The following is a 144,179-nucleotide window of genomic DNA, read 5'->3' as shown; positions in this document are numbered from 1 at the left end:
ATAGTGTTCAGCCCTGATGTGTTTTTTTTTTTCACTTTTTCTGAAGTCTGTTTTATATGCTATATGTATATGGCTGTCTCTGTGTTCCTTTAGGGGCCATTTCCTTGTAGAATTCCTTTCCAACTCTTTATTTTCAGTCTCTATTTATCCTTGCAACTTAGGAACATTTCCTGGAAGCAGCAAAAGATTGGATTCTGTTTCCTAATGCAATATTTTATTGATGAGTTCAGACCATTGGCATTTAGAAGAATTATTGATATATGAGTACCTGCTCCTGCAACTTTGTGCTTCAGAGTTTTCCAGCTCTGTTTGGTTGCTTGTCCAGTTCTTTGTGTTCATTCCTCTCTTTGGTTGAAATACTAAAGCTCCTTTTACTATTTCTTGGAGGAGGGCCTCCCTGGTGGTGCAGGCGGTTAAGCATAGCTCTGTGAAGCTGTCCACAGCCTCTGCAGCACAAGTTCGATCCCCGGCCGGCCGGAGAGCAACCCACATGGCGAGCAGACCTCTCCTGTCTCACCCACTGCTCCCCTCAGCAGTGTATTTCACCAGTCTGCCTGTTCTGTTCCCCGCTCTGTCTTTGGTGAATCCTCGCACCCTCCTGCGCATCTGGCCTGTACCTCGGTTACTGTATAAATAAATAAATCTTTAAAAAAATATATTTCTTGGAGGGGTTGTGTAGTGGTTTCAGAATCCCTAAAATTCTGTTTGTCTGAGAAGTCCTTTATCTGAAGGAGCGCATTGCTGGCAATTTTTAGATTTGAATATTTTGAATGTTATTCCATTGTCTTCTTGCCCACAGGGTTTCTTGAGAGAAAGCTCATGTTAGTTTAATTGAGGTTTCTTTATAGATTATCTGTTTCCTCCCCCTCATCAGCTTCATTATGTTTTCTTTGTCTTGGACTCCTGGAGGTTTTACCACTATACATCTTACTGCAGGTCTCCTTTTATTTAGGTAGCTTGGTGCTCTTCTATTTGTATATTCAGTTCCTTCTTCGAGTTTGGGGCATTTTCTTCCATTATTTATTTAAATAAGTTTTTATTCCCTTCTCTCTTTGTTCTCTTTTTGGGATTCCTATGACTCTTATTTTTTCATCTCTTCCATTGATCTTTTTACATCTGCAATTCCATTATTTAAAATTTTAATTTTGATCTTCTCTTCATTGATGTTGTCATAGCATTCTTTTGTTTTTCTGAGTTTTCTTGCTTATCTCTGAGTTTTTCTTGTATCATTGCAGTTCTTTGATTTTTTTTTTATTATGTCAATTTTGAATTCTGTGCTTGATCGGAATAAAAACTCTTCCATGCCTTTGCAATTGGGTTTGTTTTCTGAGATTCGATTTCTCCTTTTTTTAATTTTTTTTTATTTTTCAGTTCTTTTATTGTGAAAATAATACATAAATTCAACCACAATTTCCCAAGACTTCTATGATAGGAAATTTGTAGTGACAAAATACCCCAGATGTCATAAAGCATAACAGAATTACTGCTTGTAATGAAAATGTCTGCAACATCTGCTAAACCCTAAGTCCTCTATAAGAACCTCTCTTTTCCCATGGGAAAGAATAATCCACTAAGCCATGTTCAAACTCTTTGACTTTGGCTTGATCATTTTCTCCAGAGAAACTATTGCAGCTATTTAGAAACTATGTAAACTGGGCCAATCAGTTTCTCATGGGAGTTTGAATATGAAAGTGAAACCTTGGTTATCAGTCTCCACTGGGCACTTTAACTAGGACCATAGAAGAGAATGCAAAATGGATTAGACACATAAAAAAGAGGAAAAGCTGAAGACTGGTCTAGATGAACTAAAGGCAATCTCATTCTCCACCTTCTTAGTTTTTGGATCCAGTCCATACAATCTGGAAACACTTCCTACTTTTGTATTTAATACATAACCTGATTGCTTAGAATATATCCTTTAGGTGGACAGAATTTGTATTACAACTAAACAAAAGATGACAGTGTAAAGCAATGCTAAATTCATCTAGTTACCAACACCCAAAATACATTTAAATATATACTATTTTCTTTTTTTAATGTTTTATTTTATATAATTCTTCCATCTTTTTTCATCTTTGCACAATGTATGCATTTTCATTTGGTTATATTCCCCTTACAATTGCACCCCCCCTTATTTTGACTCTAGTCCTTCCTTTCCCCACCTCTCCCCCCAGAGTGTGTCTCTGGTTTATAGTTGCTTGTTGATTTTGATTTTTACTTTGAATTGATTAGTCTTCTTTCTGGTCTCTTATTTAGGTTTTCTAAATTCCTGCTATGTCTGAGACCATCCGGTATTTTTCTTTTTCTTTCTGGCTTATTTAGCTGAGCATGATCCTTTCTAGCTCCATTTTGTTGCTGCAAACTGCATGTGTTCATCTTTTTTGATTGCTGAGTAATATTCCATTGAGTATATGTACCACATCTTCTTGATCCAGTCATCTATTTTTGGGCATTGGGGTTGTTTCCATAGCTTAGCTATTGTAAATAGTGTTGCTATAAACATAGGGGTGCAGGTGCTCTTTGGAATTGATGTTTCTGTGTCCTTTGGTAAATACCTAAGAGTGGAATTGCTGGATCATATGGAAGCTCTATGTTTAGTAGGTCAAGAAATCTCCACACAACTCTCCGTAGTGGTTGGACCAGTTTGCACTCCCAGCAGTGTGCAGGAGAGTTCCTTTTTTTCCACATCCTCGCCAACATTTGTTGTTGCTAGTGTTTTTAATATGTGCCATTCTCACTGGTGTAAGATGGTATCTCATGGTAGTTTTGATTTGCATTTCCCTGATTACAAGTGATGTTGAACATTTTTTCATATGCCTGTTGGCCATTTGCATTTCCTCTTTAGAGAAGTTTCTTTTTAGCTCTTCTGCCCATTTTTTCACTGGATTATTTTATTTGTTTCTGTTGAGTCTCATCAGCTCTTTGTAGATTTTTGTGATCAGTCCTTTATCAGTAGTGTTGTGTGCAAAAATGTTCTCCCAGTTGGTGGGGTTTCTCTTTGTTTTGGTTACTGTCTCTTTTGCTGTGCAGAAGCTCTTTAATTTGATGTAGCCCCAGCTGTTTATCTTTGCCTTCACTATCACTGCTTTGGGTGATGTGTCTGTAAAGATGTCTCTGATGTACATGTCATGTGGTGTTCCACCTATATTTCCTTCTATGTATTTTATGGTTTCAGGTCTTATGTCTAGTTCTTTAATCCATTTTGAGTTGGTTTTTGTGCATGGTGTGAGGTAGTAGTCAAGCTTCATTCTTTTGCATGTAGTGACCCAGTTTTCCCAGCACCATTTATTGAACAAACTTTCTTCACTCCAGTGCATAGTCTTTGCTCCTTTGTCAAAGATTAGCTGACCATAAATCTGTGGGTTTATTTCTGGATTTTCTATTTGATTCCATTGGTCTGTGTGTCTGTTCTTGTTCCAATACCATGTAGTTTTGATGTTTATGGCTTTGTAGTATAGTTTGAAGTCTGGGAGTGTGATGCCTCCATTCCCTTTTTTTTTTTTTTTTTTTTTCAGAAGAGCTTTGGCTATTTGGGGTTTTTGGTGATTCCATGTGAATTTCATCAATAATTGTTCTATTTCTTTGTAGAATTTCATTGAAATTTTTATTGGAATAGCATTGAATCTGTATATTGCTTTTGGTAGGATAGCCATTTTGATAATGTTAATTCTTCCAATCCATGAGCAAGGGATGTCTTTCTATTTCTTTGTGTCTTCTTCTATTTCTTTTAACAGTGTTTTATAGTTTTCTTTGATTTCTCTCTTAGGTGTATTTTTCTCCTGAGGACTTGCTTGGTCACTTTATTTTTCTGTCTCCCCATTTTTTGCTTTCAATTTTGCCCTGCTGTAGTTGGGTCTTCTTTTGTGTGGGGGTCCTCCTCTCACACCGTTATGAGCATTTACCAGATGGTGGGAACATCAGCTCAGGCCTCATTGCATCTGGGTTGGTGCTAGGATCTCCCCCAAAAGCTCTTTTGGCCTTTGGACCAGTTTTGGGGGCAGCTGGATTGTTGTGGGCCAGGGGCAGGTTGCTGATACCTCACCCCAAAGCAGCATATCTGGGCTTGGGGCTGGTCACCAGGTCAGCTGATTGGGTACTGAGTATGGGGATAGTTTGCTGGAATCTCACCCTAAAGCAGCAGATCCAGGCTTGGGGCTGGTTACCTCATAAATCAATAGCAAGTACGCTTGAGATCCTTACACTAGGCCCCATTTTTACCCTCCTCCTTCCCCAACATATTTTGTTGTGCGAGTCTTGTTGCTTCTAAGTGAGACATCTTTTAATACAGAAGTCCCTTTGAAAATTCTTGCAAGACAGGCTTAGAGGAGATGAATGTTATCAAATGTTCTTTATCTGTAAAGTTCTTTATCACTCTCAATTCTGAAGGTTAGCCTAGCCTAGCTGTGCAGAGGGCTCTTAGCTGGAGATCTGTTCCTTTCTGTATGTTGAAAACATCATACCATTCCCTTTGTCTCATAAGGTTTCTACTGAGAAATCTGTTGAAGTCTTATAGGTGTTTCCTTATATGGTAATCTTTGCTTTTCACTGGAAGCTTTTATGAATCTCTCTCTAGCTTTAATTTTTGCCGTTTTAATTATACTGTGTCCTTGTGTGCATCTGTTTGGATTTGTTTTGCTCACAATTCCTTAAGCTTCCTGGATCTGTATATCCATTTCCTTCACCAGTCTAGGGACGTTCCATCCTCTCCTTCTGTGTTATAATATGATGTCCCTCTTGATGATGTTCCGTAGTCTCTTATGTTGTCCTCATTTTAATTTTTCTCTTTTTCCTGGTCTTTTGGATAATTTCTAATACCCTGTGTTTCATCTTGCTCATTGAGTCTGTTGTTGAGGCCCCCTGTTGTATTTTTAAATTTAACTGCATAATACAAACTGCATTCTTAATTTTTGTTATTTATGTTTGGCATCTTTTCATTTTTTTCTCTGTTCTTCTTGTTTTGTTCATCTATTCTTCTCCTAATTCAATAAATATCATTAAAACTGTTGCTCTGAAGGATTCTTCTGATAGTTTGTATCAGGGACTTTCCCCAAGGTTTTATTTGTGTGTGTGTGATCTATAATTGGAGTTAATTATTCTGCCTCCTCATTCTGTTTGATGTTCAGTGATTATCTCTATGGATTTAGTTATACTACTTTCCTTCTCAGGCCAGCCGTGATGGTATTGCTTTAGAATTGCAGGTCAAGGGTGTTGGTCTTAAATTTTCTGCTTTTTGTTGTTGTGTTGGTTGAAACCAATTGAGATGACTAGAGCTGATGAGCCAGAATGATGTTGTGATCCAAGAACACAGCCTAAAGGCTTTCGGCTAGGTATGTGAGGGATGTGGAGGTTGCTGCAATACATTTCCAAAGGTACTAGATTCCCTCAGTGCTGCAGCTGCTTGAGCTGAAGGCTGGCTCTGAAATCATGGTCTTCCCAAGGCTGACCAAGTCAAACCATCGTCAGTGCTCTACCAGGAGCCCCAGACTGACCCTTAGTTGCATTCTAGTTCTGTTCTCAGCAAGTTTTGCTGGGTGTGTCTTTTCCCTGAGACTCTGACTTAAGCAAAGTGGCCAGGAAGCTGTGGGCTTGGGTGACAGGCTGGTACCTTGAATTGTGAAGCCTCATGTACTTTTGGTGAGAATGAATTGGTGATACCACTATGGATAACGTAGGGAAGTTACTCAAAAAATTAAAAATAGAACTACCATATGATCCAGTAATTCCACTTCTGGGTATTTTCCCAAAGAATATGAAAACACTAACTCAAAAAGACATATGCACCCCTATGTTCATTGCAGCATTATTCATCAAAACCAGGAAATGGAAATAACCCCAAGTGCACAATGATGGATGCATGGATAAAGCAGATGTGGAATACTACTTTGTCATAAACAAAGATGAAATTCTGTGATTTGTGACAATATTGATGGACCTTGAGGAGATTATGTTAAGCAAAATAAGTCAGGAGAAAAAAACAAATATCATGTGATTTCACTCATTTGTGGAATATAAAAGAAAAAATCAAACAGGCAAGCAAACAAAACAAAAACAAACCCATTGACTAACAACAGAATAGTGATTACCAGAAGACAGAAGGGTGGAGCAGCAGATAGAGGGGACCAATTGATTGGTGTCAAATAATGACTGGACATTTAGTGGCGGACATGGTGTGATATATACAGTTGCTGATATAAGGAACTTTACAGTACAAACTTATAATGTTTTAAGCTTGTTACCTCAAAAAACAAAATTATAAAAAAAATAATACTATGCAATAACTTTCACAAAAGAATGAACTTCAATGTAATATAAACTATAGACTTAAATGATAGTGATAAGTGAAAGCAGATTTATTGATTATAACAAATTTATCATTCTGACGGGGTGGTAAGATTTGTCAATAGTGGATAAGGTTGTGGGTGTGAGGGGACATGAAGTAAATGGGAATTCTTTGTACTTCCAATTTTGCTATGAACCTAAAACTGTTGTAAAAATAAATTTTGTTAGATAATTTATATGTGTATAGGTGGGTACATACACATACATATGCCAGTCTTAGCTTGCAGTCCTTAATAAGAGAGTTTGAGGACTGAATTTGGCCCAAGGGTCACAGTTTGTCAATCCTAAATGAAAGTTTTGAGGATGTTTTTCGCTCTGGATTAGGTGAAGGATAATGAAGTTTGGTTGTTTAGGAGAGAATGAAGGTGCAATGTAGAAATTTTCCAGTGAGGGAACAAGCCAAAGAAAAAAAACCAGTAAAATGAGGTGACATGAAAGGTGATTTCAAAGAGAAAGAATAAAGAAACTGGAATGAGGGGCCTCCCTGGTGGCCTGGGGGTTAGGTCTCAGTGCTATCACCACTACAGCCTGCCTGCCTGAGGTCAGTCTAACCCACATATGGTGCAGCAGACCTCTCCTGACTTGCTCGCTGCTCCCCTCAGCAGTGTACTTCAGTCAGTCTGCCTGTTCTGCTTCCCACTCTGTATCTGGTGAATCCTCTTACCCTCTACACCTCTGGCTTACACCCCCGTTCTTCTACGCATAAATAAAATATGTCTTTAAAGTAAAATGCTCATTACAAAATCAAATGTCAGTACCAATTTGACTATTTTGGCTTCAAAGTCAAACTGTTCTGAAACAATTCCTCGCAGAGTACCACTTAGACTTCTTTTTTTTTTAAAAAGATTTTTATTTATTTATGCATACAAGAACTGGGGTGTAAGCCAGAGGTGCAAGGGATGAGAGAATTCACCAGAGACAGTGGGGAGCAGAACAGGCAGATCTACTGAAATACACTGCTGAGGGGAGCAGCGGGCCAGGCAGGAGAGGTCTGCTGTGCCATGTGGGTAGCTCCCTGGGCGTCGGAGATGAAACTCATGCTGCAGAGGCTGCAGATAGCTTCACAGTGCTGTGCTTAACCCCTTGCAGTACCAGGGAGGTCCCACCTAGACTTCTAAAAAAGCAACTCACCCCAGTGCTTCCTGGCAATTACAGTGGTCATGTTCTTCTTCAGAACTGTATCAATCTCTCCCATTATAGTTCGGTCCCTTTTGTCCTGTGTTCAGTGAATATAGGCCTAATAAACTGGGTCCTTATCCTATAAATCATGATTCCCCAGGCCTTGCATCGATATTGTGGTCAAACTGGAAAATGAGCTAACAGTGGTCTCAGACTACCACTTACTGGATGTTTGACCTGGGGCCAATTATTAAACCTCACTTAGTATCCATTCTTACCTCCATTCCCCACCACTACAAAGCAGGACTTATACCATCTACCCCCTTTGATTGTAGTGAACCTAAAGGGAGTTCATACCAGCAAGGACTGTGCCAGTTCTGGCCTAGAGTAAGCACTCTGTGAACTGAGCTTGTGTTTCTTTTTTTCTTTCAAAGAATCAGCCTACCCTATGCTCTCAAACTCAGTATGGGACTCCCCTAATACTAGAGTGTTAGGTTTATAGTCTCATCATTCTTGGTTGGTATCTCTGCCTTCCTCCTCTCTCTTCTTTCTCTCCTTTCCCTGCCCTCCACCCTGACCCATTCATCTGAAGTTTGGGATCTTGCCATTACTCACTGTTCCTGTTTGCCTTTGCCCATACCTTCTCTTTCCCAGGGTCAAGGATGCCCTTTGACAGCCAAGAAATCTGTTTCCCACTATGTTGTCTTTTGGCCTCCATCTAAGTCCTAGAACGTCCTCATTCCTCCTTCTCTCCTAACCAGAACTGGGCAGCTGGCCATGGGAGCAGGGTAGGTTCAGAGACCAGGCCCTTATTCACCCCAACTGGTAGTTGCCCTAACTACCCATATGTGCACGAAAGAATCCTAATCTTTCTCCACACATACCTTGATGGGACAGGCCCAGAGGCTGGTGTATTCATTTTCCAGGTTATTGGGTCCTAGACATATGAAAGCCCATCTGAATGTCAAAGATTAACGGAAAGGGTAGAAGACTTCTGTCCTGCAGGTGACTCTAAGACTCCAAGGTGCTCAAGGAGGGATATGGGAGTGGTTGGGTAGAGGAAGGCTGTTTTCACAGTCCAGAGTGCAAAACTTGAATGACAAGACCACAGGCAGGGTTGTCCAAATTTATCTGAGCCTTCTCCCTAATCTCTCAGTGACTGTTATGCGTGGATGTGGGCCAGGGGGAGCACAGTAAGCCCATGCCCTGTGGAAGTACCAGTCACTCTGTGGATGACAATGATAGTGATCATTTGTTGAGCACACGACTGGTACACCGAATCTACCCAACACGTTAGACTGATATCTAGTATCAGTCCCATTTTCCTGTTAGAAACTGGTGCTGAGACAGGTAGAGTGCTTTGTAGGCTTCCTCAGTCAGTTATACTTGGACTTAAATCCAAGTTGCACAGATCATTTACTAGTATGGCACCTCAGGTAAGTTCCTGCCTTACTATCAGTTTCAGTTCCCGTATCTATAAAAAGGACAATGTGCATTCCTCGTCTCCATCCCACAGTAGCAAGAGTGCAATGTTTGACAACTGAAGTCAAACGTTGTCATACAATGTGACCCTTCTAAAGACTTACCCGGATCTCTACATCACTGTTTACAAAGCAATCTCACATTCAGTATCGCCCATGAGCTATACAAGCAACCTGGACCCTGGGGGGCAACCCCAAGGTGGGCAGTGCAGATGCATATCTAACAGAAGTCCCTTTTGGCCAATGTGTCTCTAAATTCCAGCAGAATATTTCCTGGGGCTCTCCCATATGTATGACACTGCACTTTGCTGGGCTCAAACCCCTTAAGGTGTTCAAATTCCAAATGACTCTAAGACCCCAAATGACTTTAAGGTGGACAAAAGCAGTATTAGCTAGCCGGTGAGGGAGAGGAGTTGATAACAAGTTTCAGAAAAGAGAAAGAGTGCTTTCTGAGAGACACAGCAACATGTAAGACTTTGGGATGAGGGGGCATTTGAGCAAAGCTTAAAGAATAGGGAGAATTTGAATAATATTTATGAAGAAACATGGTGTAGACAGAGGTTATTGCATAAGCAAAGACAAATATTTTTGTGCAAGTATTGATCGGGAGTTAACATATCTGAGTTTGAATCTCAGGTCTGTAACTCACTTCCTTAAAGAATAGATTCCCTTCTCAAGCCCTCAGCTGCCTCATAGGTAAAATGATAATAGTGGGTAGCCACTTTTAAAGGTCTTCCATGTGCTTTCATATTAACATATTTTTTTTTAATTCAGGATATAATAGGTGAAAGAAAATAATGGGTCCATGTCATGAAGAGCCTTGAATGCCAGACCTCAGAGCCTAAGCAGAGAGAGAAAATAGACACCAGGCTCCGGGCCTAAATCCCCAGTTTGCACATTTAGACTGTTTTCAATTTAGTGACATGAATTTTGCAGTCAGGATGACCTAGGATGGGGACTTAGCATTACTAAACACTAGTAGTTATTTTAAATAGTCATACTATCTCTCTGAGCCTCAGGTCACCTCTAAAAAAGAAACAATAATAAATAAGTCATGGGGCTGTTGTGATGATTAAATGAGATCATGTCATTTCTATTCCTTTTTCTTAATACCTTTGATTATTACCATCCAACATACCATAAAATTTATTTATTAGAATCTCTCCTCTCCAGAATAATAATTAAATAATAATTAAATAATATTAAATGATAATAATTAAATAATATTATTTATTAAATAATAATAAATAATAATTAAAACAGCATGGTACTAGAACAAAAACAGATACACAGACCAATGGAATAGAATTGAAAACCCAGAAATAAAGCCATACATATATGGTCAACTGCTCTATGACAAAGGAGCAAAGAACATACTCTGGAGCAAGGACAGTCTCTTCAATAAATAGTGTTGGGAAAACAGGACAGCCACATGCAAAAGAATGAAGCTGGACTACTATCTCACACCACACACAAAACCAACTCAAAATGGATAAAAGACTTGAATGTAAGGCCTGAAACCATAAAATATATAGAAGAAAACATAGGTAAAACACTCCATGACATACATCTCAGAAACCTCTTTGAGGACTCATCTCCAGAAGTAAAGAAAGTGAAGGAAAAGATAAACAGCTGGGGCTACGCCAAACTAAAATATTTTCTGTACACCAAAAGAGACAGTAACCAAAACGAAGAGACACCCTACTGAATGGGAGGAAATATCTGCACTCCACACACTAGTAAGGAACTGATATCAAAGATCTACAAAGAGTTTACACAACTCAACAAAACAAAACAAACACCTCAGTCAAAATATGGGCAGAAGAGCTGAAAAGACACTTCTCCAAAGAAGAAACTCAACTGGCCAACAGGTCTATGAAAAAATGCTCAACATAACTTATTATCAGGGAAATGCAAATCAAAATCACAATGAAATACCAACTCACACTGATGAGAATGTCCCATAATAAAAAACTGGCAAGAACAAATGCTGGTGAAAATGTGGAGAAAAAGGAACCCTCTTACACTGCTGGTGGAAATGCAAACTGGTCCAGTCACTATGGAAAGTTGTGTGGAGGATCCTCAAATTACTAAAAATGGATCAACCGTATCATCCAGCGATTCTATTCCTAGGAATCTACCCAATGGACACAAAAAAACTCTAATTTGGGGCCTCCCTGGTGGCGCAAGGGGTTTAGCACTGCACTATGAAGCAATCTGCAGCCTCTGCAGCACGGGTTCGATCCCCGGCCGGCCAGGGAGCAACCCACATGGCAGAGTAGACCTCTCCTGACTCGCCCTCTACTCCCCTCAGCAGTGTACTTAGGTCAATCTGCCTGTTTTGTTCCCCACTCTGTCTCTGGTGAATCCTCTCACCCTGCATCTCTGACCTGTACCCCAGTTCTTGTATGCATAAATAAATAAATCTTTAAAAAAAAAACCTCTAATTTGAAAGGAAACCTGCACTCCTATGTGTATTGCTGCACTATTTACAATAGCCAAGATATGAAAACAACCTAAATGTCCAAAACAGATGACTGGATCAAGGAGATGTGGTATGTACATGCAATGGAATACTACTCAGCAATCAAAAAAGATCAACTCATGCCATTTGCAGCAACATGGATGGAACTGGAAGGGATTATGCTCAGTGATATAAGTCAGAAGGAGAAAGAAAATTATAGGATAGTTTCACTTATAGGTGGAATATAGGGAAACTGAACAAAGGGTCAGGAACAAGACAAAACTTGGAACTGACCATAGATCCAAGGCATACAGTGGGGCAGAGGGTGGGAGAGGGGTCAAAACAGAGAAGGGGGGCCTCCCCTGGTGGCGCAGGTGGTTGAGCTCCGTGCTGTGAAGCTGTCCACAGCCTCTGCAGTGCCGGTTCAATCCTGGCCAGCCACCTGGTGAGGGTCCCACATGGTGCAGCAGACCTCCCCTGTCTCACCTGCTGCTCCTCTCAACAGTGTATTTCGTCAGTCTGCCTGTTCTGTTCCCTGCTCTGTCTCTGGTGAATCCTCTCACCCTCCCACACATCTGGCCTGTATCCTGGTTCTTGTATAAATAAATAAATAAATAAATCTTTAAAAAAAAAAAAAACAGAGGAGGGAAGGGCACACGTGAGTAAGGTGATGGTTCACAGGTAACTTGGTGGTAGGAATTTTATGGGGACTACATCTGAGAGGAGAAATCAAATATTGTACAAAAATGAACAACAATGTGAGAAAATGTTTTAAAATAAATTTAAATTAAATTTTAAAAATATTTAAAACTCTAAATCCCCCATATTACTTCAGTTACATATTGCAAATTTGTTATACTGTATTTTTATTATCATTAAATTTGAAATATTTTCATTAAAAAATAAAAATAAAGTGAGGAGCTTTGTCTCCTCACTATTGATGTTTCCATGCATATAACAGCACCTAGAACTCAATAAATATTTGTTGAGTGAATTTATAAATACAATGGTCCCATACTGTATACCAAGCACTATGTTAAGCAGTTTGCATACATTATCTCAGTAAATCCTGCTTTGCAATACAGCACACCTATTTCACACAGGGGAAATCCTGAAATTCCCAGAGGTGAAGTTATATTCCCAAAACCGAAGAGGAAATTAGTTAGTGAGGGTCCCAAGTTGGGTTGGACTTCATGAAGGAACAGTCTTTGAATAGGAGCACAGCCTGGCTGTGATAAGTTTGGGGGTGAGGCAGGGTGGAGCTTGAAAGGAACACAGATTGGCTTTGTGATCACAGATTGGAGATGTGGTTTCTTGAAGCAAAATCTTGAACTCATGAGTATCTATAGTAAGCCCAAGTTGTTTTCAACAATGAGAGCTTTGCAAAGGAAATCTCCCCAGGTACAAAAGAAAGTTGTGAGCTGCAACTGCCCTGGATTTGAGACTGCAGGATTTGGGCCCTCTGGAGCACTGACTCTGAGGCAGAAGCCATGTATGAAACTGAAAGAAACATCTGAGAGGAGTGACCTCCCATGGAAATAAGCCCAACTACCCATATGGCTCTTCTTCCTCTTTCTTTTCCTTTTTCCTACCCTACTCTCTTCATCTTTCTTTAATTTGTACTTATTTGTAAAACATCCAATTCATCTGGCCTGCCATCCACTGGAATGTACCACCTTACATATGCAGAGCAGGAATGTTTGGCTCTTGCTCAGTGCTCTATATTCCCAGAGCCTACAACAGTGCCTGACACACAGTAGGCAGTCACTATATAGCTATGAAATGAATCTCTGCCCTTACAGCCAAAGCCCTCCTCTTGGGGGTAGGGGGAAATAAGAACAGAAAGTCCTTTCAGTGGTAGCATGGGCTAATGCCACATCAAGCACCCCTGCCAACAAATGTGACCGAAGGGGATACCATAGCTGCAGGCTGGGCCTAAGAACATCAAGAAAGGGAGGAGGCCCCTGAATGAGGCCCGAATCCCACAGAGCAGGGCCTGGCCCTCCATGCTGCTTTGGAGAGAGCTGATCAGAAACCCCCGGAAGAGCTCCTGCCTCTCAAAGACCAGCGCTACGGACCAGATAGACAAAAGAGGGAAAGATGAGACAGAAAGTCCCAGGAGGGGAGGGAGAGGGAGAGAGGAAGAGAGAGGGAGAGGAAGGAAGAGAGAGAAACAAGTCCCTGTGAAAGTGAAATGGCCCATCATTTGAATGCAAATGTTATGTAAAAGCCCGAAGCCCCTTTACATCAGCCCAACCATTGGTGGCCCATCTCTACCGGGACACCAGTCACCTGGAAACCGTCCGGGTAGGAAACGCGGGATGGAGTAGTCTAGGGGCGCAGAGGTGCTCGCTGCACAGCCACCGACAGACCTACCGATTCCCTGCTGCTTCTCAAAGTAGGGCCGGGGCCTTCCAGAGACCTCAACATGGCTTAGAGAGCACCTTCCTCGTAACCAAACCACCATGTACGGAAACTGCCTTTCGGAAAAAGAAGCGGGCATGTACCCGAGCACTGTCAGGAACCCCGCGGGGGACGACACCGCCGGGGCTGGCGGCACTGGATGTGGTGGGAGTTCACTACCAGTCTCCAACCTCGCGGCGGCCCCAGCTTATGCACACTACATGGGGTACCCCCACATGCCCTGCCTGGAGCCTCACGGACCGTCGTTGGGGGCCTGGGGCTCGCCCTATAGTCCGCCTCGGGAAGACTGGGGTGCGTACCCGGGGCCGTCCTGTACCATGGGCACGATGCCCCTGAACGACGTGGCCTCCAGTCCAGCCGCTTTTGGCTCCCCCGAATGCGGCAACGTGGGCCCCGCGGGCGGTGGAAATGGTGGGGGCAGCCTGGCACCTCCAACAGGTGGGTCGCTGTTCCCCGTCGACGCCTGCGCCGCCGACGCCCACTCCCCCAGCAGAAGCCGCCACAGCCCATACGCGTGGATGCGCAAGACCTTGCAAGTGACCGGTGAGTGATCTGTCCCAGTGCCCTCACGCCTTCTCTTCTTTTCAGCTTTTCACCTGCCCGCGCCCCTATTCCTCAGGCCTCGCCCCAGACAGCGTAGCTGAGAAGGCCACTGCCTAGCTGGCGGCCCGGGGCCCCGGGTCCTTCGGTGACTCCATGGAGTGTTCATCTGCTCAAAGTCCGCAGTGCGTGTGGCGCACGGAACTAAACCAACACTAGGGGTGTTTTTGCCATTCCCCAATCAGTCAAGGGTGCAAGCTAGAGGACAGTGAGCATGTCGGGCCACTGGACTCGGGATCCAACCCTGCAGCCTCCCAGATGGGAAAACAGATGCATGGGGAAAACTGATGCGGAGAGTCGGACAACCGGGGTGCCGGGATGCTCAGTCACCACCGTTTGCCCCCTTCCACTGCAGCTCTTCCCCATCCGGGCGGGAGGGTCAGCTCGCTTCCCGAAGGTGGCAACGCGCTACTTAGGTTCACGGTGCTGGACCGGCAGCCCAGCCTCCAGGTTTGCCATGAAGGCCCGGATGGCAAAGAAGCCTCATCGCTGCCCTCACAAAGAAGCTCCAGTTTCCTTCATCCAAATTGGCAAAGGCCAACTGGACTCAACTCCATTGCCTTCTTGCCTTCTTGCAATGCTCTTTTCTCACGGAAGTGTTGAGACACAATAAGCTACTCACCGATAACCTCTGCTGGGCAGGAGGCCTGTCAGCTCCAGCACTGACACTTGGTTAAATTCCTCATCCCTGTCCAAGCAGCAGGTTTCCCGGGTTCCCGGGTTAAAAATGCATGTCTGTTATGCCAAGTAGAAAGGTCCAGAGATCCCAGCCTAACTTTGACCAACTCTCCTACCAGCAAGCCAGTGGGTGGCTGCTGAGAGTCAGGGGCCAGGGCTCTCTGCTTTAATCTTGGCCAGGGGCAGAGGGGAGGTGGGGACATCAGCTGTATTCTTTCATCACATTATTATTCCAACCCATTGCTCTCTGTCATCAGAGAAAAGTAGCAAAATTTGCCTATCGTTTTCATTCCTTTGGGGAAGAAATGGCATTCAGTAGCATTTGTTCACAGACGATTATGCTCCTGTTCACAGTTCTGCATTTTTCTCCTTGCTGTTAAAAGCAAAGGCAAGAGGGTGAGAAGGATCCAGCTTTCACCATTAAGAAAACTCAGACTGGAGGAGGCAGTTCCTGTGTATTAGGACATTACCAGGGCAACAACCTCAAATTTAAAGTAAAAATATTTAAGTACTTGGCTTTAAAGTGTTTGGATGTAAATCTGCATTGTTTTTTGAAATATGGGTGAGTTGGCTTGCTATATAGAATGGAAAATGAAGTTATGGCGGGGTACTCCCCTGCCTGTTATGACATCTAATCTTAGAGTTGTAATTAACATCCATTCACTAAACTCTACCCATCAGTAAAAGCCAGATAAGTAGCTGCTCCCAGTCCAGGATTATGTCTTGACACTTTAGAAAAGTCAAATTAGTGCATTGTTTGAAAGAGAGAAAAATTGGAGGGAGGGGAATTAGGAAAAATATATCTTGAGGCATGAAATTTCTGTTTATGAGAGAAAATATGACCAGTATCTCTGCTTAAAACTCTTCTGCTTGTATTTGCTTTTATAAGCTGAGTCTCTCTCTTGGGTAATTCTAGTGCCAGGAGATGTTTACAAAGGAAACTGTGGCATCATCATCATAAGACTTCAGTCCAACCATTATGCCACCTTCATAAGATTTTCTCTCCAACTTCTTTGAGAATTTAAAATTGAATGATGTTGGAACCCCTTTGAATCCTGGCAGCTATTCTATAGATGAGGCTTTATTAAATGCAATCTTTGTTGCATTATAATATCTTATAAATTAAAATTATCCCTTTGCTATATTCTTACAGCTCAAAGTATATATTTAACAATAATTTAAGAATATGATGAAAAGTATGATCCCTCCCTCCCAGAAAAATACACAAAACACACCTGCACATGCACACACACATGTCATTTCTTAAAATAATATTTAGATACTCATGGATCCACTGAAGTCCTTTCTTGTATCTCAGGTTATGAGCACCGCAGGAAAAAAAATTCAGCTGATCACTTCACTGGACCACTGAGGACCAAAATGCACCCATTTGTATACTTAGTACTTAATGGGTGTTAAGTAAATATTTGCTAAATGAATGAATGAGTCAGATCCTTCTCAATTTTCTACTTTACTCTGTAGTATTGTGGGACAACACTTGGCTTATGGCTGAGAAGAAAATAGATGAACTACAAAATGGAAGTAACCCCTCCCTGATTAAGGTAATCAAGCGAAAGCTCTTTCCATTACTGAAGAATGTTTTAAACAGCCTTAAGCTCAAGAAAGAAAAAGTGCACGTACCAGGATACAATCAGAAATCATTTTATAATGATCATTATCACATTTGATTTCTACTGAGAGAAAGGGACTGACATACAAAATAAACGACTGTTCTCTAGGTGATTAAATCAAGAGTGGGATGTTTTTATCTCCACTTTGTTCTCTAAGTGGTCTGTTACAGTACGCTTCTCACTTTAAAGATTGTGTAAAACAGAAAATTGACAGAAAGTTTCTTTGAAAAGAATTTTCATATTGTAAACACTGTCGGTGTGTTACAACTAGGAATTATTTTTTCATCTCTTTATCTTACACAAAGTTGTCACCCTGGATAAGTACTGGCGTGGCAGTAACCTAAGCAGAGCTGGAGAGAGGCTTTCTGGTTAGGAGTAAGAAAGGGGATGGAAGAAGGAAATGATTTTGAATAGCTCTATTACAACACTGAACAAAACACTGAGGAAGTTACACTTAAAAGGTTTTATTCAATTAGGACCCTTCATAAAATCAGTTGCTTAATAATTCTTGAAGTTTATTGTTGTCTTCCTTGGTTTTGATTGTTTTGTTGGACATTTTTAAAAATGAATTTAAGTATAGTTTTAGCTAAAAGAAGCAAAGTATTCCCATAAGATAATGAAAGATGGAAAGTCATTAGATGGATGACTAATGAGATGGAAAGTCATCCTGATGAGTTCACTTGCACTGTACTCCCTCTACAAGGATACTGGTTTTCATCATCTTCACCCTCACCATCATCAGCATCATGACTTCTAGGCCTGGAGGATGCTTTTCTGCCTAACAGCATTTTCACAGCCAGTCAGTCAAAAGAGCACATTAAGGGTGGTAATAAGTCATCATCTATGATAACATTTGCTTGAAAACTCTGTGGAGATAGTGTCTCCTGAACTACAGAGATTTGTCTGTCTTTGCAGGGGGTAGGGTGAGGCAATAAAATCTCTGCTACCAAGGAATGGAAGCAACCCTTTGATACATCTTAAACTTTGCAACTTTCCTAAATTAACTCACAATATCTCCAGTGAAGGAAATCCTTTACACTCAAAAAAGTCATAGACTCTAGAAGAAAATGTTCTGTCATAGTACACCTCATTCTTTGTTGGTCCTTTGGTATGAGGGTATGAATTATGCTCTATTAAGAAAATGTCCAAATCCTGTTTAACCCATTTAAGGGGAAGAGACAAGGAGTTGGGAGGAACATGGAGATGGTGGTGAAAGGGATGCAAGAGGACACCAGGAAATAGGTGCTTCGCAGATTGTGCAGTCAATATTTTCCTCTGAGCTATGTCTTCTTGAGGTTTGAGGTCTTATCTGTCAGATTTGGGGCAACAGATCCTTTTTAACACTTCGCATGCCTTTGATATGCAGTTGGCTCTTCCTTATCCCTCCTTTCTTCAGGGGTTATATTGCCGGAAAGGGTGAGGATTTCCATGGCAAATAAAGAGGCCTGGTCTTGACTTTATTGTCCTCAGAAGAAACTGCAAGAGGGGAATTTATGACCAATGGGGGTGGGGGAGAACTGCAACCTTCCTGAGTTCTTGAAGTCTGGTTATAGTTACTGATTACCAAAGAATGGAAAACATAGACACATACAAGTTGAATTTTAACTTCCCCCTCATGCTAGAATTTAATCATTTAGCCACTTTGGGATTGGAAACCATCTCTTCGAAAATATATTTCCATCTTAAGATCTGAGGTTCTGGAAATAAATTAAACTTCAAAGTTTTAATTGTGGCCTCAAATATACATTCTGCTATTGGAACATACCAAATTCCAGACCCCTGGTTTCCTGAGTCTGTGTGGATTCAGAAAACCAGCTCAAAGTTTAGGCCTTTGAGGTATTTCACTGACTGGGGCTCATCATTTTTCATTTTCAAGGGGGAAAGATTTGTTTAGTTCATTAGTCCATGAGTTACTCGGCCATTTAGTTTAATCCTAAAACATACCACTTATTTAGAATTTGTTTCTCCGTTCAGGTCTTTTTTTCTTCTTTCCAGGAGATAAAAGGGTGTCTGACATTTGTTTAGGGCTTGTAAATTCCAAGCCAATTGGCTGGTGTTCCTGAATGTGAAGAGGGTTCAGGATGGGATCTGATTCTATGGAGCTCCTTTGTTTGGCCTTGCTGAATCTTAACACCTCAATGGAGTTTAGGGACCCACTTTAAAGAAACCTTTGTCCTACAGATCACTGCCCAAAACCTCACATCAAAAACAACTAGGGAGGATCAGAAGGAGTTTGCTAAAAGTCATAGAGGAAAGGAGGGAGATCCTGGAGGGGGTTACAAAAATTGAAAGGAAATGAAAAAGAAAACTCCCATCATTTTTGGAAAATTTGAAAGGAGAAATAAAACTCTATTTGAAGGAGGTCATGAAAATTTAGTTAAATGTTATAACAAAAGCACATGTTTGTATATCCCTGCAAAGAATCCTAGAATACTCATTTTATTCTACTTAAGTCAACATTTCCTCCTTCTTCCATTCACTATCTGCTTGGGAATGAAGACTTCCCTCACCCCCCAAAAAAAACCAACACTGAACTTTTCTCTTAATAGGTAATAAGGGCTATCCTAGAACAGAATCTAAATGATAATAAATATTTTCTTTTTTACTTACTATCCAAACTAAATTCTCTCTAGTGAATGCATGAAACTAATCATATCAGGAACACAGAATGGCTTGCCACACTTGGATCATTTTTATTCATCCTGGCATGTTTAAATTGGGAATAATACTTAGCACAATGGTCTGGGATGGGGACTGTGTTTGGGTCCTTGCCACTCAGTTCTAGCACAGTCACTTTCTAACCTACACTGAGCCTCAGGCAACTTGTGTGCAAATGGGGGTAAGACATGTACTGCATTATTTAAAAGGATAGATGAGAGGTTTTATATATACAAAGGATATACAAACAGAAACGTATATATATATAGCAATGGCAGATGATCAAGTACTTAATGGAGATGTAAACATATGACATATTTGGTTCATAAATGTATTTTATATATGAAAACAGATGACAGTGGGGACAGTGACCCCTTGCTTCTTTCAAACGAAATAATCTCCAAAGAAGTAAAATAAGATTGAATACAATGCTTTCTCCCCTAACAGGGAAAACCAGGACAAAAGAAAAGTATCGTGTGGTTTACACTGATCATCAAAGGTTGGAGCTGGAGAAGGAATTCCACTGCAATAAATACATCACCATTCGGAGAAAATCAGAGCTGGCAGTCAACCTGGGTCTTTCTGAGAGACAGGTATACCAGACATACATCCAACAGGTTTCATGGTCAATTCAATAGGCTGAAGTTTTAGGGAAGTCTATAAGCATAAGTGGAAGCAAAACAAGACCAAGACATTATCCAAGCTCTCCTAAAGCCTACATTAATCCTACTGGTGGGTGGGTTTAATAAAAAAAAATTGACTATGGCATGCATTATGTAGGTGTAGAAGTAAGAATAGGGAACATAGGAGATGAAGAATGATTAAAACTCACATAGAATTGATCATTCAAGTCAAAATCTTGATCTGGTTCCCCAAAAGTCTAAAACCAATAGGTGAAGAGAATATATATTTGTAAATCATGAAAATTATCTAGTTCATATCAAACTACAACAGTAACTGAACACCAATGCTGCTACCTGGAGATTTTCCTTTATTCAGGATGGGAAATTTCATTTTTATGGTCCATATAAAACTATGCTGCCTGCCTCAAATTTAGCTTACTATGGGTACTCAGTGAAGATTAAATCATAGCAAGAGTTGATGGTTTCCATTTAACTGGACTCTGATATTATATAACTACCTGATTTTTTTCCCACTTAAGTCTAGGAGTAATCCTGAAACCATAGAATTCTAGAATTGTAAAATCCATTCATGTATTGCCTTATCCCAAGCAACTTGCATTTCAACCATGTATGAAGGAGCATTGGTATCATAGTAAGAGATACAGTATTTCATCATCCCTGTTCTCTCAGTTCTGTTTCATTAACCTTAGGAAATTTCTTTTAATAACAGATCATAATCACCTTTGATATTTAAATCCCTCCCTTTTTATCACCACACTTCAGCATCTGCCATTTTATCATTATTTATTTCCACCTGTGTAACAAATGCGGTGGGTAAGGTGTAATACAAATAACACTGCATTTAGAGTCAGTAGCCCTGGACTTGAGCTCAGTTTCATCTCATGAAAGGTACTCACCCTCTCTGAGTGTCAGCATTTTTAACCTGTTAAATGGGCAGACTTCACAAGGTCATCGTGAGATTCAAGTGAGGTGATGCATGTGAAATTGCCTTGTAAATGCAAAAGTCCATGTACAATATCAGCAATGACTTTGAAAATTGCATTCAGTATGTTGCCCAATTAAATCAAAAGCATTTTGTATTTCAGGTGAAAATCTGGTTTCAGAATCGCAGAGCCAAGGAGAGAAAGATGATCAAAAAGAAAATCTCCCAGTTTGAGAACAGTGGTGGCTCAGTGCAAAGTGACTCTGGCTCCATCAGCCCTGGGGAAATATCTAACACTTTTTTCACCACCCCATCTGCTGTCTGTGGATTTCAACCTATTGAGATACAGCAGGTCATAGTCTCTGAATAAAAGACAAAGAGAAATGGATAGAGCTTCTCCCTTAGCATTGTCTTTTTGGTCTCTAAGATATCAGCAGGGGAGTTGGGGCAGGATGTAATTCCTTGTGAGGCAGTAGTCAGAAAAAGTGAATGTGCAATGGGTTGAAGATAATTCAGGGGTCACTTAGTATTAGAAACCATCCCCCCAAAAGCTCCTGTTATATATCAGCCGCTCAGGAAGCTTAATAGTAAGCTATATAATTAAAAGCTACAGTCATAGACCCTTGCAACTCTAATCACAATTTCAAAAACTTGTTTGTGAACAGACTACAAAAAAAAAAAAAAAAAAAACCAGGTCTGCCAGGGGGCACATTTGTGCATATGCACTTGTGTTTGTTATTTGGTGTTGGCTGTGTTCTTTTGTGCTATCTTGGCGGGACTGGGGAAAAGGTAAGCAGAAATTTATGTCTCTAGCTACCTTTCCAAGTGTTTAATTCAAAAGCTAACTGTGTTTTCATAACAAGACTAATGTTTATAAGATCAATAGGAGGTGATTATGAATCTATTGTCACAGGTTAAGAAAAATAAATTTAAAAAATCATTTTTTCCTTCTGTCATACTGATCTGGCATCAATTATCTCAGAACTTCCAATCTTCAGGGTCAATTTCCAATTTTTCCAAAACAGTGAAATCAGACTAGAACAATACATGTCAGGTTGGTTAAGTCATAAAAAAAGACAGATCTCCAACACCGAAAAACTCTTCCCGTTTGTGCTTTTCCACTCCACGTACAGTTACAGTTCAGTGGCAGTCAGATTAACATAAGCACAAGAACAGTGCACTCGTCTAAAATCTCTCCCTGCCATCACCTTTCAACCTATTCAGTTTTTCCTACGTCGTGTGGTATCAATGCAGTGTGGCCCCAGAAGCTGCAGTTTACTGATTACAAACACAAAACTGGGGCTGTGGTGAGTAGAGTTGTCTGGAGTTTTTGGTGTTGGTCCAGTATACTATTTGCATATGGAAATGGCCAAATGCTGGGCTCTGAATCATTTTAAATTAAGACAGTTTACAAGAAAGTTTGATTAAAGTAAGAAATCAATCAGAGCACAACTTTCTTTGCCTCTATCAAGATATATATTTGCAGTTCTTAAGAAAATTAGAATCTTGAGCACAGCTATCTTTCCTGGGGTTGGGAGTAAGAAGTTTGTCCTCCCTTCCCTTTTGAAAATCTCAGAAAGATGGTTTACTTTTTATATCCTCTCATTTAGTCTTGAAAATGTTTAAAGAAAAACCCTTTTATCTTTCATCCAGTCTTTTGGAATTATATGCCTTTCCCCCATTCATCTTCATAACACTCTTATGAAGACACTCAATTGCCAGTTTTGCTAATAGGGAGATGTTGATATGAGCAATCAGATCACTTTCCAGAGACACATAGGTAGACAACCATGAATGCTGATGAGAACTCCTAGTTGCATAAGAATTCTATTCTTCAGTCTCTAGTGAGCACCTTTCTCTATTCACCTGCTATTTGATTATGCCATTGAAGTTACACACAGCTCCTTATACAACAGCCAGTGATGTTCCTAATTACTACCTAAGAATGCAGCCTTAACCCTTTATTTTCCAACTCATCTGCAATGATGTCTTACATCTGTGTAATATTTTATAGTTTTCAATGCACCTTCATATCTCTTATTTGTATTTATTTGTATTATTTGGCCTAATACTCTTACGAGATAGGCAAGAGTTACTATCCTCACTTTGTAGCTTAACTAGAGAGTACAGGGGCTTAAATATCTCTGATTAACCAGTTCCTTTCTCTTAGCTGATATCTACACATTGAGGGATGGTGATGAGGATAAATCAATTTATTTCTATTCAAATAGTTACCAACTTTCCAGTAAGTTAGTGGCAAAATCTATGACTAGAATTCATATCCACTAGATTCAATGAATATTTGTTGAATGCCTACTCTGTGCTAGGGTTTCTTGACTCCCAGAGCAGTACATATTCTGCTCCACCTCACTACCTCCAATAAATATGGAGTGGACTGCATAGCATGTCCATGCTAATTGGTCAATAGGGTATGTAGAGTATTGAACATAGAAAATCAATATTAACAAAGTGAATTCTTCTGGTGTAGTGGGGGGAAATTGGTGATTTTAAGGATGTGGAAACTAAGTGCAGAGTATACATAGACAAACACACTCAGAAGTTAGCTTCCTCATCCCCTAATACCACCACCACCACCACCCTCAACAGTATACCTTTGGTTACAGCACTTAGACTTCTCTGTAGGGTTATTCTTTCCTACTATAAATTTTTGTTCCACAAAGAAACAGTTCTCTATCTTTGGAGATTCTGAGTCTCTAGAACATGTAACAGAACCACAATATGGAAATTTTGTTCTTAATAGTACACTGCAGGGCCTCCCCCGTGGTGCAGCGGTTGAGCGCTGGGTTGCAAAGCTGCCTGCGGCCTTCGCGGCGCTGGTTCAATCCCCGGCTGCTCCCCGGCCACCGGAGGAGGGTCCCACATGGCAAGACAGACCTCTCCTGCCGCCCGCTGCTCCCCTCAGCAGTGTACTTCAGTCCTTCTGCCTGCGCTGCTCCCCGCTCTGTCTCTGGTGAATTCTCTCACCCTCCCGCACTTCTGACTGTACCCAGTGCATGTATAAACAAAACAAACAAACAAATAAATAAATAAAACATGCCTCTATAAAAAAAAAAATAGTACACTGCAGCCACTTCCTCTGAGAAACATGCTAATTCTTTCTCTGAAACCTGAGATAATATATACCTCATGTTTTTATGGGTAGAATGTGATGGTTGTGCTGGAGGTATGCAGAGAAAAAAAGGTTAAACACCAAAACTCAAAATTGCATTCAAAGTAGTTTTTGATAGATTTTTTTCTGGAAGAAGCAGGAAAGAAAGCTTCCTGAAAGAAGAAGCAGGAATGAAACATGCCTAAAGATTGATAGTATTCAATTAGGATAGTGGAATTATGCAAATTTTCTCCTTTTGATTACTTTTCAATTTATTCAGTTCATAGTAGAAAATAAATATGTCCTTAAGAAACATGTTTTTATCCTAAATCTTTCTTTAGTTTATACACAAGTAATTTATAATTTTAGAATCTTCCAACAATTTATAGGAGTGTTCCAGCCTCCCTATTCCTTTCTTAAGACCCTTGATCTAGTCTGGGAGTTACATATAGCTGCAAAAAAATCTTGGGGCGGGTCTGGCTTCTTTTCAAAAGAGAAGGGAAGCAAGGCCCAAGGGAAATTCTCTACTCTTCACTCAGATCCAAAGAATCAGACCTTTTCTGGGTTGGAATATTTTATTTTTTTTTCACCATATTTTCAGGCTTGAATATATTCTTCTCAGGAGAAATTCAGAAAACAAAATAATGAAATTAAAAAAAACAAGCATAATCTAATATATAGAAAACATTACAAAATTCTGAAACATGTTATTTTCAAAACTGCATGAAGCGTTATAAAAAAATGCTTTCCTCCCCAAATTTCAATTATACACATGATATTCTTTGACTAAATTAGAATAAACTTAGAAAGATCATCCTCCCAGAGCAGAAAAATCCAGAACTATTTTTCTAAGAAACTCATTAATCAAATAAATACTTGTAACAGAAATATTTCTGTTACAAGTAATATTTCTGGGTTGGAATATTTTAACACTATCAAACCAAGTCATGAAAGGAAGAAGGCACCAGCAAGGGGGAGGGTAATGAAAAGCAGATATATTAAAACAGTTTGAGGAACATGTTGGAGGTGGTAGAAATGGTTTTTTTAAATATTTATTTATTTATACAAGAACTGGGTTACAGGCCAGAGGTGCAGGAGGGTGAAAGGATTCACCAGAGACAGAGGAAGGAGCAGAACAGGCAGATTGACTGAAATACACTGCTGAGGGGAGCAGCAAGCGAGACAGGAGAGGTCTGCCACGCCATGTGGGTATCTCCCTGGCCAGGAATCGAACCTGTGATGCAGAGGCTGTGGGCAGCACCACAGCGCTGCGCTCAACCTCCTGAGCCACCTGGAGGCCCAGTAGAAATGTTTTTTAATCTTAATTCTGGTGATGGGCTCATTAGTATACACACATGCCAGTTCTTTTCCCACCCATGCCAGAAAGAATAGTTCCCACAAGGAAGGATTGTGAGAAGAAGGACTGTTACGCTGCAATGAAATAGTGGCCAGAAGATAGATCTTCAACATTTATAAGCACATCCATGGAGTTGGCTTCAAGAAGCATGCCTCTTGAGCACTCAAAGAGATCTGGAAATTTGCCATGAAGGAGATGGGCGTTCCTAATGTGTCACTGAGTCCAGGCTCAACAAAATTGTTTGAGCTAAAGGAAAAAGAAATGCCCCATACTGTATCCATGTGCAGTTGTCCAGAAAATTAAATGAGAAAGAAGTCTCCCCAAACAAGCTGTACACATTAGTTACCTATGTCCCTGTCAACACTTTCAAAATCTACAGTCAAGTCAATGTGGATGAGAAGTAATCATGATAGTCATATGAAGTTATAAATTGCCCAAAATGTCAAAAATAAATATTTAATATGTGCAATTACTTATATGTCAACTATGCCTTAAGAAAATTGCAAAAAAAAATACAGCACAGGGCCTCCCCGGTGGCGCAGCGGTTGAGCGCTGGGTTGCAAAGCTGCCGGCGACCTCCGCGGCGCCGGTTCAATCCCCGGCTGCTCCCCGGCCACCGAAGGAGGGTCCCACATGGCGCGCAGACCTCTCCTGCCGCCCGCTGCTCCCCTCAGCAGTGTACTTCGGTCCTTCTGCCTGCTCTGCTCCCCGCTCTGGCTCTGGTGAATTCTCTCACCCTCCCGCGCTTCTGACTGTACCCAGTGCATGTATAAACAAAACGAACGAACAAACAAATAAATAAATTTAAAAAAAAAAAAAAAAAAAAAAAAAAAATACAGCACAGTGGTTACAACTCCAATAACAGAAGGGAGGAACTCATTAGAGGGTTTGGTCTGTGGAGATAGTCACTTTAGATACCTTAGGTTTAGCCCCCAGGTGGGGATCACATGCTTGCATATTCATGTATAATGGTGCTCCTGAGGATGGGCACCAGCAATTGATCATCAGTGAGTCTTTCATACCATGGAGCTGAGTTGAAGGGTAGAGAAAGACCAGGGCATATGAGCATTGCATCTTCAAGTATGAGTGCCAACGCAAGGCAAGGAAGTCCCCTATTGTGTGCCTATAGGAACACTATTATCAATTGGTAGTGAAAGCAGCTATTTACCTGGTATGAAACAGTACAGAACTGAAAAATGAGACCTAAAGTTAGAGTTATATCTAATTCTCCAACTAAAAAGTTTGTAATTTTTTGGTTAAGTCACTTTACCAATAAAGGACTCTGTTATTTCATTTATAAAATCTAGAGATTTGATTTGACTTAAAGGGTTTAGTCTAACTCTAATTTCTACGTGACATCCTGGGAAGAGTCTATATGCTTTTCCCCCTTCCACAAAATAAAACACACGTGCGCAGATGCACACACGCACACACGCACACACACTTGATTTCTCAGGTATTAAAATACCACCAAAGGAAGATCTAGTCCTTTGGTCTCAAAGATATTTTCTGTCCTCAAGAGTTTACCATGGGAACATGGTAAACAGAGTCTCCATCTCTCCATCTCTAAAACGTGCTTTTACATATCTTGCCAATCTCTGAAACTCTAGGTCTGTGGATCTCTAATTAAAATTCAAATGCTACTGGGAAAGGAAGGTACTATCAGTCATATCTCCAATCCCTTTCAAACCAGAAAAGCTTTTAAAGGCCAACTCAACATGAACCATGTGAAAATACCCTCCTAAAGTAGGAATGACTCTCTTAAGATAATGAGGAGGATATCACAAAATTAATACAAATTGCTTGGATTTTTAAAGTTTTCTTTTAGTTGTGATTGTGTACATTTTTTTTGGTTTTTATTTCAGTTTTTTAAATGAAGCAACATTGCATTATTACATTATATGTTCAAGTGTATCATTGAGAATCAACATGTATAATAATACATTAAGTGGGCCTCCCCGGTGGCACAGCGGTTGAGCGCTGGGTTGCGAAGCTGCCCGCAGCCTCTGCAGCGCCGGTTCGATCCCCGGCTGCTCCCCGGCCACTCGAGGAGGGTCCCACATGGCGCGCAGACCTCTCCTACCACCCGCTGCTCCCCTCAGCAGTGTACTTCGGTCCTTTTGCCTGCTCTGCTCCCCGCTCTGGCTCTGGTGAATTCTCTCACCCTCCTGCGCTTCTGACTGTACCCAATGCTTGTATAAATAAAAAAAAATAAATAAATCTTAAAAAATAATAATAATACATTAAGTTCACTACTAAATGTCCAATATTATTCTTCATTATACCACATTTGTTTCTATTTATGAGTCTCCACCCTCTCTCCCTTCTGGTAAAAGCCAGTTGGACTTATAGTGCAAGCATTTACTTTTGTTTTATTTCATTCACCTGTTGTTTTCTCTATATACCACAACTGGGTGAAATAATACAGTGTTTGTCTATGTCTAGCTTATCTCACTAAGCATAATACTCAGTTGGTCCGGTGGTGGTGTTGCAAATGGCAGGATTTCACCTTTTGTAGCTGCATTGTATTCCATTCTGTACATTATACTACATCTTTATCCACACTGAAGTCTTTTCCATAATTTGGCAACTGTAAACAGTGCTGCAATAAACATGGTGGTAGCTTGGGTCTTTGTTTTCATTAAACTCCAGCTATATTTTAATTTCTCCTTTTGCTATCTTCATTAACCCAATAGTCATTAATAGTATGTTGTTCAGTCTCCACATATTAGAATTTTTCCCACTTTTCCTTTCTAATTTGATACCATTGTGATCAAAGAATATACTTGATTTGATTCAATCTTCATGAATTTATCTACACTTGCTTTGTAACCCAACATGTGGTCTAGCCTCAATAACATTCCATGTAAATTTGAGAAGAATGTGCACTAAGTTTTGGAGGATACAGTGTACTATGTATATTAAGGCCATATGATCTCATTTTAGGCAATTGATTTCTTGTTGATTTTCTGCCTCGTTGATCTGTCCATTGATATAAGTCAGGTGTTGAATCCCCTACTTTTATTTTGCCGATCAACATCTATTTTTTTTTATTTTTAAATCTTTTTTTTAAGATTTATTTTATTTATACAAGAACCAGGGTACAGGCCAGATGTGCGGGAGGGTGAGAGGATTCACCAGAGGCAGAGGGGGGAACAGAACAGGCAGACTGACGGAAATACACTGCTGAGGGGAGCTGCGGGGGAGACAGAAGAGGTCTGCTGCACCATATGAGTTGCTCGGCGGCGGGCAGGGATCCAACAGCGCTGCAGAGGCTGCGGACAGCTTCACAGCGCTGCGCTTAACCGCCTGCGCCACCAGGGAGGACCCTGTATTGTTTCCTTGAATAACCTCTCTGTGTTTGCCCCTCTTTCTTCACCTTTGGTGATACTCTTTATTCTTTTTTTTTAAGATTTATTTATTTATGCATAGAAGAACTGAGGTTTAGGTCAGAGATGCGGAGGGTGAGAGGATTCACCAGAGACAGAGTAGGGGAAGCACAGCAAGAAGATTTACTGAAAGACACTGCTAAGGGGAGCAGCAAGTGAGACAGGAGAGGTCTGCAGGCCATGTGGGTCAGCTCCCTGACCAGGGAATTGAACTCAGGCCACAGCAGTGGTAGCACTGAGACTTAACCCCTAGGCCACCAGGGAGGCCCCACACCCATCATTCTTCTGTTGCCTTTCCTAATGTCATTGGATACTTCTGAAGTGTTTCTGTGTCTTTTTTCTCATACTTCTTTCTTCTTCTACCTGGTTCCTTACACATTATTATCTTTCAGGACACTTATTTTATCCTACATTTCATCCATTCTGCTTTCATAGTTTTCTCTACAATTTTTTATTTCATACATAGAGCTTTTGCATCTTGAATTTCTATTATTCCTTTTTTTAAGGATTCAGTTTCTATTTTCTGTACATTAATTTATTTCTCAGGTCATTCACTTGATTATATGAATTTTGTTGATTCTCTTTGATCAGACTTTCTGAGTTTTCCTGTATCACTTTGACTTGCTTTTCACCATTTTCTTCCATTTCTTTGAATTTATTTATCACAGCCATTTTGTTTTTTTTTTTTTTTTAGTTTTTTTTTTTTTTTTTAATAGAGGCATGTTTTTTTATTTATTTATTTATTTGTTTGTTTCTTTGTTTATACATGCACTGGGTACAGTCAGAAGCGCGGGAGGGTGAGAGAATTCACCAGAGCCAGAGCAGGGAGCAGAGCAGGCAGAAGAACCAAAGTACACTGCTGAGGGGAGCAGCGGGCGGCAGGAGAGGTCTGCGCGCCATGTGGGACCCTCCTCTGGTGGCCGGGGAGCAGCCGGGGATCGAACCGGCGCCGCAGAGGTCGCCGGCAGCTTCGCAACCCAGCGCTCAACCGCTGCGCCACCGGGGAGGCCCTATCACAGCCATTTTGAACTCTTTATTTGATAGGAAGATAATGTCCAGGGTATCATTTAATATACAGTTCAAACTTAGTCTCTGCACTTTGCTCAGCTGAATACTGCTGGGAGACAAAAAAATAGATAATAAAGGGAAACTGATAGAGTTGCCATGGAAACCTGGTCATAGGTCCACATCACCAATATGGGGCTATCAAAAATTCTGGGGAATGCAGAAACAAGGTGAACAGAGCCAGGCAAAACATCAAAACTTTATGTCCCAGCAGACAGCAACTGGCCAAGACTGACTCCCCGAGTCATAAAAAAGGCCATAAAAGTGGGTAATAAAAGTGAGCCCCATATGCTTCTTCCTGGGGCAAATGATATCTCCTGTCTCACTCCCTGCTCTCTTGCAGGGTATTTCAATAAATCTGCCTTTTTCTGTTTTCCACTCTGTCTCTGGTGAATACTTTTACCCTGCACCTCTCATCTCAGCCCAACATTAGACCACAACGGATAAAATCGTCCATATCTTTGTGGTGAATTCTGGAGAGTTGTTCTCTCCTTCTGATGTCATATTCCTTTGAGGTGAAGATGCCATGTGTCATGGGTGTTTTTATATTTTTTTTTGGTCTGACCATTTTGCTACCATATATTTTCCTAAAGTATACGTAGCAGAAAGTTAGAGATTTAAACTACTTCTACCTTCATAGCATGTGATGCCTTGGTTTTATACGATTTTAGCTATTTAGCTTTTCCAGTAGGTCCAGAGAGCAGACTGTTCAGCTGCTGAGCCAGAGGGAGGAGGGGCCTACGAAGTCTAGCCACTACTGTGAATGTTCTTCTTGGGGCAGACTTGTGTTTGTGGCACCACAAGTAGCCTTCTTCCCAGGTATTCCAGACCTGAGACTGACATCTGCTCTCTCTTTTTGCTTCAAGTCTGTACCAGTCCCAAGGGGTGTGGGAGAGGAGTGCAGCCCAACGCACTTTCCTTGTTCTGCTGTGATCCCAGTCTGCAGAGAACACCTCAACTCTTGCAAATGCTTTTCCCTTAAATCAAGGGTGTTTGCCTTCACAGTGCTCAGTGTCCCTTCTAAGGGGTACCAGTAGAGTGGCTGGTAGAGAGGTAGCACTGCAATTTTTATTAAAGCCTCCTCTCCCCACCACAGCCTCCGGGTGTCTCTCTCCACTCACTTCTTCATCTTGAGGCATGAATCTCCTGTGTGCCATCTGGTGCACTCTGCCTGCTCTCTCTGATGTCCAAAAGGTGTTCCAGTTTTGCCCCAAGCTATGGGATTCTCTGGGCAGTTTCCACTCGCTAACCTAGATGAGCTACTGAGGAGTAAAGCAAGGAACCTCCTTTATGCCATATTGGTGGTCCTCCACAAGCTGTTTTATCTACCCTTGTAGCATAGCTTGATGTCAGGGAGTGTGAGACCTCCATTTTTGTGCATTTTTCATGAGTGTTTTGCTATGCAGGGTCTTCATGTTTTCTTTCTATTTTGGTAATAAAATCTTTTTGGATTTTGATAGGGGTGGCACTGAATCTATATATTACTCTGGGTAATATAGCCATCTTAACAGTGTTACTTTTTCCAATCCGTTAGCACAAAATACCTTTCCATCTTTTTTATCTTCAGTTTATTTCAACAATGCATTATAATTTTTGGTGTACAGGTCTTTCACTACATTGGTTAAATTTACTCCAAGGTATTTAATTCTTCTGAATGTGATTGTTTTCTGACTTCTACTTTTGCTAGTTTATTTTTGTGTGTATAGACATGCAGCAGGTTTTTGTATATTAATTTTGTAGCCCTCTGCCTTACTATACTCAGTTATTATTTCTAATAGATTTTTTACTGGAGTCTTTGGGATTTTATATGTATATTATTATGCCATTTGCAAACAGTGATAGTGTACCTCCCTTAAAATTTGAATAACTTTTAAAACTTTTTTATCTAAGTGCTCTAGCTAGGACTTCTAGCAATTTATTGAATAGTAGTGGAGAAAGTGGACGTCCTTGCCTTGCTCCTGATCTTAGAAGAAAAGCTTTCAGTTTTTCACCATTGCGTGTGAGTAAATATTGCCAGATGCCTTTTTCTGCATCTATTGAGATGATGCTATGATTTTTTGCCCTTCCTTTTGTGATGTAGTGTTTCAGTTTCTTATTTAGCTTATGCTGAAACATCTTTTCATCCCCGGAATAAATCCCTTTTGATCATGATGTCTATAATTCCTATAATATATTGTTGGACTCGGTTTGCTAGTATTTTGTTGAGGATTTTCACATCAATGCTTATAGGCGATAATGGCCTGCAATTTTCTTTTTTACATGATGGCTTTGTATTGTTTTGTAGTTAGGGTAATGCTTGCTTGATAAAATGTGATTGGGAGTTTTTCCTCTATTAAATTTATGGCAGAATTTGAGGCAGGTATGCATTAATTCTTCCCTGAAAGATTGGTAGAATTTACTAGTAAAGCCATCTCATCTTGGGCTTTATTTTGGGGGATGTTTTCATTACTAGATTTTTTTTTCCTGTACTTGTGGCAGGTCTCTTCTGGTTTTCTGTTTCTTCCTTATTCAGTCCTGGAATGCTTAATGTTTCTAAAATTTGTTGATTTCTTCTACGTTATCCTATTTGTTGCCATATAATTGTTCACAATACTCTCTTATGGGGCCTCCCTGGTGGCACAAGGGGTTAAGTTGCAGCACCATGAAGCTATCCACAGCCTCTGCAGCACGAGTTCAATGCCCAGCCAGCCAGGGAGCTACCCACATGGTGCAGCAGTCCTCTCCTGTCTCTCCGGCTGCTCCCCTCAGCAGTGTATTTCAGTCAATTTGCCTGTTCTGTTGCCCACTCTGTCTCCGGTGAATCCTCTCACTCCCTGCACCTCTGGCCTGTACTCCAGTTCTTCTATGCATAAATAAATAAATCTTCAAAAACAAATACTCTCCTATGATTTTTGCATTTCTCCAGTATCTTTTGTAACTTCTCTTCCATTTCTGATTTTATTTATCTGTTTTCTTCTTCGCAAATCTGGCTAAAGTTTTCTCTATTATTTTATCTTTTCAAAGAACTAGCTATTGGTTTCTTGGTCTTTTGGGTTGTGACAAAGGCTGTGTGTACAAGAAAATACCCATTCTGGAATCACAAGGAGGCAGCAAAGAGACTGTGCCCCAAAGTTCAGATCCCACCCCCATACCTATGATATCAGGAATCCAATTCCCCTCCCACCCTCCCTTTTCTCCACCCATGGTCCAGATCAAGAAAAGAGAACTATATAAAGCTAAAGCCACAGCACCACCTACAGGAAATAAAGGAAATGCATCCATTAGATAACCCAATGTGCAGATAAGATAAAAATCACAGAAACATAGAATCACAAAAAGAGAACAATGAATCTGAAGAAATCAAACTGAAAGTCACAAAATCTTGTGATATAATGGACAGAGAATTCAAAGTTCCTATCATGAAGAAATTCAACACAATATAAGAAAACACAGAGGGCCTCTCCGGCGGCGCAGCGGGTTGAGCGCAGCGCTGTGAAGCTGTCCGCAGCCTCTACAGCCTGGGTTTGATTCCCAGCCAGCCAGGGAGATTCCCACATGGCGTGGCAGACCTCTCCTGTCACGCCTGCTGCTCACCTCAGCAGTGCTTTCGATCCGTCTGCCTGTTCTGCTCCCCACTCTGTCTCTGGTGAATCCTCTCACCCTCCCGCGCCTCTGGTCTGTACCCCAGCTATCTTATAAATAAAAAATAAATCTTTAAAAAAAAAAAGAAAACACAGAAAGGCAGCTCAATAGACCCAGGAAAGAAATTAAACAGAAGGAATACTGCACAAAAAAGATTGCTTCTATTTTTTTAAACTTAATCAGAAAATCTGGTTATGAAGAATTCAATAAACAAAATAAAAACTGCTATAAAAATTATAGCAATTGGGATGGATCTTATGGAGAAAACAATTAATGATATTGAAGTAGAAATCTACAAATGACTCACATGGAAGAAGACAGAGAGATAAGATTTAGGAAAACAATGAAGAAACTACAAGAACTATCAGTACATTAGGAAAAGAAACACAAGAATAGTGGATATCCATGAAGGCAAAGAGAGGGAAAAGGGAATAGAAGGTAGTAATAGCTGAAAATTTCCTAAACCCAGTGAAAGAAATAACTATACAAGTCAATGACGCCAACAGAACACCTAGCCATCTGAATGCAAAAAGAGCTACATCAAGACACATAATAGTACAATAGACAAAAGACAACAATGAAAAATGTACCGATGGCTATTAGTGGAAAAAATCAAATAACATACAAAGGCATCCCCATCAGATGCCCTTGGAATCACAGGTTTTCGTCAGATTTCTCAGGAGAAACTTCAGGCCAGGAGAGAGTAGAATGACATATACAAAATACCAAATGATAATGACGACAAGCCATGAATACACTACACAACAAGATTATCATTCAAATATGATAGGAATATAAAAGTTTTCTCAAACAAACAAAAGTTAATGGAGTTCACCACTAGATTTGCCTTACAGGAAATGTTGAAAGGGGTTCTTCTTTACGAAAAGAAAAAACAAAAGTGCACAAAACCTTGAGAGGGGTGATATATAGAAAGACAGAATTAGAGGGTTGCAACTACATTCCAGAATAAGGCTAAAATAATTAACTACAGCATAAAGGCCAAAGGAAAAGAAACATTACAAACAACGATAGTTACTTCAAGTTGCCAGTGACATCACAATACTAAAAAGGGAAACAGGAAAATGAAAAAATGATAAAGGGGTTGAGAAGGATGGAATCTACAAGCAAATGATGACAAAATGACACCAGCAGCCCCCAAAAATGTTTTTTAAATATGAAAAATTTTACAATCATCGCAATAACCACAAAACAAAAATCTGGAGCAAGGACACAAAGTATTAAATAAAGAAGAAACTTGGAGAATCAACATGGAAAAACACCTAAATGAAATGGCAGAGAAAAACATAGGGGAAAAGCAACATTGGAAATATGGATCAATGATGAAACAAGAGAAAATGGGGGTTATAACTCCTCAGAGAGCAAAAATCACCCTAAATGCGAATGGACTCAACTCACCAATGAAAAGACACAGACTGGCTGGATGGGGAAAAAAAGAATCCAACTACATGCTACTTCCAGGATTTACATGTCACTTCTACTGACAAACCTGGACACAAAGTGAAAGGATGGGGAAAGATATATCAGATAAAGAAGTAAAGAAGAAACACAAGCTATACTTCTATCAGATAAAATAGACTTTTAGTAAAAGAAGATAATAAGATTCAAAGATACACTATATAAGGATGAAGGGGTCAATCCACGAGGACATAACCATTAATACACATGCACACAGTACAGAAGCACCACAATACATAAAGCAAATATTAACAGCCCTACAGGGACGACACATAAACACCAACACAATAATAATGGAGGACTTTAACAAGCCACTTACTTCAAATCCTCCAGACAGAAAATCAACCAGTAAACAATGGCCTTAAATGACACAATAGGCCAAATAAACACAATAGATATATACAGAACTTTTTTTTAAGATTGATTGATTGATTGATTGATTGATTGATTTATACAAGCACTGGGTACAGTCAGAAGCACGGGAGGGTAAGAGAATTCACCAGAGCCAGAGCAGGGAACAGAACAGGCAGACTGACAAAGAAATACACTGCTGAGGGGAGCAGCGGGCACGACAGGAGAGGTCTGTCGCGCCATGTGGGACCCTCACCGGTGGCCGGGATCAAACCGGCGCTGCAGAGGCTGCAGGAAGCTTCGCAGCCCAGTGCTCAACCGCTGCACCACCAGGGGAGGCCCTATATACAGAACATTTTATCTAAAAGCAACAGAACACAAATATTTCTTAAGTAGACATGGAAAATTCATAAGGATATACCACATGTTGGAACATAATACAAGATACAATAACTTTATGATTGAAATCATTTCAATCTTTTTTTTTACCATAATGGTATGAAACTAGAGATAAATTGTAAGAGGAATGCAGAAAAATCACAAATATGGTTTCTATCTACCTGAACAGGTGCAAAGGTATCAGTCTGATTTTATACCTAATACAGCATAGAAAAACTAAACCTGAAAAGACAGAAGAACCTATCAGAAATGCCAGAGGGGAGGGGAAAAAATAGAAGTGTCAATCCAGCAAAACTGCAGAATACCCCTCAAAGAAGAGTTCAAGGTAACAGTTATAACAATGTTTGCTTGGCAAAAAAAAAAAAAAAAGGGGGGGGTTAATGTAAAACAGGAACAAAATAAAGACCAAGAAGGTAATAGGCTATTATAATTAGAACTAATGGATTTAAAAATACTAAAACTAAATTTAAAATATAATAGAGGACCTTAACAGCAGACAAATGCAAACAATAGAATTAGTGAGCTTGAAATCATGTCAGAGAACTCACAAATAGAACAACAGAGAAAAATATTTTAAAAATGAAAAATAGTGCAAAAACCTTCTGGGATAACCAAAAGAGAAACTAGAAAACCCCTCTTCTGGTGGCCCAAGAGGAAGAGAAAGGTAAAGGCATAGAACATTTATTTAAAGAAATAATCACTGAGAACCAGCTCAACCTGGGAAAATAATACAGACATAATACAAGACACATTATAATAAAACTGTTAAACGTAATCCCAATGTTTTATAGATATAAAATGACTGACAAATTAATTTTTAAAAATACAAATAAATAATAAAATTATTGAAAGTTCATGACAAGGACAGAATATCCAAATTATGAGAGCTTTGGAACTACAATTCCTATCAGGCTTTGCCTCTCCCCACCTCCCACCTGGCACAGAGCCTACTGGGAGAGATAGGCTACAGCAAGCAAGGCCCAATGAGTACTGGCTCCTTAGGAGAGGGGGGCTTCAAGGAAGCATTTGGCAGACTCCTGGCCTCACTCCATAGCTGGGGCTAGTTGGGTGGAGGTCCTGCATTTCCCGACTCATGGAGGTGTTTCATTCCTTTCGTCAGCAAGCTTCAGGGTGTCCTCAACTCGGTGGGTGCCAAAATCATCCAGTTGCCTCAGATCATGGTGGTGGGGATGCAGAAGAATGGGAAGAGCTCAGCGCTGGAAAGCCTAGTGGGGAGAGACCTGCTTCCTAGAGGCACTGGTATTGTCACCTGGATACCTCTGACTCTAGCTGGTCATTCATCTGAAGGTAAATGGAAAACAACAGAAGAAGATGGGGTTGAAGCAGAAGAATGGGATAAATTTCTCCACACCAAAAACAAACTTCACATAGATTTTGATGAAATTTGACAAGAAATTGAAAATGAAACAAAAAGGATTTCAGGAACTGCTAATAAGGGAGAAAGCCCTGAACCTATTGATCTTGAGATTTCTTTCACTAAACTTTGTTAATCTAACACTTATGGTTTTGCCAGGAATTAGCAGGTTGCCTGTAGGTGATCAACCTAAGAATATTGAGCTGTCCTCAGTGCTCTGGTCATCTAAACACATGTAGAGGCATTTATCTATGAAATAGTAAACACATAAAGATTCTGGGTAAAAATCATGAGATCATGACCAGCTAATTGTAGGCAGGGTATAAAGTCAATTTGTCATGACATTAAAAGGAAGGTCCCTATTATAACCTATATAAAATAAAAATGAAGAAATAGAAGATCATATCACAAGTGCTGGAGCAAAGAAAAATCCCTAAGAGAATTATCGATTCAGCAGAACTGTGTGAATATTCCTAGTGAGGAGTTTGAGGCAACAGTTGTAATCATACTTGCTGAACTAAGAAAAACAATGGGCGATCAAAAACAAGAATAACCTAAAGAGAAGTAATGTCCCTTCATGGGGGTCCCAGAAGAAGACAACAGGAAGGCAGAGAAAATCTATTAAGCCTCCCTGGTGGCGCAAGGGGTTAAATTGCAGAACTCTGAAGCTATCCCGCAGCCACTGCAGCACGAGTTAAATCCCTGGCCGGCCAGGGAGCAACACACATGGCGCGCAGACCTCTCCAGGCTTGCCCACTGCTCCCCTCAGCAGTGTATTTCGTCAGTCTACCTGTTCTGTTCCCCGCTCTGGCTCTTGTAAATTATCTCACCCTCCCACACTTCTGACTGTACCCATTGCTTGTATAAATAAATAAATAAATCTTTAAAAAAAAAAAAGTTTATTAAAGGGCCTCCCCGGTGGCTCAGTGCTTGAGCGCTGGGCTGCAAAGCTGCCCGCAGCCTCTGCAGCGCAGTTTCGATCCCCAGCCGCAGGCGAGGGTCCCACATGCCGAGCAGATGTCTCCTGTCATGCCCGCTGCTCCCCTCAGCAGTGTATTTTCGTCGGTCTGCCTGTTCTGCTCCCCACTCTGGCTCTGGTGAATTCTCTCACCCTCCCGAGCTTCTGACTGTACCCAGTGCTTGTATAAATAAATAAATAAATCTTTTTAAAAAATTAAAAAAAATAAAAAGTCTATTAAAATAAAAAAAAGTCTATTAAAATAAACAACCACCTCGATCTGGGATACAAACCAGACATTCTGATTCAAGAGGTGCAAAGAGTTCCAAACAAAATAAAACAGACTGACACACTCCCAGACACGTTATAATTAAAGTGTTGAAAACCAATGACATGGAATGAACACTAAAAGAATTAAGACAAAGAAAAGTAACCTATAAGGGATCACCTATCAGACAGACTGTCTGCATACTTCTTAGTGGAAATCTTACAGGCAAGAAGGGAAGGATAAGAAATATTTAAAGTATGCAGAGGAAAAGATTTCTAACCTAGAATACTTTTTCGGACCAGATTATCATTCAAAACAGAAGGAAGGGTAAAGAATGTCACTGAAAACAAAAATCAAGAGACTATACCAACACCAAGTCATACTTGAAACAAGTATAAAGGGGCTAACATAAGTAACAACAAAATAAATCTAGAGGTAACAAACACCTAAATTATGCAACTTGGAGGAGAGTAAAAATGTGGCCCATAAGAATGAGTTTGAGATCAAACCATCTAAGAGCCCACAAATGTGGTCCATCATACACAAACCTCAGTATACCTTCAAACAAAAATCAGTAGAAGTAACACATAAGACAATGAAAATGGAATATAAATAAAGCATAAAAGGAAGATGTCAAAAATCAAAAGACACAAACTAAAAATGTTTAAATGGCAATGAGCATTTATGTTGTAATTATCAACTTGAATACGAATGGCCTGAATTCAATTAAAACGTAGAGAGTGGCTGAGTGGGTATCAAAACAAAATCCAACCTTTTGCTGCTCACAAGAAACTCATCTTACCACCAAAGATAACCACAAGCATGAAAAACTGGAAGACAGTCCTATAAGAAAATGGCAACCCAAAAAAAGAGTCAGGAACAGCTACATTTACATCAGATAAAATAGATTTCCAAATAAAAAAAGGTAACAAGAGACAGAGATGGACATTATATATGAATATGGGCCAAATACAAGAACAACAAATAGTACTCATAATATGTATGCTCCAAATTATGAAACACCTATATATATATTTATATTTATATTTATACATATTAATATATATAAAGCAATTATTAAGAGGATTAAAGAGACATGTCGACTACAATAAAATAACAGTAGGGGATTTTTAAGCCCACTTACAACTACAGACAGATTAACAGGACAGAATAAATAAGAAAACAATAGCCTCAAATGAGGAGCTAGATCAAATAGGCTTAACAGACATCTACAGAACCCTCCATCCCAAAATCACAGCAAATGCATTTTATCAAACGCACACGAAACATTTTGAAGAATAGACTGTATGTTAGGACACAAGTCAATTATCAAAAATGTGACAAAAATTGACATCAGGCTCCCCAGCGCTATCAAGCTATCGCCAGCCACTGAAGCACAAGTTCGATCCCCAGCCAGGGAGCTGACCCACATGGCGCAGCAGACCTCTCTTGACTAGCCTGCTACTCCCCTCAGCAGTGTATTTCAGTAGATCTGCCTGTTCTGCTCCCCACTATGTCTCTGGTGAATCCTCTCACCCCCGCACCTCTGGCCTACACCCCAGTTCTTGTATGCATAAATAAGTAAAAATAAATCTTTTCAAAAAATTGAAATCATACCAAGTATTCTTTCTGACTATAATCCATAAAGCTAGATTTCAAAAGTGGACAAACCCGAAATACTTGCAGACTAAACAACAGGCTGTTTAGCAGCTATTGAATTAAAGAAGAGATTAAAACAGAAGTTGAAAAATACCTCCAGGCTAATGAAAATAAGAATGCAAGCTACTGGAATGAATGGGATGAAGCAAAAGCAGTCTTTCGAGGAAAGATAATTGGAACACAGGCCAACATTAAGAAGCAAGAAAAATCTGAAATAAACAATTTAATATTACATCTAAAGAAATGTGGAAATAGGAACAAATAAGACCCAAATCTAGTAAAATGTCACAAAGAAATAATGAACTAATAATAACAAAAATTAGGGTGAAAATAAGTGCAAGAGGAGTCAAAAATGCCATACAAAAGATCAGTGAAACTAAGAGTTAGTTCTTTGAAATTAACAAAATTAATAAACTTCTACCTAAGCTAAAAGAGAGAAAATCTTTAAACAAAATTAGAAATGAAAGGAGAAATTGCCAAGGTGGGCACAGAATACAAAGACTCTAAAGGAATACAATGAAAACTGTATGCCAGTAAATTCGATAATCCTGAAGAAATGGGAGAGGGAGATGGACGTTGAGAGAACAAGACGGAAGGAGAGAAAACAGCACCCACCGGTCACAGTACCTACAGCCCAGCAGTGGCCCAGCAGGGCTGCAGCCTTGTACTTCCCTGCCCACTCAAGGATATACACAGACCACCCAGGCACATGGGCAAGGAAGTTATGGAACCTATGGACAGCCCACTGATGTCAGCGACACCCGGGCTCAGGCCACTGCAGCCTGCAGGAAATGGCCCACACACCCTCTCATGGATCGCCTCCCACTGATCATGCCACTCCAACTGCCCCCAGGCATACAGTCAGCCTGTCCAGAGGTACAGCATTGGTGCTTATGATGCCACCACTGCTATGGTCACTTCCACCCAGGCCTCCTATGCAGCTCAGCCTGCCTATGGCACTCAACAGCTTACCCAGCCACTGAGCAGCAGCCACTGCACCTGCAAGACCACAGAATGGTAGCAAGCCCACTGAGACTAGTCAGCTTCAATCTAGCAGAGGGGGTTCAACCAGCCCAGCATCGGATGTGGACAGAGTCACTGCAGTTATCCCTAGTACCTGGGAGCTATCCCATGCAGCCAGTCACCGCACCCCCTTCTTATCATCCTACCAGATATTCCTCTTCACAGCCAACAAATAATGATCAGAGCAGCTGGTCTCAACAGCCGAGCAGCTACGGACAGAAGAGTAGCTAGGTCAACAAAGCAACTATGGACAGCAACCGCCCACTAGTTATCTCCCCCACCCTCCAAAACTGGATTGTACAGCCAGCCTCCAAGTCAATAATGCCAAAAGTGCAGCAGCTGTGGCAGCAGAGACACTTGGAGGAGCGACCAGATCTAGACCCACCTTTAGATACAGGTAGACTCTGACAACATAGCAATTTACGTTCAAGGATGAAATGACAATGTGACTCTGGATGATCCGGCAGACCTTTTCGAAGCAGTGTGATGTTAAGATGTGCAAGGGAACCAGAGAGCCCATGGATCCGCACCTGCCTGGACAAGGAAACAGGAACACCCACAGGCAATGCCAGTGTCCTATGAAGACCCACAACAGCCACGGCCGGGGAGTGGTTTGATGGGAAAGATTTTAAAGGGAGCAAACAACGCTTCTCATGCACCAGTGAACTGCACACAGAGTAGTGTGCCACCCCCTGAGGGCAGAGCGATGCCGCTGCCTCTCTGCGGAGGTCCAGGGGGCCCAGGAGGTCCTAGGGAAACTGTGGGTCGCATGGGAGGCATAGGAGACAGGAGGCGTCCCCCCAAGAGAGCCCCGGGGTTCTTGAAGGAACCTATCCAGGGGAGGAAACGTCCAACACCGAGCTGGAGACTGACAGTACCCCAATCCAGGGTATGGAAACCAGAACTTCCCCTGGAGAACTTCCCCTGGCTTCCCCTGGCAGCCGGTGTGAGGCTCTGAAGCCTGAAGGCTTTCCCCCACCATCTTTTCCACCCCCAGGTGGTGACTATGGCACAGGTGGTCCTGGTGATATGTAAGGAGGAAGAGTTGGCCTCATGGACATGATGTGGCTTCATGAACTGTGATGGGCCTGGTGGAATGTTCAGAGGAGGTCCTGGGGGAGACAGAGGTGGCTTCCTTGGTGGCCGGGGCATGGACCGAGGTGGCTTTGGTGGAGGAAGAAGAGATGGCCCTGGGAAGCCCCCCGGACCTTTGATGAAACAGATGGGAGGAAGAAGTGGATGTTGAAGACCTGGAAAAATGGATAAAGACTGTCGCCATCAGGAACGCAGAGACCCGCCCTGCTAAACAGAGACCGGGCAGAGCTGCACTGACAACCATTTTTATTTTTTAAACCAGAAAATATTTTAAATTTATAATTCCATATTTACAATTATATAATTCCATATTTATTATCATAATGCCTCAACATTATGATTATTCCTCGTCTGTAGTATTTTTCACCATTTGTGAAGAAACATTAAAACAAGTTAAATGGTAGTGTGCTGAATTAACTTTTTCCTTCTTTTAAAGATGACTGTGGCGCAAGGGCTTAAGTCTCAGCACTATGAAGCTATCCGCAGCCACTGCAGTGAGTTGGACCCCCGGCCAGGGAGGTGACCCACATGGCGCAGCAGACCTCTCCGGTCTCGCCCTCTGCTCCCCTCAGCAGTGTATTTCAGTAGATCTGCCTGTTCTGCTCCCCACTCTGTCTCTAGTGAGTCTTCTCACCACCCCGCACCTCTGGCCTACACCCCAGTTCTTGTACACAGAAATAAATAAAAATAAATCTTAAAAAAAAATAAAGATGACTGTTTAAGACTAAATAATAGCAGCCCCTTGAGTGCATGCTTAGTCTCATTGTGGACAACTAAAAGGGCTTCTAACAGTATTCATGGTTGTGATATTTGTTTGTTTTTAATAAAATTCCAAATGTTCATTTTAAAAAAAATCTAGAAGAAATGGGCACATTTCTTCTGAAAAAAAAGTTAATTTATTTATTTTCTTACATCATTGTTCATTTTGGGGCAATGCTTGATTTCTCCCCTCAGGTGCATGTAGTCCCCATAGTTCTCCCACCACCATAGCACCCATGATCCATCACCATAGTCCCTTGGGCTCTTCCATCACATTTTAACCCCTCCCCCACTCCTCCCCTGCTGTATGTCGCGGATCTATAATTTGCCTGCTAGTTTTGTCCTTTTTTTCCCTGACGCTTTGTTCAATTTCACTATATTCCTCCTATAAGTGAAATCATCCAATATTTATCTTTTTCCTTCTGATGTATTTCACTTAGCATAATCCCTTTCAGCTCCATCCATGTTGCCACAAATGGCATGAGTTTCTCTTGGATCACTGAGTAGTAGTCCATTGTGTATATATACCACATTTTCTTGATCCACACCTAAATGCCGCTCTGTTTGGGGCATTTAGGTTGTTTCCACATCTTGGCTATTGTAAATGGTGCTGCTAGAAATATAGGAATGGAGGTTTCCCTTTCGAATTACTGTTATTGTGTCCTTTGGGTAGATTCCTAGGAGTAAAATTGTTGGATCATACGATAGATCCAAGAAAATAGCCAAACTGTTTTTAAGATTTTTTTTTACTGCAGTAACATTGCATTATGTTATATCAGCTTCAGGTGTGCATCATTGAAAATCAACATGTGTATATACAACATTTAGCTCACCTTACATATATAACATGAAATTTTAAGTGTACATTTCAGTGGCATCAAGTTAATTCATATTATTATGTAATCATTACCCCAATTCATCTCTAGAACTCATTGTGTCTTATAAAACTAAAACTCTATACCCATTAAACTATTCCCCTTTCCCCACTTTCTCAATCCCTAGCAACCGTTGTTACACTTTATGTCTCTATGAATTCGATTAACTCCAGGTATTTCACATAAAAGGAATCATACAGTATCTGTCCTTTTGTAACTGGCTTATTTCACTTAGCATAATATCCTCAAGTTTCATCCAGGGTGTAGTATATGTCAGAATTTCCTTCCTTTTTAAATTTATTCTTAAAATTATATTTAAAAATTAAGGTATCTGGGCCTCCCTGGTGGCGCAGCGGTTGAGCGCTGGGTTACAAAGCTGCCCGCAGCCTCTGCAACGCCAGTTCGATCCCCGGCTGCTCCCTGGCCACCGGAGGAGGGTCCCACATGGCACGCAGACCTCTCCTGCCGCCTGCTGCTCCCCTCAGCAGTGTACTTCGGTCCTTCTGCCTGCTCTGCTCCCCGCTCTGGCTCTGGTGAATTCTCTCACCTTCCCGCGCTTCTGACTGTACCCAGTGCTTGTATAAATAAATAAATAAATCTTAAAAAAAAAATTAAGGTATCACTTCTTGGCCTTTTGGCTAAGATCAAGTGTAAAAATAAAGGTAATTTTGATTTGTAACACTGTATGTTTCAGGGGTAGAGTTTCACACCAATGCACCAACAAAGCATCAAAAATCTACCATAGTCCATGGAACACTCTGTCCCTTGATCCTTCCACTGGTGGTAACCTCAGTTCTGCTGACAGGTTTCAAGGGTCTGTTTTGATTTGCTTTTTATATTCCATGTATGAGTGAAATCTTCGTCTTTGTCTTCCTTCTGACTTATTTGCATAATAGAAAGCCCCTCTAGTTCCATTCATGATATCACAAATGGTAAAATTTCAGCTTTTCATAGATGATATCATCCCAGAGATCTCTTATGGTATCTTCACTTATTCCGTTCTTTTTTATTTTTGCTCTGTCTGGATAGGTTTTATTGCTTTGTCATTCAACTCACTTATTCATTCCTCTGATTTATCCAGTCTCTCATTGGACCCCTCTATCATATTTTTTAATTGTTACTGTTTGTCATCTCTGCAAATTCTGTTTAAATGTTCCTTAATTTTCCAGTTCCTACATTCTTCTCCCAAGATCTCTGAGCATCTTTTTAACCATTACTTTGAATTCTTCCTCGGGTAGTTTGCTTATCTCCACTGCATTATTATTTTTTATTTTTTTTAAAGATTTATTTATTTATTTATTTATTTATTTATACAAGCACTGGGCATAGTCAGAAGCGAGGGAGGGTGAGAGAATTCACCAGAGCCACAGCGGGGAGCAGAGCAGGCAGAAGGACCGAACGAAGTACACTGCTGAGGGGAGCAGCGGGCGGCAGGAGAGGTCTGTGCGCCATGCGGGACCCTCCTCCAGTGGCCGGGGAGCAGCCGGGGATCGAACCGGCGCTGCAGAGGCTGCAGGCAGCTTCGCAACCCAGCGCTCAACCGCTGCGCCACAGGGGAGGTCCTCCACTGCATTTTTAAATGCCTTCACCATCCCTTATACCCCCTTGGCTCTTTTTCCCTCCCCCTCTTAACCTCATAATTATCTGCTACAGAAACACTCTAAGTGTCTAAGAACATATGAGTGGATTAAGGAGATAGCGGTACATACACACAATGGAATACTACTTAGCTATGAAAAGAGATGAAATCTTCCAGGTCCATCCATGTTGCTGCAAATTGCATGAGTTTATCTTTTTGATTGCTGAGTAATATTCCACAGTGTATATGTACCACATCTTCTTGATCCAGTCATCTATTTTTGGACATTTGGGTTGTTTCCAAAGCTTAGCTATTGTAAACAGTGCAGTTGTATGGGGACTATTGTAAACAGTGCAGTTGTATGGGGACAATGTATGCATACATTGTGCAAAAATGAAAAATGATGTAAGACATATATAAAATATTTTTTTTAAAAAATAAGAAAAAAGAGGTGAAATCTCGCCATTTGTGACAACATGAATAGAACTGTAGGAGAGTGTGACACATGAAATAAGTCAGAAGATGAAAGAAAAACACCAGATGAATTCACTAACATGTGGAATATAAATAAACAAAACAAAGGAACAGACAAAACTAAACTTACCCTAGATAAACTTAAAGGAACCCTGGATATCCAACTACAGAATTGAGGCTATGAAAGGAGGAGCATAAGGGAAAAGGAGCCCAATGAACTGTTGCAGAGGCTCATGGGAGCTTTGGTCTAGGGTGTGGTGTGATAACAGAAATCTGAAGGGGTGTCAAGTTATACCCTTAATTTACATACGTAGTATAAACCAATGTTACCTCAATAAAAAAATATATAAACACAAACAAAAGCCATCTGACAGCTTCAAATATGGAAATTTCAGTTTCTTATCCACGTTAACAGATGTGAAAATTTCTACAATTCCTCATGCTCTACTTGCCTTTGGGTCTCTACCAAAAGGCAAGTGACAGTAATTAACTGCCTTGCAAGCTCAGAATAAATGCCATTTTTCTAGAGAAAGGTGGGGGGAAGGAGGCAGGCCAGCCAATCTCCAAAGGTTACACACTATATGATGCAATTTACATAGCATTCTGGAAATTACAATTATAGATATTAAAAAGTTTAATGGTTGTGGGGTGTGGGAGGATGGCTATAAAATCATAACAGCAGGTATGCTTGAGGTGATGTAACTGTGTGCTGAGTGTGGTGAGGGTTATATGAACCTACACATGTGATAAAATAGCATAGAACTAAATGCACGTGCACACACACAAACAAGTACATACATGACTGGAAATATGAGCAAGATGTGTGGGTTGTATCAATGTCAATTTCCTGGTTGTGATAGTGTACAACAGTATGCAAAATGTAACCATTGGGGGATACTGAATTAACGATGAACAGGACATCTTTGTGTTATTTTTACAACTATATAGGAGTCTACAATTATCTTGGGGAAAAAAACTTAATTTTTAAAAGAAGAATAAAAAAAATTTCATCAAAGATAGTATACAAGTGGACAATAAGCACATGACAAGATGCTCAACATCATGAATCATTAGGGAGATGCAAAGCAAAACTATAATGTGATAGCATGTCATACCCACAAGAATAGCTAGAGTCAAAAAGACAAGGAATAACAGATATTAGAAAGGATGTGGAGAAAATGGAACATTCACACATTGCTGGTGGGAGTGTAAACTGATTGAAATATTTTGGAAAACGGTTTGGGAGTTTCTTAATTTCAAGATAGTCTTAATATATGACCCAGCAGTTCTACTCATGGTAGAGAAATTAAAACATATATTCACACAAGGACATGTTATATGAATTAGTCCAAATTCTAGCTTAATCCAAATTCTCCTATGGTTTAACAAAATAAATTACCTTTGAAATATATGCCTTTTCAGCACAATGTATATGCAGAAAAACAGATGAATGATTTGACTATATTTGTGAGTTTCTCTAAGCATACCAGTTCCCTGAACTGCTTTGTCCTTTTGACATCTGACTAAATGCCAGGGAATTCTTTACATTTTTGACAAGTGGAATCTCCCCTTTCCTCTCCTTCTACCCCATAGCCATCATTTTTTCACTTTTATCATAGTTTCAGTGTTTCACTTTGCACTTGTCCTAAAGTCGATCCTTTATACTCCTTTCCCTTTATCGCCTGCAAATGCTCCTTTTTGGCCTAATCCTGAGTGATGAAAAGGAGAAACTACCATTTAAGCAATAATCAGCAAAATACTTTCCTCTAAACAATGGCTTAGTGGACATTAATGGATAATATGTTTGGAAATTTTTCAGTATTATCTATGACTTTCTTCTTTTTGAAAAAGAAGAATGGGTGCAGAATACTGATTTGACCCTAAGTCTAAGGTATTTCACTCCCATAAATGTTTTTGACACATTGTTTATTAACAGCTAAGTAAAGGGGCATCCCTGGTGGCCCAGCGGGTTGAGCACAGCACTGTGAAGCTGTCCGCAGCCTCTGCAGTGCGGGTTCGAGTGCTGGCCAGGGAGAAACCCACATAGTGCTGCAGACCTCTCCTGTCTCACCCGCTGCTCCCCTCAGCAGTGTTTTCAGTTCTATGTCTGTTCTGTACCCTGCTCTGTCTCTGGTGAATTCTCTCGCCTTCCCACTCCTCTGGCCTGTACCCCAGTTCTTGTATAAATAAATAAATCTTTTTTTAAAAAAATAGCTAAGAAAAGCAGATATAGTCTGTATTTCTAGCAAGAGGCTATTATAAATTATTTTAAGGTTCCACCTTTCATTATAACTTCTCTCTGGTAGATAAGATTCTCTCTATGATAAAAAAGTAGATTTTGTTGCTTATTGTGTTAGTTTATTTTAAAAATTCCTAAATACTCAAGTTGTTGAGTACTACAAAAGAATTTTTTTCACCTTAATAACACAAGCTCCTTGATAATTATGATGGGTTGATCAGTGCCTCTTAAAGAACTAATTTCTTCCTCCCTCACAGACACTAAATGCTTTGTTTATACTGCTATATTGCTAATGTAATACTGATCCTAATTAAAGTGTGGCTACCTGTTTCCCCAATCTCACCATCTAATTGGGACATGGCTGTCATAGAGCAGAAAGAGCAGTCAAGCTGATGTTAGAATTATGGATTATGGAGTTTTACTACTTAGCAGTTGTGGAACTTTACGGTCTCAATGATCTCTGAATGAAGACATGGAATTTTGTGCCACTGCCAAATGTGAAAGAGTTTGAGCCATGGTTTGGAAACTCAAAATATGTAAACTGTACAACATTTTTGGTGGGTGTGGAGCAGACAGGATAGAATATTTGAAATAGAACATTTTGGACAAAAGGTCAGTACAAATCTTAATAAATTACTTAAACTTCCTGAGACTGTTTTAGATATGATGGCGCTTCCCTCACAGAATTGTTTAAGGCTAATGAGATACTGTATGTGAAATAGTCTAGTTCAGTGTAAAGAAAATGAATGATTTTTTCTATTTCCTTAGATTGGAATGTTCCCTCTGGCTCGTCTATTCTCCCTTCCTAAAAAAACACAAACCTCCAAAATTCAAACATCATCTTTCAAGAAACAGCCCAAATGGCACCACTCTGCAAATCACCTTTTGAAACAACTTCAGGCAGTATGGCCCTTTGGTTAACAGCACCGATCTTTGGGAATCAGAACAGACGCCCAAGTTTAAAAGGAAGCCTGCTATGTAGTAGCTCCATGACCTTGAACAAGTGACTTATCCTCTCCGCTTCTAGGTTTCCCATCTGTGAAAAGAGATCATCATGGTACATAAGCTTATAGGGCTTTGTGTTTAAGTACTTTTTTTCTTACATTATTTCTAATATTTGGACAGCATTTATTTCTCCCCGCAGGTGTAGTTCGGGTACTTCGCCCACCACCACAGCAGCAGCGAGAAGAGATCCAGCACCACAGTCCCTTGTGCATCCCCTCCTCAATTTTTGACCCCTTCCCCCTTCTGGGTTTTAAGTATTAAATGAGATATGCACGTAGAGGGCTCAGCTCAGTCCCCGACACCTAGTAAGTCTTTTGCAAGTATTACGTAGAAGTAGTAAGAGAAACTTTTCTCTCCAGTAAAACGTCGATTAAAATGCTTACCCTGCCTCCCAGGGTTGTGGCACAGCCATGATGCGAAACTGTTCAAACTGTAAAGCTGAACAAATGTGAGGGCTTGGTATATGCCTTGGAGATGTCTGGGGCAACGTTCTCACCTCACTTTCGCAGCATCTGCTTTCCTGGTACTGGAGGGGAGTACTCATACCCAGTACTGGTGAAAAGGAAAAACGAGACCCGTCTCCCAATACTAGCAGCAGAATCCCGAAGAGCAGCCTCCGGTTCAGCACCCCGGGACCAGACCTCGGCAATTCCCTGGAGCTCACCTCCGCCGCCCCTTCCCCCAGCCGCGCAAGCGTACACAGACTTTGCGCGTCGCCCTCCCGCTCCCGCCTCCAGCCGTCCCCCGGCACCCCTCCCCCGTCCGCCCCAACACGCAGGCGCGTCTCCTCTAATCCTGTCCCTACCCGACTCCTCTTTCTCTTTATCGCGTGTCCCCTCAGCTTCCAGCACCTCAGCAAGTTCGAACTCTACTCCTTGCGGGTGGCGGCGAACGAGAGGTCACGTGATGAGCATACTGCTGCCCAACATGGCGGAGTTCGACACCATCTCGGAACTGGAGGAGGAGGAGGAAGAAGCGGCAACGTCGTCGTCGTCGCCGTCGTCGTCGTCGTCGTCGGTGTCTGGGCCTGACGATGACGAGGAAGATGAGGAGGAAGAGGAGGAAGAGGAGGAAGAGGAGGAAGAGGAGGAAGAGGAGACGCCGCCCCCGCCTCGGGTAGTGAGCGAGGAGCATCTGCGGAGATACGCCCCGGACCCCGTATTAGTGCGGGGGGCCGGCCACATCACTGTGTAAGTGAAAGGGGCTGTGGGCTTCCCAAAGGCAGATTTGACCGCAGAGGGATGAGAAAGCGATCGAGGGGGCCTGCGGAGTGGGGGAGGGCTGACTTCTCCTCTCTCCACTTGCCGGTGCTCGGGCCCTCGTGCCAGGTGTGCTGTCCCTCCCAGCTTCAAAATTCTGCCCTCAAGGAGTGTGCAGTGGTATTCGTAACTGCTGTGGTATTAATTGAATGAAGCCAAAACCTACAATTAAGAGAGGACACCTGGTCTTGATAGAGAAATCCGAGGAGATAGGTGTAAAGGAAGTAAGGAGAATGCAAATGTGATGCACCAACGCCTGATAAAGAGTGAGTTTAGGACAAGGAAGTTAGGGGTTTGGGAGCTCACGGCATTGGAATAGGGGTGAGTCTCCTTCTGTTGTGTGCTCACAAGCGAATAGTCCTTAAACTGCAGGATGTATTGGAGGATTCTTTGCTGCTAAGATCGGTGTCTAGTGGAGCACGGGGACTGCTCTGACATGTGACAAGACATAGGCTTGGATTCTTCGAAACAGAAACATGATATATCTCGTGAATAATATAGAATGTCCACCCATCCACGTATTCATCCATCCATTCTTCTTCTCTGATCCTTATATGAATGAATACAGTGATCCTGTCAATGCCTTGATCACTTCTTACTCTGACCTTCCTGAAATATCATACAATTAGACGTTCAGGTTGAGAGGAAGCTATGAAAAGTAAAACGTGCAATGGATTGGGAGTGAGGATGCCTGGATGCTAGTCTCAGCTGTGTTTCTTTCTGGCCCTATGACCTTGGTCAGGTTACTTCCCATTTCTGGGCCTTGATTTCTCCACATGTAAAATGCAGATAGCCTACAATGTTCTGGGCTAGATGGTTTCTAAAACCTTTGAGCCCTGAGATAATTTAAGATACCTCTTGGAGATTTTCTATGCCCAGACATTAAATATGCAAACGTTAAATATATGTGGAAATTAGTCCCTCAGGAGCTGAGGATGATTTCTTGAAAATTTACCCAGAGTGACTTTTCTTAAAAATTGTAATCTTGATCCTATTTGAGAAAATAGAGGGTGGAAGGACCTCAGTAGTTGCAAAGCAAAAGAAAATTTTAGTATTCACTGAGCTTTATGGAGTGTTTTCTCTTTTTATGTGCTCAGACTAAATGCTCGGAAGTTTCGGTATTGTGTCATGTTCATCCTCTTAACTATGGTGTTTTTACTGCATTTTCAAAACAGGACTATTTGCTATTAAGTCATGCTGCCTCTAATTTTGATAATGGCTCTCCTAGCCCCTTTGACTTTCAATTGAGTGCATTTTATCTGAAATCAGTTACTGAAATATGTACCCCCTTCCCCTTCATATTAGCTTTTAATTTTGACATGTTGAGTATATTGATTGTAATATTTTTGTGTGTGATCTTTGCATGAATGTACTAAGGAAGGTTTTGAAATTGTGGGAGAGTTTTGGGAGAGTTTTAGACCTGCTTTTTATTAGGCAATTTTAACACAATTTTTCTTGGTGCAAGAATTTTGCAGATAGCCTACAATGTTAAGATGCCAGCTTACTGCGCTGTTTTACTTCCATTCCTTTTATCACTAGGGAGACAATTTATTATTCAAACTAATTATTATTCTAGCACCAAAGGTTATTTTCGTGCAGATTATTTCCTATGCCTGAACAAAAAAAAAAAAGGTTTTTCATTCCAGTGCATAATTTCAGACTCCAACACTCCTCCTCTACATTATTTTCTAAAATTCAGAAAACAGAAAAGAAGCAAGGAAACAGAATTAGAAAATTATTTATTTGTATTGTACATATGCTCTCACCTAGAAAGTACATTTGATGTTAAATGTCTAAGATTTTGAAAAAAGATTAAATGTTTAAAGGAAGTTACTGGATTTGAGAAACTGGTCTTTCAATGGTAGTAAAACCTTTCTTATCTCAGGTAAAGTAAGAATCTTAGGAAATGGTTAATCTAATTCTAAAACCCTAAATCCTATAGCATCAATGTCAGCTTCTATTTAATCATTTTCTGGCATGGGAGTATTAGAGTTCCTGTATCTAAAAATATTTCTTTTTCTCTCCCAACCCTTATTTTTCCCCATTGTCTATGCACTTCTATTTTGTGGAGGACTTTGTTTCTTTTCAAAGTTTAAAATTAGAGAACCATCAGCTCAAACAGTATATACCTTAAACGCAATATTTTCCCTCCCCAAATTGGCTCCCTGTATGGAAATGTACATTCCAGTTGCCCCATTTCTGACCCTGATACCATCATTCTAATCTTCCAGGGCATTGTTTCAAATCTTTGAGTCATTTTAACTTTTCCTTCTCCTTGAATTGACCTATGTCCTTCTGTCCAGAATTATGTCATCATATCATTTGAAATGTCTATTAGATTTTCATTTTCTCCATTTCTACTGTAGATACCGCTGTACTTTGGGTTGCCGTCACCTCCTGTTGAATTGTTGCCAAGGTCTGCCACTTGTCCACAGTCACATCCATCTTGCGTGTTTGTGCCAAACTAATTTCTTAAAACACAGTTTAATCATGTCACTTTCCTGCTGAAAAGACTGCATTGAGGCTAAATTAGGACTGAATTCTTGCTTTCTTCCTCCAACTTCAAAGGTCAGTGAGTCACTCCACTTGTCCAAAGCTCACTCCTCCACTTATATCTTCCACACACTTCTCTTCCAACCACCTCCTAGAACTTGCCTCATCAGGCAGCCACATTTCTCTAATATTGCCTCCCTCTGCCTTTCTACAGGCTCAGCCTGTAAACACTTTCAGAGTCTCTTAATTCTGTAGAACAGGATAAAACAAAAGTCCTTCCTAGAGCTACATTCCCCTTTAGCTTCTCTTCCTCCCTTCTCCAAATTTCTTAAGAGTAGCTGCATTCACCATATCTATTCCCTCTTCACTCCTCTGTAACCTGGATTCTGTCACCATGGCCACAGAGGAACTAGCCTCATTTAAGGTCATCCTCTTGCTAAGTTAGTGGACACCTTTCATTCCTTGTCTTTCTGGCCCTCTTGCTGCATATGACATTTATAATGACTCTTCTTTCTTTGCACATTCCACTTCAGGGGTCATGAATATGCAGGCCTTCAGAATATGCAGGCCTTCAGAATTGAGACAGGCCCCAAAAAAATGGTGCTGCATGAATAATAATGGGGCCTTAGTTGAAATAGAAGGTACATGCCAAAGCTATTCAAATTCTGATTTAAAAAACAAAACAAAAACACTTTGCCAGCCAAGTAAATGTAAGAATTCCTTGGCCACTTCACTTCCCTGGTTCTCCTTTTTTTTTTTTTTTTTTTTTTTGCTGGCTATTCCTTAACTATGTCATTCTTGGGCTTCTCTTCCTCTCTTATCCCTCAAAGACCAGTGATATCCAGGGTTTTGTTTTCAGTTTACTACTCTTCTTCATTTCCCTCTCTTCCTAGATGATCTCACCTTGACTCTTATGTTTTCAATTATCTGATGACTCCCAAATATGTTTCTCTATTCCAAACTGTGCTCAGAATCTTTTTCTGGGCTTCTTCACCTAACATCCTACCATCATCTTAAATTCAACATATTCAAAATAACTCATCGGGTCTCCCTGGTGGCGCAAGGGGTAAAGACGCAACCTAGGAAGCTATCTGCAGCCTCTGCAGCATGAGTTCGATCCCCAGCCAGGGAGCAACCCACATGGCGCAGCAGACCTCTCCTGACTCACCCGCTGCTCCTCTCAGCAGTGTACTTCAATCAGTCTGCCTCTTCTGTTCCCCACTCTGTCTCTGGTGAATCCTCTCACCCCCCTCCCCAAACTTCTGGCCTGTACCCTAGTTCTTGTATGCATAAATAAATAAATCTTTAAAAAAAAAACTCATCCCCCACACTCCCTCACACCCTCACCCCAACCCCAACCCTCAAAGGAGCCCTTCAATTTCTGTTTCTCATCTCAGTTAAGTGTACCTCCACCTACCCCATTATTCATTCTTGATTACTTTTTTCCACTCATACTTCTCACAGCTACGCAAGCACTCAGCAAGTATTAACAACTAAAAATTTCTTCTTTTCCTCCATAGCACCACTGCCTTCATTCAGGCTCCATTTACCACCTATTACTTAACTACATAACTACATAACATTCTCTTTCCTTCATCCTTATCACCATCACATTTATTCCCACCTTTTTGCTAGGTAGAGACACCACTCTCCTGATTAAGACTGTTCTGTAGTTTTCCCTTCATCTGCAGGGTAGAGTCTAAGCTCTGTAAATGGCACGTAGAGCTGGAGCCTGCCTGTCTGTCAAGTCTAATCTGACATTTTCCCTTACTGCTTGTATTTTCCAGTTCAGAGCATGCTGTTTCTTATCTCTTTGCCTCTACTCAAGCTGGGGCCTCCATCTAGATTTCCAGTACCCACCACCCTCACCCTAGCTCTCCATATGTTACCACCTCCTGTAAGTCTTCCCTGCCCCCACTAAATTGTAAGCTATAATGGCAAGAGCAATTTCTGATTCCCTCTGAATCCTCAGTACCTCGTACAGTGGCTACCCTGAAGTAGACACTATAAAATTGTGTTGAATGCTTATCTGTTTGCTTTAGTAACACTCAATATTTCTACTGCAGTGAACCTGTTTTATAGGCCCTCAAGAAATATTAGTTGAATCATACTGTGGAACGTACTTATTGCCGAGCATAGATATATACATGGATATAATAATACCACCGGGCCCAGTGATGGGACTATGGCATGACCTTGACTCTGAAAGTTTTATTAAGCAAGCCCTTATGAGTCAGAATACCCCTGTCTACTTACATCATCTTGACATACTGGCTTTCTAGTTAATTTAACAACATATTAATCTTATAATGTGCAATTAATTATAATGTCTTAAGAAGTAGAATGACCTAACCACACAAATTATAATTCCAGTTCTGAGATGATGATCATAAATGGATATTTGGGGATCTTTTTCTAAATTTAAAAAATATATAGCTAAGTTAACTCCCACAGAGTTGAGGTTATAGAAACACATAATGAAATGTTGCTTGGAAGTATTGTTTCAGAAACACTGTACATCTGAGTGATACAATTAGTACCTTTCACTTTTGTTGATATTTTTAGTGTAAATATTTTGGATCCGATATTTTGAAATAGAAGAGACGTTGCATCCCCTGAATTTTTTTTCTTATTTATAGCCAATACCATACTCTTTATAGTACTTAAAATATGTATTTACCTTGATAGTACACCTGTATAGAAGTTGGTAGACAAGATATTTTACCAATTCTCAGAGATTTATAAAATTGTCTCATGAAAATTATTATGAAAGAACTGAAGATTTTATGTATAGAATTGAAAAAGGTGGCCAGATTTGTCAGCATTGCATTTCTGCAAAAACTTAAAGAACACCACAAACACTGATATTTTTCAAATCAGTAAAAAGAATGCCTTTTCTGTGAATAACTGTCATTGAGGAATTACAGTGATGCATTGTTAATGTGTTTGTATAAAATAAATATTTCATAAGGTTTTAGGCTTTGAGAATACCGAAGATCTGGTAGCCTGCCATTGTGCGATGTGGTGAGACATAATTATTTCCATGTGAAAGATTAAAGAGATTTAACTTTAAAAAAAGACTTTATTTTAAAATTTATTTTCTTACATTGTTGTTAATTTTTAACAGTAATTGATTTCTCCCCCTAAGGTATAGTCCCTGTAGTTCTCCCACCATCATAGCACCCATGATCCATCTCCCCCATCTCTTATGTTTTTTCCCTGCCTTGTTTTGACTCCTCCCCTTCCACCTCTGTATGTCTCAGATCTATGGTCAGCTCCCAGTTTTGTCATTTTCCTGACTCATTTTTCAATTTCTCTGTATTTCACATATAAGTGAAACCATCTAATATTTATCTTTTTCTGTCTGACTTATTTCACTTAGTGTAACCCCTGCCAGCTTCATCCATGTTGCCACAAATGGCATGAGTTTATCTTGGATCCCTGAGTAGTATTCCACTGTATATATGTATACCACATCTTCTTGATCCATTCATCTGTTTTGGGGTACTTAGGTTGTTTCCACATCTTAGCTATTGGAAATAGTGCTGCAATAAACAGGAATGCAAGTTTCCCTTTCAAATTAGTGTTTCTGTGTTCTCTGGGTAGATTCCTAGGAGTGGAATCACTGGGTCATATGGTAAATACATTCTTTTGTGTTTTGAGGGACCTCCATACAGCTTTCCATAGTGGCTGGACCAGTTTGCATTCCAACCAGCAGTGTAAGAGGGTTCCTTATTTACCACATCCTCACCAGCATTTGTTTCTAGTTTTCTTAATATGGGCCATTCTCACCAGTGTGAGGTGATATCTCATTGTGGTTTTATTTACATCTCCCGGATATTGAACATTTTTTCATATGCCTGTTGGCCATTTGCATTTCTTCTTTGGAGGAGTGTCTTTTTAGCTCTTTTGCCCATTTTTTTTGACTGGGCTGTTTGCTTTGTTTTTGTTGAGTTGTGTAAGCCCTTTGTAGATTTTTGATATCAGTTCCTCATCACTTGTGTGATGTGCAACTATTTTTTCCCATTCAGTAGGATGTCTCTTTGTTTGGTCATTGTCTCTGGCTGTACAGAAGCTTTATAGTTTGATGTAGTCCCAACTGTTTATCTTCTTTGTTTTCCTTGCTTCTAGGGATGAGTCTTCAAAGATGTTTCTGAGGTTTATGTCATGGAATGTTTCGCCTGTGTTTTCTCCTATATATTTTATCGTTTCAGCTCTTACATTCAAGTCTTTTCTCCATTTTTAGTTGGTTTTTGTGTGTTGTGTGAGATAGTAGTCTAATTCCATTCTTTTGCATGTGGCAGTCCAATTTTCCCAGCACCATTTATTGAAGAGCCTTTCCTTGTTCCAGTATATTTTCTTTGCTCCTTTGTCATCAATTAGTTGACCATATATGTGTGGTTTTATTTGTGGGCTTTCAGTTCTATTCCACTGGTCTGTCTGTCATATTTTGGTTCTAATACCATGCTCTTTTTATTATTATGGCTTTGTAGTATAGCTTGAAGTCCAAGCATGTAATGCTCCATTTTTCCTCCTTTTTGTCAGGAAAACATTGGCTTGTGGGGTTTTTGTGCTGAAATTCCATATGAATTTCAACAATATTAGTTCCATTTCTTTGAAGAATGTTATTGAAATTTTTATTGGAATTTCATTGAATCTGTAAGTTGTTTTTGATAGGACAGCCATTTTGATAATGTTAACTCTTCTGATCCATGAGCAGGGAATGTCTTTCCATTCCTTGTGTCTTCTTCTATTTTTTCAAACAGTGTTTTATCATTTTCTTTGTGTAGATCTTTCATCTTCTTTGTTAGGTTTGTTCACAAGTAATTAAATATTTTTGGTACAATTATAAATGGGATGTGTTTTCTTAATTTTTTCCTCTTCAGACTGATTGTCTACATGTAGGAAGGCTACTGATTTTTGTGTATTGATTTTGTAACCTGCTACTTTACTAAACTGGTTTATTGTTTTAATTAGTTTTTCCTTGGATTTTTTTAGGGTTCTTTATTTATGTATATAAACACATCATCTGCAAATAGTGATAGTTTTACTTCTTTCCCAATTTGGATTCCTTGTATGTCTTTCTCTTGCCTGATTGCTCTGTCTAGGACTTCCAGTATTACATTGAAAAGCATTGCTGAGAGTGGATGTCCTTGTCTTGTTCCATATCTTAATGGAAAGGCTTTCAGCTTTTCAACATAGAGAATGTTAGTTGTTGGTTTGTCATATGTGGCCTCTATTGTCTTAAGATACATTCCTTTTATTTCGAGTTTTTCAAGGACCTTCATCATAAATGGATGTTGAACTTTATCAGATGCTCATTCAGCATCTATTGATATGATCATAAGATTTTTATTTTTATTTTTCTTGATGTGGTGAGTTATGTTAATTGATTTTTGGATGTTTATTTATTCCAAGTGGAATAAATCCCACTTAGTCATGTTGTATACTCCTTTTGATGCATTGTTGAATTCTGTTTGTTATGATTTTATTGAGGATTTTTAGCATCTGTTCATTAGGGAGATTGGTCTGTAGTTTTCTTTTTGTGTGTTGTCTTTGGTTTTGGTACTAGTGTAATGTTAGGCTTTGTAAAATATATGGGGTAGTATTCCTTCTTTCTCAATTTTTTTTAAGATTTTATTTATTTGTGCATGCGAGAGCTGGGATACAGGCCAGAGATGTGGGGGGTGAGAGGATTCACCAGAGGCAGAGTGGGGAACAGAACAGGCAGACTGACTGAAATGAAATACACTGCTGAGGGGAGCAGTGGGCCTGTCAGGAGAGGTCTGCTGCGCCATGTGGGTTGCTCCCCGGCCGTCCAGGGATCGAACTCATGCTGCAGAGGCTGCGGATTGCTTCATAGTGTGGTGCTTAACCCCTTGCACCACCAAGGAGGCCGTCTTTCTCAATTTTTTGAAAGAGTTTTTGTTGGATAGGCGTTAGTTCATTTTTGAACCTTTAGTGGAACTCGTTTATGAAATTGTCTGGTCCTGGGCTATTTTTTTTGGGGGGGGGGTTTCAATTTCTATTTCAGTTTTGCTGCTTGTAATTGGTTTCTTTAAGTTTCCTACTTCTGCTTCGGTTTTGGGTGATTGTATAAATCTAAAAATTTGTCCATCTCATAGATGGTTGAACTTGTTTGCATATAGATGTCTAATTAGCAGTCTCTAATTATGCCCTGCATTTCTGCTATGTCTGTTTTAATTTCTCCTCTTTCATTTATGATCCTATTTGAGTTTTCTCCCTCTTTAAAAATAAACCTCTTTTAAATTATATGGCGTAGACTTTCCTTTTCCGTGGTGTAGTAAATAAAGTTCATGCACATGCTTCAGAATCAGTGTTTCTATAAGTATATAGTTTCCTAGTGAAATCATTTTCTGTCTGGCATGATTTTACTACTATTTAGTCTGTTTTCTTAAACAACCCCAACACATGGAGTTTGAGTTATGCAAGATTTTCAAAGGTTGATATATAGTCATTTTCTAAAGGATTAAAAATCGAGGTATAGGGGGGCCTTCCTTGTGGTTAAGACGCAGCACGATGAAGCAATCTGCAGCCACTGTAGCATGAGTTCGAGCCCCAGCCAGGGAGGTAACCCACATGACACAGCAGACCTCTCCTGACTCGCCCGCTGCCCCCCTCAGCAGTCTATTTCTGTCAATCTGCCTGTTCTGTTCCCCACTCCATCTCTGGTGAATCCTCTCACCCCCCCAATCTCTGGCCTATACCCCAGTTCTTATATGCATAAATGAATAAGTCTTTAAAAAAAATAAAAATAGTGGGCCTCCCCTGGTGGCGCAGCATTTGAGTGCTGGGCTGCGAGGCTGCCCGCAGCCTCTGCAGCACCGGTTCGTTCCCCGGCTGCCGGGGAGGGTCCCACAAAAATAAATAAATAAGTAAATAAAAAAATAGAGGTGTAGGGGAGGAAAGAAGAGGGAAGAATAACTAAGAGGACCCATTCTTGACCCTTACTTCTTTGCTTTATTTTCCTTTACTCCATAGAATTTTCCAATAAATTAAACTCTGGGGCACTGAAGACTGTTGTCAAATAAAATACAGTTATTAAGAGCCACCTGCTGGATCCGTTTGAAACACATATTAGGCTTTATATTTATAGATGCCAGTAAAATGACAGTGTGAACAATTCCCAAGTGCCTATTTGTCTAATACCAAAGAATCCTACATCTTGGCTAATGTCAATCATTTATCAGTGATTTTCCTAGTAGCTACTAAGAAAATGTTGTGTCTACAAGTTATTTGAGTTAATAGTCCTTTTTTGGTGCTGAGTCTATAATGAAAGAAGTTAAGGAAAGCAATCCCTTATAGACAAGGGCAGAATTGCTACTGCCTTTCAGCCAAAATTATGAGGGAATGTCTCATATTTTTGCCTATCTTTTATGCCTTTTGAACCAAATATATGTAAGCCAGAGTATTTTTAAGACGTAAAATGACACTTTCTTTGCCATTTCAATATATTTTTTATGTTTTTGAAATGATAATTCCTTTTAATATTAGATAAGAAAGTTAGTAACATCAATATAGTAAGTATTTCTCGAGAACTTGGGCACTGGACTAAGTATTATGAATAATACAGAGAAAAGAAAGTTCAGGCCTTGCTTTACAAAGCTAACAGGAAAATTATGTTTAAGATAGTGATGTAGAAAAGCAAATCTTAAATTATTAGCTGTTGAATTGGGTAGTACAGATTAGAAGTGACTGAGTATTCAGAGAAACGGGAAATCCATGAAGGCTTGAACATTTAAGGGATTATGGCAGAAGTTGGAACTTGATTTGAACCTTGAAGGCTGCATAGGATTTAAATAAGGAAGAGAAACCAAGCGGTTCCACATGAGCAAAGGCAAAGGCTAACATGGCAGTGACATGGAAAGGAAGGAGTAGCTATAAGAGTGATTTCAAAGGAACAAATAAGAGGACTTAGGGACACCTGAATATAAGCAAGGTGCAAAAAATAGAGAGGAAAGATGCAAAAAAATGATGCCACCATTTACCATTTACAGAGATGAGAAATTTAAAAAGGGAGAACCATTTTCCAATAAAAGAGCATTTAGTTTTAGACATATTTCACTTGAAGTAGTACTATTTTGTAGCAAGGTTATCCAAATGAGAAATTTCAGTGTACAATTAGAGATGAGGAGCTAGAGCATATTGGAAAATATGCAGATATTGATATAAAGCGACTTTGATATAAAGATTATCAATGCTAAATAAGCATTGATGAATTATTATTATTCCCTTAGAAAGAGAAGCAGATGACTGAAAGCTAGATTTTGGGGAAAAGCAAGTGTGTTGGGAAGAGTGAAGTAATGGGAGACTGTTAGGAAGGGATTCATCAACAGAATCACAGGCTACAAAATCGAGAGGGAAAGTTCTGAAAAGAGGACATTGAATTTGTCAAGAAACAAGACAAGATGAAGTTGTGTTTCCGAATGGATTTAATGAATAGATTATTTTCCGTTAAAGTGACAGCACCAACAGTCAAATTTCAAAAGATTGAGGAGGTGATATTAAATAAAATGCAAACAGTGGAAAGGAAAGTTCATTTGTCTGGTGATAGATTCAGAGAGAGAATAGCAAAGCTAAGAATTTTTTAAATAATAGAAATAGTCCATATATGTTGAGGAATACATCTGTCTATACCCTCTATTTATTTCATATATGGAAGAGGTTGAGAACTAGGAAAAGCTATAATGGTAACAGTCGCTAATAGAAGTAGGAATCAGTCATTGGCATTGCATCTAAAAGGCATTTAGACAATAATGGAAATAGAGTTCTACTTTAAAGTCATTTCTACTTCCTAAAAATGAAACCTGTATATTTATTTTACACAGTAAGAATTTACTGTGGAATAATTAATTAAATCACATCTTTTTGACTAGCTATAAAGTCACGATCTAACAAAACGATTTAAGTGAAATGTTCTTGCTCAATTAAGTATTTGTCATGTTATTATTGAGTGCCGAAGTAGCCCATAACTGCAAATATATATTTAATACAAGAGTGTCAGCTTCTCAGTCAACACATGAAAGCTGTCATAGAAATGCCTACAGCTGTGTTCCATCTGTTTTTTAAGTTTGACTCTACTCCCATATTTGTATATGGATTTAAAGGGAATATTTACTATGAGGATATTAATGTTCTCATTACATGTGATATTGACATCTGAAGAAGAGAAGTAATGAAGTATTTTTTAAATAAAGCTAAGGTCTTTTTATAACTACTAATTAATTTTCCCAACTATTTCAAAATAGAGAATTTCTTGTTTTAAGATACACTTTAAGTATACATCATATAAGTCTTTGTGTTTAAAACTAGTTTATGTCCTTGAAAAGAAGCTATTATCATAAAAGATAGAAGGAGAATATAATATTCCCAAATATCAGGACATTCCTAAATTAACATGATACTCCCAATTTAATATGATATTCCTGAATTAACAGGACATTGGATTCTTAACATATCTTTAAAGTGACCATAAGACCAGAGTGCCATAAACCAGTTGAATTCAACAGTACAGTAACTTATTATTCAACAAACTTCGAAACACCTACTAAATAACATTATGCAGCTAAAGAAGATAACAATAAATAAGCCATAGTTTCTTTCTCAAAGAGCTTAGTGTAGGACAGAAAGAACCTAAGAGATCAGAAAGTGAATTTTGGTTCTCCTAACTAGACATATGACTTTGGTCAAGTAATCCAGTTAATTTGGGGGGAAAAATTTCTGGATGTCAAGTTCCATGACTGTAAAACAGAGATAACAGTGCCTCTTTTACGGGGTAGTAGAGTTTAAAAGTAAAATATTTATCTAGCACAGTGTCTAGCCAATGGTAAGTAGATAGTTCCTGGTAACTGTTCCTGCTTACCCCCATACCTTATAAGAATTCTCAGTAAAAATGTTAGTCTTTTCCTTTTTGCATATGACCCACAATACACTAACATAAAACTGTCATCACTATGATGTGATATCATCTAACATACAGGAAGTGACCCTGCTGAAATCAACTAGTAGGTGAATGAAAGGCTTATAAAATTCTGTTTGACTTCTTAGTACTTCTTAGATTTCAAGGAGCACACTTGAGGAGAGGCAGAGATCTCAAGGCTGGGATCTGTTTTTTTCAAAATTGGTGGAGAGTGTGTGTGTATGTGTGCGCGCGCGCACGAGTGTGTGTGTGTGAGATATATGTATATGTCATTCATAAGGATCAGCCTTTGAATATTTGGAATTGTAACTGACCATAAATTCTCAACTATAGTTCCAAAGGCTTTATGGATTTTTATTAGGAAATTTTGCATAGATACACAAAAGTAGAAACAGTTGTATAATCCACACCCACATACTACCCATCAGCCAGTTTCAACAGTTATCAGCTGTCAACTATTAACAGAAACATTTTTTTTTCTAAATATGAAGGAGAGTTGTATTTTTTTTAAAGATTTATTTATTTGTTTGTTTATACATACATACATACAAGCACTGGGTACAGTCAGAAGCGCGGGAGGGTGAGAGAATTCACCAGAGCCAGAGCGGGGAGCAGAGCAGGCAGAAGGACCAAAGTACACTGCTGAGGGGAGCAGCGGGTGGCAGGAGAGGTCTGCACGCCATGTGGGACCCTCCTCCGGTGGCCGGGGAGCAGCCAGGGATCGAACCGGTGCTGCAGAGGCTGCGGGCAGCTTCGCAACCCAGCGCTCAACCGCTGCGCCACCAGGGAGGCCCGTTAACAGAAACATTTTGGCCAAAATCATGATATTTCTAGCTCTAATGTCAGTGTTTCTTGTCCTTTAATCCCATGTCACGGATCTAGTTAGAATCCCACTTTAACATTTGCTCCTTAAGCTTCATTTACTATTAGTTTGCATTAATCATCAGAGTTATTTTCTATAAATGTCATAAAATTATTTTTAGGACTTGTTCTTAAATCACAGCACTTAAAGAAAAATGCATGACTTTGTAACTTTTTTTTTAAGAGGGAAAGAGTTAAATATGCTGGGTAGAATATATTTTGTTCTATCTTTGTTTTTAAGGTTTGGCTTGAGCAACAAGTTTGATACTGAATTTCCCTCAGTTCTAACAGGGAAGGTAAGTGAGAGTTTGCTTTGAACCTTTCAATTCTAAAAGCATTGTTTTATGGCTTATTCAATGTTATGACAAATGATTTGACACACTGGTAATGAAGTCTAATTATAAGAGGTCAGGATACTTGGAGGCCATGTAGCTTTCATGACTGAAAGCTGTCTCCGTGGCTACTAGCCTATAACCAGTTATTTTGTTCACTGTCCATTAATGCCAGCCATTATTTACTTATCTATTTCAGCTTTTCCAGTTTTGCTTTTTTTCTCAGCACAGGTAGCTATATTTTTTCATTTAGGTCAGTAATTTCCATTGTTTTTGGAGTAATCATTATTTAACTTTGTTTCTGTTATTTTTAAGATGCCCTGTGGTATGATTTGTTATACATTAAAAGAATCATATTTTTGCTTAGACATTTTTCTGCCTTTTAGATAACTTGAGTTTCTAAAATTAGACTCACTGAAATAAATTATTTTCTTTCTATTCCCTGCTTTGTCTACTGTAGAGTGTCTTCTACCATTGAGGCTCAATATTAAAGGACTTCATCATATTCAGAACTATGTTTGGAAAATCCTCTTTACAACAGTAATGTTAATGTCCAGATCCAACTTTTGACTAAGCCAAAAGTTATTTACATATATTTGTCACTTGAGGAAATGTAGAAGAAAAAGTCATTATGTTACAAAATACTGAATAATACCCAAGTGGTTGATAGCTATATGTTTGAACTTTTTATATTTTGAAATCTGTAATTTAATCTCATTGTTTAATTTTAGTACTAGAATAATGCTATATGTCAGTATAGATTATGGTGATATTTTAAAAGCATTCCATTTGCTGAAGGACTTTTATGATTTTTTGGTGTTAATTTTCTCATATTGTTATTAAGAAAAGCAAAGTGCAAGTCACTGTGTATAGCATGTGTAAGACAGGGGAGAAATAAGCATGTTAACAATTGTATTAAGAAATTCTAGAGGGATACACATGAAACAGATAAAAGTGATTGCCTTTGCGAGAAGAGGAATGAGGGGTGGAAGCAACAGTTAAGATGAAGTCATTTTCTAAATTTCAATGTTTTGAATTTTGAAATATGTGTCTATATTACCTATTCAAACCTTAATTTATTTATAATTTTCCGTTCATTCTAAACTCTTTGAGAATGGGCTAAACTATTCCCACTAATATTGACTCCTTTTTGTCATGATATATTTTCTAGCTGCTACTCTCCTCACTTTTGGCCTAGTCCCAAACTTCTCCCCAGCCTCATTAAGGGGAGGCTTTTTTTTTGAAGGATTATCACAGAGATCATAAGAAATTCTATTTACTTGAACCCAGAAAGGTATTTCATACTTTTTCTGCTTCATTTTTCCCCCTGAGAAATGAGAGCTAGCAGGAGACAGTATAAACTAGCTTTTGAAGTCAAATCTGGATTAGAATCCTCTGTCACTTTACTGACTTTGTGGCCTTGGGCAAAACACTTTGCTGAGCTTTAGTTCTTATGTGAAAAATAAACAGGACGATGATAATACCTTGCTTCTTATAAAGATTGAATGAGAGCATATATAAAGCTCCTAGTATGTAGGTACATATACTGTCTCTGTGTTTATGGCTGCTGTTGACCATTCTTCACCAGTATATTCCAGTTGCAACCCTGTTGTTTTTCCAATTTGGCCTGCTCACCAGCTTTCAATTTTGAATTGCTTTTGCTGCTTTTACATTCTTTTTCTGAGTAGCAGTATTCTCTGGTCCCACCAATAATGTGTCATATTGACTGTTGACCTTTTCTAGCTCTCCTGAGGCATAATGTCAAGTCATTCCATACAGTAAGTAGGTAGTTGCAAATAGTCCCCAGCTAAGTTAACATTTAAAACCATGTGGCCACTTAATGTTCTACCTTCCTGTCCTGATCACCAGAATAATTCACAATTGAAATAGCAGAAAATTAATTAAAGAGAATGGGAATTGAAACATCTCCAGTGGAAAACTTGTTCTTTATATTTCCCTTGATAATTCTGTATGTGACGTCTGGGCAGTTACATCCAGCTTTATTCTTGGGTTTAGTTAAAAATTTGAATTACAAGTCCAAGAAATCCTAGAATATGAATAATCAAAAAATATGTCAGAAACAGAGTTTGGAGGCATATGAATTACACTTCTTTGAAATTTCACCAGCTTTATGTGCTCCAAGAATCTCCAGAATATCTCTTCATACCTCTTCTTTTCTTTCCATGCCTTCTAAAACTAAAAACTCCACCAACCCAAAAGATAGTACTGTTTTTTACATTAGAGGAGTTTAAGGATGTTAAGTTCCTTTTGATATGCATCCACCCATATTATCTGAACATGAGTTGTTCTTAAAGATGCCCATTCTTTTCAGGTGGCAGTTTTTGTTTTCTTTTTTAAAGATTTATTTATTTATACAAGAACCAGGGAACAGGCCAGATGCGTGGGAGGGTGAGAGGATTCACCAGAGACAGAGCAGGGAACAGAACAGGCAGACTGATGAAATACACTGCTGAGGGGAGCAGCGGGCGCAGCACAAGAGGTCTGCCGTGCCATGTGGGATTCTTGCTGGCCAGCCGGGATTGAACCCGTGCTGCAGAAGCTGCGGACAGCTTCACGGTGCGCCACTCAACTGCCTGCGCCACCAGGGAGACCCCGTGGCCATTTTTTTTCTGTAGCATGTATCATAAATGATTGGATATTTATTCTAGTTTACATTATTTAAAGTATGCAAAATTTCTCTTGTGTTAGATAAGATGATGATGTGATCTTTTTCTTTAGCGTTTGGTGATGAAGAACATTAAAGGGAATTCTAGAAGTCTGATGTTTTCAAGTTATAGGGTGATAGCATTAGTTTTATTCATTTTCTCTTTAATGAGATCATTTTTCTTTGGTGGACAGTGTCTACTAGACATTGTTTTATGTGTATAAGTTATTTTATATTATCAAGGTGTTTCTGTGATAATTGGAGGATAGAAGCAAAAAGAAGCAAAAAAATCTAAAAAAAACTAAGACAGTAGCTAAAATAGAAAAATAAATCAGTCTTCTGGTTTGAATGGGATTCTAAATGGCTTTTATATATAAACTAAGCAAAAATCACACCAAGTAAATTCTAAAAGCCAAAGCCATTTTGACAAACTATGGCTCAATACTAATTTTTGGCTTCTTATGTGTTAGTGCTTTCAATGCAGATGAAAAGATAATCTTTTATATTAAGTGCAGCAAATGTTGTTTTCCCATTTCAGAGGACCTAAAGATAAGTCCTCTTGCCAGCATATGGAGCAGGTGTATACACACACATTCTAGTGACCAGGAAATGAAAGAACCAGAGAACTTTGGAAAAGACGTCAAAGCTTCTTTCTGTCCCTCAGCTTGAAACAATTAAGTGGTATTATGGGGAAATTAGTGTGCAGTGTTGGGGATCCTAAGCCATAAAATCGACCTTTATTATTGTGATTCAGTCTGGCAAGTGATTGATAGGGTTGTGTTCCCCATGACTGAAGGAGCTAAGTCAGTCCTGCTGGGTTTTGCTTACATTTTCTTCTGTTGCAGAGCTCCTTACTTCCTGTTATAAAATATTATGACCCTTTCTCCTGCCTTTGTGATGTTTTTTTTTTCTTTCCAAGAAAGTCAAAAGGCATTAAATGTTTCTTTACAACCTGCTGTATGGCTAGAACGCAAAGGGCCTCCCTCTAACCTTCATCAGTAGAGATACTTAATTATATGGAAGTAAATGAGTAAAATGTTATTAACTCTGATTTCACATAGTTAACTAAACTTTTCTTTCACAATGTTTAAAATCAAGAGTAAGCCAATTCTCATTTCCTATGCCTTTATTCTCTGTTTTATGACTTTTACTGTTATTCAAATAGAGATTTCTTTCAAACACAATCCTGCTTCCTTTTAAAGTCAAAATGCAGATTTCATTTTATTGTTTGGAATCCTAGTAAAAGTTTTTCTTTTCAATATATTTTTGTTTGGGCTTCAAAATATTTGAATTCTCATTTTTAGTAACTTCAATATTTTAGTTTTTAATTTGCCCTTGGTATAAACTGAGACTATATAATATTTAAAGTAGAAAGTATTGACAGGGAGAAGGAAAATTGCCTCATTTTAGAACTATTTTGTTAATTTATTTCCAGAAGCAAATAATAAAAGACATTTATATACCTTGGCACATAATTTATTTTATTCACATGTTTTAAACAAAAAAACAAGCTTTAGTTTCCCTCTTTTTATTCTCTAGCTTTAGTCTCCTTCAGACTTCTAAGCAATATTCATCCCTGGTAGAAGTGGGGCTTTCTTTTCTCAGGCTCTTACATACACATTTTTTTCCCTTTTGGACCTGATTGATTTCAGGCTTTAATCTCACTCTACTTTTATTTATTATCTGCACTTACATACTTTTCAATAAAAATTTTGCTTTGTAAATAAAAAGTTAAATTTTAATTATTAACACGTAAATATGTAAATGGACAGGTTTAATTATCTCATACTTTACAGGAGATCATATCAAAAATTTGCTGTTACCTTTAAAAATGTATTAGTGTTTCTGTATGCACAATTTAAAGAGAATTGATAGTAATTTTACAGATTGGGGCTAAATATATAAGTATATTTGCTTACTTTAACTTCTATTTGGTTGCTTAATGATTCACTAGGGAAAAAAGTTGAATATTGCTGTTAGAAAGGTAAATCTTAAGATAGCAATTTGCTACCTTGTCTTTATTTTTTTTTTAAAGGAGTCTTTTTTTTTTTTTTTTTTAAGATTTATGTATACAAGCAATGGGTACAGTCAGCAGCGCTGGAGGGTGAGAGAATTCACCAGAGCCAGAGCAGAGAACAGAACAGGCAGAAGGACTGAAGTACATTGCTGAGGGGAGCAGTGGGCAGCAGGAGAGACCTTCGCGGTGGCCGGGGATCGAACCGGCACTGCAGAGGCTGTGGGCAGCTTCGCAGCCCAGCTCGCAACCACTGGGCCACCAGGGGAGGCCCAATTTGCTACCTTGTCTTTAAAGAACATTCTTCTCTGAAGAATAGGAGAACTGGATGTAGCAAGTTATCCTTTTAGTTATAATAGAATATATAGCAAAGCTGTGGCATATTAATCATTGCCTGATCATACCCTTTGCCCCCAAGTAAGAATCCATGAAAGAGAGACATTTCTAACTTTTTTTTTTTTTTTTTTTTTTTTTACGAATCTAATTGGAGATACAATTCATTGGCTTCCCTTTTGAAAGCATTCCAGTCAGGAAGTTTTTTTCTAAGGTATTTTCATTCCCTATAAGGTACATAAAACTAAGATTATTATTCTCATTTTATAGATGACAAACTAAAAAAATTCAGGAAATTTAAATGAATTTGCCTAGAATTTTTCATAGCTAATACGTAACTAGAATCCATGACTAGATTTGTTGTCTAATGTGCTTAGTTACCTCATTAGTGTTTCCTATTTTTAGTTATAAGGCATGGTTCTCAGAATTCATTTTCATTTTTACCCCCAATATTTCAGCATTTAATTAGAATTCTTCTTACTCTGTGATTGTCTTTAATTTATATTGCCAGCAGTCTAAATGGAGAATGAAATTAGATTACTTTCCCTGTGTAAACATAGTTTTGAATCTTATAGTTTTAACAGTGGTTGTTGATTAACATGTTGGGAAGAAAAGCAAATTTTATGGATTAAGCAAATTAGTGTTATTGGATGGCATGAACAATTCTAATGAAGCTAATGTAATTGCTTAATGTTTTAATCATGATGGTGCTGATTTCTGTGGTCATGTATCTTTATAACATCTGCTAATAAGTATATATTTTATAGTATTGATTCTAAGAGTGTCTGTTAAAATATAAAATGTAGTAAATTGATTCTTCTAGTACAATTTTTACTTGGAAGTGCTATAAATCTCTGGTTTTAATACCAAACATGTTATGTTTTATAAGTTGATTTTTCCTAACAATTTCATAATTTTTATTTACGCGGCCAGATTCTGGATTTTCTCCCCATAGATTTTAGTCTTGACAGCTTTATAAATGAAAGGAAATCACTTTTGTGATCAGAAATGTGATTCCACTGAAAGCAAGTTGAGTATACCTTTGAATTGTATGACTTTCAAGCAAATTTTTTGGTGTAAATCTAATTACGCCTGTCATGCTTTTAACCTTTGAACTGACTGTCATTGTTTACAGAGAGGCGCAATCAGCCACTTTCAGGAATGGAGGTAGTAGCTAAAAGTATTTAATTAATATATCTAAGGACCTTTTCCACTTTCAAATTTACCACAGTCATGAGTCTATTTTATGCTAAACATCAAGACTTTTTTTTTAATGTGATCACTCCTCACTGTCTATTGTTAGTATAACTTGTCCCTACAGAAACAGCAAATTTTAAAATTGTTATATTGTGAGTAGAACATGTGCACATATAGAAGAGCAAAACTGTAATCCCCAAAATTAAAATTGTCATCAATTTTGTTAACAATTTTTTTTTATTTGGCCAGGGAGAAAAGGTTTGAGAGTTGCCTTTTTAAAAGGAATCCATGAATATAGTCAACATCTAATTTTAATTCTGTTTACTGTGGTAGTATTTCTATTGTTATGTTTCTAGTCTTGCTCAACTTTTAGTCAGAGTGACTAGAGACTATAAATAATACTGCCTTAATAATTATAATATTTGTTACAAAAATTGCTTGAAGGATATCTTTTACCACCAATTTTATTGTTGGTAATTTGGGGAGATGGTTTTCAAACATCAGAATAACTTCTGTAAACATGAAATTATATTGTTTTGCTTTCTACTGTCTTCCAAGACATACTTTTACATACTTCCAAGAAGTATTTATAATAAGACAAGCATTTTCTTTAGGTGGTATAGAGGTAAATAGTTTAAAGCTGCCCAAAAAATGTTAAAGATTGTGCCCTTGTTGTAGGTGGCCCCAGAAGAATTTAAGACCAGCATTGGCCGTGTGAATGCATGTTTGAAAAAAGCTGTCCCAGTCAATGTGAAATGGCTGCTGTGTGGTTGTCTTTGCTGCTGTTGCACGCTGGGTTGCAGCCTGTGGCCTGTTATTTGTCTCAACAAAAGAGTGAGTAACCATTTTATTGTGTAGTTATAAGAGTCTTGAACACTTACTATGCGTCTTGTACTATAACATGGCTTGTTTAATTCTTATGACAGTGCTGTCCTCATTCTAGTGATAAGGAAAAATCTAGAATGGAGATTAAGTCATTTATCCATCCTTTAACATTTTATCACTTAATATGGTCCCCATGATTTTAAATAAGTACACTAAAACTGAGTATTTAAGTAAATATAAAGGTGTAACTGGCCACTTTTTCTTTTTACAAAACCCAAAACTGCATAAAGCTTGTGTTAGAGTTTTCCCAAGCTACAGGTGTATGGGAAGCTTCCTCTGTTCTGAAGAAAGGCAGTGGGAGTAACCTACAGAGTTGGGGTTTAGAGGGAAAACTGCTTTGTCTTAAAAAGGTTGAAATGACATTCTAACGTGCTATTACTAGTTATGTCATGGATTTAAGACTATCTTAATCTCATCGTATTTAAATTTTTATTTTAGTCTTAGTAATGTTTTTCCCCATATAAAGATGTCTAACTTTTTAATTGAAGTTCATGAGAAAAAATTAATTTTTTTCATGTAAATTTCTTTTCTCTGTACTACATTGATGATTTCATGTAAGCATTTAAATAATAATTAGCCTACTGAACCATATTCAAACTCACAGCAACTTCTGGAGGAGTGATGCATTTGTTTCAAACCAGTCATTTTCCCAGTGTGTACTCTCAATTTATTCCTCTCTGATTCTTTCTCCTTCCCTTCTTACTGTCCATTTCAAAACACAAATAATAAAATATTGCCACCCTACAGCTTTTTGAATGGAAAAGTTAGATATTTTATTAATTCTCTTGGTAACTACCAGTAGGTCATACTTTCACTTTAAATAGAGCTTAGTTCCTTATATATTAAATTATTTATAATATTCTCAAATTGCTTCTGTATGTTAAAAAATTAACAGCATAAAATTTCCCTTTGTCAGACCTTACTTTAAAACTTACAAATCAATAACGCCTATCCATTTCCATTATTTTTGTTTGTAATCAGATTTTATTGATTAACCATTCTTTTGCATAATGATGTAATTTCAGGGGTACATCTTCACACCTGGACATATGCACATGCTCATACACCCACCACCAGTTCCAGTACCACTGCACCACCACACTGTCCCCACTTGCCTCTTCCTTTCACCTCTCATAAACATCATATTTTCACAAAACCCAAAGTTTAAAAGTTATTTTTGTTGTATTTTGCCAGTTTGTTTTCTTTGGTTATTTATATTCCACAAATGAGTGAAGCCATCTAGCCTGTAATTGTCTTTCACTTAATGATGTATTTCACTTAAGCATAATCAATTCAAGCTCATCTGTGTTGTCACAAAAGGCAAGAGTTCATCTTTTTTAATAGCTTAATGGTATTCCATTGAGTATATATACAATTTCTTTATCTAGTCATCAGTTGATTTAGATTGATTACATGTCTTTGTTATTTTGAATAATGCTGTTAGGAACATAGGGGTGCATAAATCTTTTCATATTAACATTGTCATGTTATTTGTGTAAATATCTAAAGGTGTTTTAAGGCCTCTTCATACCATTTTCCTTAAATGCACCAAATTACGTTCCCAGCAACAGTGCTGAATAGTGGAGTAAGTGTTCCATTTTTGTACACACCTTTAACAACACTTGTTTCAGGTTTTTTGATAATAGGGCATTCTCACAGATGTGAAGTGATATCTCATTGTGGTTTTGCTTTACATTTCCCTTACAATGAGTGATGTTGAGCAGTTTTTCATGTGCCTGTTGGCCATCTGTATGTCATCTTTGGTTATGTGCCTATTAAGGCCTTTTGTCCATTTTCTGATTGGGTTGTTTGTTTCTTTGTTGTTGAGTGTTATGAGTTCTTCATATATATATTTTGAAATTTAAACTCCTGTCAGACATGTGACATATAAAGATCTTCTCTCCCAGCCTTTTTGCTTTTGTGGTGGTTTCTCTCGCAGAATAAAAACTTTTTAGTTTTGATGTAGTCCCATTTTCAACTTTTATGTTTGGTTTCCTTGCTGTTAGAGTCGGATCCCCAAATACATCTCTGAGATTGATGTTCAGGAATATATTGCCTGTGTTTTTCTACATATATTTCATGTTTTGGGGTCTTATGTCTAGGTGTTTAATCCATTTTGAATTCGTTTTTGTGCATGGTCTAGTTTCATTGTTTTACATGTAACTGTCCAAGTTTCCAAACTATTTGTTGAAGAGGCTTTCCTTTCTCCATTGTATATCTGTGTCTCTTTTGTCAGAAATTAATTGTCCATAAATATGTGGGTTTATTTCTGGGCTGAGAATTCTTTTTTTTTTTTTTTTTTAAGATTTATTTATTTATTTGTTTGTTTATTTATTTATTTATACAAGCACTGGGTATAGTCAGAAACGCGGGAGGGTGAGAGAATTCACCAGAGCCAGAGCAGGGAGCAGAACAGGCAGAAGGACCGAAGTACACTGCTGAGGGGAGCAGCAGGCAGCAGGAGAGGTCTGCGCGCCATGTGGGACCCTCCTCCTGTGGCTGGGGAGCAGCCGGGGATCGAACCGGCGCTGCATAGGCTGCAGGCAGCTTCGCAACCCAGTGCTCAACCGCTGCGCCACCGGGGAGGCCCTGGGCTGAGAATTCTATTCCATTGATCTGTGTTTCTCTTTTTGTTCTAATACCACACTGTTTTGATTACTGTTCCTGTATAGTATAGATTGAAGTAAGGAGAGTGATGTACCCATTTTTCTTCGTTTGTCTTACAGTTGCTTTGGCTATTGGGGGTCTTTTGTGGTCCCATACCAACTTTAGAATTGTTTCTTCTATTTCCTGAGAAAAAGTCATTGAGATTTTAATAGGTATTGCATTGTCTCTGTTAATTACATTAGGTAACATGGCCATTTTATTTTATTTATTTATTTTTTTTAAATGTGAGTTAGTTTATTTTTTTTTTTTAATAGAGGCATGCTTTATTTATTTATTTGTTTGTTTGTTTTATTTATACAAGCACTGGGTACAGTCAGAAGCGCGGGAGGGTGAGAGAATTCACCAGAGTCAGAGTGGGGAGCAGAACAGGCAGAAGGACCGAAGTACGCTGCTGAGGGGAGCAGCGGGCGGCAGGAGAGGTCTGCGCGCCATGTGGGACCCTCCTCCGGTGGCCGGGGAGCAGCCGGGGATCGAACCGGCGCTGCAGAGGCTGCGGGCAGCTTCGCAACCCAGCGCTCAACCGCTGCGCCACCGGGGAGGCCCAACATGGCCATTTTAAAGATGTTTATTCTTCAGTCCATGAACATGTTATCTTCCCATTTCTTTGTGTCTTCCTTTATTTCTTCTAACAGTATCTTGCAGTTTTCAGTGTATAGGTCCTCCACTTCCTTTGTTATGTTTACTCCTGGGTGTTTCATCCTCTTTGGTGCAATTCTAAATGGGATTGTTTTCTTATTTTCTTTTTCCTCTAATTCACTGAGCACAGAAATGCAACAGATTGTATGTACTGATTTTTTCCCTCCCTCTTTACTGTATTCACTAACTACTTCTAGTAGTTTTTTTGCAAAGTCTTTAGGATTTTCTATGTATTTCATCACGTCATCTCAAAGTGATAATTTTACTTTTTTTTTCCAATTTTGATTCCTTTTATGTCTTCTTTCTTTTGCCTCATTTTCAATACTATGTTTTTGTTTTGTTTTTTGTTTTGTTTTGTTTTGTTTTTGTTTTTAAAGATTTATTTATTTATTTATTTATTCATACAAAAACACTGGGTACAGTCAGAAGCGCGGGAGGGTGAGAGAATTCACCAGAGCCAGAGCGGGGAGCAGAACAGGCAGAAGGACCGAGGTACACTGCTGAGGGGAGCAGCGGGCGGCAGGAGAGTTCTGCGCGCCGTGTGGACCCTCCTCCAGTGGCCGGGCAGCAGCCGGGGATCGAACCGGCGCCGCAGAGGCTGCAGGCAGCTTCGCAACCCAGCGCTCAAACACTGCGCCACCGCGGAGGCCCTTCAATACTATGTTGAACAGTAGTGGTGGTGAGAGTGGACATCCTTCTCTTGTTCTTAATCTTAGGGATGAAGCTTTCAGTTTTTTACCATTGAGTATGATTTTAACTGTGATTTTGTTATTAATGGCCTTTATTATGTGAGATATGTTCCTTTAATTCCCATTTTATTAAGGGTTTTTCTCATAAATGGGTGTTGAATCTTGTCAAACATTCTTTTTCAGCATCTGTTGAGATCATCATATAATTTATCCTTTTGTTGATGTCATAAAGGATGTAGACTTGGGGGCCTCCCCTGGTGGCACAGCAGTTGAGCGCTGGGCTGCGAGACTGCCCGCAGCCTCTGCAGCGCAGGTTTGATCCCTGGCTGCTGGCAAGGGTCCCACATGGCGCGCAGACCTCTCCTGCCATGCCCGCTGCTCCCCCAAGCAGTGTTATTTCGTCGGTCTGCCTGTTCTGTTCCCTGCTCTGGCTCTGGTGAGTCCTCTCACCCTCCCGCGCGCTTCTTACTGTACCCAGTGCTTGTATAAATAAATACATAGAGGGCCTCCCCGGTGGCGCAGCGGTTGAGCGCTGGGTTGCGAAACTGCGCGTGGCCTCTGTGGCGCCGGTTCGATCCCCGGCTGCTCCCCGGCCACCGGAGGAGGGTCCCACATGGCGTGCAGACCTCTCCTGCCGCCCGCTGCTCCCCTCAGCAGTGTACTTCGGTCCTTCTGCCTGCTCTGCTCCCCGCTCTGGCTCTGGTGAATTCTCTCACCCTCCCGCGCTTCTGACTGTACCCAGTGCATGTATAAACAAAACAAACAAACAAACCAGCAAACAAATAAATAAAGCATGCCTCTATTAAAAAAAAAAAATAAATAAAAAATAAATAAATAAATACATAGATAGATAGATAGATAGATAGATAGATAGATAGATAGATAGATCTTTTTTTAAAAAAAAAAAAAAGGACGCTGACTTGCATATGTTGAACCAAGCTTGCAACCCTTAAAATTAATCTCTCTTGGGGCCTCCCCAGTGGCGCAGCAGTTCAGCGCTGGGTTGCGAGGCTGCCCGCAGCCTCTGCAGCACCAGTTTGATCCCCGGCTGCTGGGCGAGGGTCCCACATGGCTCGCAGATCTCTCCTGCTGCTGCTGTTCCCCTCAGCAGTGTACTTCGGTCCTTCTGCCTGTTCTGCTCCCCGCTCTGGCTCTGGTGAATTCTCTTCACCCTCCTGCACTTCTGACTGTGCCCAGTGCTTGTGTAAATAAATAAATCTTTAAAAAGAATTAACCTCACTTGGTATGTATGATTTTCTTAATATATTCCTGGGTTTGATTTGCAAGATTTTGTTGAGGATATTTGCATCCATGTTCAGCAGAGATATCAGTCTATAATTTTGGTTTTTTTGTGCTATCTTTGTCTGGTTTTGACATCAAAGTAAGTTGGCCTTATAAAATATGCTTGGGAACAATTAAGGTTTTTGTAACAATTTCAGAGAGAGAGATATTAGGTCTTTGCAAGTTTGGTAAGATTCATTATGAAGCCATCTGGTCCTGGGCTTTTGTTCTTAGGGAGACTTGATTACTGTTTTGATTTATGTGCTTTCGATTAGTCTGTTCAAACTACCTTTTTCATCCTGGTTCAGTCTTGAAAGATTGTTTGATTTTTTAAAATTGCCTGTTTCTGCTAGATTGTCCAATTTATTTGCATGTGCATGTTCATTATAGTCTCTTATGATTCTTCATATTTCTTCAGTATCTGCTGTAATTTCACCTCATTTATTTCTGATTCTATGTATTTTGGTTTTCTCCCTTTTTAATAAGCTTTTTTTTCTTACTAGTGTTCTCTCTTGTTTATCCTTTCAAAAAAAAACAGCTATTGGTTCCATTGATCTTTTGTATCATGTTTGTAGATTGTATTTCATTTATTTCTGCTCTAAATTTTATTATATCCTTCCCTCTGCAGACTTTTGGTTTCATTTGTTTCTCTTTTTCTAGTTCTAAGACCTGGTAGTACATGTCTTCACATTGGTCTCTAGATAATTTTTATTTCTCCTTTGATTTCTTCATTGACCCCAGACTGACTTCAAAGTATTTTGTTTAGTCTTCACATGTTTGGGTTTCTTCATGTTTTTTTATGGTTGACCATTGTAATTAGAAAAGATGCTTGATAAGATTTCATTCCTATTATATTTATTGAGGCTTCTTTTGTGTCCCAACATTGGAGCTGTCCTTGAGAATGACCCATGTGTACTTGAGAAAAATGTACTTTTTTTTTTTTGGAATAGGAAGTTCTATATATTTTCATCTGACATATATGTTCATCTAATCCCTTACTTCATTTAAGATCATTATTTCCTTTTCTTTCTGTCTGGATGATCTATCCATTGATGTAAGTGGTATGTTGTGATCCCTACTATTATGATGTTGCTGTCAGTGTCTTGCTTTAAGTCTGTTGCTTCATATATTTAGGTGCACCTGTATTGGATGTGTAATTATTAATGATAGTTATACCTTCTTGATGAATTACCCTTTGATAAATATATAGTACCCATATTTGTCACTAATTACTTTTTTGGTGAAAGTCTAATTTATCAAATATGAAAATAACATCTCCTGTTTTTTTCTCTATTATGACTTGAAATATCTTGCTCCAGCCTTTTACTTTAAGCCTATGTCTGTCTTTAGACCTGATGTGAGACTTTTGTATGCATACTGTATAGATGGGTCATGCTTTTTTTATCCAACCTGTCATTCTGTGTCTTTTTTTTAAAGATTTATTTATGCATACAATAACGGGGGTGTAGGCCAGAGGTGGGAGGGTGAGAGGATTCACCAGAGACAGAGTGGGGAGCAGAACAGGCAGACTGAAATGTACTGCTGAGGGGGGCAGTGGGCGAGACAGGAGAGGTCTGCTGTGCCATGTGGGTCAGCTCCCTGGCTGGTGGGGATCGAACTCAGGCCTCTGTGCCTGGCTAGAGCTTGATAGCGCTGAGACTTTAACCCCTGTGCCACCAGGGAGACCCCATTCTCTGTCTTTTAGTTGGTGAGTTCCAGCTATCCACATTAGAGTGATTATTGACATATGAGACTTAGTTACTGCCATTCTGTCTTTTAGTTTTTTGGTTGTTTTATTTATCTGTTGTTATTTTCCATGTGTTTCTTTCTTCTTTTTTTTTACATTTTAAAAGGACAGGTTTATTAGGAAGAAGAGAAAGAAAAAGAGAGGTACTTGCATAGTCACAGGCAGGCAGAAATGCTGCCTATTTTCCATGTGTTTCTACCTACCTTTTCATTTGGATGGCTTTTCTTGGTGGTTCTCCCAGTGTCCTCAATTTTCTTTCAAGTGTCTGTGCTCCAGATTTTTGGATTGTTATTGCCCTAAGTTTTGTGTATCAAACTTTCTATATCTAAAATAGTGTTTTTTGTGCTGATATCAATTCATTGTCATTGGACTATGCAGATTCTCTCCTTGTCTTCCTCCCCTTTAATGTTTTGTTGCTGTCTCATATTCTTTTTTATACTTCTTGTTCTATTACTGTTTATCACCTTGTTCAAAGGTTTGTGTTCCTTTGTTTTTCTTTTCATGTAGAAGAACTCCTTTCAACATTTCTAGGACAGGTCTGGTGGTGGTAAGCTCTGTCGTTTCTGTTTGTTTGGGAAAGAAGTTTATTTCACCATTATATTTGGGCTTTTTTATTTGTTTATTTGTTGTTTTTAGAAAAGCACTTAAGCATTTAATGACTCTTCTTCCCTGTGACTTCTAGCCATCAGAACATAACCTCTTCCCCCCACCCCAGTCCTCTCATCCACTCTCCTGCTGAAGAACTTCGCCTCCACAATGACAGGCTGCTTTGGGAACTTTCCCTTCCCCAGTACTGTGGACTATTTCGAACACACCACACACCGCACTGATGATAGAAGCGGCCCTAGGCTTTTTCTCGGCAGCATTTACCTGTGTTTGTTCGCTGACCAAGGTTCACTGCTCATCAAGGTTCACAGTTGGCAAGAAGCGATGTTCCTCTGTATGTGGCAATGCCTCACACCAACTTTCCCAAAGTAACCTGGCTGATATTTGTCGAAGTTGAGCCTATGGTTATGCAAACCTCCAGCTTTTCCCCTGCCTCCTGGGTGCTTCCGGGGCCTGCTGATGTGGCTGTGGCCATAACTTACATGGCCCTGAAGTTTCTAGGTCTTCCTTTTTCTGGATGGCATGTTGAGGGCCAAAATGATTGAGTCTCTCCATTATGTTGATAATTTGGGGGTAGAATATTCTTAGCTGGCAGTTTTTATCTTTTAGAATGATGACTGTGACGTTCTACTCTCTCCGAGCCTCTGAACTTCTGAGAAGCGTGATGAAACCCTGATCAAGGTACCTTTGTATGTTAACATGCTTTTTTTTTTTCTTTTTCTTTATCACTGACTTTGGATAATTTAACAGTATATCTTGGTCATTTTATGTTTAGAAATTTAGTTACTTCCTTAAGTCTGAGAAGTTTTTTTGAATTATTATTTCTTTGAATAGGGTCTACCTTCTCTCCTCACCAAGATATCCATCATTATCCTTGTGTTTCTTCTAATGGAGTCCGATAATTCTCATAGAGTTCATTTTTCCTAAATATTATTATCTCTTTCACTTGGAGCAATGTACATTTTTATCTTCTCTTTCACTGATTCTTTCCTCTGGAAACTCCTTGCTGGACTTTGCATGTTTATCTTCATTTCATTCAGCATTTCTGTGTGTGTGTGTGTGTGTTTTAGTATCTTCAATCTCTTTAATGAATAACTAATTCCTTCTGCCTTTGGATATCTTTTCAAAGATTAACCTGCCTTTGTGTGTTTCATTATGATTCTAGGACTTCATCGTGTTTCTTCATAATAGCTATCTAAAATCTTTATTAGGTCCTCAAATGCTGTGTCATTTATATGGTTTCTCGACATTCATTCTTCTCTTTCAACTTTTCCAGCTGTGTTCCTAGACTCCTTATTTCCTAGGGATGTGTGTTGCCTTATTTATTTTTTTTCTGCTTGAGGCACTGTGGCTTTAGTTTTGTTTGTTTATCCTGGCAGCAGGTGGGGGGCTGAAGGACAGTGGGACTCCAAGCTCTCAGTCTCACTCTTGGCTGGGAGGAAGACCAGCCCAGGCAGAGAATTCTCTACTGCCTATTCTTCCCTGGGGTCCAGAGCCAGCCCTGGTTACAGTGTGGAACTTGAGTACCAGGTCCCCACCTCGTGGCCATCCTTTGTAGTGTACAGCAGGTCTCTCTCCATTGACTGTTCAATTCCTAAGGAGGAAGATGGGACTGTGCTCCCTCCACTGCTGACAGCCAGATTCTCCATGTCTGAACCAGGGGCCCCTTCCCTGTATTCATGTAACTCTGTACTTCACCCTCACTGAGAAGTGCCCTGCTCAAGGTCTATGTGCTGCACAGGCTATGCCTGACCTCCAGTTTGTTTGGCTGATAAGAATAGCTTCTGCCCTGGCCACACCTCCCTTTGCTTCTCCCTGTTCTGCCACCATAGTAAGCCACCAACCTCCCGCTTCAGAGGAAAATATCCCGGGGTCAGTCCCCCTACACAGGTGATGAGCTGGTGACATTTCCTTATGACCAATAGTAGATTTCTTCTGGTAGTACTTAGGTGAGATGTTTATCAAAACTTTCCCTCGGGCCTCCCCTGTGGCGCAGCAGGTTGAGTGCAGCCCTGTGAAGCTGTCCCCAGCCTCTGCAGCACTGGTTCAATTCCTGGCCGGCCAGGGAGATTCCCACATGGTGCAACAGACCTCTCCTGTCTCGCCCGCTGCTCCCCTCAGGAGTTTACTTTGGTCCTTCTGCCTGTTCTGCTCCCTGCTCTATCTCTGGTGAATTCTCTCACCTTCCTGCGCCTCTGGCCTGTACCCCAGTGCTTGTATAAATAAATTAAAAATCTTAATAAATAAATAAATAAATAAATAAATAAAATTAATAGAAAAATCTTTATTTAAAAAAAAACCTTCCTGTTCCACCATGTCATGGGTAGAGTCCATTTCCATCATTTTCAAAGCCTCAATGTGAATTAATTATGATGTGGATTTCCTGTCGCACAGATATCAATTTCTATTACACAGCCAATTTCAATTAAGAGATATTGGGCCTCCCCAGTGGTGCAGTGGTTGAGCGCTGGGTTGCGAAGCTGCCCGCAGCCTCTGCGGCACTGGTTCGATCCCCGGCTGCTCCCCGGCCACCAGAGGAGGGTCCCACATGGTGCGCAGACCCCTCCTGCCGCCCGCTGCTCCCCTCAGCAGTGTACTTCGATCCTTCTGCCTGCTCTGCTCCCCGCTCTGGCTCTGGTGAATTCTCTCACCCTCCCGCGCTTCTGACTGTACCCAGTGCATGTATAAACAAACAAACAAACAAATAAATAAAACATGCCTCTATTAAAAAAAATTAAAAAAAAAAAAACAAATCAATTAAGAGATATTTTCCTCTAAAGTGGGAGATTGGTGGCTTACTATGGTGGCAGAGCAGGGAGAAGGAAAGGGAGCTGTGGCCAGGGCAACAGCTATTCCTATCAGCCAAACAAACTGGAGGTCAGGCACAGCCTGTGTAGCACACAGATTTTATGGCTTTATATTATTTGGGATCTATCTTCTTTTTTTCCACTGACCTAAGTTATTTATTGGGTAAAAATTTTATAAATATTACTCATTATTAGTGGTTTTGATGGAGCTGGAGGGTTTTGCACCTTCTCCAAGCTGCAGGGCAAGAACCACCTATAGTGTGCTGGAACTTGTGGCTCTTTCCAAGATCTCAGCTCTTGGGGCCTGCCGATGTCAGCCCAACATCTCCTGTGCTTGTAGACTGGTACAGTGATCCTCTGGGTGTCAGAATTTCTTCTGATGGCTTTATAATGGATCGATGAGAATAACTTCAATGACTCTTTATGTGGAATTTTCACCAACCCAGTCAGAATTCAGGACTCTCAGAAACCCATTGCCCCACATTGGCATTCAGCTCATTTCTCAGCAGCAGAATGAAGACTTTGACCAAACTTTAGCTGGTTAACACCATGATGGCCAAACTTGCCATAGGTTGCACCCTAAGGAACTGGGTGTTTATATCCATCACAATGCACATGAATCCAGTATATGACAGAACTTTGCTTGGCCTTGAATCTCACCCCAGGGCAGCAGCACACCGTGAAAAGGAAGCATATCACATTGGATTGCTTGTTTCCCCATAGTTCCTGGATTTAGTTGTAATTTCCCATCTGACTTACCTGATGGCTGCTGCCAGACCTGTTTTTTTCCTGATGACCTCTTTGCTCTTTGCATATCTTTTTATTTTAGTTTTTACTGAAGTAACATTGAGTTTTAACATTATAAATGATTCAAGAATCTTTGCATATTTATTATTACTTTCACTGGCCTGAAATAGAAGCAGTTTTTTCAGTCATGATTTTACTATGAGCACTTCTGATAGAATATTCAATGGAAAATGAGATTAATCCAGATGCTGTGATTTCTCTATATGCCCCATTACTTAGCTTAATTAAGAGTCATACTGAAGGGCCTCCCCGGTGGCGCAGCGGTTGAGCGCTGGGTTGGGAAGCTGCCGGCAGTCTCTGCGACGCCGGTTCAATCCCCGGCTGCTCCCCGGCCTCGGGAGGAGGGTCCCACATGGCGCGCAGACCTCTCCTGCCGCCCGCTGCTCCCCTCAGCAGTGTACTTCGGTCCTTCTGCCTGCTCTGCTCCCCGCTCTGGCTCTGGTGAATTCTCTCACCCTCCCGCGCTTCTAACTGTACCCAGTGCTTGTATGTATCAATCAATCAATCAATCAATAAATCTTTAAAAAAAAAAAAAAGAGTCATACTGAAGTCGAGGTACCAGTGTATTCTTAGATGACAAAATTGTCAATTTAAAAAAAGTTTCTTTAGCATATATTTGTAAACTATCACCCTGTGGGCCAAATTGAGCCCACTTAGTTTTTTTTAACATTTGAAGCAATTGCTGGCATTTAAAAATTGGAATAGTTAATAAAAAATTTATTTTTAATAATAAATAAAAAAAATTCCTTCACCTATCACAAGTGAAGAAATTTTTTTAATTTTAAATTTATTTGTTATCTTACATCATTGTTTATTTTGTACAGGACTTGATTTCTCCCTGCAGGTGTAGTCCTGGTAGTCCTCCCACCACCGTAGCACCCGGGACCCATCACCATAATCCCTTGTGCTCTTTCCTCTCCTGTTTTGACCCCTCTCTCTCCCCCTCCCCTGCTGTATGCCTCAGATCTGTGGTCAGTTTGCAAGTTTTGTCTTTTTCACAGATGTAGGAAATTAATTTTCCCTCTACCCTTCTAGGTCCTTGACAGAGACACCTCAGTAATAAAAGACTAATCAATGGGAGGAAAACAAAAGTTTAATAACATGTATCCATCGGAGAGACCCAGAAAAACTAACTCCTCAAAATGGCCTAAGCTGCTTCCTTACATCTTTAGTTAAAGGCAAAGGATGTTGTGTAGAAGGGAAAACCAGAAATGGAAGGTTACTAGGAAAGGCACTAGCACGATAACAAGAATATGGTTGTTATACAAATTTAGGTTACTGCTTTCTACACTGTTATAAAATATATTCAGTCATTATCCTCTTCCTGGTTTAGAGTGGAAGACACCTTTACGAATGAAGATTTCACTAGTCATTGTAAATGTCTCTTATAAATGCATAACTTATCAGTTTATGTGGCTTTTCCATTGTCTGCTGTTTCTTTTTTTGTTTAAGCCTATAATAATATTTATGCCAAAAAGACATATTTTGGGGTGGGGAAATTCTTCTTCCCTTCAATATTCAGACTTTCTTATAAAATACAAATATCTGGCAATATTGGGGGGGGTGTGCGCGTGCATGAGTGCCCACATGCACAGTTCATCCTCGCTCAGCAGTGGCTGCTCCCTTTAAATAGGCTATGTAGCCTGTGGTTCACCACAGAATCATCCAGAATTTACATTATCTGCCTTGCTTCATACACTTTATACTTAGGGCCCTAGATTTTGCAAACGTTATGTTGTCAACATGCTAGGCAATGAAACACTAAGGACATGCTAGTAATCTTGTAGAGAGCACTGTCTTTTCTGGCTCCTCAATTTTCTTGCCTACAAAATCAGGATAATAGCACTTTTAAGGTGGCTGTGATGATGACAAAGGCAGCTCACTGCTTTTTTGTCCACATGAAGAAATTTAAAAAACAATTAAAAATTTTCATGTTTTCACTTACTCCCCCTAATATGTATGTAGGCTAAATTGTAATATTGGAAAAATAATTAGCATCCATATAGCCCAAATTCCTTATTTTACAGGAATGGAAACAGATCAGGAAAGGTGCAGTGATTTCTTAGATTCACACAGTCAATGGTACAACCAGAAAAATAATCCTTTTTTAAAAAAAGATTTATTTATTTATGCGAGAACTGGGGTACAGGCCAGAGACGCAGGAGGGTGAGAGAATTCACCAGAGACAGAGTGGGGAGCAGAACAGGCAGACGGACCGAAAACACTGCTGAGAGGAGCAGCGGGCGAGGCAGGAGAGATCTGCTGTACCATGTGGGTATCTCCCTGGCCGGCCAGGAATAGAACCTGCGCTGCAGAGGCTGCAGACAGCTTCACAGCGCTGCACTCAACCAGCTGTGCCACAGGGGAGGCCCAAATAATCCTTTTTTCTGTCTTTTTTTTTTTTTTTTTTTTCAGGGAAAGGGAGTATACTTCATGGAATATTTTTAACAAATTAAATGAAAGAAAATAAATACAGATCAGGGTCCACAGAGCTCTTCCTAGTCTCTCTTGTATCTGGTAGAATTCCATGACTGTATAATATATAAAATGAGGGTTTTCATTTATTCATTCTTACATCTACCACTGAAATAACAATGATATTGTTAGTGTGCAACTGAGGGGTACCCAAGGACCCCAAACTATTAAGGTACGCCCTCTTTAAAAGATATTCTGCCATCCATGTGCAGAAAGGCAAAGAAAGCATACCGTTAGTGTGAAAGATGGTAATAGAGTTAGTATGGAGAGATAAGAAAGGATTTCAAATAATAGTTTCCCAGTAAAACTCCCAAAATTACCTATCCCCTTATGGGCAAATGCCCAGCCAAACCCAAAGCAGGGCTGCTGAGCCCCAAAAGCTTGCCTCAAGTCAAAAAGTTACCTTCTGGTACCTTAGAAAGGGATTAGGCAGGTCCCAGAGAGCTAAGTCAGGAAGAGAGACTAAAAATTCAAAATGTTCAACATGATCCACCATGAAGTCAAGATAATGGCTGCATTATCTCTGCCAATTAAAAGTAGCAGCCTCCCCTTGTGTCTCTCACCCACATATCTCTTCTAAGCACCTTTTCCAAGTGTCTTTACATGTCTCTCCTCCATGTGTCTCCTCCCCAGCAGTACCGAGGTGCAAGTCAGGGCCACAAAAACAAGACAGACAGGGCTACCTGTCCATGTTTTATATAGGTCTACCTGGCCACTCAGCTCCACCCCTAGTTCCCAGTAGCTCCCCGCTCAAACAGTCCAGCTATAATATTTACTAAATTGAGAGAACTGTTCAGAAGGAAGGGACCGTTATCTCAGTCTTGCAACATGAATATGACATTTTCCTTAGATTGTGATTTCTGGTTCACTCCATTGTTATTAGAGAAGATGCGTTGGTTTATTTTAATCTTTTAAATTTTATCGAGGCTTGTTTAGTGCCATAAATATGTCTTATAGTGGAGAATACTTCATATATATTTGAAAAGAAGGCAGCTGTTTACAAACCAGGAAGAAGACTCTCAGTAGAATCCAACCAAACATGCTGGCACTCTGATCTAAGATTTCCCATTCTCCAGAACTATGAAAAATAGATGTCTGTTGTTTAACCCACCTAGTCTGTGGTATTTTATTATAGCAGCCTGAGCATATTAAGAGATATACTGTCTTTCTTTTCTCTTCCAGTATTTTTTTGCCTAAAGCCTTACTTTGTCTGATACTATTATAACCACCCTCTTTTTTGATTACTATTTATATGGCATATCTTTTTCTAACCTTTCACTTTCAAACTATTTGTGTCTTTGAATATAAATTGAGTCTCATGTAATTGAGAGTAATTATTTAAATTCAAAATATTAATGATACTATATTAGTTTGCTAGTGCTGCCTTCCTAAAGTACCACAGAGTAGGTGGTTCAGGCAACAGGAATTTATTTTCTAACAGTTCTGGAGATTGTGAGTCTGGGATCAAAGTGCTGGGAAAGTTGATTCTTCCCAGGCTTCTCTCCTTGATTTGCAGGGGCCTTTTACTCCCCAGGTCTTCACTTGTTCTTTCTTCTATTCAGGTCTGTATCCTAATGTCTTTTTATAAGGTCACCAGCCATTTAGAATTAGGGCTCACCTAATATAGTTTAATTACCTTATTAAAAACCCTACTTCCAGATATGCTTACATTCTGAGATACTGGCAGTTGTGACTTTCATATATGAACTTGGGGGCAATATAACTTAGTAACAGATAAGGACGGACTTCTGCCATTATGCTGTTTGTTTTCCATATGTTATATGTACCTATTTTCTCTGTTGTTCTTTACTTCCTTGTACTATGTACCTTCTCATTTCCTTTTTTATATATTTTTGCTATTTTTTTGTAACCGTGGGGATTATAACAAACATCTTAAGTCTGTAGCACACTAGTTTGAATTAATACCACCATAGCTTCAATACACAAAAGTCTACTCCTGTGCATCTTTATACTTCCCCATATATGTTACTATCACAAATCACATCTTATATATTGTGTGTCCATTAAAATACATTTATAATTATTTTATGTATTTGTCTTATCAATCATATTAGAAAAAAATGAAGTTCCAAAACAAAAACATACCAATACTTGCTATTGTATTAACTTGTGCACTTACTTTCAGTGGTATTCTTTATTACATGATATGACTTGAGTTACTGCCTACTGTTCTTTTGTTCAGCCTAAAGGACTCTCTTTAACACTCCTTACAGGCAATTCTAATAGCAATGACCTTCCTTGGTACTTATTTATATGGGAATGTCTTAATTTCTCCTTTTTTTTTTTTTTTTTTTTTTTTTTTTTTATAGAGGCATGTTTTTATTTATTTATTTGTTTGTTTGTTCGTTCGTTTTGTTTATACATGCACTGGGTACAGTCAGAAGCGTGGGAGGGTGAGAGAATTCACCAGAGCCAGAGCAGGGAGCAGAGCAGGCAGAAGGACCGAAGTACACTGCTGAGGGGAGCAGCGGGCGGCAGGAGAGGTCTGCGCGCCATGTGGGACCCTCCTCCGGTGGCCGGGGAGCAGCCGGGGATCGAACCGGCGCCGCAGAGGTCGCCGGCAGCTTTGCAACCCAGCGCTCAACCGCTGTGCCACCGGGGAGGCCCAATTTCTCCTTTTTTGAAGAGTGTTTTGTCAGATATGGAATTCTTGATTGACAGATTTTTCTTTTAGCACATAACATATGCCAGCCCACTGCTTCTGGACCTCATGTTTTCCAATGTAAAATTGACTGTTAATCTGATTGGGGATCCTTTGTACATAACAAGACGCTTCTCCCTTGCTGCGGCCAAGGTTTATCTCTGTTTTGTTTTGTTTTGTTTAGGCTTTCAAATATCATTTATAGTTTCTTAGTATGGATCTCTTTGAGTTTACTTGGAATTAATTGAGCTTCTTAGAGTTTTCCTTTTTCTGGGTGTGGACTCAAATTAATTCCTGGTTTCATTTGCTTTCAACCTGAAGGGTTTCCCATAGTTTTTCTTGTAAAGTAGATCTGTAGGCAGTAGATTCTCTCAATTTTTATCTATGAATGTCTTCGTTTCACCTTTACTTTTGTATATATCATATTTTAATTAATAAATAGACTACTTTTGATCAATTTTAAGTTTACAGAATAAATTAAGAAAAAAGTACAGACAGTTCCCAGATACCTCCGTCACCTGACCCCCAATTTCCCCTGTTATTATTGTTCTAAAGTCTGTGGCTTATATTTGAGTTCACTCTTTGTATTGTATATTCTATAGGTTTTGCCAAAGGAATAATGACATGCATCCATCATATCAGTACATGTAGAATAATGGTTTTACTGTCCAAAAAATCCATTGTGCTATACCTGTTCACCTGTTCCTACCCCACCCCAAAATCCCAAGCCATCACAGAACTTAAAATTCTCTCCAAAATGTACGTTTTCTAAAATGTCATGTAGTTGGAAGATAAGGATCTAGTCTTTTCAGATTGACTTCTTTCGCTTAACATGTGCATTTAAGATTCTTCCATATCTTTCTGTGGCTTGATAGCTCCTTTTTTTTTTTTTTTTTTTTGCTGAATAATATTCCATTGTGCTTTTTTTGTTTTGTTTTTCATTTTCTTTATTGAGGTAACATTGGTTTACAACACTATATATGATTTAGGAGAATACAGAACTCCTGAGATGTATGTTACCAACACCCCCACCCCCCATCAAAGCATCCACAGCCCTCTACCACAGCCTTTGGGCCCCTTGGCCCTTTGTTCCTACCTTACTTTCCCTCCCTCTCTAGCAAGCCTTAATTCTGCAGTCATATTTCTAGGGTTTGCTTTGATTTAGTTTTGTCAGTTCTTTTGTTTTTTTTTTTCCTTTATATTCCACATGTGAGTGAAATCATCAGGTATTTGTCTTTCTCCTTTTGACTTATTTCACTTAGCATAATCTCCTCCAGTTCCATCCATATTGTTGCAAATAGCAGGAGTTCATCTTTTGTCACTGAGTATTATTCCACCATGTTTATATACATCTTCTTAATCGTTTGCTCTGTCCTTGGACACTTAGGTTGTTTCCATAACTTGGCTATTATAAATAGTGCTGCAATAAACATAGGAGTGCATATATCCCTTCGGATTAGTGATTATGTACTCATTGGGTAGATACCTAGGAGTGGAATTGCTACTCCATCGTTTTGATGCACTACAGTTTTTCTGTTCACCTGTTGAAGGATATCTTGATTGTTTTCAAGGTTTGCCAATTTTAAAGCTGCTACAAATATCCTAGGTATATGTTTTTTGTGTTGGCGTATGTTTTTAACTCGTTTGGATAAATACCAAGGAGTTTAGTTTCTGGATCATATTGTAAGATTATGTTTAGTATTTTAGGAAACTGCCAAACTGTTTTCTTTAGTGGCTATACTATTTTACATTCCTACCAACAATGAATAATATTTATTGTTGCTCCATATTTCCATCAGCATTTGGTGTTAGTATTTTGGATTTTCCTAGGAAATATGTAATGGTATCTTACTGTTATTTTAATTTGCAGTTCCCTAGAGTCATATGACATTATTGAGCATCTTTCTCTATGATTTTTTGCCACCTGTATAACTTCTTGGGAGATATTTCTGTTCACACCTATGCCCATTTTTAAATTGGAATATTTACTTTATTGTGGAATTTTAAGCATTATTTATATATTTTTGGTGTTCCTCCTTTATCAGGTATGTGTTTTGAAAATATTTTCCTCCCATCTGTGTCTTACCTTTTCATTCTTTTATTATTTATTTATTTATTTATTTATATTTTTTGTGTGCCCCTCGCAGGTAGCTGGGGATGGAACTGGCACTGCCGAGGCTGCGGGCAGCCTCGCAACCCAGCGCTCAACCGCTGTGCCACCAGGGGAGGCCCCCTTTTCATTCTTTTAGCAGTATCTTTTTCAGAGTAGAAATTTTTTTTTCAGAGTAGAAAGTTTTAATTTTTACGAAGTCCAGTTTATCAGTTTTTTTCTTTTATGTATTGTGCCTTTGATATTGTATCTGAATTCATTTCCAAACCTAAGGTCTGCTAAACTTTGTCTTTTGTTATCTTCTAGTTGTATACTTTTGGATTTTACATTTAGATCTATGATCCATGTTGAGTAATTTTTTTTTAAGATTTATTTATTTATGCAAGCACTGGGTACAGTCAGAAGCGCAGGAGGGTGAGAGAAGTCACCAGAGCCAGAGGGGAGAGCAGAGTAGGCAGAGTGATGAAATATACTGCTGAGGGGAGCAGTGGGCGGCAGGAGAGGTCTGCGCGCCATGTGGGACCCTCACCCGGTGGCCGGGGATCGAACAGGTGCTGCAGAGGCTGCGGGCAGCTTCGCAACCCAGCGCTCAACTGCTGCGCCACCGGGAGGCCCCATGTTGAGTAATTTTTGTGAAGGTTGTAATAATAAGTTCATTGTCTGAATTCTTTTTTCATATGTATGTCTGTTCTAGCACAACTTGTTGAAAAGTCCTTTCCCCATTGAATTGTCTTTGATCATTTGTGAAATATTAGATGATGATATTTGTGTAGGTCTGTTTTTGAGCTTAGTGTATTTATTCTTTTGCCAGTACAACACTGCCTTTACTACCTTATAATAAGTCTTGAGATAGAGCAGTGTCAGTCCTCTGACAGTTTGTTTGCATTCATTATTGTGTTAGCTATTCTATATCTTTTGCCTCTCCATATGAACTTTAGAATCAGTTTGTCCGTATTCAAAAAAAAAAATCAATCCCTTGATTGGGATTGTGTTGAATCTGTAGATCAAGTTAGGAAGAAGTGACATCTTAACAATATTACATCTTATCCATGTTCATGCATGGATAATCATTTAGATACTCTTTGATTTCTTTCTTCAAAGTTTTGTGGTTTTCCTCGTAGATTTTGTTTTTTATTACACTTATGCCAGATGAATTGTCCAGCTTTTTAGGTACTAGTGTAAATAGTGTATTTTTTATTTTAAATTTCATTTGTTCATTGCTCATGTAAAAAAGCAAATTACTTTGTTTTATTAACCTTGTATCCTACAGCCTCACCATAATTGTTATTAATTTTAAGAGTTTTGTTATTCTTTGAGATTTTCTTCGTAGACAATTGTATAATCTATGAAGACAATTTTATTTTTTTCCTTCTCAATATGCGTACCTTTTATTTCCTTTACTGGTATTAGTTAAGACTCCCAAATTGCTGTTGGAAAACAATGGTAAGGGGGAATATCCTTGCCTTGTTCCTGATCTCAGCTGGAAAACTTTGGATTTCTCACCATTAAGTATGTTAGCTATAGGATTTTTGTTAAGATGTTCAAGATGAAGTTCCTCTATTTGTATTTTGCTAGTGTTTTATTATGAATAGGTATTAAATTTTGTCAAATGATTTTTCTGCACCTATTGATACGTTCATGTGATTTTTCTTTAATATATTGATGTGATAGATTATATTAATTGATTTTTAAATTTTTTTAATTTTGAACCAACATTGTGTACCTGGAATAAATCCTACTTGGTTGTGGTATATAATTCTTTTTTTACATTATTGGATCTAATTTGCTAATATTTTTTGAGGATTTTTGCACCTAGTCTAATGATAGATATTGATCAGTAGTTTTCTTGTGATGTCTTTATCTGTTTTGGGGCTATGATTTCTTACCAGTAAGTATGATGTTAGCTATACTCTTTTGTAAATATTCTTCATCAAACTGAGAAGTCTTAGTTTATTATAAAGTTCTTTTAATCATGAATGGGTATTGGATTTTGTCAAATGTTTTTCTGCATTTATTGATATAATCATGATTTTTCTTCTTGATCCTGTTGGTGTGCTTGTTACATTAATTTTTATTTGATGTATAATTGATATATAACATATTACTTTTAATTTTTCTATAGTTTTTCTCTTGAATTTTTATTATCAGTTTCATTGTTCTGCTCTAATTTATTTTGCTCTTTTTATAGTTTTCTAAGGTGCAAGTTTGTATGTTAATTTTAGGTCTTTATTCTTTTCTACTATATACATTCAGTGTTACATATTTCCTTTTAAGCTTTGCGCTCACTGCATTCCACAGATTTTTGTAAGTTGTTTTTATTTTCTTTTAGTTCAAAATATTTTTAAATTTCTCTTGACATTTCTTCTTGACTTGTGTGTTATTTAGAAGTGTGCTTCTTTATATGTGAAGGATTTCTCTCTGATTTCTTTCAAGATTTTTCTATGATTTTCTGCACTTTGAATATGAGTTTACGAGGTGTAGATTTTGGCTACTGTAGGTAATAATTGAATCGAACCTGTCATTCATGTTCCTGTTCAAGTCCCTGCTATCAGTTCTTTTGGGCTTATACCTAGGAGTAGAACTGCTGAATCAATGACAATTGTTTAGCTCTTGAGGAACCACCAAATAATTTTCCATTGGAGCTGTGCTGTTTTACATTCCAACCAGCAATACACTGGGGTTTCAATTTCTGCAGATACTCACCAGCATTCATTATTTACCATTTCATTGATAGCCACCCAAATGTGTATGAAGTGGTATCTCACTGTGGTTTCAATTTTCCTTTTACTAATCACAGCAGTGTTGATCAGTTTTTCATTTGTTTATCAGTTACGGTGCCAGTCTTGAAACTAAGTTGTTAGTTTATTTGTCCTTGAGTTGTGGGGGTTTTTAATATATTCTACCTATTAACCCATTATCACATATAATATTTGAACATATTTTCTCCCATTCTGTAGATTTTCTTTTCACTCTTAATAGTATCATTTGATGCATAGAAGTTACTAGCTTTGATAAAGTCCAATTAAACTATTTCCCCCATTTTGCCTGTGCAAAATCTTTACAAATTCCATTGTCATGAAGATTGTCTCCTATATTTTATTCTAAGGCTTTTTATCATCTTAACTCTTATGTTTAGTTGTTTGATTGCTTTTGAGTTAACTTGTGTATGTGACATACTTTAGAATCCAACTTTATTACTTTGTACATGGATATTCAGTTTTCCTTGCAAGGTCTATTGAAAAGATTATTTTCCTCCATTGAATGGTTAGCAAATAGGAGTCTCTTGAGATTACATATGAATTTTTTTTTTTAATAGAGGCATGTTTTCTTTCTTTCTTTCTTTCTTTCTTTGTTTTTGTTTATACATGCACTGGGTACAGTCAGAAGCGCGGGAGGGTGAGAGAATTCACCAGAGCCAGAGCGGGGAGCAGAGCAGGCAGAAGGACCGAAGTACACTGCTGAGGGAGCAGCGGGCGGCAGGAGAGGTTGCGCGCCATGTGGGACCCTCCTCCGGTGGCCAGGGAGCAGCCGGGGATCGAACTGGCGCCGCAGAGGCCGCAGGCAGCTTCGCAACCCAGCGCTCAACCGCTGCGCCACCGGGGAGGCCCCTACATATGAATTTTTTAATGAGTTTTCTATTTCTATCCAGAAAGTCACTGGGATTCTGATAAGGATTACATTAAGTTTGTACATGACTTTGGATAATATTGCCATCTCAACAATATTGTTTTCCTATGAACACAGGTGTCTTTGACTTTATTTCAGTCTTTGATTTTTTTCAGCAATGTTTTGTAGTTTGTGTACAAGTCTTCCTTAAGCTTAAATATTTTTGATGCTATTATAAATGTGCTTTTTAATTAATTTTTTAAGTTGTTTAACATTATATAGAAGTGCAGTAGAATTTTGCATGTTGATTTTGTATCCTGAAATGCTGAATTTGTGTGTTACATCTAACAGGTTTTTTGTGGATTCTATAGGGTTTTCTACACATAAGTAGTGTCACCTGCAAACATACCTTTTACTTCTTCCTTCCTTTCCTATATGGATCTCTTTTATTTCTCTTCTTGCCTAATTCTCTATCTAGAACTTACAGTAAGTTGCTGAAACAAGTGGCAAATATGGGCAAGATTGTCTTTTTCTTGTCACCATTTATATGATTTTTTTCTTTGTTTCCACAAAGGAAGTTGCTTATTAATGTGTGGCACCACAGAAGTTAGTATTTTAAAGAAACTGTCTCTTCCAGTGGTGAGCAAGAAAGATTATATAGGTAAGAAAGCAATGCAAGAACATGAGAGGTGTGGGCCTGGGAAGACACACGTGGTCTAAGGCAGTTCGTCACAGGATTATCAATGACCTTCCTGGAATGGTTGCTCTTTTCTTTGTTACTGGTTTAAAATGGCCCAGAGGTATTTGTCAGGCACTGATGTTATGTGCATCCTTGGAAGGAACAGAAATAATTTTATTATAAAGGCCCTGAGGAATGTTGCTTAGTGCTTTAAACTAAACTGATAAGTTAAAAGTTAAGCAGAGTTTGTGCCATTGCCCTTGACTCCGGCCCTAAAGTCGCCCCCTCTTCTTTAAAAGGGATTTTATTCATAAAATTATGATGATGGGACGGGGTATAATCTTTTTAAACTGCTTCCTGCTGAGAGGGGTTTTGTTTAGTGTGGCTATAAAGAACACCATGAGAAGTTTTTGTGGTGCTAAAAATGTTCTATATCTTGACTTTATCAATGGTAATATTCTGATTTTAATATTATTCTATAATTTTGCAACATGGTACCATGGGGTTAGGAGGTACATGAGATTTCTCTGTCATTTCTTAGAACTGTTTATGAATCTGTAATTATCTCAAAATAAAAAGTTTTATTAAAAGAAGATAAACAGGAGGGGTTTTGTTTTTAATTCCCATGTAAAGGGTTTTTGAGGGGGCTGTGGTCTTGCCACCTAGAATGGAGACCGGGAAAGTAAGTGCTGTGAAGCAGCTCACAGATTGCAGAAGCAGTAGGGGGCAAAACAGTATTCCTACCCCAAGGATAAAAGCTAATCTGATTAATAATTTTTGCCATCATGTTCCATTCTAACTACCCAATGAACCAAGCCAGTCATTTAAAGATGTTGACATGTCACACAGTGAGTGAACCTGGACCTACGCAGCCTATAAAAGATGTGAAATATTGGATGAATAGTCAGGGATGTAGACACAGCATTCAGTCCCTTAGTCTTGCAAATAATTCACTTCAGTTAAGCAGTCTTGTCCAAAGTCCTTAGGTGGGTACAAACAATAATCACAGGGATTTGTTGGAAAACAATAGAAAAATTAAAGATTGAAGCAAACCACAGGTCCATTAAAGAGCCTAAAGAAGCCAATGGAGAAAATTTCTATATTCAGGTTCAAAGCATCTTCTGATGGGGTGAGGGCAGACAATTGTTTCCCTCTTTGCAGTTTGATACCATCAGTTATTTTTAAAAAAAACAGCAATAGTCATGTTTACTCATAGCCATCTTGTTGATCTCCCTGAAGCTGACTTTCCACATTCTCACTGTTGGTGGTTTTCTAAACAAAACAGTTTTAGTTTTCAATCAGTTGAAGCCAAAAAGACTGGGAGAAAAACTGGAAAGGTTAATTTAGAAAGTCATGGCAGACATTAGAAAAATTTGGGATCCAGTCCAATTTATAAGAGCAAAAACTTCAGAAATAATTTAAGAGGTCCAGAATCTGATATCCACAAAAAGATTTTTTTCTCCCCTTTCATTCTAATTCTACAAAATAATTACATGACAAGTCATTTGCAGATTAAGTCTAGTTCCAGTAAATTTGGCCAGTTTTTTGTTTTTGTATAAACACAATAAGAACAAAATATGACCATATACTTTTTTAAATATTCTTTGCTTGAACTTTTCATAAGGACTCTTAGATTGAGCTCTTAATGGCCTTTTTCACAAGGACTCAGGAGTATGCCAGGGTCTCACCATGAGACTTCACCTGCAATACCTGTATCTTTGGGTACATTAATCTCCTTGAGGTCCCCAAATGTCCTGGGGCAACTGGATCTACCAAGGGGTGATCTTTCTTGCCCTTTTCCTGATAGCCCTGGAACCCTGAAAGCAAGATTCAAGCTGTCTTTTTCTTCAAGGCACTAAAATCTGTGGGTTCCTGAAAGCAATCTGGTCTCACATATAACATTCCAATCAAAGTATTGGTGATACACCAATATTTCCAATGGTCTGTTATAGAGGAGAAAAACGTCTTACTGGTTTTATGCAAGTAAACACATTGCCTTGAGAAATAAGCTTACTATTATTCATATTTTGCGGGTGTTGGGAGAAAGTGAATGTTTCAGTTCTGCTCACAAAAAGATGCAATTTATTATTGAAAAATCTTTCTAGTCCTTCACAGTTCATCCAGTCCCATGTAGCAAATCTCAGTCTCTTGTTAGCAATTTTTATAAGTCCTGTTTTTCCATGAGTTCTGCAATTTTTTTATCCTCAGTGCCATGATAAACATGTATTTCTGGAATATTTGTCAGAGTTCTTTTCCTGTGACTTCTCTAAATACAAAGCAGAGTAAATTAAAAATAAATAAATAATAGCATCTGTAAATGGCAAAAGACATTGAAGTGACCATAATTAAAATCTGATTGCAATGCAATTGACAAGGAAGTTTGCTCAAATCTGTTACATACAGAATTTTAGAAAAACCACAATTAACCAGTGATATATTATACCTGAACATATTAAACTTTGTTTCACATAGTTTTTATACCATTTATATTAATATGTGTGTGTATGCTAAAAAGGTTTAATGTTTCTCCTTATGATAGTGCTTCCCATGAAGTTTCAACATTCCAAATTACCCTAATTTGATTAATCTCTTTACACAAGGAAAATAATTTTATGGAGTATCTCAGGAGTCTTTCCAAAGCTGTCCATATTTTTTACTACATCAAAGACTATTCTTTCTTGGAATTTTTATTTCCAGGGAGGTTTTGTCACTCACTTTAACACAGAGAATTTGTAAAAAAAAAAAATACTATATTACCCAGAGTGACAAAGATTTGAAGAGCAGATCTGTTTCTCTGACAATTCTCAGCAGTGCTAACAGGACTAGATTGCTTTCTAGCTAGCCAGGGGCCTTAAAGAACCAGACCTTTAGGTTACAAACAGTTTACCAGAAACTGACCAATTTAAGAATGCTTTTGTCTCTCAAGCAGATTAAAGAGATTTGTTTGATTTCACATAAGTACACTACAGATATCAAAGCTTGATTTTTTTTGAAACCCTTATAACAAAGTCATTTTTCCAAATAAAGTTTCCTAAGATTTCTCTCACATCTCCTATCCCTTTTTACTTTCCCTTTTCTTACATAATTCTGTTTAACTCCTAATCTTTACAACCTTAATTTTCTAATTTCTAGATTGTAAGCAATTGTAAAATATATACCTATTGTCCCTTTAAATTGTAAGTCTGACAAATAACTTTTTGTAATTTCTAAAACACATACTTCAATTTTTCTACGTGATGTAAAGGCATTTTACTCATAGACACTAATTTTTTTTCAATTTTCTAGCTAAGTGAGTATTTTTTTTCTTTTTATCCTTTTTTATATATATTTTACATCATTCTTCATTTTTGTACAATGTATGCTTTCTTCTCTCAGGTTTAGTCCCCATGAAATTCCCACCACCAATTCACCTGTGTACCATCACAATAGTCCCTTGTGCTCTTCCCACCTGTTTGTTTTTTTTTTTAAGATTTATTTATTTATGCATAAAAGAACTGAGGTACAGGCCAGAGGTGTGTGGGGTGAGAGGATTCACCAGAGACAGAGTGGGGAGCAGAACAGGCAGATTGACCGATAAACACTGCTGAGGGAAGCAGTGGGCGAGTCAGGAGAAGTCTGCTGCGCCATGTGGGTTGCTCCCTGGCTGGGGATCGAATTTGTGCTGCAGTGGCTGCAGGCAGCTTCAAAGGTACATCTTAACACCTTGCGCCACAAGGGAGCCCCACCATAAAGGTTTTTTTTTTTAACTTAAGTTACAATTTTTTTTTCTTCTTATATATGATCTCTTATTTTTGCTATTGAATTTTTTTATTTTTTATTTTATTCTATATATTTTGTCTAGCATTTTTCATTTTTGCACAATGCATGCATTCTCATCTTGGTTATAGTCCCCATACAATTCCCACCCCTCCTTGTTTTGATCCTACTCCCTTCTTCCCCCACTGTAGTGTGTCTCTAGTTTATAGTTGCTTGTTGATTTTGATTTTTACTTTAGCATAATTAGTCTTTTTCCTGGTCCCTTATTTAGGTTTTCTAAATTCTTGCTATGAGTGAGACCATCTGGTATTTTTCTTTTTCTTTCTGGCTTATTTCACTGAGCATGATCCCTTCCAGCTCCATCCATGTTGTTGCAAATGGCATGAGTTTATCTTTTTTGATTACTGAGTAATTGTGTATATACCATTGTGTATATACCATATCTTCTTGATCCAGTCATCTATTTTGGGCATTTGGTTGTTTCCATAGCTTAGCTATTGTAAATAGTGCTGCTATAAACATAGGGGTGCAGGTGCCCTTTTGAACTAATGTTTCTGTGTCCTTTGGGTAAAAATCTAGGAGTGGAATTGCTGGATCATATGGAAGCTCCATCTTTAGTAGACTGAGGAATCTCCACACACCTCTCCATAGTGGTTGGACCAGTTTGCACTCCCACCAGGAGTGCAGGAGAGTTCCCTTTTCTCCCCATCCTTGCCCACATTTGTTATTGCTAGTTTTTTTAATATGTGCCATTCTTAAAATGGTATCTCCTTGTAGTTTTGATTTGCATTTCCCTGTTTACAAGTGATGTTGAACATTTTTTCATATGCCTGTTGACCATTTGCATTTCCTCTTTGGAGAAGTTCCTTTTTAGCTCTTCTGCCCGTTTTTTGACTGGGTTATTTACTTTGTTTTTGTTGAGTCTCCTCAGCCCTTTGTAGATTTTTGTGATCAGTCCTTTATCATTAGTGTTGTGTGCAAAAATTTTCTCCCACTCAGTGGGGTGTCTCTTTGTTTTGGTTACTGTCTCTTTTGCTGTACAGAAACTCTTTAATTTGATGTAGTCCCAGCTGTTTATCTTTGCCTTCACTCTCACTTTGGGTGATATGTCTTAAAGATGTTACTGAGGTATATGTCATAAAGTGTTTCGCCTATATTTCCTTCTATATATTTTATGGTTTCAGGTCTTATGTCTAGTTCTTTAATCCATTTTGAGTTGGTTTTTGTGCATGATGTGAGGTAGTGGTCAAGCTTCATTCTTTTGCATGTAGCAACCCAGTTTTCCCAGCACCATTTATTGAACAAACTTTCTTTGCTCCATTGCATATTCTTTGCTCCTTTGTCAATGATTAGTTGACTGTAAATCTGTGGGTTTATTTCTGGATTTTCTATTCGGTTCCATTGGTCCGTGTGTCTGTTCTTGTTCCAGTACTGTGCAGTTTTGATGATTATGGCTTTGTAGTATAGTTTGAAGTCTGAGAGTGTGATGCCTCCATTCCCTTCTCTTTTTTTCAGGGGAGCTTTGGCTATTTGGGGTTTTTGGTGGCTCCATATGAATTTCATCAATAATTGTTCTATTTCTTTGAAGAATGTCATTGAAATTTTTATTGGAATAGCATTGAATCTGTAAATTGCTTTTGGTAGGCTGGCCATTTTGATAATGTTAATTCTTCCAACTCATGAGCAGGGGATGTCTTTCCATTTCTTTGAACAGTGTTTTATAGTTTTCTTTGTATAGGTCCTTTACCTCTTTTGTTAGGTTTATTCCCAAGTATTTGATTTTTTTGTTTCAATAATAAAAGGGATGGTATTCTTGATGATTTCTTCTTCAGATGTATTGTTTGTATATAGGAAGGCTACTGACTTGTATGTTGATTTTGTATCCTGCTACTTTACTAAACTGATTGGTTTGATTAATTTTTCTATGGGGTTTTGGGGTTCTCTATGTATATTATCATCTGCAAATAGTGATAGTTTGACTTCTTCCTTCCCTGTTTGGATTCCTTGTATGTCTTTCTCTTGTCTTATTGCTCTGGCTTTGACTTCCAGTATTATATTGAAAGGCAGTGGTGAGAGTGGACATCCTTCTCTTGTTCCAGGTCTTTCAATGGAAATGCTTTCAACTTTTCACCATTGAGAATGATATTGGCTATGGACTTGTCATATATGGCCTTTAACATGTTGAGGTATGTTCCTTGTATCCCGAGAATTTCAAGGGCCTTCATTATAAATGGGTGTTGTACTTTGTTGAAAGCTTTCTCAGCATCTATTGATATTATCATATGGTTTTTATATTTCTTTTTGTTGATGTGTTGGATTACATTGATTGATATTCAGATGTTGAACCATCCTTGTGTCCCTGGAATAAATCCTACTTGATCGTGGTGAATTATCTTCTGGATACATTGTTGGATTCTGTTAGCTAAAATTTTATTGAGGATTTTTGCATTAGTGTTCATTGGAGAGATCGGCCTGTAGTTTTCTTTTTTTGTGTTGTCCTTGTTCGGTTTCGGTATTAGTGCAAGGTTGGCTTCATAGAACGTGTTTGGTATTATCCCTTCCTTCTCAATTTTTTGAAAGAGTTTGTGAAGGATAGGCACTAGTTCGTTTCTGAATGTTTGTTAGAATTCATTTATAAATCCATCTAGTCCTGGGCTTTTGTTTTTGGGAAGAATTTTGATGACCAATTCAATTTCACTGTTTGTAATTGGGCTCTTTAGGTGTTCTGTTTCTTCTTTATCCAGCTTTGGGTGATTGTAAAGTTGTAGGAATTTGTCCATCTCTTCTAGATTGTTGAGCTTGTTTGCATATAACTGTTCATAGTAGTTTCTGATTGTTCTTTTGATCTGCTGTGTCTGTTGTGATTTCTCTTTCATATATGATCCTATTTATCTGTGCTTTCTCCCGTTTTTCCTTTGTGAGTCTGGATAGGGGTTTGTCTATTTTATTTATTTTTTTGGAGAACCAGCTTTTGGTTTCATTGATCTTCTGGATTGTTTTTTTAGTTTCTATTTCATTTATTTTTGCTTTGATTTTTATTATTTCCTTTCTTCTGCTGGTTTTAGTGTTTTTGTTGTTCTTTTTCTAGTTCTTTGAGATGTTTGATTAGGTTGTTTGAGTTCTTTCTTGTTTCTTGATGTGAGCCTGTATTGCTACATATATATGTTGGTTGCCATTGATCACCCACTATACATGAACTCATGAAGTCAGTTGCCATTGATTGCTAACTTACATATTGAACATGTAGAATAGTTTCCTGTGTTGGTGCTTTGGGAATCACTTCAAATATAGCCTGGTTTGTAAGTCATTTACCTGAGGGAGTAGTTTAAAATTTAACAATGTCTACTAACTTTTTTATTGGAAACCCTATAAACCTCTTACAGTAAGAGTCAAAGTGACTACTTGTTAATTATGAAGGTTTTGCTAATACATTTTTCTTCTAAGTACAAGTTTTCCTGATTGGCTGTTTTAAATGTGTTCCCTTCAATGGAAATTCTCATTTGAAATTCTTAACATGTGTTGGCTTGCTTTAGTCAATGTATAGACCTTGGCTGACTGTTATATATAAGGATATAGGATAGGAAAACTTTCTATGAAAAATCAGATTAGCTTGGCATATGTATGTATGTATGTTGAAAAAGTAACCCTTTGAGAAGGTACACAAAAATCTAAATTGGGTCTATAAATGCACTACAAGCAGTGTTGGTAATGCTTTCACAACAGTCTCGTGAATGGACTCACAGGCAGAGTAATTTGTGCATATTTCATTTTGAAAACCATGTATTATATCCCTGTATGCCTGTATGTGGGGGGGGGGACTTACTATAACAGTATAATGTCACAAATATCCTTCTTTTGACAATTTTAGGTACATTACATTTTTCTGATTTTGATAGAAAATAGGAGAAATGGTAGGATCTCACAAAGGAAGCAGGAAAATACAGATACACATAGTTTACAAAGTTATTTAGTTCATCATGTAACAAATACTTGATTCTTTATCCTAGACCAGAAGATCAATTCAGAAGTTGTTAGAATGGGAAAACAACAGATTATATCACAAGGTAAGAAAGTTTAAGCATTTAAGTGCCCATTCATGTATTTGTATCATTAAATTTAAAAACTGGGAATTTTTCATGCCACAAAAGGACGAATTAGAGAACTAATACTCAATTTTTAATGTATATTTCTTATAGGTTATTTTTAAAAGCTGTGTTTTGTATTTGGCACTTGCTCCTGAATGTCTCTCAGTGATTTATTCAAATGTATAGGTAATAATTATTATAAATATCATAAGTCAGTATCAAAATTATTAACAAACTATCCTTTTTTAGCTTGCTTTGCACTGGAAGTTGACTAAAAGGAAATGCGAAACTAGCAATATGATGGAATATGTAAGTATGTGGTTGCTTTTAATAACATTTTTGGATTCCTCCTAAGTGTTACATTTTACTGTTATCATTTATCAGATCCTCTTTTTACCTTTTTTCTGCTCAGCCTGAACTTTTGTTAGTTGAAAAGTAGATGTTTCCTTACACCTTCTTTAGATTAGTAGCCAATATGAAATATCTTGAAAGCTAGCATTATTTTGATCTTAGAAAAGCTTCAACTAGTATGCTCTGATGAAAAAGCATTGTACAGCCTTAATCTTCTTTTAATGTAGCTGCAAACTACTACATATCTGAACACAGCTGCTGTTGAACAAAGTATTTCTACATGTAATTCTTATAAAAATGGAATTGACTTCTGAATTTTGAGTTTATACTTGACTTTTCTTTCTTAGCTGACATTTAACTTTTATAAAGAAACTATAGGTTCTAATTGCTTTTACTGAAAGCTATGCAATCTTAATCCTAAAACATTAACTTCACATATAGCCAATGTGATAAATCCTAACATTCAAAACAATGTAAAATGTATCCAAGCTTCAAGTTGCTGACATGTATTATATATTTAATATAAACATTCAGGTTCCATTTCATAAGTAAAGATTATTATGAATTCCTTCTCCACTTTAAATAGTTTTGGGGAAAATGTGCAAATGACCACAAATTTAAAATTAACTATAGACAAAACCTTATTTAAACTATTATCAATTAACTGGATCAAGAAGATGTGGTACATATACACAATGGAATATTACTCAGCAATCAAAAAGATAAACACGTGCAATTTGCAGCAACATGGATGGAGCTGGAAGGGATCGTGCTCAGCAAAATAAGCCAGAAAGAAAAAGAAAAATACCAGATGGCCTCACTCATAGTAGGAATCTAGAAAACCTAAATAAGGGACCAGGAAAAAAAATAACTATAAGAAAGGAAAAATCAAAATCAACAAACAACTATGAACCAGAGACACACTATGGGGGGGGCACGGAAAGGAGAGATTGGGGTGAAAATAAGGGGGTTGCAATTGTATGGGAATATAAAAATAAAAGTAAAAAATAAAATAAAATAAAAAATAAACTATTGTCATTTGTATTTTATATATTAAAGTATATAAAACTATAAACTATATGTATTAAACTTATATAAATTTATATATAAATGTCTTAGGTTTTTAATTTTATTTCAAATCTATCTTAATTAAAATGTTGTAATTCATTAGGACATTTTAGTATTTTTCTCAAAAACTTGTCAAAGATAGTAATACTTGGCCAATATCAGCTGCTTTGATTGAAAAATATATAGGTAAAGGTATTTTTTCTAATCTACATAACACAATTTTAATCCCTTTCACTCTGCTAAAAATAAAGGGAAAGAAGAAGGTTGAGAAGGGTAAGATAATGCAGTAGGGTTTGCTTTCCTGTACCTAAACAAATAGTTATGATAAATCAGGTAATAAAAGCTGTTAGCTGCCATACATAGTTATGTTTGCCAATTTAATTTGTCAATCTAAAGATAACTTGTGATATGTTCTTTTTATAATTGTATATACTTTACTAATTTATAGTACAGGATCAAAAAATAATCCTGTGAAAAATTATTATAGACTTTCTGGGTTATATATAAATTATAGTAAATAAAAATTGTCAATATATTCTTTATTTGTTTTTATTTTACAGGTAATATTAATAGAATTCTTACCAAAATATCCCATTTTCCGACCTGACTGAGGAATTTTATTCAGTCACTTCTGTTACCTGTCATTTCCTACCCTTAGTGCCTTGTAGATGATTTTGGAATGAAGATGGCCTCCTTTGCTGTGTTCAACTTATTCTTTATAATGGTAGAATGTTCTCCTCACTCTTTTATTTGTGTTTAGGAAGAAAATTTGTACATCTTTTTTTTGTTGTTGTTAAATGAGGCTTGTGTTTTGCACTCTCAATTTTTAAATACACACACTTACATGTATGTATGTATGTGTGTATATACATATGTGTGTATGTCTGTGTATACACATATATGTATATATATTTATATAGTTGCCACTAAAGATTAAACATCAGTGCTGGTGTTTAAAAAACAAAAACTTGTTCTGAGCATGCTGCCTTATAATTTTCATACTCACCGTTTCTAAATATGCATCATTTTTCTAGGCGACTTCATGCTCTGTAATCCCTACTGGACACGTAAATAAGCTTTTGGTAGGTTTTAGAAATGGTTTTACTCTTACCTGCTTTTAAAGGACATGCAATTAATAGCACTGTTTTTGTCCTGCACTTTGCTATGACTTATGTTAGTAGATAAAGTATTTAAACTCCTAAAGACTTGTAAATATTATCTGTTTGCATAATGTAAAATGTGATATGCCATGGTTTACAGAATGTAATATTACTCATACTGTATTGCCAAAATTCTGCATAGATTTTAATATGAATGAAGTTTGCAAGCATCCTTTTGAATGTATAGACTGTTAACATGCTGTTTATGGCAAAACCATAAGAAACATGTTAAAATTTTCAGGTGTGAGGGTAGGTTGCCCTTTGTAACAAGTGGATTAGAGTTGACGTCATTGTCTGAAATACTCTGCATTGCACCTGAAATCAAGAACCTTATTTTTTTCCATTTAATTCAAGAATTCCATTTTGTCCTCCACTCTCACCCTGAAAAGAATTCATCAGCTATCTGACACATTTCACAGTCTCACTATCCTCATTTATTTCCCTCTATATATCCTTTCCCCCTTTGGAAATACGCAATTATGACCTTTAAGGGGTATTTCAAGATTTTAGCTGTCTCTGGAGGTGTCTTAAACCCCCCCATGAAAGCCACAGCTAACACCTTTCTGGATGTTCTGATACTCTACTTTGGAAAAGAGAGAGAAGTAATTGAGAAACTGAACCTAAAGAATATATTTAGTGGCTGATTTACAATTGTTAAAATATTCACAATCCTCTTTTGAGGATTTTTTAAAATATTTGGATATTATTAATAAAGAAAGACAGATATTTAGACAAAATTATTTTACTTTATAAATTCACCACACATGGAGCCTTTTCATTGATATGTGCATATTTCTCTTCACAATTAAAATGAGTGAGAACACCGCAGACTAATTCTTCTAGATTTTGAAATTTTAACACAATGAAAGCTTTCTATGATGTTAATTCGATTGTAAATGTATACCTATATGCAGGCATTATTTGTAGTTCATAGTACTAAAAATAAAAGTGTCTGGGACTGAATGATATTTATTACCTTATTCTTATTGTTTTTAGCAAAGTTTTTTAAGCAAATATTCATGCCAGTGAAGAGAACAATAATTTCTTCATACAAGTTCAAGCCTTTTAAAGACTTTTAAAATTTACAACTAATTCGAAATTCACAGTCCTGGATCAGACAAAGAAGAGGGAAAAAAGAGAGTTTATTTGATAAGTGACTGTAATTGTTTGCACAAACACTTTTCCACCTCTCTCTGTAGAACCCTATTACCCACATGACACCCAGCCACCCAGAATCTCTAATTTTAAATATATTGTGTGTGCCTGCAAATATCATTTGTCTGCTGCAAAACTGAAGGTGTATTTTTCTAGACACGATAGAAATCTCTGAAAATGCGTATCAGATGTCTTGTTATATAGCTACTAGGGTCAGGGCAAATTGTATTTGTGGTTCCTGTTCCCGCTAATATCACCAGGTCTTTATGCTTCAAACTGTGACTGTTTAGTACCAAAATTGATTTCCAGCATAATACAAAATGTATCATTGTCACTGATAAAATAATTATTTCTATATGTCAACTATAAAATCTTTTTTTCTGTAAACATACAGTTTGGCCATAGGATGGCCATAGTAGCTTTTATGCTGTGTATAAATCACACTTGGTTTTGCTCAAGAACAGCAAAAAGTAGTCAGTTGTTTCCATGAAACAAATACTGAGACACAGGAATAGAGTGTATATGTTGGTTATAAAGTATAATTCAAGTTATGGTAGTATTTGTAATAAAAAACCATTTGCCAGCTTGTGTAAACTTCATTTTAAAACCTACTCTGATTACTCTTAAATTGATCATTTTAATGTTCATTGTGCTGGTTGACTCATCTTATTTTCTTGAACTACTCCGAAAATACCCAAATTTCTTATTTTCTTTCTTGTATGACTGCTTTTTCAAACTGTTTTCATTTGGACAGAGCTGTCGCAGTTGGGTATTTTGGAGTACTTTGGGGGGTTTGTTTTCTTTTCAAGGGAATTGGCAGTAGTGAATGCTAAAATGGCAGAGCACACTCTGGTCATTAATCTCTCCCACCTATCCTCAGGATAGAACACACTTGGATATTTTTATCAAGTTAGTAAAATAATTTTGTGACAGTTGTTTTTAGGCTGAAGAAAGTCATTTTTCATTTCTTTCTTATGTAGTATTCCTTTATGAAACCTGCTATGGCAGTTTGCAGAGAAAATAATGTGTATTAAGCCAAAGTATATAAATCTAACAAAGCTTTGAGGTCACAAGTTAAAGCTGCTCTTTCTCTAACTTTTTTTATACATCTCCACCCCCATTCCCCCTTTAAGTCCCTAAATTGTATATAAAATGAAATAATCTTTAATCTTTTCCAGCTACTTTTTGTTCCCTTCTTCCCCTCTGTTAATTTTAGGGAAAAAAATCATTGTAGTCGAACATTAGTAGTAGATGGAGAAGTGCCTTGTCTATTCTGAACAAAGATAACATTTTATGTTGAAGGAAGCAGAATAGGTGAATTAGTAGCTCATTAGATTTAAAACCTCCTTTTCTAAAGTGTAAAAATATTTCAATAGCATATTTCATTTCTTCTATTATTTCTATTGTTTCCTTATTTTCCTCCAATTATGTGATAATATTAATGACAAAATATTACAGAAAATATCAGTCACTTTAAAAAAACAGTATAATTCTAATGCTTGTAAACATGAGCTTTAGCATGGTTCTGAAAGAACAATTTGCTTTTGGTTGAAGCCCCACCAAAACCCACTTAAGTGCTTAATGTACTTGCTACTCATATTATGACCTATAAACACTAATGTCTGAGCAGTTAATTAAACTGTGTTAATATTTCATTTTTAATGAAATGTATTCTTGTTTTTTCATAATTTGAGTTAAGTTCCATAACATATATAAGCCCTTAAACAAATGTGTAAGAGCTTTAAAAAATCATTAGCATTTTATTTTGTTTACAAATAAACTTCCACTTAACAAAAAAATCAAACCTCACTGCTTGAACATAAAGCCCCAAAAAATATTTCGTCAAAATTGACTGTATTGATATAGAAGGATATGGAATTACTACACCAGGTTAATTGGAGCAGTTTCACATTGTGGAAGTACTTTTTGCTAAATTGATAATAAGATCAATTCATTGAAATTTAAGTCCTTTTATGCCTGCCTATAAAACTTTTTTAAAAATCTGTTTTGCAACAATTTTCAAACATTTCAGGTTCCTTTCAATGGTGAGCTATTGGAAACTTTTCCATAGAAAAGGAATAGGTTTTATTAATAATACCTGTTCATATGATACATGGACTAAAAGCAAGGAGATGTATATATACATATACACTACATAATATATGTATATTCTTGTCCCAAATTTCACATTCCTGATTCTGAGCCAGCCTTTTCATTTAGATGATGGCAACCTGAGGATATGCTCCATTTTCTGTGGATTTTTTCAGATTCATACTATGTGAGGAAATGATCTAATACTGTGGGCTCCAGGCAAATCATTTAAATTACATTTTAAATTACATGTCAGTCTTCATCTGCAAAATCTGGGGTGAACCTAAAGCTGGACAGGAAATCAGAGATCACTAAACATTCTGTGATCCTAGGAATACTTAGGAAATATTTCCTCTACACAGTATCAGAATCATTTTTCTCAAATCTGCTACCCTTGGTGGACACTCTCACAGTGCCTTGCACTCAGTTAAAGTTTGATTCGCCAACTGTCTCCTATCTGGTGTGTGTTTATATCACACAGACTCAAAAGAAACCTGATGCCTGCTAGACCTCAGTCCTTCCATGGTGATAAAAACGAATGTAGTTTCCCTATGAACTGAGGACTGATGTCTGTAGGCTTTGCCTAAGTGGAATGTAATTGGTATCCAGGCAAGAATTATTGCTGTGACAACAATGGAGATATGGGAGGATCCACTTTGACATTGATGTGAAAATAAGTTCATATCCTATCCAACATCTGCTTCAGTGTCTTATTAAGGTCCATACCCTCAAAAGGATCTGTTGGAACCAGTTAATCATATTAGATGGAAAGGAAAGAGGTATGGAATTCAAGAACCCAAGTCACTTCTGGTTTAATTCTTAGCCTCTGCTGCTTAATTCCTCTGTACCTCATGTCCTCATTGTGGAAGTGGGGACAATAATCTGGACCTACCTCACAGGTGAATTGAGGTTTTTTTTCATATATTAATGTGCTTTTGAAGTTGACTGAAAGATATACTGGATATCATAATTTTTTTAATTCCTAAATAGATTTCTTTTAATCTATGTTATATTTTTTTTCTCAGTTAGACCCTACAGAATGAATGTTGTAGTTAATCTATGTTTTCAATAGCAAAATTTGTTACCAATCCCCTATGTGTTAAACATAGTAATTGTGTTATTATGTTAATACTTGATTTAGGGAGGAAAAGCAGGTGGATGTAAACCAGTGGTTCCCAACTTGGGGAAGATAAAGACAGCAGTGGGGGCATCATTGAAACTTTTCAACATTTCAAAAAGTATACTAGAAATCATACATTTAACCCACAACCCTGCTGTGCAAACCAACTAAGACATTGCATTTCCATGCATCTTGCCTGTATTTTTTCAATTCTGTCTGTTAACACTGGTTATCACACACTGATCAGAAACTGTAAATGGTGGTTATGTTTTTGATTAATAAAAAAATAAGAAAGCCTATTATTACATGCAATTTAGTAAATAAAATACTTGAAAACATGGGGAAGGAATAATAAAGGGATCTTTATGGTAAAAGTGTTGGGAGCCATTTTTACGAAAGAACTAGGATTATTTGATCCCGTCCACATGTTGCTTACTTAGTCCCTAAATAATGAAATGCTGGATTGTGTGTGTGTGTGTGTGTGTGTGTGTGTCCGTGTGTGTCCGTGTGTTTGGCTAGATTGAGCTATGTAACTTCTGATTAGAATTTGCCTTCAGTTTTTTTCTGTTTCCGGATGACCTAACTAATTTATTGGGGTGTGTATGAGTAATACACACACAGAATTGCAAATGTGGAAAGTTATATCATGTTCTAACACTGGAGTAAAATTTTCCACGTCTCAGAATAGTTCTGTGTATAAACTCAGTATGAAGGCAATAATTTCTCAAATGTTCCTTTTATTCCTGCTTTTTGTTGTTTGCTTGCTTGCTTGCTTTTATCTTGGCTTAATTTTCCATTTTTCTAGTAAACAATCAGTGTAAAATTGTTTTAATGCCTGGACTTTGAAACAAGTTACATATATTTGAAATTATATAATCTACAAGCTAGTTTGACATCCTTGAACTGACCATGCAAATATGAGTCTCGGCTGCAAAAACAGGAAATACGGGTAGCTAGAAAGCAGATGGTGATCAAACTATCTGGTTGAAAAGCCTATGATTTCTACTTTTTGGCAGAGGATTCCTGTTGGGACAGCTTTACCAGAAAAGAATAAAAGTGGACATGTCCACTCAAACCAAGAACTTTCATGCATCTTGTATTCTTACATAGCCTGTGGAATGAATTCCTTTTTCTCCCTTGAGAGTGACTCCCTTGGAAGAACTCAACCTATATACAGCTGTGCCAAAATGAAGGATATCTGCCTCTCTGAAACTTTCACTGCTGCTTCTGTTGTTGTTCACTTGTTAGATATAAAGTTTTATTATCTCAGGATGCAAAATTACAATAAAGTGTAAATCTATGTTAATGAATTAAGTTGTGTGTTGTTTGGTTCATCTTCCCTCCTTCCTTCCCGTCAATATTTTTTCATCTTTATGAGATCATTACTTAAGGCTTCCTTTTAAAAAATGTGTTTGGCACATTGATCCTTCCTGCATTTGCTAATGTTATGTCTGACCATGTAAGTAATTCATGCTGTATGTTAGCTTTGGGGGCCTTTGTTCTGCCCAGTGTTTGGCTAAATAGGAATTTGTTTCTGAAAAACTTTGCATTTGCCCTGCACGCCTGTCTATGAGCTGCAAAATTACAGTCGAGGTGGATTTCACTTTCCTGAGCATAAATTATAGTGCATGAAATATGGAAATCTGAAGCTACTTTAGAAAATTTGAATTTTAAAAGTAGATTGTTTAAGAAGTTCAAGTGTTAACATCAACTGGACTTGTTATTCAAGCTGATTAACATGCAATAATAGGTTTTTTAAAACTTATGCCAAACTTTTGCAAATTCAGCAAAACAGCAAAGTGCAACAGAAAAAGACTGCTCAGTGTTTCCTGGTATTTTGGTAATTGTTAAATATTTCAAAAGGTCTTTAAATTGCATCATTTTTAAGCAGAGATGACACACTTAAACCGACAGACAAGTTTCATAATGTTTTATTCGGAAAATTCTTTTTTGAAATTTTACTATATGGGTGAAGCAAAAATCTACACTGTTCACTGAGAACTTCTTGGACGTAGAAGATGTGCTATGTGGGAAATACTTCTACTTTATGTTTTTATATCAGAGGACAGAAACCACATGCATTTAAAGCTGCCATTAGATAACATTTAACACTTCAATACTCTGCTTACCTAATTGTTAGAAATTCTCTGGGGACTACTACAATTCCCCAGTGATAATTGCCATAAATCTGAGTTGTAATCTGTTCTTTTACCTGAGTGACATGTAGCAAAAATCAGAATATTCTGAGCCTGATTTTATCCATTTCATCCACAAAGTAGAAAGTTTGGTTAGATCAGAGTTGCAAACTCATCTGTAGCCAATCCACAGACAGACGTGTCCTTTTGACCTGCGAGATTTTGTCACATATTTGAATTAGCTACCAGTACTTAAAAGCTAAGACTTCACATAGAAATCCAGATTTCTCACTTCACTTGGAAAACTCCACATTTGAACAATCAGCAAGAGGTGAGTAGCAATCCATCCCTTTTAGGTGGAGCGTTTCTGTTTTGTCATGGTCTTACTATTCCCTCTTGTCCTGAAACTCAGGTTATGTTGTTTTTCTTACAGTACAGTTAAAAAGAAAGCCATTGTGTTGTCAATATTTTACTTTTGTTCTATGAATAGTTGTTTTATGTATTTGGGTGCATCTGCGTTGAGTCTGTAAATATGAATGGCTGTTAGAACGTCCTAATGAATTGTCTGTCCCGTGATCATTATATAGTACCCATCTTTGTCACTAATTACCCTCTTTGGTTTTTTGAAGTCTAATTTTGGTATAAAAAAATAGCAGTTTCTGCTTTTTCTGTGTATCACTGGCTTGAAGTACCTTATCCCAGCCTTTCACTTTAAGTCTGTGTTTGTCTTTAGATCTCTGAGTCTCTTGTATACATGGTAAAGATGGTTCATGCTTATCCACCCAGCCTGTCATTCTGTATCTTTTAATTGGTAAATTCAGACAATTCATGTTTGGGGTGATTATTAATCTATAAGGCTTATTTACTACTATTCTTTGAAGGGGTTTTTTGGTAGATTTATCGTTCTATTGTTTCATATTCCATGTGTTGCTTGCTATATGCCTTTTGGTTGTCGGCTTTCCCTGGTGATTTAGTTTCTTCATTTCTTTTTCTAAGTGTATGCAGTCTTGAGTTTTACTTTGTGGTTACCATGAGGATTATATCAAACCTATTCTAAAATAGTCTTGTGTGTGTGTTGGTAATGATACATCATTTGACTATGCAGTTTCTGTCCCTTCTCCCCTTTAGTGTGTTGTTGTTGTCTCACAGTATTCTTGTTTCTACTTAAGATTTCATATTACTGGGCCTCCCTGGTGGCACAGGCGGTTGAGCACCACACTGTGAAGCTGTCCGCAGCCTCTGCAGCGCGGGTTCGATCCCGGCCCGCCGGCGAGAATCCCACATGGCGCGGCAGACCTCTCCTGTCTCACCCACTGCTCCCCTCAGCAGTGTATTTCAGTCCTCTGCCTGCTCTTCCCCACTTTATCTCTGGTGAATCCTCTCACCCTCCCGCGCATCTGGCCTGTACCCCGGTTCTTGTATAAATAAATAAATCTTTAAAAAAAAGATTTCATAGTATTATTTATCACCTACTGTTTATTTCTTTTTTTAACCTACTGTTTATTTCTCAAGGCTTTCTGTTGTTTTGTTACTTTTCTTGTAGAAGAACACCTTTCGGCCTTTCTTGGGGAGCTCTAGTGTTGGTATATTCCAGCTAGCTTTTGGCTGGCAATTTTTCTCTTTCAAAACTAAATGTCATTCCACTCTCCTAGCCATGCAAGTATCTGCTGAGCATTCTGATTTCTTTATCACTGACTTGATAGTTTAACAATGATATGTATTGGCGTAAGTCATTTTACATTTAGAAAACTGGGTGTTCTTTCAGCTTCCTGGACACCCATGTTTAATTCTTGCCTTAGGTTTGGCAGTTCTCAGATGCTACTTCTTTGAATAGGTTCTCTGTTCCCTTCTCTCTCTACCTTCTGGAAGACCCATTGTCCTTGTTTCCTCTTCTAGTGGAGCCTGATGTTTACAGTCTGTAGAGTTTCTTCATTTCCAAAATCTTATTTCTCTTCTTCCACTTGTGCCATTTGTACATTTCTATCTTCAGTTTCCTAAATCATCTCTTCTGCCAGTTTAAATCTACTTAATATGTTTTCCCTATTTGTTCTCATTTCATTCAGTAGCTCTTTTTGCGTTTTTTAGATATCTTCAAACTCTGTAGTGAAGAACTCTTTTTCTTCCTGGATCTCTTCTGAGATCCTGAACCCACCTCTCTGTATTTGACCTTCTAGGACCTCATTGAGTTTCTTTAAGATTGTAATTCTGGCCTCCGGGTGGCGCAGAGAGTTGAGCTCAGTGCTGTGGAGCTGTCTGCAGCCTCTGCAGCACAGGTTCTATTCCCGGCCGGCCAGGGAGCTACCCACATGGCACAGCAGACCTCTCCTGTCTCACCCGCTGCTCCCCTCAGCAGTGTATTTCGGTCCGTCTGCCTGTTCTGTTCTCCACTCTGTCTCTGGTGAATCCTCTCACCTCCCGCACCTCTGGCCTGTACCCCAGCTCTTGTATAAAAATAAATAAAATCTTTTTAAAAAGGGGGGCCTCCCTGGTGGCACAAGGAGTTAAGACACAACCTATGAAGCTAACTGCAGCCTCTGCAGCATGAGTTCAATCCCTGGCTAGGGAGCAACCAACATGGCGCAGCAGACCTCTCCTCTCTCGCCCACTGCTCCCCTGAGCAGTGTATTTCATTCAGACCGCCTATTCTGTTCCCCGCTCTGTCTCTGGTGAATCCTCTCAACCCCACACCTCTGGCCTGTACCCCCATTCTTGTATGCATAAATAAATAAATCTTTTTTAAAAAAAGATTGTAATTCTGAAATATTTGTTAGCTCCTTGAATCTGTGTCTTTTATATAGGTTCCTGGATTTCTTTTTTTTTTTTTTTTTTTTTTTTTTGGCTTTTCCATTTTGCGTTCAGAGGTTCCTAGGTACGTATGTTCCCTTATTTAACATTTCTGGTTGGGGTGCTGTGGCTTTACTTTTGTTAGCTTATCTGCTTCGTTAAACTTGGTAGCAGGTGATGTAGGCAAGGGATGCTGAAGTCCAAATATTTGACCTCAGTCCTGGTGGTGAAGGACAGTTATTCCAGGTGGAGAGATTTGCATTGCCTCTTCTTGGTCACTGATTCATGGAGCCCTCTCCTCTGCTACTTGCAGTAGGTCTCTTTGATCTCCCAATAGAGCGGGAAGAGGGAGCTCTGCCACCCATGCTTCCACCAGCCAAAGTCTCTAAGACTGAACAAGTAGCCCCAGCAACCGTGTGCATGTATGTCTGCACTGCCCACTCAGTGAACAATTGCCCACGCACAGTCCATGTGCCCACACAGCCTGTGCCAGTCCGCAGCTGTACTGCCCTGACCGCAACTCCCTTCCCATCTCCCTGTCTGCCCCCACAGTGAGCCACCAACCTCAGAGTCAAATATCTCCCCCACTGCCAATGGTGAACTGGTGAAATTTCCTATGAGCCAAATTTAGTTTTTCCTGGTTGTACTTAGGGGAAAGGTTTATCAAAACCAAATACTGTGGGGCCTCCCCGGTGGCACAGCGGTTGAGCACAGCGGTTGAGCCTCTGCAGCACCGGTTCGATCCCCGGCTGCTCCCGGGCCACCGGAGGAGGGTCCCACATGGCGCGCAGACGTCTCCTGCCGCCCGCTGCTCCCCTCAGCAGTGTGCTTCGGTCCTTCTGCCTGCTCTGCTCCCCGCTCTGGCTCTGGTGAATTCTCTTACCCTCCCGCGCTTCTGACTACCCAGTGCTTGTATGTATAAATAAATAAATAAATCTTTAAAAAAAAAAAAAAAAGAAGAAGAAGAAGAAGAAAATACAAGAACTGAAAGTGTGAAGAAAAAAATAAAATCAGGGGCCTCCCTGGTAGCATAAGGGGTTAAGCCCCACACTATGTAGCAGTCCACAGCCTCTGCAGCACGAGTTCGATCCCCGGCCAGCCAGAGAGAAGTCCACATGGCGCGGCAGACCTCTCCTGTCTCACCCGCTGCTCCCCTCAGCAGTGTATTTCAGTCAGTCTGCCTGTTCTGTACCCCACTCTGTCACTGGTGAATCCTCTCACTCACTGCATCTCTGGCCTGTACCCCACCTCTTGTAAGCATAAATAATTAATCTTTTTTAAAAAAATAAAATCGGGCCTCCCCGGTGGCGCAGCTGGTTGAGCACAGTGCTGTGAGGCTGTCCACAGCCTCTGCAGCACGGTTCGATTCCCAGCCAGCCAGGGAGATGCCCACATGGCGTGGCAGACCTCTCCTGTCTCACCTGCTGCTCCCCTCAACAGTGTTTTCAGCCCGTCTGCCTGTTCTGCTCCCTGCTCTGTCTCTGGTGGATTCTATCACCATCCTGAACCTCTGGCTTGTTCCCCAGTTCTTGTATAAATAAATTAATAAAAAAATTAAAATCTCCCAAAATCCCACTATACTACTATTTTAGTATCTTTGAATTATGTAACATTTTATGTGGATTGTACATTTTTCCCCCTTTTTAATAATTTTTAAAATTTTTTACATCATTGTTCATTTTTATTTTTTTATTTTTTTAAAGATTTATTTTTATACAAGAATTGGGGTACAGGCCAGAGATGCACAGGGTGGTAAGAGGATTCACCCGAGACAGAGTGGGGAATAGAACAGGCAGACGGACCGAAGTACACTGCTGAGGGGAGCAGCGGGCGAGACAGGAGAGGTCTGTCCCATCATGTGGGTTTCTCCCTGGCCGGCCGGGAATCGAACTTGTGCTGCAGTGGCTGCGGATTTCTTCATGGGTTGCGTCTTAACCCCTGCGGCACCAGGGAGGCCCCATTGTTCATTTTTAAACAATATTTGCTTCCCCCGCCCCCTCAGGTGTAGTCCCCATAGAGTTTCCTTCACCAATGCACCCGTGCACCATCACCTCAGTCCCCTGTGCTCCTCCCTCCCTCCCTCTGATCCCTCTGCCTCCTCCTCCCCTGCAGGATGTCTCTGATTTATAATTGTCTGTTTTTGCTTTGTTGTGTTTTGTACTATTATTTTTTTTTACCCTGATGTCTTATTTGGTTCCCCTATATTCCTGCTATAAGTGAAACCATCCCATATTTTTCTTTGTCCTTCTGGCTTATTTCACTGAGCATAATTCCTTCTAGCTCCACCCACGTTGCTGTGAATGGCATGAGTTTATCTTTTTTGATTGATGAATAATATTCCATTGTGTATATATACCACATCTTCCTGATCCTGTTATGTGTTTTTGGGCATTTGTGTTGTTTCCAGGTTTTACCTATTGTAAATAGTGCTGCAATAAACATAGGGGTACAGGTGTTCTTTTGAATCAATGTTTTTGTGTCCTTTGGGTAGATCCCTAGGAGTGGAATTGCCGGGTCGTATGGTAGCTCCATTTTTAGTAGACAGAGGAACCTCCAGACAGCTTTCCATAGTGGTTGGACCAGTTTGCACTCCCACCAGCAATGTAGGAGAGTTCCTTTTTCACCACATCCTCGCCGACATTTGTTGTTGGTAGTTTTTTTAATATGTGCCATTCTTAGTAGTGTAAGGTGGTATCTCGATGTGGTTTTGATTTGCATTTCCCTGATTATAAGGGATGTTGAACATTTTTTCATATGCCTGTTGGCCATTTGCATTTCCTCTTTGGAGAAATGTCTTTTAAGTTGTTCTGCCCTTTTGTTGACTGGATTGTTTACTTTGTTTTTGTTGAGTCATGGTGAGTTCTTTGTAGATCTTTGTGATCAGTCCCTTATCAGTTGTATGGAGTGCAAAAAATGTTTTCCCAACCAGTGGGATATCTCTTTGTTTTGGTTAATGTCTCTTTTGCTGTAAGGAAGCTTTTCAGTTTGATATAATCCCAGGTGTTTATCTTTTCCTTGACTTTCTTTGTTTTGGGTGATGAGTCTTTAAAGATGTTACTGAGATGTATGTCTTGTAGTGTTTTACCTATATTTCCTTCTATATATTTTATGGTTTCAGGTCTTATGTCCAGTTCTTTTATCCATTTTGAGTTGATTTTTGTGCATGGTGTGAGGTAGTGGTCTTGTTTCATTCTTTTGTTTATGGTGGTCCAGTTTTCCAAGCACTATTTATTGAACAAACTGTCCATGTTCCATTGCAAATTCTTTGCTCCTTTGTCAAATATTAGTTGTCCATATATGTGCAGCTTTATTTCTGGGCTTTCTATTCAGTTCCATTGGTCTATGTGTCTGTTTTTGCCAGCACCAAACTGTTTTAATTATTGTGGCTTTGTAGTGTAGTTTGAAGTTAGGGAATGTGATACCTCCATTCTCCTTTGTTTTCATCAGGAGAGAGCTTTGGCTATTGGAGGCTTTTTGTGGCTCCATATGAATTTCATCAATATTTGTTCTATTTCTTTGAAGAATGTCATTGAGATTTTTATTGGAATAGTGTTGAATCTGTATATTGCTTTTGGTAGGATGGCCATTTTAATAATGTTGGTTCTTCCAATCCATGAGCAGGGAATGTCTTTCCATTTCTTTGTGTCTTCTTCTATTTCTTTTAACAGTGTTTAATAATTTTCTTTGTAGAGGTCCTTCACCTCTACAAAGGTTTATTCCCAAGTATTTGATTTTTTTTGTTTCAATTATAAAGGGAACGATTTTCTTGATTTCTTCTTCAGATGGATTATTTGTATATAGGAAGGCTACTGATTTTTGTGTGTTGATTTTGTATCCTGCTACTTTACTAAACTGGTTGATTGTTTTAGGGTTCTCTATGTGTATTATTATATTGTCTGCAAATAGTGATAGCTTTACTTCATCTTTCCCTATTTGGATTCCCTGTGTGTCTTTCTCTTGTCTTATTGCTCTGGCTAGGACTTCCAGTATTATATTGAAAAGCAGTGGTGAGAGTGGACACACTTGTCTTGTTCCTGATCTTAAAGGAAAGGCTTTCAGCTTTTTACCAGTGAGAATAATATTGGCTGTGGGTTTGTCGTATATGGCTTTTTTTTTTTTAAGATTTATTTATTTATGAAAGAAATAGTGTACAGATCAGAGGTGTGGGAGGGTGAGAGAATTCACCAGAGAGAGCGGGGAGCAGAACGGCCAGATGGACTGTAGACACTGCTGATTGGAGCAGGGGGTGAGGCAGGAGAGGTCTGTTGCACCATATGGGAATTTCCCTGGTCAGCCGGGAATTGAACCCACGCTGCAGAGACTGCGGACAGCTTCACAGCACAGTGCAGCACTCAACCCGCTGCACCACTGGGGAGGCCTCTGTCGTATATGGCTTTTATCATGTTAAGGTATGTTCTTTCTATCCTGAGAATTTCTAGGGCCTTCATCATAACTGGATGTTGAACTTTGTCAAATGCTTTCTCAGCATCTATTGATATGATAATATGGTTTTTATTTTTCTTTTTGTTGATGTGTTGGATTACATTAATTGATTTTCAGATGTTGAACCTTCCTTGTGTCCCTGGAATAAATCCCACTTGATCATGGTGTATTACCCTTTTGATGCATTGTTGGATTCTGTTGGATTTTGTTGAGGATTTTTGCATCAGTGTTCATTAGAGAGATTAGCCTGTACTTTTCTTTTTGTGTGTTGTCTTTGGTTTTGGTACTAGTGTAATGTTGGCTTCATAGAACATATTTGGTAGTATTCCTCCTTTTTCAATTTTTTGAAAGAGTTTGTATAGGATAGGCCTGAACGTTTGGTAGAATTCATTTGTGAAGTCGTCTGGTCCTGGGCTTTTGCTTAGGGGAGTGTTTTGATTACCGTTTCAGCTTCACTGCTTATGATTGGTGTGTTTAGGTGTTCTATTTCTTCTTTATCAAGCTATGGGTGATTATATTGTTCTAGGAATTATCCATCTCTTCTAAATTGTTCAACTTGTTTGCATATAACTGTTCATAGTAATCTCTGATTATTCTTTTGACTTCAACTGAATCTGTTGAGAGTTCTCCTCTTTTGTTTATGACCCTATTTATCTGTTTTCTCCCGTTTGTTCTTTGTGAGCCTGGGTAGAGGTTTGTCTATTTTGTTTGTTTTTTCCAAAAACCAACTCTTGGTTTCGTTGATCTTTTGGATTGTTTTTTTAATTTCTATTTAATGTATTTCTGCGTTGATTTTTATTATTTCCTTTCTTCTACTGGCTTTTGGGATTTTTTTTGTTTGTTTGTTTTTAACATTTAGCCATCCATGCACACAAGAGCTGGGGTACAGGCCAAAGGTGTGTGGGCTGGGGGTGAGAGGATTCACCAGAGACAGAGTGGGGAACAGAAGAGGCAGAGTGACCAAAGTACGCTGCTCTGAAGTACACTGCTGAGGAGAGCAGCAGGCGAGACAGGAGAGGTCTGGTGCGCCATGTGGGTTGCTCCCTGGCCTGACGGGGGATCAAACTTATGCTACAGAGGCTGAGGACAGCTTCATAGGCTGTGTCTTAACCCCTTGCGCCACCAGGGAGGCCCCAGCTTTTGGGTTTTTTGATTATATGGTTTTTATTTTGTTTTTCTTCTTCTAGTTCTTTGAGATGGGAGATTAGGTTGTTTGTTTGAGTTCTTTCTTGTTTCTTTATGTGAGCCTGTATTTCTATATACTTTCCTCTTATTTCTGCTTTTGCTGCATCCCATACATTCTGGAAAGTAGTGTCCTCATTGTCGTTCAACTCAAAGTATTTTTTTAATATTTTATTTTATATAGGGCCTCGCTGGTGGCGCAGTGGTTGAGCGCTGGATTGCGAAGCTGCCCGCAGCCTCTGCACACGGGTTCAATCCCTGGCTGCTCCCCTGGCCACCAGAGGAGGGTCCCACATGGCGCGCAGACCTCTCCTGCTGCCCGCTGCTCCCCTCAGCAGTGTACTTCGGTCCTTCTGCCTGCTCTGCTCCCCGCTCTGGCTCTGGTGGATTCTCTCACCCTCCCGCGCTTCTGACTATACCCAGTACATGTATAAACAAACAAACAAACAAACAAACAAACAAATAAATAAATAAATAAATAAATAAATAACATACCTGTATAAAAAAAATTGTAATGAAGAGATAAATGGGGTCAAGATCTATCGCAAAGAAGAGATCAAGTGGAGAAATGTGTGTTGTTGGGTCTGAACAGGTCAGTGAGAGTATCGTCCAAATACTGTCCTCCATTTCCTTCTCACATCAGTAATGGCTGACAGAAATAATTTAGACTCATAATTGCCTAGTTATTTAATAGAAAATATAGTCAAGGGACATGCCTTATAAAGAAATTTCATGGCTTTGGCACTGTTCCCTCTTGGGGAGATGATTTCTGACTTATAAAAATAAAGAGTTCCTTCATAAATGCCAGTGACCAAGCCTACAGCACACAATCTTCTTTAAAATCCCTGTTTTCTAGGTAGATGATGGGGCTTTTCCACTTTCAGTCTGTTGAGCTACAACAGAATGGGAAGCAGAACTAAAGATAAGAACTAAAGATCATGGACCAATGAGTAGAAAAAGAAAGAATAGTTGTCCCTTAGAGACTGCAGTGAGACTTTCCACCTGAGATTCTGGCACTACCTGTTACTATCTTTGAGGTGACTTAGTCTTTGATGCACTTAGGAAACAGGGAAAATATAATATTTGCTTCTTAGGACTATTGTGAGGATCAAATGAGATCATAGATGTGGACAAGTGTTTAAAACTATTAAGTGGGGCCTCCCCTGGTGGCGCAGCGGTTGAGCGCTGGGCTGCAAAGCTGCCCGCAGCCTCTGCAGCGCTGGTTCGATCCCCGGCTGCCAGGGCGAGGGTCCCACATGGCGCGCAGAACTCTCCTGCTGTGCCCACTGCTCCCTTCAGCAGTGTATTTCATCAGTCTGCCTGTTCTGTTCCCTGCTTTGGCTCTGGTGAATTCTCTCACCCTCCAGCGCTTCTGACTGTACCCAGTGCTTGTATAAATAAATAATTTTTTTCAAATAAATAAATAAATAAAACTATAAAGTGGGGCCTCCCTGATGGCGCAAAGGGTTAAGTCTCAGCACTATGAAATTATCAGCAGCCACTGCAGCATGAATTGAACCCCAGCCAGGGAGCTAACCCACATAGTGCAGCAGACCTCTCCTGTCTCCCCTCAACAGTATATTCAGTCAATCCGCCAGTTCTGCTCCCCACTCTGTCTCTGGTGAATCCTCTCACCCTCCCTCCCTGCACCTCTGGCCTACACCCCAGCTTGTGTATGCATAAATAAATAAAATAAATCTTAAAAAGAAGCTATAAAGCGAAGGAGAGGATTAAGGACAGCAGAAATCTGCTGTCACAGATTTCTCCGCATACACTACCTACCAAGGGATAGCTGGAAAAGAGGGAATCCTCCCCATGAGGGGGTGCTGTAGCCAGCTAAGTCCTACAGCTATTAGTCTCATATACTCCCTTGGAATGCCCAAAGTTTATGCAAAACCGCCGTGTCATATAGTACTAAATATCACTAATTTATCTTTCCATTGTTTTTTCCTATAAGCATAAGCTCATGAAGAGGCCTTCTTCCTTTCATTTAAATCTTTGCAACTGACTTCCAACAAAGTAATAAAATAGTGTTAGGAAAATCACATATTGTTTTGCTCATATTCATGTAATATTGTCCTGATCATTTTTACACTAGTATTGAGAATGTTGCCTAAGGAAACTTTTGTTAAGGATACCATATGATCAGAAAGATATTTGTGAGACTCCTGGTTATGGTGGAGAGCGTAGTCTGTGATAACTGAACAAGAGGGTATATGGGATCTTAACTTTCTGGTAGGCCTTCTGAATATGATGTTCTAAACAACTCTTAAATTTGCATTTAGATTTTAAGCTCCCAGGAAATTATACACTGACAAAATGTTAGATGCAGAAAAAGATCTAGGGCATCTACTCCAATACAAAGAAGAAAACAGAGTCCCAGATTAGGGGTAGAAATTTGCTTTTAATGGCAGAGTTATAACTGAAGCTCAGGTTACCTAGTTACACTAGGAACTCCCACTGAAGTCTTTCTTATTCAATTTGTTTTGGATTAGCTTTGCATTTTTTTTTCTTTTTAGTGTATAAAATAATATAAAATGTATTTGTCCTAAACCTTCTTCTTTTTAAGATTTACATACCAGTTTCACAGTATTCACATAATTCACAGGTAATCTTTAATTATATGCATTTTAGAGATTTTTATTTCATCTTGCTTTATTTCAACTGGAATCAGTCTATTTATTTGTTTTTTAATTTTTAAATGTAGTGGGTTTTTAATTGTTGCTAATTTTTGAACATCATTTCTCCTCTCAGAGGTGGTCACTGTAGTTCTCCCACCACCCAGAGTCCATCACCATGTTCCTTGCACTCTTCCCCTCCCACATCTTCTTGATCTGTCCATCTGATTTGGGGCATTTGGGTTGTTTCCATATCTTGGCTATTGTAAACAGTGCTGCTATAAACATAGGGGTGCAGGTTTCCTTTGGAATTAATGTTTTTGTGTCCTTTGGGTAGATTCCCAAGAGTGGGATCACTGGATCATATGGAAGTTCCATTTTTAGTAGTTTGAGGAACTCCACACAGCTCTCCATAGTGGTTAGACCAGCTTGCACTCCCACCAGCAGTGCAGGAGAGTTCCTTTTTCTCCATATCCTCACCAGCATTTGTTGTTGCAGCTTCTTTGATACAGGCCATTCTCACAGGTGTGAAGTGGTATCTCATTGTGGTTTTGATTTGCATTTCCTTGATTATGAGGGATGTTGAACAATTTTTGATATACCTGTTGGCCATTTGCAGTTCCTCTTCGGAGAAGTGTCTTTTCAGTTCTTCTGCCCATTTTTTGATTGGGTTCATTTTCGTTGTTGTTGTTGAGTTGTGTGAGTTCTTTGTAGATCTTCGATATCAGTCCCTTATCAGTTGTATGGTGTGCAAGTATGGTGTGCAAGACACCCATTCAATGGGGTGTCTCTTCATTTTGGTTATTGTCTCTTCCATGCCTTTTGATTGGGTTCTGGAAGGTTATTCTCTCCTTGTGATCTTGTGATGACATATTGCCTTGATGTGTCAAAGCACCACGTGTAATATTTTTCTACCTGCTCATTTTACTGCTTTTGATATCCCTATTTTTTGAAACATGACTGTAGCAGTAGCGTAGATTTTCAGTAGTTATACTTTTCCAGCAGCAGATGGCATGTTTCTTAATTTTTTCACTCTTCCCAGCTTTCATATACATACGACAACTATTTTTATACATATATATAGATATTAAAACATGTATGGGGAAAAAGACAGCTGAGTACAATATTTACACTTTCCTGTCCTAAGGGAAAGCATTAACTATAGTTATAGTTAATATATATTCAACATGCCATGTGTTTTCTCAAAGCCAACAAAATCCTGATTTTCTTACTTCCTAAGTGATGCAGCGGAAGGCAAACAAATACCAAAACTAGTTGTGACCATATTTACCTAATAAAATTAGCTAGATAACAATACTACAGAGTTTGAGCAATGATGAATATACAATTATATTTGCTCTGCTAAAATGTATCTTTAGGCTAATACCAGAAGATCTTTGCTAATACTTTCAATTAAATATTCTTATCTAATGATTTATCCAGTAAATGGAAATATGAACAGCAGTTATTTCAAATCATAAAAATGGGGGTGATTTTTCCCCTTACCCTGTAAAAAGTTATTTTAAAAAATCCAGTTCCAGTAATTCCATACTTGGTGCTCTCTAACCACCTTCCACTTTATGAAGACTGTTCAGAAAGGCAGAAAAGAATATAAAATGTTTAAAGGGTCATCATCAAAATAACTAAATGGAGTTTAAATTTACTTTTGAATATATTCTGTACTACCCCCATTACGTACTAATTACATTTTCTATAATATTAAAAGCATGAATCTTAATAAAACAGAAAAACTGACTTATATTAAGATTTATTTATTTATGCATACAAGAGCTGGGGTGTAGGTCAGAGGTGTGGGGGGTGAGAGGATTCACCAGAAACAGAGTGGGAGCAGAACAGGCAGACTGAGGGGAGCAGTGGGCAAGACAGGAGAGGTCTGCTGCGCCATATGGGTCACTTCCTGCCTGGGGATCGAACTCGTGCTGCAGTGGCTGCAGATTGTTTAATAGTGCTGAGACTTAACCCCTTGTACCACCAGGAAGGCCCTCACTTATATTTTAAAATCAGGCCCCCTCCTCCTGCACAGCTCTCTGTCAAATATTTTAAATAGAAAATTCATCTGCTTGTTTTAAGGGTTGATGTAATATTTCCTAAAACAATCTATAGTAACTCTTCAAATTTTTTAGGACCAATTCCAGATTCAATATTAAGTGAATTTATTCACCCGGAGCTTGCACAGAAGATGGAAATAAAAAACGTCAGTACAAGTAGAACTACACATAAGAAAAAGCACCTAATGATGGAGAAAAGACATCCAGACGTCCTACCTGTCAGTGCAAACCATGTTCATGTGTTTCCACGAACGTAACATCTTAATTTCTCGGAAAAACTAAGTGTTCTATATCTAAGATTTTCTTTGAACCACAAAAACCCGTTTAAATTTAGGGGAGGGCCTCCCCGGTGGCACAGCGGTTGAGCGCTGGGTTGCGAAGCTGCCCGCAGCCTCTGCGGCGCCGGTTCGATCCCCGGCTGCTCCCCGGCCACCAGAGGAGGGTCCCACATGGCGCGCAGACCTCTCCTGCCGCCCGCTGCTCCCCTCAGCAGTGTGCTTCGGTCCTTCTGCCTGCTCTGCTCCCCGCTCTGGCTCTGGTGAATTCTCTCACCCTCCCGCACTTCTGACTGTACCCAGTGCATGTATAAAAACAAAAACAAACAAATTAATTAATTAAAAAAAAAAACATGCCTCTATTAAATAAATAAATAAATAAATTTAGGGGAGAAATATTTTTATTTAATTTGTAGGGGAAGATCAGATCATTCAAGTAAGAGATCGATTCCTGGGAGGCAAGTGATGACTCTCCCGCAGTGGAATAAACTTTCAAGAGCTCCAGGTGGGCCTCCCCTGGTGGCGCAGCGGTTGAGCCCTGGGCTGCAAAGCTGCCCGCAGCCTCTGCAGCGCTGGTTCGATCCCCGGCTGCCAGGGCGAGGGTCCCACATGGCGCGACAGACCTCTCCTGCCGTGCCCGCTGCTCCCCTCAGCAGTGTATTTCGTCAGTCTGCCTGTTCTGTTCCCCGCTCTGGCTCTGGTGGATTCTCTCAACCTCCCGCGCTTCTGACTGTACCCAGTGCTTATATAAATAAATCTTAAAAAAAAGAGAGAGAGAGAGAGCTCCAGGTGAGAGCGCGGGGCAGCAGCACACATGAGCAGGCCGCCTATGAAACTCACACGGTTTCGCCATTCAGAGATTTCAGTTGATCTCCCCACAGGTAGAAGGGAGATTACGCCCACTATGGAGGAGACATGTGCACATCTCTACTGGTGAGGTCCCACTTTGTGGCATTTTAGAAATCCTAATTTAACTCCAGTAACTATAAAAATGGAATATACATTGGAAGATATGGTACGAGCTGCACTTGAAAGGAACCTGCCTGCAACAATTGTTTATTCTTTAAGGCTCCAGAAAATCTGCACACAGACAGGACAATTAATTCTCATAATAAAAATATCCCCTCAAAATAGCCAGAGTCTCCAGTCAGACTCCACGTGAGTAGATGTTGTATCACATTCTATTCACGCAGGATTAGAATCAATTCTTTCAGGAAATAATACCTTCTTACAAACTGCTTCCTTTGTCCATTAATACTGCCATATCTCATGAGGTTCCTTGAAGAATAAAGGTGAAACATGCATCAGATTAGCAATTTTGCTCCCTCATGATGCATATTCTCGTAACACATATGTCTTGTCGGTCTCATGGTAAAGTCTGGTGTCATTTATTCTGATAAGCACCCTATCGATTCTCAATAAAAACTGCAACATCAGGAAAAGCTAATGGCATTACTCTAATTTTCACACATAAATTTCATCTTCAAACAGGAGAAGTTCTTCAAAAATCTTAATCTGTCCTTTGTTTTCCGATTTCTCTGTATCTATATGATCTGTTGTAGGCAAAACATTTAACGTAAGTGACTTTCCAAGTAACGTTCCCTTAAAATGTCTTGTATAGGTCTAATCGTATGGCTTAATAACCTCTTTGGAGTGTTCACCCTCTGTCCTGCTTCCCTGCGCAGACTACTTTAATCATTCCTTGGTAGTTGTTTACACATCTTAATGCATCTCTAGCATTGAACTCAATCCCAAAGCCAGAGCAATGCTGGATTCTTAAGACATTGTCTCCAAGCATCATTTCAGGAAGAGATGGATGTGCAATTCATTGGCTAATTTTTTAAGTACAATCTAATATATTTGGTTCTTTTTTGCAGTAAATTTTGTAAAAAGGAAATGCACAAATTCAAATCGTGTTCCAGTAAGTTCTGACAAATGAATGGTATCAAAACAGAAAACAGAACTGTCACCCCTGCAAGTTCTCACATGATCCTTCCCAACTTCCACTCCTACTCTGACAGAGGAACCACTGATCTGAACTTTTTGCATAATAGATTAGTTTCTGTGTACATGCACATATTTATATTCCCCAAATTGTTGACTTTTAAGTTGAAGCAGTAACTTTTCATATCAGTGTAGTGTTAGCCTCAAAAATGTCTTTGCAAGTATTCCTTATTCTTCACATTTTTAAGGAGTTTGAGAAGAATGGTATTAGTTTGTCTTTGAATGTTTGGTAGAACTCAACAGTGAGAGCCCCGTGTGTGAGAGACCTGTGGGGAGGCTGACAATGGCAGCCATTATCTTGATTTGTACTTCAATTTTGCTCCTTTCATCCCAGATTTGCCTGGCACCTTTCACCCACTTTCCTATGGGTCCCCCGCAGAAGGTACCTTAGACTTGGGCAAGCTTTGGGGGCCTCAACGGCCCCACTTTGAGCCAGCCCTGTTTGGCTGGACATTTACCCATGAGGGAATGGGTAACATTGGGCATTTTATTCAGAATATTCTCCTCTTTCTTCTCTGTGCACACTAATCCTATTAAAGTTCTTTCACATTAGGCATGCTTCATCTTTGTGCACATGGATAGCCAAACCTCTTTAGAGCTTGCAGCCTTGGGGTTCCCACGGTACACCTCGATCACATGTGCTAACATTATGAGGTGACTTTTGGTGATGCACTTCAGGACGGCAGGATGGTTGCTGGGAGAACCAACCTTGTGATTAAAGGGAAGGAATGTGCAGTCCCAGTCCCAGACCTCCAGGGAGAAGAAGGGCTGGAGGTTGAGTTCCTTGTCAGTGGCCAATAATTTAAAGAGTCGTACCTAAGCAATAAAGCTCTTGAAGGCCAAAATGGAGGGAATTCAGAGAGCTTCCAGCACGGTGAACTTGTGGAAATGTGAGGAGAATGGAGTGCCCAGAGATGCCATGAAAGTTCGTGCCCTTTCCCCAGGCCTTGCCCCCTGTGTCTCTTCCATGCAGCTGTTATCGGGTTACAATCAGTGATAGAGTGAATCAACTTATTTCCCAGTTTCTGTGAGCTCCTCAGGCAAATTCATCCAAGCTGAGGAGGGGCTCTGAGGACCTCGGATCTATAGCCAGTCAGTCAGAAACCCAGGGCTGGTGACCTGTGCTAAAGGGGAGAACAGTCTTGGGAGGCTGAACCCTTTACCTGTGGAATCTGATGTTATATCTAGGTAGACAGAAATTAAGAATTAACTTGTCAGAATTAAGAATGTCAGAATTAGGGCCTCCCCAGTGGTGCAGCGGTTGAGCGCTGGGTTGTGAAGCTCCCTGCAGCCTCTGCAGCGCCGGTTCGATCCCCGGCTGCTCTCCAGCCACCGGAGGAGGGTCCCACATGGCGCGCAGACCTCTCCTGCCGCCCGCTGCTCCCCTTAGCAGTGTACTTCGGTCCTTCTGCCTGCTCTGCTCCCTGCTCTGGTTCTGGTGAATTCTCTCACCCTCCCGCCCTTCTGACTGTACCCAGTGCTTGTATAAATAAATAAATAAATAAATCTTTAAAAAAAAAAAAAAAAAGAATGTCAGAATTAAGCAGAACTGAGTTGAAGACTCAGATACCCTGCTGGTGCTTGTTGGAGTGGGAAAGCACCCACAATCCTTGCAAATGTCTGCAGGGCATGTATATAGTCAGTGAGATCCATTCTCTTTCCTTTGGAGCCAAAATCTTAGAATGGGGAAGATAGCAAGAATCCCAGGCAGGGACACCTTAGAGCACAGTAGGTCTCAATTAAAGCAGCACCATAGCTGGATTCCAGTCCTGCGCAGAGCACAAATTTACCTCAGTCTGTTGGATCCACATTTGAACCCTTGCTTTCCATCACCCTCTTTTTGTTTTGTTTTGCCGTGACAAAGTTAACAGTCATAAAATAGGTATTAAAAGCAAGGTAACAATGAGAAAATAGAGGATGCAATAGTGCTTTGGTAGTTTCCACATAGTAGTGTAACCGGTTGCTGAAGCCAAAAGAATGTTAACTGGTGAGAATAGATTGCCCTGGGGAAAATGCCAAAAAAGTATGGAATTTTAGGGTGGGGCAACGGATAAGAGATATAAGTGAAGGTAGAAGGGGGGGCACGGATTTATTCAGTCTTCAGAATTTGAGCCGTTTTCGGATCTTCAGCATTTGGGGTCAGCAGGGTGCACCTATCTTCCAGAAGATTTTGCGTGCCTCTGAAGATGGAAGCCACCAGCAGCCAATCTCGGAGAGGGAAAGTATGGAGGCTTTGCAAGGATGCGGGCGATTAAAACTATTCCGGGCTTTGTTGCTGTCATGGCCTGGCAGAGAAGGCAAAGACCCGGAGCCGGGCGCCTCGCTGAGATGCGTGAATGTGGATGCTTCTCAGGCCATTCACCAGTTGCAGCTGCGGTTTTAAGTGTCGCTTGCCTGGCACCCCTGCAACTCTGGGAGCGTCTCCTGCTGCTTGTTTTTTTTTTTTTTTTTTTTATATATATATAGAGGCATGTTTTTCTTTCTTTTCTTTTCTTTATTTGTTTGTTTTTGTCTATACATGCACTGGGTACAGTCAGAAGCGCGGGAGGGTGAGAGAATTCACCAGAGCCAGAGCGGGGAGCAGAGCAGGCAGAAGGACCGAAGGACACTGCTGAGGGGAGCAGCGGGCGGCAGGAGAGGTCTGCGCGCCATGTGGGACCCTCCTCCGGTGGCCGGGGAGCAGCCGGGGATCGAACCGGCGCCGCAGAGGCCGCGGGCAGCTTCGCAACCCAGCGCTCAACCGCTGCGCCACCGGGGAGGCCCTCCTGCTACTTGTTATGTTGTCTTCCTGAGTCAAAACCTGGCATGGAATCTGGCTGCTGTGTTCCAAGTGGAAAAGGCAAAAAGACGCCATCTCAGACACATGGCCTAGTGTTCGGGTGAGGAGCGCTGCGTCCCTCAGTGGCAAAAAGACGCCACCTTAGACACACGGCCTCCTGTTCGGAGAGGAGCGCTGCATCCTTAAGGCAAAAGGACGCCATCTTAGACACATGGCCTACTGCTTGGGTGAGGAGCACCGCTTCCTCAGTGGCGAAAAGACGCCATCTTATATACATGGCCTACTGTTGGAGAGAGGACGCCGTGTCCTCAGTGGCAAAAAGACGCCATTTCAGACACATGAGCTACTGTTCGGGAGAGGAGCGCTGCGTCCTCAGTGGCAAAAATACGCCTGCTTAGACAAATGCGCTACTGTTCGGGAGAGGAGCACCGCATCCATCAGTGGCAAAAAGACGCCATCTTACACACATGGGCTACTGTTCAGGACAGGGGAGCCCCCTCACTCAGTGGCAAAAAGACGCCATCTAAGACACATGGCCTGCTGTTTGGGAGAGGAGCACCGTGTCCTCAGTGGCACAAATACGCCATCTGAGACACAGGGCCTGCTGTTTGGGAGAGGAGCGCTTTGTCCTCAGTGCCAAAAAGACACCCTCTTAGACACATGGTCTACTGTTTGGGACAGGAGCACCACGTCCTCAGTGGCAAAAAGACGCCATCTAGACACATGGTCTACTGTTCAGGAGAGGAGTGCCGCGTTAAGTGGCAAAAAGACGCCATCTTAGAAACATGGCCTACTGTTCAGGAGAGGAGCACCATGACCTCAGTGGCAAAAAGACACCATCTTAGACACATGGCCTATTGTTTGGAAGAGGAGAGCCCCCTTCCTCAGTGGCAAGAGATGCCATCTAAGACATATGGTGGGCCTCCCCGGTGGCGCAGCGGTTGAGCGCTGGGTTGGGAAGCTGCCCGCGGCCTCTGCAGCGCCGGTTCGATCCCCGGCTGCTCCCCGGCCACCAGAGGAGGGTCCCACATGGCGCGCAGACCTCTCCTGCCGCCCGCTGCTCCCCTCAGCAGTGTACTTTGGTCCTTCTGCCTGCTCTGCTCCCCGCTCTGGCTCTGGTGAATTCTCTCACCCTCCTGCACTTCTGACTGTACCCAGTGCATGTATAAAACAAAACAAACAAATAAATAAATAAATAAATAAATAAATAAATAAATAACATGCCTCTATTAAAAAAAAAAAAAAAAAAAAAACTTCAACATATAAGACATATGGCCTGCTGTTTGGGAGAGGAGCACCGCATCCCTCAGTGGCAAAAAGACGCCATCTTAGACAGAAGGCCTGCTGTTCGGGAGAGGAGCGCCGCGCCCCTCAGTGGCATAAATACACCATCTTAGACACAGGCCCTTTTGTTCGGGAGAGGAGCACTGCATCCTCAGAGCCAAAAAGACACCTTAGACACATGGTCTACTGTTCGGGAGAGGAGCGCCGTGCCCCTCAGTGGCATAAATACACCATCTTAGACACAGGCCCTTCTGTTCAGGAGAGGAGCGCTGCATCCTCAGAGCCAAAAAGACACCCTCTTAGACACATGGTCTACTGTTCGGGAGAGGAGCACCACGTCCTCTGAGGCAAAATGAAGCCATTTTACAGACATGGCCTACTGATCGGTAGAGGATGCCATGTCCTCAGTAGCAAAAAGACGCCATATCAGACAATTGAGCTGCTGTACGAGAGAGGAGTGCTACGTTCCTCAGTGGCAAAAAGATGCCATCTTAGACACATGGCATTCTGTTTGGGAGAAGAGCGACAGGTCCTCAGCAGCAAAAAGACGCCATCTTAAACACATAGCATATTCTTCCAGAGAGGAGCACCGAGTCCCTCAGTGGGAAAAAGACACCACTTTAGACTTAAGGCCTACTGTTTGGGAGAGGAGCACCATGTCATCAGTGACAAAAAGATACAATCTTAGACACATGGCATATTCTTCCAGAGAGGAACACCACCTTCCTCTCTGGCAAAAAAGACGTCATCTTAGACCCATGGCCTACCATTCGGACGAGGAGTGCCTCATCCTCAGTGGCAAAAAGTCGCCATCTTAGACAAATGCCCTACTCTTTGGGAGAGAGGCGCCATGTCCTCAGTGGCAAAAAGATGCCATCTCAGACACAGGACCTACTATTCAGGAGAGGAGCGCCAGTCCCTCAGTGGCAAAAAGACGCCATCTTAGACTCATGTCCCACTGTTCGGGAGGAAGCGCTGCGTCCTCAGTGGCAAAAAGATGCCATCTTAGACACAGGGTCTACTGTTCAGGAGAGGAGAGCTGCGTCCCTCACTGGCAAAAAGACGCCATCTTAGACACATGGCCTACTGTTCGGGCGGAGAGACTGCGTCGCTCAGTGGCAAAAAAACGCCATCTTAGACACATGGCATACTTTTCAGAAGAAGAGTGCCTCGTCCCTCAGTGGCAAAATGATGCCATCTTAGACACATGGCCTCCTGTTCGGGAGAGGAGCGCTGCGTCCTCAGTGCCAAAAGGATACCCTCTTAGACATATGGTCTACTGTTTGGGAAAGGAGAACTGCATACTCAGTGGCAAAAAGATGCCATCTAAGACATATGGCCTGCTGTTCTGGAGAGGAGCACCGCGTCATCAGTGGCAAAGAGATGCCATCTTAGACACAGGGCCTGCTGTTCGGGAGAGGAGTGCTTAGTCCTCAGTGTCAAAAAGACATTCTCTTGGACACATGGTCTACTGTTCGAGAGAGGAGCGCCAGTCCTCAGTGGCAAAAAGACGCCATCTGGACACATGGTCTACTGTTCGGGAGAGGATGAGCCGCATCCTCAGTGGCAAAAATATGCCATCTTAGACACGTGGCCTACTGTTTGGGAGAGGAGCACCACGACCTCAGTGGCAAAAAGACGCCATCTTACACACATGGCCTACTCTTCGGGAGAGGAGAGGGGTGTCCTCAGTGGCATAAAGACGCCATTTTAGAGACATGGCCTACTTTTCAGGAGAGGAGCAGCACATCCCTCAGTGGCAAAGAGACGCCATCTTACACATGGACCACTGTTCGGGAGAGGAGTGCCACGTCCTCAGTGGCAAAAAGATGCCATAGTAGACAAATGCCCTACTGTTCAGGCGAGGAGAGGCATGTCCTCTGTGGCAAAAAGGCGCCATCTTAGACACATAGCCTACTGATCAGGAGAGGAGCCCAGCATGGCCAGTGGCAAAATGAAGCCATCTTAGAGACATGGCCTACTGTCGGGAAAGAAGTACCGCGAGCTCAGTGGCAAAAAGACACCATCTTAGACACAGGGCCTCCTGTTTGGAAGAGGAGCGTCGGGTCCCTCAGTGGCAAAAAGACGCCATCTTAGACCCATGGCCTACTGTTCGGGCGAGGAGCACTGCATCCCTCAGTGGCAAAAAGATGTCATCTTAGACACATGGCCTTCTGTTCGGGAGAAGGGCGACAGGTCCTCAGTGGCAAAAAGACGCCATCTTAGACACATGGCATATTCTTCCAGTGAGGAGCGCCGTGTCCTTCAGTGGGAAAAGACGCCACTTTAGACTTATGGCCTACTATATGGGAGAAGAGCACCACATCATCAGTGACAAAATGTGCAATCTTGGACACATGGCATATTCTTCCAGAGAGGAACACTGTGTTCCTCTCTGGGAAAAAGACGTCATCTTAGACCCATGGCCTACTGTTCGGACGAGGAGCGCCTCCTCTTCAGTGCAAAAAGATGCCATCTTAGACACAGGGCCTACTATTCGGGAGAGGAGCGCCAGTCCCTCAGTGGCAAAAAAATGCCATCTTAGACACACAGCATACTCTTCCAGAGAGGAGCACTGCGTCCCTCAGTAGCAAAAGACACCATCTTAGACTCATGGCCCACTGTTCGGGAGAGAAGCGCTGTGTCCTCAGTGGCAAAAAGATGCCATCCTAGACACAGGGCCTACTGTTCAGGAGAGGAGAGCCGCATCCCTCACTGGCAAAAAGATGCCATCTTAGATACATGGCCTACTTTTCGGAAGAAGAGAGCCACTTCCCTCAGTGGCAAAAAGACGCCATCTTAGACACGTGGCCTACTGTTCAGGAGAGGAGCACTGCGTCCTCAGTGGCAAAAAGACGTCATCTTAGACACATGGCCTACTGATTGGGAGAGGAGCCCAGCATGGCCAGTGGCAAAATGAAGCCATCTTAGAGACATGGCCTACTGTCGGGAGAGGAGCGCTGCAAGCTCAGTGGCAAAAAGACACCATCTTAGACACATGGCCTACTGTTCGGAAGAGGAGCGCCGCATCCCTCAGTGGCAAAAAGATGCCATCTTGGACACATTGCCTCCTGTTCAGAGAGGAGCGCTGCATCCTCTGGCAAAAAGATGCCATCTTGGACATATGGCCGACTGTTCAGGAGAGGGGCACCACATCCTTAAGGCAAAAGGACGCCATCTTAGACACAGGACCTGCTGCTCGGAAGAGGAGCGCCACATCCTTCAGTGGCAAAGAGATGCCATCTTACACACATGGCCTACTGTTTGAAAGAGGAGCGCCGCGTCCTCATTGGCAAAAAGATGCCATCTAGAAACTTGGTCCACTGTTTGGAAGAGGAGCACCGCGTCCTCTGTGGCAAAATGAAGCCATCTTACAGACATGGCCTACTGTTCGGGAGAGGACACCGTGTCCTCAGTGACAAAAAGACACAATATCAGACAGTTGAGCTACTGTTCGGGAGAGGAGCGCCACGTCCTCAGTGGCAAAATACGCCATCTGAGACACAGGGCCTACTGTTCGGGAGAGGAGCGCTTTGTCCTCAGTGCCAAAAAGACAACCTCTTAGACACATGGTCTACTGTTCAGGAGAGGAGCACCGCTTCCTCAGTGGCAAAATGACACCATCTAGACACATGGTCTACTGTTTGGGAGAGGAGCGCTACATCCTCTGTGGCAAAAAGACGCCATCTCAGACACATGGCCTACTGTTCAGAGAGGAGTGCCACGTCTACTGGCAAAAAGATGCCATCTTAGACATATGGCCTACTTTTTGGAAGAGAAGTACCACGTCCTTAAGGCAAAAAGACGCCATCTCAGACACACGGCCTACTTTTCGGGAGAGGAGTGCCACGTCCTCAGTGGCAAAAAGACTCCATCTCAAACACAAGGCCTACTATTCAGAGAGGAATGCCGTGTCCTCATTGGCAAAAAGGCGCCATCTTAGACACATGGCCTACTGTTCGGAGAGAAGCAGTGCGTCCTCTGGCAAAAAGATGCCATCTGAGACACATGGCCTACTCTTCGGGAGAGGAGCGCCACATGCCTCAGTGGCAAAAAGATGCTATCTTACACACATGGCCTACTGTTCAGGCGAGGAGCGCCCCCTCCCTCAGTGGCAAAAAGACGCCATCTTAGACACATGGCCTGCTGTTCAGGAGAGGAGCACCGTGTCCTCAGTGGCAAAGAGACACCATCTTAGACAAAGGACCTGCTGTTCGGGAGAGGAGTGCTGCGTCTCTCAGTGGCAAAAAGACGCCATCTTACACACATAGCCTACTGTTCAGGCGAGGAGCGCCCCGTCCCTCAGTGGCAAAAAGAGGCCATCTCAGACACATGGCATACTGTTCTGGAGAGGAGCACCGTGTCCCTCACTGGCAAAAGGACGCCATCTCAGACACATGGCCTAATGTTCAGGCGAGGAGCACCGTGTCCTCATTGGCAAAAGGACGCTATCTTACACAAATTCCCTACTGTTCGGGCGATGGGAGGCATGTCCTCAGTGGCCAAAAGATGCCATCTTAGACACATGGCCTACTGTTCGGAGAGGAGCACCGTGTCCTCTGGCAAAAAGATGCCATCTTAGACACGTGACCTACTTTTAGGGAGAGGAGTGCCATGTCCCTCTGTTGCAAAAGACACCATCTTACACACATGACCTAAGTTCAGGCAAGGAGCGCTGCGTCCTCAGTCGCAAAAAGACGCCATCTTAGAAACATGGCCTACTGTTTGGGAGACTAGTGTTGGGTCCTCAGTGGCAAAAAGACGCCATCTCAAACACAAGGCCTACTATTCAGAGAGGAGCGCTGCGTCCTCAGTGTCAAAAAGGCGCCATCTTAGACACATGGCCTACTGTTCAGAGAGGAGCGCCGTGTCCTCTGGCAAAAAGATGCCATCTTAAACATATGGCCTACTGTTCGTTAGAGGACACCATGTCCTTAAGGCAAAAAGACGCCATCTTTGACACATGGCCTACTGCTTGGGAGTGGAGCGCCACGTCCTCAGTGGCAAAAAGATGCCATCTTAGACATGTGGTCTACTCTTCGGGAGAGGAGCACCGGGTCCTCAGTGCCAAAAAGTTACCATGTTAGACACATGGCCTAACAATAGGGCAAAGAGCACTGCGACCTCAGTGGCAAAAAGACACCATCTTAGACAAATGGCCTGCTGTTCGTGAGAGGAGCACCGCGTCCTCACTGGCAAAGAGACACCATCTTAGACAGAGGGCCTGCTGTTCTGGAGAGGAGCTCCGTACCACTCAGTGGTAAAATACGCCATCTTAGACACAGGGCCTACTGTTAGGGAGAGGAGCGCCGCGTCCTCAGTGGCAAAAGGACGCCATCTTAGACACATGGCTTACTGTTCGGGAGAGGAGCACCGCGTCCTCAGTGGCAAAAAGACGCCATCTTAGACATATGGCCTACTGTTTGGGAAATGAGCACCGCGTCCTCAGTGGCAAAAAGATGCCATATTAGACACATGGCTTACTGTTCGGGAGAGGAGCACTGGGTCCTCAGTGGAAAAAAGACGCCATCACAGACACATGAGCTACTGTTCGGGAGAAGACCACCGCATCCTCAGTGGCAAAAAGATGCCATCTTAGATACATGGCCTACTGTTTGGGTGAGGAGCGCCATGTCCTCAGTGGCAAAAAGACCATCTTAGACAAATGCCCTACTGTTTGGGAGAGGAGTGCAGTGTCCTCAGTGGCAAAAAGTCGCCATCTTAGACCCATGGCTTACTGTTCGGGAGAGGATTGCCGTGTCCTCATTGGCAAAGACACCATCTTAGATCCATGGCCTACTGTTCTGGAGAGGAGTGCCGGGTCCTCAGTGGCAAAGACACCATCTTATACACGTGGCCTACTATTCGGGAAAGGAGTGCTGCGTCCTCAGTAGCAAAAAGACACCATCTTAGACACATGGCCTATTGTTTAGGACAAAAATTCTGCATCCTGGGTGGCAGGAAATCGCCTTTTTAACTGTTTTTCTACAGGACTGAGAAACACTGGACACAGCTTTAGGTTAAGTAAGGACCATTATCGGCCTCAGTAACTCTTTGGTTTTCCCTGGTTTTTTAAATAAATCCTTTTGTTGTTCGCTGAGCCTGAGTAGTCTTGCAATTGTGCACGCAGGTAAAAAAAAACTCAGACAGTGACCAGTAAACTATTTGGGCAGTGTCCATGGCCTGTTTAGTGCCCCTTGTTGCTCTGTATTAGTAGCAGTGTGGGTAAATGAAGATTGATCAGGCTTTTACGCAGCTGGCCTCTGTGGCTATCAATTGTGGCCTTAATTGTGTTAATGCAGGAGGTGCTTGGGATTGTGGGCTGGGGGCACACATGTCTGATAGCGGACACCTGGTCTATGGTGTGAGTGTTCATAAGTGGGATCACCTGACCCTGGAGGCTGAGACTATAAGGGCGGCGCCATTCATCCAGAATGGCTATGGTGTGCAGCATCAGCTACCAGAGGATGAGCGACAGCTGCGAGAGGAAGAGACCACGTGAGAACACCAGAGAAAGCCCAAAGGGAAAGAGTAAAGATTTGCCAGGGGCTGGGAGGACTGCCAGCCTTCTGTCCCCCCGCCCCCTGCCAACCCTCTACCCCTCCTCCCTGCCTTGCCTTCCTGCACACTTGCCCCACAACAGTTGGCATAGAAAGAGCATTAAAGCCTGAAAAAGCCACTGAGGGCTCCGGGACTCCCAGAATCAATAGAGAAACTGCCCTGTGCCTGCTCTTCAGCAGCATTATGTAGCCTGCTCCATGACTCCCGTTTCTCCACTTACTCTGCGAAAATATAACCTAAAGTTAGGCTATTATCCATAACGACAATGGCCAGGCTTTGAAGGAAGCCCTCAAGGTTTTTGAGAGAGCACCCTGTGTGGAATGAGATGTCGGTCACTATTTTAAGAACCCAAAGGGTCATCTAGAGGAAAAAAAGAAGGGCCAAAGTAAAGAACTCTATTTCTCCACCCTAAAATCCCACCCTACAGCCACAGTTTGACAGTGGTGTCCAGGAAATCCTCTGGTGTGTTGACAGGGCAGTGAGAGAAGTGGGTCAGAAGAGTGTGGCTGAAAAGAGTAGACTTATTGGGAAGCAGGCTCATGGGGAGGGCCCAGAGTGCTCCCGCCCAGTGTCTGTGGGGCTCACGGCTATACTGTAAGGAGGCGCAACAGCTGCTGTGAAACAGGCACAGGTTCCCAGGCCTTTAAGCATGAGTGATAGATCTAGGAGTTTTGGCCTTCCACCTTTACAGCAGTGGGGGGTGGCAAGGGCCCCTCCCAGGAAGCCTCTAGAGGGATAGAGGGTGAGGGGAGAGATTTAACTAACACCAGGTCCCCTGGAGGGAAACTGAGGGCATCCTTCTGTTAACTGTTGCAGGGGCTGTTGGAATTTAGCCAGAGCTGTTATATACTTTACAGAAAGTATAGAAAGCATTTTCAGGGTCAAACTATAAATCACTAGTTAAGAAAGTGCACCCGTACAATATTTCCAAAGGAACCCATTGTCTCAGGGACTGTTTGGACCCAAATGAGGGCGATTTGAAGTAAGGCAGGCTTTGTGAGGTGGGTTTCCTGTGTCAGCTTTTTGAGGTGCCTTTTAAGAATCTCATTCATCTTTTCAGCCTTTCCAGATGGCTGAGGCCTCCAAGCCCAGTGAAGGGGAAACTGTATTCCCAGGGCCCTGAAAACTCCCTGGGTGAGTCCAGCTTTGAAGACTGGGCCATTGTCACTCTGCAGACCCCGGTGCAGTCCCACGGGAGGGACAATTTCCATTAGCAAGGCTTTTATCACTTCAGCAGATTTTTTTGTTCTACAGGGGATAGTAAAGGTGTCTGCCAGAACCCAGAGGCACTAATTTCCCTTGGCTTTAGGCATAGGAGTGAAATCCATTTCCCAATCCTCCCCCGGGAAGGGGAAGATGGACAGGGGACCTACAAGTTTGAACATTATTTTTGAGGCCTAGTTCACAACTCCCAACCATCTGTCTGTCTTGGACTAGTCTTTTCCAGTGAACAGCTGTCGACTGCATTGGCACATCTTTTCTCCTCCGGGGTAGAAGGATTGATGTTAGCTTTTAAGAATCTTCCACTGAACAGGGGAGAGGAGGTGTAGCTTGCCCTCCTCAGTCTGGAACCACCCGATGGAGAGAGAGTATACCCAAGTCCCATTTCTGCTGGTCAGGAGTGTACTGAGGCCTAACAGCGACGTGTGAGGGTTCCCATACCGACAAGGCCTCTAGGGCTCTCACTGGTCTGGAAGAACTGTGAGCCGTAGCTGTCCACTGGGTGGCAGTATTAGCCCGATTGTTTCCCAAAATGACTATCAGACTCTGGTGTCCTGGCAGTGTGTGACCACCACTCCTGTGGGGAGATGTATGGCAGGCAGTAATTGCTCTATCTCCTGTGGTGTTTAATGGGTGACCCATTAGCTGTTAAATAATGTCTTTCCATATGGCCACATGGGTGTGAAGGACTAGATAAGCACAGAGAGAATCTGCGTAGATGGTGTTCACTTTCCCTTGCTAAGGACCAGGGCAAGGATGAGGGCGATGAGTTCAGCCAGCTGGGCACTAGTGCCTGAGGGTAAGGCTGCGCTTTCAGTCTTCCATCTAGGGTGACTGTTGCTTAGCCAGCCTTTCTAATTCCTTGATCTACAAAGAAGCTGCCATCCATGAGGAGAGTCGAGTCGGGGGCATCAAGGGTCTTATCCTGCAGGTCACCCCTGGTGACTCCAGCTTTGAAGACTGGGCCATTGTCACTCTGCAGACCCCGGTGCAGCCCCTGGACATAGGTCTGGAGCAACACTTGGCCATAATCGTACTTCAATCCCCCCTCCTCCTGGTCAGGGAGGAAGGTGGCTCAATTGAGGGAGGAGCACAATTTAAGTGTTACAGCTGAGCCCTTTATTGTCTCATATCTAAGGAGCTGGCTGTCAGACCACCAAAGTCCCCATTTTCAGTTTAAGTGGGAGTGGACGTTATGAGGTGCAAAACTGAGAGGTCCCTTCCAAGGGTTAATTTGAGGGCATCAGGGACTAGGGGTGCCACTGCTCCCATTGCTTTTAGGCAGGCGGGCCACCCATTAGCTGCCAGTTCCAACTCTTTATTTAAATAGCCCACTGGCTGGGGGGATCTTCCCTGAAGCTTCCACTTCCTCATTCACTAAGTTCTCTCTGTGGTCTCTTCCAGCCCCTCCAGCTCCCATCTACCTGGTTTCCCAAACTCCACTTTCCCAGAGTTGAGGTCTTTCTTACACAAAAAAAACCCCTGGATAATTGGTTGGCCAAGATCTCCCCACCACAAGGGCTGTCTGAGCCCTGTGCCAAAGGCAGGCATTTCTGTGTAAAATCCTAGAGCTTAGCTAAAATGCCCAGTTCCCTTCTCCATCCGTCCCCCCCCCAAAAAAAAGTCAGCAACCCTCAACCCTCAACCCCCCACCTCCCCTGCTCACAGCTTTGGGTGTGAAGGATCGAGACTCCCCCTCCACTAAGAGGCCTGTGAGCTGCGCTGGGGCTGGAGTAGCGCGCGGGGGTTGACACAGCTGGGACCCCCCTGGGCTGGCCCCCTTTCACCCCCAAACACCACAGTCAGCTGTTCTCTAGCAGACCAGCTCTCATGTTGAATGGTCACCCACTCTGGAACCCACCACGGTATCCATCATGACCGATCTTCCCTCTGCTCAGTTAGGCTGCGCCCGACCAGGGTCCCACACATCCATGGGTTTCAGGGGCTTCTAACCTGCTGCTCCCAACCTGGCGGCCCCGGTGCTTCCAGAGGCCCCTGGGGTGAAAACCGGCGGCAAACTCTGCCCAAAGCTGTCCAGTAACTATGCTGGCCTCGCCTGATCTACATGGGCCTGATTCCCGTGTAGGGCCTTGGGTTGTCAGGGTCTCGGATGGGGAGCCCCTGGGAGGCCCTGGCCCCGCTGATCCCCTGATGGCAGAGAGCTTTCCCCTTCTCAAGCCAGGTTGCCCAAGGGCAGAGCTCCCTGATGGACCAAACCTGCGCTCCTGGGCCTCCAGTAGCATGGCAGCTCTGCTTGCTCTCTCCCTGTGTCCTTGGACCTGTGAACTTGTACCCAGGGCTTCTGGTGCTCCCCCTGGTTTTGGGTCACAGCAGGCCCCACCACCACCCTCAGGGGGGTGCACAGGCAGCTCATCTACCAGGGCCAAATGGGGCAAAGGCTGTGCTTTGCAGGGGCCTCCCCAGTGGTGCAGCGGGTTGAGCACAGCGCTGTCCGCAGCCTCTGCAGCACAGGTTCAACTCCTGGCCGGCCAGGGAGCAACAACCCACATGGCGCGGCAGACCTCTCCTGTCTCGCATACTGCTCCCCTTAGCAGTGTTTTCGGTCCGTCTGCCTGTTCTGCTCCCTGCTCTGTCTCGTAAATACTCTCATCCTCCCGCACCTGTGGCCTATACCCCAGCTCTTGTATAAATAAATAAATCTTAAAAAAAAAAAAAAAAAGAGTGTGCTTTGCAGATGGCTTGTCATCTACTTCTGTCCCATACAGGACATCTTGGGAGTCACCAAGCACACACAGGAGGAGCACACGAAGCTGCCCTTGATTTTCTACCTGGGAAGCCACCCAGAAGAAAGGTTCCCCCTCAGCCTCCTGAGTACCAGGAGGTGTTCAGCAGGATCACCCCAGCCCTGAGGCAGCACCAGGAGGCCTTGTTCCCTGGGTAGCCCCAGCTCAATATCATGAAGTAGGTGCCCCCAAGGTTGTGAAAAGTTAGGGAATGCCTGACACCCCAGAAATCTGTCCCCCAAAAGTGCTCCTGACCCCACTAGCACCTACTGGGTGCCAGTGCTGGGACTGCCCACTAGCCCTACAAGTGCTCTCCAGACCCAATGGGCTCAGCATGCATCATGGTTCCCATGGGAGGCGTGAGGGCACCTCCATCTTCCACCTTCTGTAGGAACCGAGTCCCTCGCCCAGCACACTGTCTGTCCCCTGCCACCTGCCCACCCTGAAGGTTGAGGGCCACCTTCCATTGAGTGGGGTTTTCACATCCGCAGCCACCTGCATGCCAAAGCTGTATTGCAAGACGTGAGAAAATAGGAGGAAAAAAGTTGTAGAATAAAGTACAGGTCTTTCAGTTAAAAAAAGCAACATCAACGAAAAAAAACTCCAAGCTTCAAATCCTGTCCTTGATAGGAAGGCTCATCTATTTTATTTTTAAGATTTATTTTTGTTTATGCATACAAGAACTGGGGTACAGGCCAGAGGTGTGGAGGGTGAGAGGATTCACCAGAGACAGAGTGGGGAGGAGAACAGGCATATTGACTGAAAACACTGCTGAGGGGAGCAGCGGGCGAGTCAGCAGAGGTCTGCTGCATCATGTGGGTCACCTCCCTGGCCGGGGAATGAACTCGTGCTGTAGTGGCTGCGGATAGCTTCATAGTGCTGCGACTTAATCCCTTGTGCTACCAGGGAGGCCCAGGTCTCATCTATTTTTCAGAATTCTGTCACTTGAATAGAATCTGCCCCCTTGGAACCATGTATGTACAACCAATAAAAAAGGCAAGTTATTCCCTACAAGTCCAAGACAGCCAAATGCACTCAAATAGCCTTAGATTACAGGCAGACTGACTTCTCTAAGGTTTTGAAATTCATTCTTTAGGGAAATGCTCACCACATGTCTTCGAACCCGCAGACCCAATAGAAATTCCTTTTTAATGAGCCAGGTTGAGGCAGAAAGGTGGTCACACCTGCATCAGCCATATAGATCAACGGTCTCTAGTATTATGTGCTTACTATGTGACAGTGTGCTTACCTACATTTTCTAATTTAAACCTCAACACAACACTAGGAGATAGGTACTCTCAGCTTCATTTTACCGAGGAAAAAAAGCAAATTGATTTAGTGACCTCATATTCAGTAAGTGGCAACAGCGAAGTAGAAATACAGGCACTGTGGTTCACAAGCTTTCTCTCACATTATAGTAACTCCTCCCTTTGGATATTCAGTAAGATTTTATTTCCCCATAGGCGTAATGACATCAAGTAGTCAGCTGGAGGTTAGCCGTGATTACGGAGCGCATCCTGAGCTCCAAACTACTCATAATCCAAACTCTCCTGACAAGGTACCTCTAGTTGAAACACGAGGATAGATCTTGATTCAACTCGGCTATGTTTGCATTGTGACTTCAAGTACCTCAACTTTATTATATACATCTATATACACAATTCTAATGAGAAGTACATGGCTAACATTCTCAAGTACTGAAACAATCAATCCAACGGAATTTTGAGGGAGTAAAGCCACACTGCGCAGATGAGAGTATCTGCACAGCAATAAGAGCAGCCAGCGCCGCTGGCACGCGCAGGTGGATGGAGGGCACGAGAGCTCACTGCCACGGATGCGGCCAACATCTTTCTTTTCATCATAATGCAATTGGCCTTCCTGGGATATTTCCAAAATCATCAACTTTAAAAAATCTGACAGGGCCTCAGGGTTATGTCTCAGCGCTATCACAGATAAGGCCTGAGTTCAATCCCTCAGCAGTGTATTTCAGCAGATCCGCCTGTTTTGCTCCTGTAGGGTAAGTGATTATCAGGCTTTTCTGCACTCCCGTCATGAGCATTATTGATGGATCCCTGGTGTCCTGAATGCATACCTGATGGTGGGCACCTGGAGTGGGGTGTGGGCATGCATAGGTGGGCACACCTGGGCTGAGACTGGCTTATAAGGGCAGCATCACAGGGACACCAGCAGAAGAACGAGAAGCGGCAGAAGAGAGCAGAAGAACAAGAGAGTAGAGAAAGGGTAGCAGAATGAGAGCAGGGAACAAGAAAAGCAACAGAACAAGAGAAGCCAGAGAGCCCAGAAAGAGTGAAGACTTGCCAGGGGCTGAGAGGCCTGCCAGCCTCCCGGCACCCCGACACTCCTGCCTGCTGTGTACCTGGTTGCCGCACTACCTGTAAAAGGCCAATAAAACCCTGAAAAAGCCACCGAGGGCTCCAAGACTCCTTTACCCATCTGCTCGGATCAGAGAGATCCTGCCCAGAGCCTTCCTGCCGCTACTGCTCCCCACTCTGTCTCTGATGAATCCTCACACACACACACACCCCGCACCTCTGGCCTACACCCCAGTTCTTCTATGCAAAAATAAACAAAATCTTTAAAAAATAATCTGACAGAATACAAGGGTGTTAATTCTGTGTTTGGGAGTTAAATATATTTCTTGTAGATTATAAAAAGTGAGGTCCTCACAATCCATCCTACCTTTAACACTCTTCTCCCTTGTATTCCTCCAATGAAACAACTTTTTCACCCTACATGCAGATCCTGCCTATGACTTTTTCTTCATCAGAGCTCCGCAAAGAAGTGACAAATTTCACCTAAGTAGTTAGATACCTGCATGGCTGCTCAAGTCCAGCTACTTTCCCACCCGACTCTGCAGTCCCTTCTTTTGATCATTCCTTATGCATTCTAGTGATGAGTGCTTGCACTCCAGCACTGTGAAGAGGTATTTTGATGCCAGTTTAATCACAATATGGGGAAAAAACCTGGAGCGGGGAAATGGAAGATCGCAATTGGAAAAGTACTTGGAAGACTGCCAGCAAACTAGGAATTACTGGCTGTAAAAAACCCACCGAGGATCACAATATATTTGAGAGAAAGCGAAGATATGAGACCCCTTCATAGGGTCCCCCAGCCACCATGTAAGTTGTCTTGGTGCTTCATTTGGCGATAACCCCAAAAACCTGTCTCAAGGTTCTTCAATTAGTTTTCCTGGCCCCCTTCCTATTTTTCAGTTTGTACCTATAATTAATAGTGTTCCTGCTCAGTCTGTGAACAGAATGACTGGCTTAATTTTAAACCAAATTTCAAATTCTTTAACTTTTAAATTGAAAAGATAGAAGCTTGCCTAGGTGGAAAAGTAACCTGACAAGAGGTACAAGTTAACTTGCGTGGCTTGGCTTAGAACAAAGCAAATGTAACTATAAGTACATATTGACCACCCTACAGGAAATATGAAAGGTGAAAAATATTTGACCTTTCCTTCCTAAACAAAGGTGTTTTCATTTC

The 144,179-nt window shown here is 40.2% G+C and overlaps 2 protein-coding genes and 3 pseudogenes across 3 annotated transcripts; 3 read left to right on the top strand and 2 right to left on the bottom strand.

The window, feature by feature from the left end:
- Positions 1–13,868: 13,868 nt before the first annotated feature.
- On the top strand, positions 13,869–21,332 carry CDX4 (caudal type homeobox 4). The gene is made up of 3 exons (XM_037513025.2): positions 13,869–14,370; positions 19,842–19,987; positions 21,124–21,332. The coding sequence occupies exons 1-3, from the start codon at positions 13,869–13,871 to the stop codon at positions 21,328–21,330; spliced, it is 855 nt and encodes a 284-aa protein (XP_037368922.1). The 3' UTR covers positions 21,331–21,332.
- A 15,573-nt stretch (positions 21,333–36,905) lies between these two features.
- On the top strand, positions 36,906–41,389 carry LOC119245618 (RNA-binding protein EWS-like; annotated as a pseudogene).
- An 8,396-nt stretch (positions 41,390–49,785) lies between these two features.
- Positions 49,786–109,891, top strand: CHIC1 (cysteine rich hydrophobic domain 1). 2 transcript variants are annotated; one of them, XM_037512248.2, is made up of 6 exons: positions 49,786–50,226; positions 63,831–63,885; positions 70,809–70,964; positions 101,551–101,607; positions 101,878–101,937; positions 109,590–109,891. In XM_037512248.2, the coding sequence occupies exons 1-6, from the start codon at positions 49,943–49,945 to the stop codon at positions 109,866–109,868; spliced, it is 891 nt and encodes a 296-aa protein (XP_037368145.1). In that variant the 5' UTR covers positions 49,786–49,942; the 3' UTR covers positions 109,869–109,891. The 2 variants fall into 2 exon arrangements, with proteins under 2 accessions (XP_037368145.1, XP_037368146.1); XM_037512249.2 differs by having other exon boundaries at positions 103,608–109,632.
- On the bottom strand, positions 78,652–79,165 carry LOC119246073 (60S ribosomal protein L27a-like; annotated as a pseudogene).
- Positions 109,892–125,264: 15,373 nt separating the features above from the next.
- On the bottom strand, positions 125,265–133,527 carry LOC119245617 (TIP41-like protein; annotated as a pseudogene).
- Between the last annotated feature and the right edge of the window lie 10,652 nt (positions 133,528–144,179).

Source organism: Talpa occidentalis, unplaced genomic scaffold (genome assembly GCF_014898055.3).
Source record: "Talpa occidentalis isolate TD23 unplaced genomic scaffold, MPIMG_talOcc4v2.1 talOcc4.15, whole genome shotgun sequence".
In the NCBI taxonomy this organism is placed as follows: domain Eukaryota; kingdom Metazoa; phylum Chordata; class Mammalia; order Eulipotyphla; family Talpidae; genus Talpa; species Talpa occidentalis.
This window is presented reverse-complemented; position numbering and strand designations above follow the sequence as displayed.

Excerpts from the sequence above, each read along its gene's own strand:
- CHIC1 (XM_037512248.2), top strand. The coding sequence starts at position 49,943 with ATGAGCATACTGCTGCCCAACATGGCGGAGTTCGACACCATCTCGGAA. Across the intron at positions 50,227-63,830 it reads GGGGCCGGCCACATCACTGT|GTTTGGCTTGAGCAACAAGT; the intron begins GTAAGTGAAAGG and ends TTTGTTTTTAAG. Across the intron at positions 63,886-70,808 it reads CCTCAGTTCTAACAGGGAAG|GTGGCCCCAGAAGAATTTAA; the intron begins GTAAGTGAGAGT and ends CCCTTGTTGTAG.
- CDX4 (XM_037513025.2), top strand. The coding sequence starts at position 13,869 with ATGTACGGAAACTGCCTTTCGGAAAAAGAAGCGGGCATGTACCCGAGC. Across the intron at positions 14,371-19,841 it reads CAAGACCTTGCAAGTGACCG|GGAAAACCAGGACAAAAGAA; the intron begins GTGAGTGATCTG and ends CTCCCCTAACAG. Across the intron at positions 19,988-21,123 it reads TGGGTCTTTCTGAGAGACAG|GTGAAAATCTGGTTTCAGAA; the intron begins GTATACCAGACA and ends TTTGTATTTCAG.